The 144,179-nt window shown below is 33.6% G+C and overlaps 1 protein-coding gene across 1 annotated transcript; it reads left to right on the forward strand.

Annotated features, from left to right (window-relative positions):
* Positions 1-2,975: 2,975 nt before the first annotated feature.
* On the forward strand, positions 2,976-116,644 carry LOC149805636 (uncharacterized). The gene is made up of 12 exons (XM_089934492.1): positions 2,976-3,139; positions 8,261-8,494; positions 42,158-42,255; positions 43,578-44,251; positions 46,287-46,398; positions 65,978-66,110; positions 69,214-69,271; positions 70,649-70,810; positions 72,292-72,363; positions 95,621-95,715; positions 100,845-101,078; positions 110,738-116,644. The coding sequence occupies exons 1-12, from the start codon at positions 3,039-3,041 to the stop codon at positions 110,811-110,813; spliced, it is 2,049 nt and encodes a 682-aa protein (XP_089790618.1). The 5' UTR covers positions 2,976-3,038; the 3' UTR covers positions 110,814-116,644.
* Positions 116,645-144,179: the final 27,535 nt, after the last annotated feature.

The following is a 144,179-nucleotide window of genomic DNA, read 5'->3' on the forward strand; positions in this document are numbered from 1 at the left end:
TGTAGTTATATGTAGAGCGTATGAATCCGTATGCATTTGGCTAGTCCCTGTTAATTATAATACATACAACAATCTGATTAGTATTCAAATCCAATACGCTAGTCAGAATAGTTGGGTTAAAGCTGAATTCACAAAATATAACAAATACTAAGCAAATTGGACTGTCAACATTGTTGTTTTGATTGTGTACGGTAGAACTGATAGCTGAAAGACAAAGGCTGACGTAGCACACTGATATCTTTTTAAGTCCACAGTAGCGTAATGTCACAGGCGATAGATCGCAATTGTTTTGCCACTTTCTGGAACAATATTCAAAATTGTTCCAAGTAGAGGAAAAAAGTTTGTCTAAACTCGCTTTTCATTGACGTAAACGGTCGCCGGGAAAAATATTTAAGGCTGCAGAGGAATGTTTCAGGTAAGCACATGCCGATGATTTTTAACATCTTCAGATATTTAACACTGGATCATAAAATTGCGAAATATGTGGAGACACCTTTCTATATCAATCTTTGCACCTGTAAATATATTGCACGTAGGTGAACTCAAGTCTGTACCTGCCAGATAGAAGATCCAGTATATGTTGACTAGCTTACCATTCCTAACAGGAATAATAATAATAATAATAATAATAATAACAACAACAACTGAAATTCTCACTTGTACACATCATTTCTTTCCCAAGCCACTAAGGTGCGATGTAAAAGAGTCGTGTTGATCTATGCAGTGACGCCCGCAGAATTATTGGGGGTAGGGGAGGGTTGTCAAACATGCAATGGTCAGCTATTAAGTTTTACGTATGTAGGACAAAACATGTTTAGAAGTGAAATCAGGGGATGGGCATGTCAAGTGATTCTTCCCTGACCCTATATACAGGTGTCCATGAGTCTATGTTATCTACAAGAAAACATATGCAATTCTATTTGGATAACGATCGAATGCGAAATTAGTGAATACTTTTTATCTGTCTTATATATATATATATATATATATATATATATATATATATATATATATATATATATAATTCACTTGCAAATAATGAACACAAATTTAGGTCACAGGGTGCAGTAGCAAGAATAGGTAGAACTGGTATTCGAATCCATTATATGAAGTGTGTGTGCGTGTGCGTGTGTATGCATACATGTATGTGTGTGTGTGTGTGTGTGTGTGTGCGCGCGCTCTTGTTTTACAAGCTTTAGTATGTTATGCCGTCATCTAACACATATCACGTTCGCTGTAGTACATATATTTTACTTGGTTTGCATCCTAAATTTGTGAAACAGTTTTCTCCAGCAAGCTGTTCTCCACCACTCATTAAAAAAGAAATTAAAGAAAACGACTAACCCGACGTTGCTGGCCATAACCGTGGCCAGAAATTTCAGAAAATAATTGTTATAAAGTGACTGATGACTACTACCAGGGGTGTTTGCTCTTTTTCATTTGACCAGTCGGCTAGAAACGTGGTCATTAATGGACCCGAAGTGTGTCGAAAGAGAATGCGAGTCCGATATTGGTTTCGAACACAGAACCCTGTAGCGTTTGCCATCCTGTCCGTTTTAATGGGTCCTTCGAGTGAAGTTATTGAATTACGAATCTATATAATTTTTTAAGAATAAACTTCGAATAGCTGCTGCTGTAAGAACATAATCTATTTGTAGTTTGTTCATGTTTATATAATCAACTATCATGATGTAATAATCAGTTTATTAAATTCTGCCTGCGATCTCCATACAAACGGTGCTTATATTTAACGGCAACTAAATTTGAGATTTGAAAAAGAAAATGAGCGTATTTAAAATATTCCACTTTGAGTTTAAATTTTCTGTATGCATGTAATAGTTAGTTTAGATGGAATATAAATGTGATAACAAAAACAAATTAGTTTATGTGATCCTTCTTACTATTCCCCCCCCCCCCTCGGTCATTGCTTTACTCTACCGCTCCGGTGGCCTAAGGGGTTAGAGCGTCCGCCTCGGATGTGGGAGGTCGTGGGTTAGAACCCCGGCTGAGTCATACCAAAGACTTATACAAACGGTACTAACAGCTGCCTCGCTTAGCGCTCATCATTAAGAAGTTTGTGATATGCTTGGTCGACCTGGTGTCAGGATAATGTGACTGGGTGGGACATCATGCTACATGTCTGTGGTATGATCCCCCAGTGCTATACATCACTTTAAATTGCCACACTGCAGACATCGTAGTGAAATGACTGGAAAATTGCTAAAGCTACGTTAAAAATCTAACTCACAAACAAATACTCATGAAAATACGGTTTTTATAGCCTATCGCCAGGGTGGTTCTTTTAATGGAATGGTATGTAGGACATTGTCTTAGGATTTTTACCACCCCAATTATTTTTTCTCTGAATGAACATATGGTGAAATTGCGGTGGCAGATGTTGCGAGATAATGTTCATTTTTTTAAAAATAAATGTTCTTTTTTTCCAGGTAATGTTTTTAGTGTTCTGATGAGATATTAACATAAATTTAGTTTAAAATGGTTTTTATAATTCTATTTTCTTTTTTTTAGGTGGATGTTTAAAGTTATTTTCACGAGTGAAATAATCTAATATACAATTGTTTTTTTTAAAAAAGAATATTTTCTTGCAGAGCTATTATTTATCCCAATTCATATATATATATATATATATATATATATATATATATATATATATATATATATATATATATATATATATATATATATATATATATATATTCGGACTGTTTCCATAACAAGAGACATATGCAGTATTTGCTGACCTAATTAAAACTGAATATCGTTATTGGATTATTAGCAGTTAAGGGGCTCTTCTCAAAATCAAATATTTTATATTCCCGCGCAATCCGACTGGTCACAGATTTGTATATTTCCTTTATAAATATTGGTCATGAGTTTGTGAACCAAACTCCCAGAATGCATTTCATTGATTAGTTTACCTATGAAACAAGATGGCAGAAGCCACCACAGCATCACCCAACGTTGACTCGATAAACTATCACAGACGAATTGACCGTACTCCAGAAAAGAATTTTGATATGCGCCCACAGGAAGATAAGAAGCGAACTGCTCTGTTTAGAGCGAGTGTGGAGGGAGCGATAAAGAAAGTCACAACACTTAAAGATGAACTGGAGGAAAGGTGCCGAAACTCGCACCTGTTGATCATTGATTATTTCGTTTAATGTCAGTTCTGGGCTTGCTAATCAATATAATACACATGCACAGTTGGCATTAATGAGACTTTCTCCACAGATTAGGCATATGTAGATCATGGTAGTCATGGAGTCTTTTGCCATAACGTGAAGACTCTTAAGATTTTTCAGTTAAGGAAAGCTAGTCCAACATTGTTAGGCACAGCACATGTTGTTTTTGTTTTAGTGCTATGTTTTACTACACAAATAAAGGCCTTGTACAGCCTGTTCTGATGTTGATTGACATCGGAATGAGTATATAAAATTTCAGGAATATCTCACACTTGGCTGTCTATGTCAACACTCTTCCACCAATTTATGTGTAATTAATTTAATTACTGTGCTGCCTTTATCCTGGCGGAATGAAAATATGACAGTAGCAAATGGACGCATATTTATGTTCTGTTGACATATATTTGGATTTGTTACAGTGTGATGGTAGTCGAGGTATACCGAAGTATGTTGAAGATGGTTCATGTGGGGGGGATACATTTCTGTAACGAAACAAGCGTTGCTTACAGTTCCAATTGGCATAATATATTTTTATTCATTTATTTAAAGAATAATATTTCAACTTAACCCAATTTCGGTATTCCTGGCTTTCATTGCTTTCCAGCCAAATGAAATGTAGGCCAAAGAAACTTGAAAACAGGTCCATTTCTTTTGTGAGAATTTGAATTTATTAGAGAAAAGACATCAAAGTAAGTAAAGTATGGCAAAAACATAACTTTACTTTGTAGAAAGCGTCATTATTGGTTGCTAGTTGTGAGTGGTATTCCTGAAAATTTGACTTTTGTTGCACTGTTAGTCAACATCAAAATACGCTATACAGTGCCGTTAGTTAGGCAGTAAAACCCATCACCCCCCAAGAACATAAATATCCGGTGAATTGTAGGACTAAATGAAAGCTTGCTTTTTTTAATAAGAAAAAGAACATTAAGATATCCAGAAGTTGGAATTTATTATCCTCTCCAATTTTTGAACCCCCCCCATTCTATTATATAATTAGGGAAAATGTGAAATGTATTAAACTGTGCACTTTTAAAGTCTTTGATTAATTTGATGTTTGAGATGTTCACTAAAATCCAGCAATTCTGTTACTGCTGTTAATGCTAACCAAAGAGGAGTGAAATTTGTGGATGGATCACTAAAACTACAGCCGTTGCAAATCCACAAGTACAGATTTCCACCAGGGTTAGCTACTGTAGTGTGTGTTTGGGCAAGGCACTCTACTCCAATTGCCTTTCCACTAAATAACCAATTTTTGTTGCTGTGCCATAAACCAAACCAGTCATTGTCATAAACTTCAAGTGGACTTATGTCATATGTATCTAATGAAACAAGTGATGACTTACCTTTCCATGGTTACTTGATCTGTGTAATGTGTTAATTTGAGTGCCTGCAAAGACCATGCACAAAATGAGGTATAATAAATTCCAGCAGCATCAATGGTCATGTGTTTTTACTGGTACTGAAGTATAGTATTCCTACACCCTCCCTATTGTTTGTAAGCACCCTACCAATCTTGAAAATGAAAAGCTTCAAGGATATGAAAAAGCAGTACTAAAAAGACCTGATAGCCTAACACCTGGGGCCCCTCTAATTTTAGATTGGTCCCATCCTGTATTCTGATTGAAGAGACCATTGGGCTTGTTGAAAAAAATCTAATTTGGCTGAGGAAACTTTGATCGCACTGATAATATGTGTATATGTATTTTTCATGATGTTGACATACCTGCCATAACATGACACATCTAAGATCACCACTGTCCTGCATGAAATTGAGATTTGATTTTAATCAAATTGAAGCATGGAGTGTCATGCTAAAAGTATGTTTGTGTACCTCCAAACCCACTAAGACGGTCGTCTTTTGAGAAAACTCAATTTCCAGTAATCTTCTAAAATAGAACAAAACAAACAGAAAAAAAGCCCATTACATGTAGCATATATAAACAGTACACAGTCATGATTGGAGCAGATGTAACAAGCTCCCTTGGGCAGTTTAAATGGCAGCAATTAAAGGCAAACAGGTCATGTATAAACCACCATTTCACATCTTACTTTATTGGCTGACACTGTGACAGTAGCTTGTGTAGATGTGTTTGAAGGCTGCAAAGGGTGAACCCACTGTGCTAATTTGTATAGATAGAATCAGGAAGCAGAACAACCCTTTATAGGTAAATCAAGAGATGCTAGATGTGTGTACAAGAATACAAGTTATTACATATTATGGCCTTGAATGAGAATATTTATATGTATTGTATTTTTTGGCAAGTGCTGTGAAAAGCAGCCATGTTTCTTTGAAGTTGGGTTTTACTGCATATAGAATACAAAGCATGATCATTTCAGTTGTTGGAATAGTGTTCAAGTGTAATTCATTTTTGAAGCAGTTTTATGAAGCAAATAACTATCAGCAAAGACCAACAGATATAAATTTCAGAACTTCTGGTTAACAAAGTTTTACTAGGTGAAGCGGGGCCCTGAGTGGTCTAAAGTGCTCTCCGTTATGGATCACTGCCATCTCATCTCTGACTGTGTGGGTTCAAGTCTTGGATTCAGCCAATTTGGGTATGTGATAAAGCTTGCCAGTAGCTTCTCGTGGGTCGGTGGTTCTTTCCGGGGTTTTCCCGGGTTCTTCCTCCACCATTAATACTGGCCACCATGTATAGCCTATCGTGTGCTGAAAAATGGCATTCAACCCTACAACAACTACAACAACAACTAGATGAAGCATGTTAACCCCTAAAAAATGAAAAAGAAAAATAACAAGAAGAAGGAGGGGGTCGCTTTTAACTCTTTGCACTTATTGCAAACAACATATTGACATGCATCTTGTTTCTGACCAGGATTCACTCAGAGAATCCAGCAGAGAAGTTTGAAAACCAGGGCCATCCCGTCCCTATTGAGTGTAGTGATGAACACTAATGATACTTGCAATAGTTCAAAACAACATTGAACCATCTTGTATTTACATTTGAATTGGAGCAATTGCAATGTTGTGTGACAATATTAAATAAAGGGGAATTTGGGTATGCGGGAATTGGAGTCCGGGCTTGTGGAATTTCAGTCAGGGCTTGTAAGTTTATTTATGTCACCAGCCCTGGGCCTGTGTCTAAAAAAAATTCTTTGAGTACTGTAAAGGCAGAAAACTTTGTTATTTCATTCACTGATTTATCATTTATAATATGGCTGTTGTCAAAGTATCCCTCATCGTGGACATTGCCATACATATCATTGGAGCAGTTGGGTGTGATTCACACAGTGCTTATTCAACATTGTGTAAGAAAGTCTGAATATATTGCATACATATCCTTAAACAAATCTAATAGTCTGATTTAATACCAGTCTTTTCCAAATTTCACTGTAGAAATGCTAATTAAATATCATTTGTATTATTCATTAAAAAAATTCTTTTCGATTGTTGCCATATTAGTTCATCGTAGCATTACTCCATTTTCAACCTCATTTTATGGTGTGCCATATAAGGATATCCTTTTTATGAGGCATAAACAGATCGCAGTAAATATGATGTGAATTGAATCATTGAATATCCAATTAATCTTATCAAAAAAGCGAATTACTATGAGAATCTCATGTTTTAAGTCATTGTGATCAAAGCACGGTTAGTGTAAACATACTTTGTATTTTATCTTTCATATGCTTAATAACTTTGTCATTAGCTAAGCTTCCTGAAAGAGATAAATCTACATTGGTAATACATTTTTATTCATGTAATCATTTTGTTTTGACAATAGTTTTAATTGCTCCATTGCAATGTATAGAATCACTTTGTAGCCTTGACCATGTTGAGGCTGCAACATTTTAGCTAGTGTATTTTCTATGCATGAAGTGAATATGAATGCTGATTGTCAAGACATCACACATGCTAAACTAGCCTTATAGCCTAGGTCAATATGCTGATTTCAATACTGATGATAGCAGGGTCAAGCAAAGTGGTTGACTAAGTTGCTGGAAAACTGTTAACATCATCTGTTGGGGAAAATGAAAATGGTTTCACCGTGTGATTTTTAGATGTAAACTGAAGGACAAAAGTTTATGACCTGAGATGCTCCCCTGACTCATTTGGGTTGTAGCAATCTAACTCATAAGAGTATATAGATTACATCATTTAAATTACAGGTAAGTATAAATGGTTAATCAATTACCATTAGTAATTTAATGACCCTACTTTTTAAAACTTCAGCAAAAACTGGCAGTCCAAAATACTGAGATTTAATTTTGAAATAACATATTAAACATGTAGTTTGCCCATCCACAACATCAGTGACCACAGTCGTTTGAATGGATGAACACTATTGTGTCAAAATAGCTGTAAGTGTGCTTTCTTGTACATTGTTGTTACTGTTATTATTATTACTATTATTATTATTATCATCATCATTATTATTATTATTTGAAAGTGTTATTCAACTCAAACTTTGAGAGAGCTTTGATTACTCTCTTGGTTTATGATGGGTTCAGCTGTAAATAGACTAGACCCTGATAGTCTTACATAAACATTGGGTCCAACTGAAAAGGCACATATCAAGATCTGCCACTGCATGATATGCCAGCAGATCTGGGTCAGTGCAGTTTGTTACGAGTAATCAGCAGTGAGCAGTGTAGACCTTAATCTCATAACACATTATGTGAAGACGGTTCAGGGCTGATGTTGTTTGCAGTTGAACTTGACTTATAAGTGAGTAACTAAAAATAAATGGTACCTGTGTGGCTCCTTAAATTTATTGGTGATCATGTGCATTTATAAAGCTATCAATGATCTTGACAAGATTTCATAGCTGTCGATGCATTTTCGTGAGTTTGACATCCCAGAGTTTTGACCTTAGTTACAATCAGTGATGGTCTCTGATATTTTCTTAAGATGCAGTACATTTCAGGATCAAAACAATCTACGTTTGCAGGAACAGAATAATGACTTTCTTTTGGTCACGAGTTATTAAATAAAAGATGGCTACCTAAGGTTAAAATTGAATTTTTTAAACATGTATCTGTTTTAAAACCCAATGTTTTAGGTGTGGAGAATATATTATTTTTTACAAATATTTCAGGGACCAAATTATTGAAACTGAGAGATCACTGCGCAAGGCTGCTGAGGCCCGACTGCAGGCCCATCTTGTTAACATGTACCAGTCTCCCGAGGTCAATGAGGAATTGCGGAAGCGACTGCCCCGTGCCAATAAATCGGATCCTTTCAAAAAGCAGTCAGAGGACAATGAAATAGAGAGTCAAAGTGAGATTGAAGAGGTCATCGATTTGTCAGAAGGAAGTGCTTCTAGTCATAGGTATGTTTCTAAATGTTTCACATAGTTTACAAATATTTAGTTTTCCTGTATAACATTTTCTTACCAGCACTGTTTTTCCTTGTGACACTTGAAGCATGTCGGTGACTCAGAAAAATGTGAATTCTTTCTTGAACTTCTCACTTCTAGGATAATTACCTTATACACTACTCACCTGATAACTCGCACCCTGATAACTCACACACTGATAACTCTCGAACCTGCTTATAATGCGGGGTCAGGTGTGGATCCCATTTTTTTAACCAGCAAATACCCCCAAAAATTGATCCCTATTCAGGGATCGCCCTGGGCTTCGCCAATGTCGCAAATTGCGATTTATTTTCCCTTATTGATGACACCACCTGGCAATGTTTGGAGGGATAACCTTTTTGGCTGTTTAATTTGTTCATCATGGATTTGGAGTGGAGACATTCAAAGGGACCATGAAAGCAGTTTTTCCCTTTACCCTCATTTGCGATTTAGAGACCCTCAAATTTTTAATTTGACCCCCTGAATTGATACCAAAGTTTGTTTTTTTAATCAGTCTGACACTCAGCTTTGACACCATGGAGAGTTTTGAATCTCAGTCTTGCACCCCTTGGGGATATACTAAAGAAAGAAAGCCACAAACTTGGATACACAATGTACTGGAATCTAACTGTTACATAAACAAATCCTTTGTTCGTATTGACAAACCCATCTTTACAGTGCATTGTTACATCATAATCCATTGATGCTGATATCTGGCTGAGTACTGTATGCTGTGATACACTCAGTCATGCTACCGGACTATACCTACAATCAAACGACCTCTGAACATGTGAACAGAAAATAAAATAGGTTTGCTGAAACTTCAGAGAAAACTGATTACCTTTGAAGTACCGATTACTATGTATAAATACAAAGCTAAGTCAGAATTATATACTGTCAACAGTGCAACTTTATCATGGATAAACGTAAGTTAGACGTTGTGTGTTCATTGTCTCATCCTATGAGTAAGTTGATGAAGTTAAACTGAAACTGATGTTATACCTGGCAGTCCAACATCATCTACATGTAGTGATGGTAGTAATGCTTCAAGTGCAACACCACATCATGATGAACAGGTCAAAAGAAACTTGGAAACTTGGGCGTCCGTGTCTGAGATATGCTATAAGTAAGCAATATATGTTAATTTTGCTCATTGATCCTTTACTTTTGCCATCAATCCCATGTTACGACTCCAGGGACTTAAACTACGCAACAAGAAATAGCAAAACAAACAAGTTTGGCATAATTGAAAATAATTTTTTTCTCAAAATCCAGGAGTGAAAGAATTAAATTCACTTACAGCATGGTGAATGAATTCCTATTTCCTAAAAGTCCTTTCAGTTCCAATAGTTCCAAGAAATCCTAATACATTCCTTCAAAAAATGCCCCTTCTGTGTTGAAGTTTCAGATGTACAAAAAATTTCTAAAGAATTCAAATAGTCATTGAATAAATTTAGTTAATACCGTACAGTTATTCTAGCATATGTCATACCAAAAATAACTCTCTTAAAAAGCCAAGTTGGGAGATTGAATCCAAAAATACACATATTGGGACCTACCATCAGGAAGTTTTTTGAGGCATATTTAAGCATCATTTTCATTAAATATTCACCGATTTTTGGGGTCCAATACATGTAAAACTCTCAAAGGACACAGATACGGACCATAGTGGGCAAGTGAGTTTTAGAGAATTCATGAACTGGCACTTAGAGATATCCTGAAGGATGATAACAAGTTTCACTAATACTTCCAATGAAGTCACGACATTAATATTATACTAATTGAACAATACAAAATGTGAGTTTCAGCTTAAACAATTGTCTCACGAAATAAATATCACTAGTTTTTGAAAAAAGGAATCTTGTTTGGTGGTGTATCAACAGTTAGTCTAGTTGCCTGTTACTTTGACTCCCACCTTGGAATTATACTATTAAATACCACTTTGGGAACCAGACTAATCAACAAAACAAAAGCAGTGGCGCAATAATACACAGATGTTTTTTGTGTACACTTACGTGATGGTTGTTGAAACCAATTGGAACGATCTTTCACATGTTGGACATTTAGAAAATAAATGTTATTTGTACAGAATAATAAACAACTTCATTAGAAAAAGCGTGTTATTAACAATTATTATCGACATAGTTGTAAAACAGCCAAGTTTCCTACCCCACCCCCATGACAAACTTGTTTTCTTGATGTTAAGCGGATTTTTTCAATTTTTGTAGGTCCCTTTTTAACTTGTGCCCTCGCTTATAGTGCAGTTTATGTTTGTGGACCCCGTTGTGCACGAGTTATCGAGGGAGAGGTGTATTCAATATATATATATATATATATATATATATATATATATATATATATATATATATATATATATAACACTAGTTAGATAAGTGTCTTATATACATTTGTTATGACACTCTTCAGACAAGAATCTTATATAGTGTTGTAACACTCTTTACATAAGTGCCTTATATGTATTGTTAAAACTCTTTGATAAGTGTCTTATATACATTGTTATGACACTCTATGTTATATACATTATGACTCTTTAGACAAGTGTCTTATATATAGAGTTATAACACTCTTTACAAAAGTGCCATACATACAGTGAATGTTATAACAGTTTTAGATTAGTGCCTTAAATACAGTGTTGTAACACATGATAGGACATGGAGATTCCTGTGTTGTGAAAACCTCAGAAATTGATCATGGTTAGGCTGACTAAAGGTCGACTCCAACTTTGCAGTACCATTAAAGTTCGAAGTAAAGTCAGGCCTGAAGAAACTGCATAAACATTATTTGAAAATATAATTTAATATTTGTTTTATAAATATAATTTACAGTGTTGTGCAGTCTGATATTTATTACTCTGCATATTAATTTTAGAAGTTTACCACTGATGGTGGGGAGCATTATTGTTTAATCTATTCAAATGACTGTAAGTCTTGGGGCATGCAAAAAATAATTATTATTTTTTTGTATCAAGATTTATATGCACTTAAAAATTATAGTATTTTCAGTGTCCCAACACTTATAGATTTAAAAAAAAAAAAGTCAAGACAAAATTGGAAAGATCGCCATACTGCACACAGCAGTGACCAGCTCTTGTTCATTTACTATGTAAAGAGACTGTTATAAACAACTATGATTGTATTTATGTTATTATTTTGCATGTGCATATTTTCTGATGTATCCAACATGAAATTAAAGGTAAATAAAAACTTAAATAATTCACAGGGCGCTAAGAGTTTACCGGGCAACTGGTAATATATATAGTGTACAGAACAGTACTTACATAGTGCAAACTGTATATCCTTTTTTATTCCCAAAAATACTAGATGCAGATTTTGCTTTATTCATCCTTTTTTAACCACATTTAAAAAAGATGTAAATTGCTATTTCATTTATTTTGACCCACGAGTTACAGTTTTTCGGAGCTGTAAGCAATCCAACAAAAAAAGTGATGTAAATCATATGAAATGACACACATCTTTAATCATACAAGTCACATAACAAGCATACAGTATATTCACATAACTGATCATCATTGATGCATTTTTTTGTTTTGTATTTTGGTTTACCTTAACACAGATTTGTAACTGTCAACACTGTTCATTCCACCTTTGATTTTGGACAGCTGGTTGTTTTGGTTGTTTCTAATTGGAAGATTTGTCTTTTGTTTTCTTCTGACAAGAGACCAGGTAAATGTTTGAGCCATGAAACTGGCTTGGGAAAAGGGGGATTTTTGTCTGGCAGCAATGTCGGTAACTGTTTGTTCTACAACACTAATCCACGTGAACTAACTGTTGTAAAATCTAACGTGGGTTGAGAAGGATGAGATGCCGTGCATAATAGTGGTACTAAATTATTTGGCCCCCCAAAATTATATTGGACTGGCTAAGCAATTACTCTCATTGTCAATTTATTAAGGTATGAACACATGCTCAGATGAGTAGTAAAATTAACTTAGCCGAGTAAACAGGTACTTATTTATGGTTCCTTACATTAATGCAGATTGCCCAAGTGTTTAAGGTATTATGGTCATTTTCAAAGCATTATTTCTGAAACTTCTTAATTGTATTTAGGAGATAGTTATGATTAGCGCAACTATGCCAATAATTCAGATCCGAGGGATGTACTTCATGTAGTGTAAATCAAAATCTTCAATGTACATGCATTAATGCTGAGATGTAAACATGCTAACTAAATGTGAGCATTGAACCAAACATTATTGTTGTTCACTCATGTCATGCAGTTTTAATCAGTTAGGTATTTACATTTTCAAGGTAAAATAAAAACGTTACTGGTGCATTAATACAATATTCTAAATAATAATGCTTAAACAAACAATAATAAACTGATGACAGAAGGGATAGGTTACTGTTGTAAATGCTTGCAACAACCCATTAATGCTCAACTCTTGTCATCGATCAAATTATACACATTTGAATTTGGTAGAAATAATAAGGAATCAGGAAAATTTAATATATTTATTAACTTTTCAAACAAATTATGTTGATTTAAAACATTCCCATGATGTAATAATTCATGATAATATTTCCTTAACCATGGTAACTTGTTTTTTTAAAAAATATTGTTATGGTCAAGAAAATACATTAATCGATTAGTAGAAAAAATGTTGAAGGTGTCCCAAGAATTATAGTACATGTACATGAAAAAATTGCTATAATTTTGTGTCGCAACATTTATAGGATATAAAAAATATTTTGAAAAAATTTAGTGTGCCCCAAGGCTTACAGTGTCTCAAGACTTAGTCATCACGATATTGCCCATTTATCCTTCAGTTTCAGGATTATGTTAAACTTTATCCAATTTGCATTTATATGTAAATTTCGGGAAGAAAGATACTGGCAAAATTCAGCTTTACTTGCAATTTTTTAAAACCTTTTCACCACTGTACACTTGGGACTCTTTATTTGTAAGTTCTCTGAAATGCAGTATCCATTATATTGATGTGCATATATTGCTTCTGAAGTTTTCATCGCTAATTTGAAACAGCATTGGTGATAAAGGAAGCATTTATTTTGAAGTAAAGATAACATTTTTCCTGTGTTCTCTAATCAATAACCTCAATCTGATTAAAATCAGATCTCCACTGTCATATGCGAATATCTTACAGTGACTTGTTTGGGGTAATTTTCTGGTGACCTATATTTTTTCCATAATTGCTGTGTTGTGATGTGATGTGACTTTGATTTTTAACATAGCTTTAACAATTTTTCAGTCATATCGCTATGATGTCTGCATTGTGGCAGCTTATAGTGATGTCTAGCACTGGGACATCATGCCACAGTCATGCAGCTTGATGTCCCACCCAGTCACATTATCCTGACACCAGGCCAACCAGTCCTAACACTAACCTCTTAATACTGAACCCCTATGCGAGGCAGCTGTTAGCATCATTTTTATAAGTCTTTGGTATGACTCGGCCAGGGATCAAACCCACGACCTCCCACATCTGAGGCAGACACTCTAACCACTAGGCCATTAAAGCAGTCAACATAATTGCTAGTTTTATCCAATTTTATCAGTAAATCAAATGAAGTCTTAAATCTTTACCTTTGGGAGACTGAGCAGTATGGCTGAAGAGTGTCAATGTATGACCAATGATTTGATTCACTTTCAGATTTCTGAAAGCTGCATTTCCATTGGTTAATTCAAAGGTCACCAGAACATGATCCCTAAGTGGTCACTGTCAGATTTTCACATAGGACAGTGGAAATTTGATTTTAATCAGATTGCTGTAACCTTAGAGAATGTATCTCTGCACTGTCTGCTTACTGTTTATGAACAGTCATTAAAAGCTTTCATTTGTCAATTAATTCTTCACTGTCCATGAAATTGGTTATACATAGCATACTTGGTTTCACTAAATGATTTCTTATAGTATGGTAAGGCAATGATTTTGCACAGCTTTTCATTGGGCTCAGGGGTCATTTAGTATTTACAAAATATTTCTGTAAAGGAAGGCAAAGTTTTGGTCCATGCATTACTAACAGTTCCCTCACATGCCTCTTGCATAAACCCACTGCCTTATGAACTCAGTTGAGCAACTGTTTAAGGCAAATATTGATTGGAGTGTGAACAGCTGTTCCTAAGCTTTATTAAACAAGTTGGCCAGACAAAGAGTCAGTGCTGTTTCACTGTCGTATGTAAGCTGTCAATAGTAACGAAATTAATGTTTTGTAATAGTGCAGAGAGATTAGTGATTATTTTGAGATTAGTGATTATTTTGTTAGAGTCAGTGATGATTTATCCACAAGCTTGTCTTTGTACAAAGGTAAATCTTGGCATGCAGGTCCACCTTTCAAACTTGGATCATGAACAAATACCATTATTATTATTTTAATTATTATTGTTGTTGTTGTTTTATTATTATTATTATTATTATTATTATCATTATTATTTTTATTATTATTATTATTACCCTATAAGTGGTTTCCCGTGTACAAAAACCAGCTGTCTTTTTCCATTTGTGGCCTCTGTCTATCTATCTAACTATCTATCTATCTATCTATCTATCTGTCTGTCTCTCTGTCTGTCTGTCTATCTATCTATCTACCTACCTACCTACCTACCTACCTACCTACCTACCCACCTACCCACCCACCCACCCAATTTTAACAAATATGTTTACATGGAATGACACATGTGTAATGAAATAACCATTAAACCTTTTTCTTAACTTGAGCATCATGTATCGAATGACCAATGGAGAAGCCTGACCTGTGATGTGCATATTCTTTGTAAGCAGATACACTGTATGAAGATCCATTATGTAATTTTGCTCCTGTATGACATTTTAAGAGTTTTAAAATCTATGTATGTGTGGTTTTATTTCCTCCATAAAAGTTGTCAATATTACATATTCCCCATAGTTATGTTTCATGGGAATAATAAAAGTGAACTGACTTATAGATGTTGTCCCCTTACATTCTATTTATGAATGTGGACTGCCTATTGGTCCGGTCCCCCTTATGTTGAGGTATTTTATTAATAAAGTGGACTGCCTTGTAGATGTGGACCCATTATATTGAGGTATTCTATTCGTAAAAGTGGACTGCCTTATAATTGAGGTTGTTCAGTATTGAAATGTTCTGTTCATAAAAGTGCACTGCAGTATAATTGAGGTTGTTCAGTATTGAAGTGTTCTGTTCATAAAAGTGGACTGCCTTATAATTGAGGTTGTTCTGTATTGAACTGTTCTGTTCATAAAAGTGCACTGCAGTATAATTGAGGTTGTTCAGTATTGAAGTGTTCTGTTCATAAAAGTGGACTGCCTTATAATTGAGGTTGTTCTGTATTGAAGTGTTCTGTTCATAAAAGTGGACTGCCTTATAATTGATGTTGTTCTGTATTGAAGTGTTCTGTTCATAAAAAGTGGACTGCCTTATAATTGATGTTGTTCTGTATTGAAGTGTTCTGTTCATAAAAGTGGACTGCCTTATAATTGAGGTTGTTCAGTATTGAAGTGTTCTGTTCATAAAAGTGCACTGCAGTATAATTGAGGTTGTTCAGTATTGAAGTGTTCTGTTCATAAAAGTGGACTGCCTTATAATTGAGGTTGTTTTTTATTGAAGTGTTCTGTTCATAAAAGTGGACTGCAGTATAATTGAGGTTGTTCAGTATTGAAGTGTTCTGTTCATAAAAGTGGACTGCCTTATAATTGAGGTTGTTCAGTATTGAAGTGTTCTGTTCATAAAAGTGGACTGCCTTATAATTGAGGTTGTTCTGTATTGAAGTGTTCTGTTCATAAAAGTGGACTGCCTTATAATTGATGTTGTTCTGTATTGAAGTGTTCTGTTCATAAAAAGTGGACTGCCTTATAATTGATGTTGTTCTGTATTGAAGTGTTCTGTTCATAAAAGTGGACTGCCTTATAATTGAGGTTGTTCAGTATTGAAGTGTTCTGTTCATAAAAGTGCACTGCAGTATAATTGAGGTTGTTCAGTATTGAAGTGTTCTGTTCATAAAAGTGGACTGCCTTATAATTGAGGTTGTTTTTTATTGAAGTGTTCTGTTCATAAAAGTGGACTGCAGTATAATTGAGGTTGTTCAGTATTGAAGTGTTCTGTTCATAAAAGTGGACTGCCTTATAATTGAGGTTGTTCAGTATTGAAGTGTTCTGTTCATAAAAGTGGACTGCCTTATAATTGAGGTTGTTCTGTATTGAAGTGTTCTGTTCATAAAAGTGGACTGCTTTATAATTGAGGTTGTTCAGTGTTGAAGTGTTCTGTTCATAAAAGTGGACTGCCTTATAACTGAGGTTGTTCAGTATTGAAGTGTTCTGTTCATAAAAGTGCACTGCAGTATAATTGAGGTTGTTCAGTATTGAAGTGTTCTGTTCATAAAAGTGGACTGCCTTATAATTGAGGTTGTTTAGTATTGAAGTGTTCTGTTCATAAAAGTATACTGCAGTATAATTGAGGTTGTTCTGTATTGAAGTGTTCTGTTCATAAAAGTGGACTGCCTTATAATTGAGGTTGTTCTGTATTGAAGTGTTCTGTTCATAAAAGTGGACTGCCTTATAATTGAGGTTGTTCTGTATTGAAGTGTTCTGTTCATAAAAGTGGACTGCCTTATAATTGAGGTTGTTCTGTATTGAAGTGTTCTGTTCATAAAAGTGGACTGCCTTATAATTGAGGTTGTTCAGTATTGAAGTGTTCTGTTCATAAAAGTGCACTGCAGTATAATTGAAGTTGTTCTATACCGAGGTGTTCTGTTCATAAAGGTGGACAGCATTATAGTCACCTTATATTGAGGTATTTTACAATATTACCCTTATTTATTTGATTCATGGAGGAACACATGGCCATTTTTGCTGCTGGCTTTCATTGCACCTCTTCATTTGCTGATTCATGGTTAACACAATAACAAATAACCATGAAAGGGCATGTCATGATCATTTTTATTACAGACCTCTGTCACAAGTCCTCTTGTTTATGTTAAGATAGTGACCAGCAAAATTTGTAGTGATCTGTGATGGCTAGGGTATTACAGACCCTCTGCAAATTAACTAATATTTGATTAATTTTATGTTTGGGTGCTGTGCTACTTCTGTCATGTAGAAAATTGTATTAAATTGAAATATTGCCACAGACTTCACCTCAATTTGAACCACCCTTGTACAATATTTTAACATTTTTAAAGTTTTGTCTTTCTATGCTGCTTAAAATTGAAAAGATAGAATATTAAGACACAATATTAAGACTAGTGCTGTTCCAGTTAATTGAGTCACTCATTCAACCAGTTTTATTGAATAATCGAGTACGACATATTTCCTGGAAAAAAATAATCATAACTGTGGGCCAACTTTAGTTCATTGTGGTGACATCATCTAGTTTCTTCTGAGAGGATTTTCAGCCTAGCGGGCAATCTCATTAATAAAAAGTGGTCTTGGCTCAAACCAGAAAATGTGGATGTGATTGTGTTTCTTCATAAGAATATGGATTCGTACAGTCTTGCTCCGAATGTTGATTGAATAATTGAGTTGTACCTACATGTATTACGTTACTCAACATGTCAGAGACTTCAGGTCAGTGTGGAACATTCTGGAATTTCAAGTTATAAAAGACTACCATTAATATTAATGTCATCATCTAATTATAATCATAGGTGGTTCTAGTCATTTATCTGCTATCTAGTCATTATGTTACCTGTTCACTTGTTCTTAAGTTCTTATTATAACAAATATAAACATTTTTGATAATTTGTTTTTTATTAACATGTTCTTGTTATAAATAAATGAACACAGTTTTGATAATTTCATTTTATTTAAAGAAATATAACAACAAATAATTAAGTCCCATTACAAAATTTTGATTATACATGTATATCAGTTGGACACTAGCTAAAATTGATGCATTACTTTTGATCATTTCTGTCATGTGGCAGCCATATTTAATCAAGTAATAATTGCTCATTGATTGGTTGGTGCATCCAGTGATCAATCATGAAATTTCAAATGATCAAGACTAAAGAAAAAGTTTTGGTTTTTAGTTTTACTATTCATAGAACATAAAAACTTGTTGCTTTTTTTGTCTGTCACCTATTTTTTTGTTGACACAAATTTGTTGTTCCCAGTTCTCAGAAACTTCTCAGAGGATTGCTATGACACAGTTATTTATCATTTGGTTTGCTTGTTGGTCTTAAATTTAAGTTGTGCTGCTTGGACATTCAGAAACTTGTTATTGCCATCCCAGAATGGCTATTCGTATCAACATGGGGTTTCGTTACAAGACCGTGTATGATGTGAATTTGGTCCTGAATGAAAGAAGTGCAAATCTCGTATTTAATACGGTCACTACAACTGCCATCCTGACAATTTTTTTATTACTTTTCCTGAATGATAGAGCTGTGAAAATTTTAGAAAAATTCTACCAAACACTCATCGATATTTGCAATCAGTCACCAGGGTACCCAATCAAAGGAAATTTTATTAAATGTATACAAACCTGAAATGCTTTGTTGTAGGTTGATGCTGGTATGAATGGCATTCAAAAAATGTGGTCTTTTGGTGGTCATAGTGTATATGTTAGGGTATATTTTGCAAGTCAGATCTGTCTGAAGGGGTAAATTGTCATCAGTAAATCAAAGTTGCATTTTGGAAAAATAAATAATCCTAAGTGGATAGATAGATGGATGGATGGGAAAATTAGCAAGAAAACTGTGTAAGATATACTTGTATTATTGAGTGTAATATGTTACAAATAAATTAAAAACTTACAATTCGTTCTAAATTAAATCCACTAAAATCCACAATGCTTGACATTTTAAATCCATTTGTATGATAAATTCATGAATTCAGTTATGTCACATAGCTGTATAAAAATAGTTCAGCGTGATCTAAGTCATAATATCCTGTAGTATGCTGATTCCACGCATAAAACAAAAAAAACAATGCTAGTTAAGTCCACATTTTCTTAAATTCACAGTATCCTGTAAATATCACTGCCTAATGTCAGCTGTCACAAAGTCCAAGAAGCCATTCACATTTTCTTATAAAGTTTTGAAATCCTCCATCATCGTCTAGTAAATTATCATGGTCTAGTCATCATAAATATCATCTGACTCCCTTTCCTTGGCCTCACTGTAACATGTGGATACTTAATGGAGAGACTGAGTATGTAAGTAACACTGTGATCATACAGTTCGTGAAATATATTAAAGGTTGTAACTGATCACATATCAATTATGTGGCAAGATCAAATAAGCATCTTCTATTAATTTCAACTGACCAAGTATCACTCAAGGCTAAACTAAACACCTAAACTACATGAAAGAGTTACATGGTCTAATGGGTCCTAAATGAAAATGGTGCTGTTCATATCTCCAATATGGCTTTTAAAAAAATTTGTTTTTGCTGTTCTAAATTAATTGGTCTTATTTGGATGGGGTTTTCACTAAAAGGCTTAGAATGATGTCTAGTTGATCCTAATTGAAATAATGCTGATTTTAAACGCTCTAAATTTTCACTGTACTGTACTCACTTCTCCCAATTTTCTCACCACTTTGCCCAGTTAGGCTGGAGAAAGAAGTCACTTTTTCCAAACATTTAACTCTAGCGAGGACCCTACTTTACTGAAATCTGTTCTTTTATCACCTCTGCTGTCATTTGTTTCATAGGGGTTGTGGGGAGGATCAGACACATGATTGCAGATAATTGATTTGCATATTATCCTGACTTTTCTAAAAACATGAAGTGATTGGCTCTACTTGGTTCTTGTTCAGTGCTGGTGAGGCTGATTGTTCATTAACCTTACATGGTAATTTACAACCAAGAAAAACAATTCAGATGTACATGTATTATTTTTAAATTTTATTTTCAAAGTGATATTAAAATTTACAGTTGAAACTTTTTGAAAAATGCTGTAGTTTTTTCTTGATTCCCAAGCTCAAGGGTTGCAGTACAGGTACTAACAATAACTCATCAGCAGTATGCAAGTAGTAAAAATACAAAATTTTTGCTTGAAACATTTCTTAAAATTAATTCAAAGGAATTCTCCCAAGTTATACAAATAAAGAATCATATGTACTGATTCAAAGGAAACAGTCATATTCATTTTTAAGTGCTTTTCAACTACAAGTTTTGTTAGAATATGTTTTCCAGCAGCAAAATCGTAATAGAGAGTGAAATGAAATCTGTAAACACAACTGTCCCTCAAAACTTAAAAATTGAGTGATCTCCCTTTGACCATGTCATATCTTGTCAGAAGCGGTAGTGAATGGCCAGTGTAGCATACTAAATATAGTTATCTCCCTTGCATTGCATTTATACTCTGCATTGTATATTTTAATCTCTTTTTATGGAAACAAGTTAATACTATTTTACATTCATATAATTAGGTGCAGTAAAATTAATTCCAGTGGATAAAAAAAACCAATAGGATAACATTTAGAGTTCTGTATAATTTTTCATGTAATAGGACAGAAGCAAAGTTTTGTTCTGTTTTCATGTATATTTGAAGCACTGTTTTTTTCAGATTTCAGATAATTAATATGTGGCTTTTTATATCTGATATAGTTTTATTTAGTAATGTAATTACTGAATAACATTCATCTTCAGTGGGAAATAACTACCATATGAAACGGATTATCATTTGTTAACTCACCTGCGTTAAGTGCCAAATAGAAGTTATGGAATTGACATTAGCAAATGTACACTTATTTATGTTTAAGTTAATAAAGTATATATATATATATATATATATATATATATATATATATATATATATATATATATATATATATATATATATATATATATATATATATATATACACACACACACACACACACACAGAGAAATGAACTTTGTTGTCATGTAACAGTCATAGCTCATTTTGTTGTTGGAAAGATAGCTCATTTTGTTGTAGGAAAGAGTTACCTCCCTGACAGTGTTAATTTCTTAAATGAACTTTCCTATTTTGTCACTTTCACTTTCTATACTCCCAATTTTCATTAAAGGTATTTCAGTTATTTGTTTTCTCTATCTACATGAATGACAAGATATTGTCATAAATATGATCTGCTTGTATTAAATTTGGATGTATATGGCTGGCTTCAGTTGTTCCTGTTTCATTTGTTAAAAAATTCATATATCTTTGAAAGCAAAACACTTGTCATATATTCAGGTTGAATCGACAGTATGAAAATATATGATTTGTGATAGAAATATAGACTAGCACATGGTTCTCTTTGTGGAAAGTAAAGGCTTTACCGAACAGACTGGTTGAGTCCAACTGCAAACTGAACAGACCCAGATCTGTGTCAGAATGTGCCAGCAGATCTGGGTCTGTGCAGTTTGTTAGGAGTAATCAATAGAACAAACATAGACCCTGATCTGCAGGTACATTATGATATGGCAGATCAGGATCTTTGTTACTTGCAGTTTGGCTCAACTTACAAATTAATATATCCATTATGTTAATAGTGGCAAAAATTACATGAATAATTTTGTTTGTAATCACAAGCAAGACAACTTTGTTTTTACGATTGTCAGAGAAGGAAAAAACAGGTGTCAAAATAGATTATTTCATAAAATGGTTTTGCCATCTGGGTATTATGGTTGTTGTTGCTGTTGTACGGTGTAATGCCATTTTTCAGCACACGATAGGCTATACATGGCGGCCAGTATTAATGGTGGAGGAAGAACCCGGGAAAACCCCGGAAAGAACCACCGACCCACAAGAAGCTACTGGCAAGCTTTCTCACATACCCACATTAACCAAATCCGAGACTTGAACCCACGCAGACAGAGGTGAGATGGCAGTGATCCGTAACGGATAGCGCTTTAGACCACTCTGCCACTCGGGGCCCCAGGTATTATAGTAAGCAATTGCTAATTTAGCAGCCATCAGTAATAAGATAGGTTTTTATGTAAAGGTACACATAGAGTTTTCACAGTGATCAAGCTAGATAGTCACATAGTAAGATTTTCCCCATCTTAAAATTACTGATTTTTTTTCAGACGTTCCTTGGGTATGTTTGATAATGAAGATTTAATTGTTATAATTCCCCTTGGTCTTTCTTCCCTTGTCCCGTGTCTTTTGAATTAACTTATGTTCGATCATTTGATGAGCACTCTTTTCTTTATTGTCAACATACAGGTAATTCAATCACTCTAGTAGTTCTCCTTCCACCACCCTCCAAACCTAGAGGTATCATTAATGTTTAAAATATCAGGAATTGGGAGAAATTAGAGTTTGATTTGATAGATTATTTAAATCATGATGGTGTCCAGTGACTTTTGTAATGAGCAAGATTTGCATATATTAATTAAATTTTATTACTGTGAGAAATAGTTCTGACATGGTATGCATTGTAATCAGGTTTTCTTCCTTTAAAATACTTGCCTTTTCGCTTAAGGAAAGCAAGAGAAGTAACCCATGAGATTTGGATTAGACAGAGTTCTTACCCTTGCAAATATTATGCAAACCAGCTAACAGAAATAAATTTTGGAACACAGAAATGCATAAATTTCAATTATGCACTGCAAAATAATATGCTTTTGGGATTAAAATGAATAATGTGTCCTTTATCACTGCAGAAAAAGTATAAAATATAAATATTGTTAGAGAGTATCAACTGTGCAGCATTGTAATAAAGGACCAGAATTGCTTGACACAGTTATAGATATTTGTGTGCAATTGATTGATTTTCTTTTACAAATATTGACTTTGCACCAATAAGGACAGATTTCTTGCAAAAGGCATGTCCAAGTTTATAAATTTATTTGGAGGGAATTATTTCTAAAAGCTTTCCCACAGTTGGAATTTTGAAACATTTGTAAGCAAGTTTGATATGTTTTGGTGAAATAGACCTTGACAGTTGCTAGTACATGTACATTATTTCCATGTTAAAGTGCCTGAAACATTTTCCATTTTGGGGGATATCAGATGTGCTCTTAATTTTTTTGTGGCATTTCATATATTCAACATATTTGCTAAAAATAAAGGAAACCTAATATACTTCTCATCCAGAACTTCCAGATTTGATTCCAAAGAAGTAAGAAATCCATGGACTTACTAAAAATAGCCTGTGAATTATAATTTCAGTTTATGTGAAAGCCATGTGACTCTTTAGACCACAAATTGAAGCTTCATCTGTCAAATTCACTTTAAGAGATCAATCATGACTTCAGTTATGGATATTAATAATGCCTTTTTCTTTGGAAATAATGTTTATTGGACTATAGTAAAATGGGTACAATCGACACTATGTAAAGTTTTGGAAAGATACAGTATTGTATTTTTGTATTACAATATAAGTCTGCTTAATGAAATAGTGTACTGCCCAGTTATATAGGCCTGGTGAATCATTGGACTGTTCTGGTTGCAGTATGCACATTATGACATGTTCTTGGTCACGCCACCTACTGGGAAGTTACAAATAGGTCATGATTTTTGTTCTGGAATCCATGGGAAATCTATGTGTGTACCCCAATTATTTTGCATCATGGTATTCTTATGGATATGATTTCATATTAGCCATTGTATTGGAACAGGCTAAAACTCATTGTTTGTGCTCTTCATTAAAAACCGGAATACCTAATTTGTTTTGATAAAAATAGGGGAAAAAACCATAACAAAAACCTATGTAGACTTATGTTGAGTGTAATGTAGTTATTTTTTATGTGATGTACCATGACATTAGAATTCTTTGGTCTTTTGTTTGCAGTAAAACAAATTCTAGTTGGCTGATACACTATTCAGAATCTGTACACGTTGAAACCAGTTTGTAAAAGACTCTGTGGACTACATATTTTTGTCCCCTATCTCATATATAGAGGTGAAAAATATAAATTAAATTTAGGAAGGAGATTACCATTTTTACTGGCTTAATAGTCGAGTCGAGCTGCAATCAAGAAAGATCCTGATCTGCCTTAGCATAATGCACCTCCAGATCAGAGACTGTGCTGTTTGTTCTACTGATTTCTCCTTACAAACTGCCCAGATCTACCGATGCATTTGGACTTGACTTGTAAGCGAGTACATATGGTATATATTGTTTTTCCTTCCTGATAAGGTGTCCTTTGTCTGGAGGTGTCTGCCAAGTCATGTTTAGGTTGATCAAAACTTAAATGATTGATTTTAATCAAACAGAAAATTGAAGCTAAATATTTGTCCAGAATGTGAAAATGATGCAGCAGTATTTTTATACATTTAAAAGAGATTTCAAAACTTTTATAATTTCCATTTCACTGTATGTAAACTTTCTAGAGCTATCAGTGGAGTGTCGAGTTTTTGCAAGCAAACAGTTTTTATGGGGGAAATTTTGTCTATATCTTGACAAGGAAATGGAAGTTAAGTGCCTTTCCAAAACACACACTGAGACAGCCAGCCGATCAATGCTGGCCTGGGTGGGTATTGAACCCGTGACCCTTAGATTATGAGTTGAACTCCATACTGCAGGATCCCTCAAACAAACAAAAAAACAATTGTTTCAGGTCACTTGATGACTTATCAAGAGTTGTAACCCATGCCTTGTAGCAGATCCATTAATTTGTTTCAGGTCACTTGATGACTTGTAAAGATCTGTAACCATTGCCTTTTTGCATGTAGCGGACATATGTGATTTGTGAAAAGTAGTAGTAATTTAACCTTTTGAAAGTTTTGAAGTGTTAAGTGTTTTAATGAATAAAAAGGACAGCGGGACGTTTTCATTCATCAAAAATTTGTAATTTATTCTCATTGATTTAAATTTTATTTTACATCTTTCAGATAAGTATGATAAATGTATAAAATAATTGAACGACAAATTGATCGTACAATTTTTAAAAACAATTTGATATCAGATTGCTAAACAAATTACTTAATACCACAGCTGAGTGCTAGTTACCCCCATGCTGCCTAGTTGCAACATTCTTAGGTAATGACCCCTATGATAAATCTCTTGTTTATTTTTGGCACTTTGAAATCTTGTTTGTATTTCGATTATATTATAATCAGAGCCTTGTCTGACGTGTTCATTTGCAACCGACAATAAATTCTTATTTCCATGTATTGATAAGCAATTGATGGTATTTTGTACCGAATATTTCAATCACATGCTGAAGATTACTTGTCGGTAGTCTGGTTTCTTCCCCTATTGGGTTTTAGATAGGTCAAGCGAGTGTATCATGTTAAGTCTAGGTAAAACGAGGGTCCATCTGGAAAATTTAAAGTCCTTTAAATGGAATGCTGTCGCAATCCTTTGTAAACAATGACTAATTACCCACTCTTTTATCAAACAAAGGGCTTTGCTTGGGAATTAATCACACAACACAAGATAGAATTCACAAAGTTCCCATGGATAAGGAATGAAATCTGAATAATATAGCTGTTAAGAAATTTTTACTTTAGTCTCAACTGGTATAATTCTTTGAAAAGAGACTTAGAAATTGAGAAACAACATTTGCCTCAGTTATGAAACATGCCAGTTATTTGTGTTGAAGGTATGCTTCAGTCCAGATTTTCCAATGACTCTTTAAATGTCAGTTTTCTTCCCACATTCACACAAGATAGTAGATGGCAGAAAATTGAGAGATGCAGGACATGCATGCTTCCCAGTAACAAGAGAATTCATAGGCAGCATGGGAGGGTGGCAAAAACATGAGAGGACACCATTGGTGGTATGATTTCATTAATATCTGAGCATTTGAATCAGAGTGTTGTTTGGCAGACATTCACATTTTTGTTTAGCGGCAGTTTGTAAAATAAGCCAGCTGATGTTGTTGTTGCTGTAGGGTTTAACGCCATTTTTCAGCACAAGATAGGCTATACATGGCGGCCAGTATAATTGGTGGAGGAAGAACCCTGGAAAACCCCGGGAAGAACCACCGACCCACGATAAGCTACTGGCAGGCTTTCTCACGTACCAACGTTAGCTGAGGCTGAGACTCGAACTCACACAGACAGAGGTGAGATGGCAGTGATCCATAACAGTAAGCACTTTAGACCACTCGGCCACTTGGGGCCCCAATAAACCAGCAGAAATGTAATCTATGCAGAGTGGAATTAGTCAGCAAGGAATGAGTTTATACCTGTTAAATCACATGAAATGTAAACTCCACCTCACCTGGTAATGATAATGTAAAAATTCTGAATAGTCACATTGCTCACAAAATTGTCATTTCTATTCATTGTCATTGAGATGCTCTTGAAAAGATAACATGTAATGATAAAGAACTGTGGTGTCTAATGGATTGTCATATCAAAGTCAGCAAAACTTTTACATCTCACTTAAAGTATCCAGATTCAGTTAAATTAAATTGGTTATGTACCAGTCAAGATATCCCATCCAATGAATTATCGACACTGTCAACCATTTTGAACGTTTAAATATGGAACTCTTTTATATACATCCTATGAACAGATCCTTTCAAACTTAAGGGTGCCCCAGGTGGCAGTGTGGTCTAAAACACTCACCTTTACATATCAATGACAAATCACCTTTGTCCATGTGGGTTAAAGTCTATGCTTGGTTGCCATGGATACGTTATATCAATGACAAATCGCCTCTGTCCATGTGGGTTCAAGTCTAGGCTTGGTTGTCGTGGATCTTTTATGTCAAGGACAAATCACCTCTGTCCATGTGGGTTCAAGTCTTGGCTTGGTTGCCTTCGATATGTTATATGAATGACACATCACCTGTTCATGTGGGTTCAAGTCTAGGCTTGGTTGATGTGGATATGTTATATCAATGACAAATCACCTCTGTCTGTGTGGATTCAGGTTTAGGCTTGGTTGCCATGGATATGTTATATCCATAACAAATCACCTCTGTTGGTGTGGGTTCAAGTCTAGGCTTGGTTGCCATGGGTATGTTGCAAAAGCTTGCTAGCAGCTACCCCTGGGTCGGCGATTCATCCAGGATCCTTCCTCCACCATATGTACTAGCGGCCAATGTATAGCCTATCATATTTTGGAAAATGGCGTTATTCCCACAAACCAAACCTTTTCAAACTTTCAACTAATGAACAAAGAAGTTATAATTAGCTATGACCTATAACAGAATTGACCACTCCGGTGGCCTAGTGGTTAGAGCATCCGCCTTGGATGCGGGAGGTCATGAGTTTGATCCCCGGCAGAGTCATACCAAAGACTTACAAAAATGGTACTAACAGCTGCCTCGCTTGGCGCTCAGCATTAAGATGTTATGTTAGGACTGGTCGACCTAGTGTCAGGATAATGTGACTGGGTGGGACATCATGCTACATGTCTGCGGTATGATGCCCCAGTGCTAGACATCACTATAAACTGCCACATTGCAGACATCGTAGCAGTATGACTGAATTTTTTTTAAAGCTACGTTAAAAATCCAAATCACACACACACATAACATAATTACTTTGGAGAAATGTATATTCAGATAGACCAGGCTTCAAGATTTTAAATGATTTTACTTACCGTATATACTCACCTTCAAGTCGAGTTCAACTACAAACAACATAGACACTGATCTGCAATCACATAATGTGCAAGCAAACCAGGGTCTCTGTTGTTTGTTTTAGAGATTAATCATAATGAACTATATTGACTAAGATCTGCCAGCACATTATGCATTGGCAGATCTGGATCAATACAGTTTGCAGCTGGATTTGACTTACAGTATATGGTAAGTTTGTATACATGATAACTGTCAGTTACAAAGAAATCAGATTGTTTCAATAAAGGGACAAACACTTGTGTTTATTTAAATAATATTTTGTTGTCAAATATGCAGCATTAAGTTTTAAATACCATTGTTTCTCGCATATAAGACAGGTCCACCTGTAAATAACATCGATCCTGATCTGCTGTCATATAATGCACCAGCAATTGGGGTCAGTTTTGCTTGTTCTGCTTGTTACTCCTAACAAACTGCACAGATGCAGATTGGTAGACAGATGTTACAGTAGATATAGGTCTGTGCAGTTTGCAGTTGGACTTTTAAGTGAGAATCGACATTATACATATTTTTCTTTCACCATTCATAAAATTAATCAGAGGATTAAAGTAAGTCCCTTGTACAAAATAAGCCTTTTGTTAGTAAAAGAGAATTCTCAAAAACTCTGTCAAGTAGACATGATATTTATGTCAACTTTTGTCTTTTAGATTGATGCTATAACAGAAAAACTGGTTTATTACATATCTTGTTGATCAGTAGGCCAAGAAAAAATGTGTTTCCTGTTGCACTGGTTTTAAAGTAAGGATAGGCAGGTCTTCTTTTTAATTTTTCAACATTATATATATATATATATATATATATATATATATATATATATATATATATATATATATATATATTTAATGAGATTTTTGTTACCATGGGGGGAAAAAATTGTTGGGGTCTGCAATGAAGATCAGGGACAGTTGGACAACTGGAGACACTTTTTGTTTTGTCTTTTTAAGTTTAACACTTCCATCATAAAGAGTAAGGCATTTGAAATATAACTGAATGATAAAATATACACATTTTTTAAATGTTCTTTTTTAGGAAATTCACTCAGTGTGTCAGTTCATTGATGTAACACTAGTATTCTGAAACATATACAGTGAATCTGGCATTATTCCACCAACAATATGTACCACTCAGTTTTACATTCTACCCAGAACACACAAGGTATATGATAAATCACTATCTTTAGTGTACCCTAGCGACCTACAATTTCTGCTTGTAACTTACAAACAAAGGATATTAAAATATGTTAATCAGTTTTTACCTTTACTGCAGTTTTTTCTTTCATTTTTCAAAAACACTTAAGATTTCATTAGTAAATTTGAATCACTTCTGAAATTATCCAACAAATCTTTTTTCATTACTCATAATGTAACTTTTCAAAAATATACAGCACACACATGGTATTGAAACTTGCAAATACTTCCTTAGTAAAGATAAAAGAGGATGTAGATTATCCAATGAAAACATTTTGTGATTTTATAAAACTGATGTTTGATTGGTTTGATTTTGTTTAGTGTTTTGCAGCGAAGCAACACAAGAATTTTGGAAAATGACTTCTTGGGTAAATGCCTTTTGAAACCAGATATAAGTAAAAGATTTATGCATAGCATATACATATGTGTTGTGGACAATATTGAGTTTCACCAACTGCTTAAATAAAATCTCACCTTTCAAATACATTTAAATTCAGCATATCAAAAAATAAAATTCCATTTTTGGACATAGATGTTATTTAAAATGATCGTAACAATTTTAAATCTGGCATACATGTTAAAAACACGCTTGGTAATCAATATATAGACCATACTTTAGATCATACAGCGTCATGCAAAGCTAGAAAACTGTACAGTCAATTGAAGTCATACAGAAGGATTATTTCCGATGATGATGTATTCAGAAATGTGCTGACAGACTTATGTGAATATTTTAAAAAAGAAATTATCCAACTCAGTTTATTACTGCTGCTTTCAGAAAATTTATCTTCTCTTTGAGTTTGGTTACACTGAATTATTAAATCGTGGTCAAAAATGAAAGAATCATTCATTTTGTTTTGGAGCATAGTCCTTGTTATCCAAATTCAGGTTGCATTATCAACAATATCAGGATTTATTTGCAACCATCTTGCAATCTAAGTGTTAAATAACTTAACACTTGCTTACAAATCATCTGAAAATCTTACAGATTTCCTGTTTGAATTACATATGAATTCATACCGAAAACGTTAAACAACTGGTTCATCTGCTAAATTTAATAGATGCAAATTTTTTCACTGCTCTGTCAGTAATACAAATATTTCATTAGCAAAAATACTAACAAGAAATTTTGTGTTGTCTCAGGATACTGTGTAACTTGAAATATTATTCAATAACGTGTAAAATGTCAGGCATAGAGTATCTTGGACAAACTCATCAGCAGGTACTTAACACATAAACATAGATTTGACGTAAATAACTTGAGTGATCCATAAGTTTCATATCATCTTGCAGCACATTTTCCTGACAGCTTCCATATGTTACAAGATTTTTTTGGGGCCTGAGTGGTCTAAAGCACTTGCCTTAACTGATCACTGCCATTTTATCTCTATCCTAATGGGTTCGGGTCTCGGGCTCAGTTGATGTTGATATGTGAGATTAAGCTTACCAGTACATGTAGGTTCCTGTGGGTTGATGGTTCTTGCTGGGGTTTTTATTCCACCAGTTATGCTGGTCGTCATATATAGTCTGTCAAGTGCTGAAAAACGGCATTAAACCCAAAGACAAGAAGATTTTTCATTATGCTGGTTGGTGTTATTAATACTAAATTGGAACATGTAGTAAAGGAAATGTATTGGATTCACCAACCGGATATTACTTCAGTCAGTCCTTTCACCATTTTGAATGTATCTATCCCAAAAGGTTCAAATTTTTTAGATTTTATATAAATTTATTAATTGATATGTTCATAGAATTTATTTAATTCTATGTATTTAAAGGAAATTGAATGTTATATATATTTGATTTAATTATATCTAATTTAATATATATTTCAATTATTGTTTGCTTTTCAGTTTAATTTTTTTAAATATATTTTTAATTACATGCTATTTTGATGTAAATTTATTCATGGAGTTGATACTCTTTCCAGAAAATAGTTTGACCTTGACTGTTTGTTTTAGTAAACACCAGGTGTTGACCTAGATCCTGACCTTGATTCAAAATTAGTAGCAGCCACATAAATAAGTTCTGTTTTTATTTTAAAATGATTAGTTGTTGTCAAGGTCATGATGGCACTATGTGATTAAGAAGTAAAAAACTTCTAAAATTTTATATCTTAGCGTAAAATGATTGGTTTTCATCAGGGTCATGTTAGGCATGTGTGGTGTAAACATGATTACATGACCACCACCCCCCCTTTTTTTTTAATTTTGCAACTTGGGGATTTTTGAAACTGTGTTTTAGAATATGATATAACCTTTGTTTCGGAGAAATAATCTCACTTGGGCTTCTTCCTTTACACTGGAAGGTGTTGTGTCGTTTGGAGTTTGTTCAATTTACTTGGATTCAAAATCATCAATTCTTTTTTCCTGGAAAATATGTGTGCTTATGTGAGATTCTTGAACAAGAGAGCTCTTATAAAAAAAAAGTTATTCAGACTTCGAAAACCGGAGTGATATTTCTTGCTTCTACAAGGAACTGTAGACTTCAACACACTCCTGGTTATAGCATACATCATCATCTTCCATCTTGAATTTTTCATCGGGACTCAAACTTGAAATCATTAGAACATTTTATTATTAGGACAAGTAAATTTTATTCTTGGATTATTTTTGGATTTGATTCTTAAAACCTTTAAGTTCATATTTTTTCATTTTTACAGAATTTTTCCAGGGAAATAAATTATTGTATTTTTGAAAGCTTGTTGTTTTAACTCTTTCTTGTGTTACTGCTTATTTGAGCCTAAACACGTAACATAAGAGAATTTCTTTATATCTCTGTTACTATAATAGTTTTAAAAAGAGATGTGTATCTTAATGGTTCATTGTTATGTCTACTCGTATGCATGTATGCATGCATGATTTTGATTTTTAATGTCTGCATTGCAGCAGTTTATAGTGATGCCAAGCATTGGAGCATCATGCCACAGACATTCAGCATTATGTCCCACCCAGTCACATTATCTTGACGCCAAGCCAACCAGTTCTAACACTAACTTCTTAATGCTGAGCGCCCAGTGAGGCAGCTGTTAGTACCATTTTTATGTCTTTGGTATGACTCGGCTGAGGTTCAAACCCACAGCCTCCCATTATCCAAGGCAGATGCTCTAACCACTAGTCCACCGGAGTAGTTATCCTTTTATGTGTAGTTTTACCATGCTATTTATGCATACTGTATATACTTGTTTATAGGACCAGTTCAACTGGAAACTGCACAGACCCAGTTCTGCAATCACATAATGTGCCAAAAGATCAGGGTCTGTGTAGTTTGTTAGGAGTACTCAGTAGAGCAAACAACACAGACCCTGATCTGCAGGTGCATTATGCTATGGCAGATCAGGATCTGTCAGTTTGCAGTTGGGATGAACTTATAGGTGACTATATACAGCATAGGAGTTTTATAAAATTGTACCACAACACGAATGTCTTAGTCTTGCATCATTTTGTTTATAATGTTTGATCTGTTAGAATCAAAAGTGGCTTAATGTAAACAAATTTTCGAATACGGTCTAAAGAAGCAGTAAAGTGAAACTGGTAATGGATTTTATAATTTGGTGGTGTTAACTTTGAATAATTTGCACCAAGCCTCAGCACTTCATCCACTCCTTTGTCTCCATTCCAGCAAAATCTCATAGATTTCATTGGTACATAATATCTCATTGGATAATGTAATATCTGTTGGGAGTTTCTTGTTTAGTCCCTGGTCATATTGAGTGTGAAGATAAACAAAGAAAAATACCAACAAGACCCCTAAACTGTCATTTACAGGTGTAACTAAGTTTATTGTCTCTTCAATGCAGCTTGGTGGTGGTGGTGGGAATCCATGGATTTAATAGCATTATTAATAATGATGAATATTCAAATTCTGTTTGAGTACTTAATTGAATATTCAAATTCTGTTTGAGTACTTAATTGAATATTCAAATTCTGTTTGAGTACTTAATTGAATATTCAAATTCTGTTTGAGTACTTAATTGAATATTCAAATTCTCTTTGAGTACTTAATTGAATATTCAAATTCTCTTTGAGTACTTAATTGAATATTCAAATATTCAAATTTGATATTGGTTTCAGCTTCAGGTAGTAGAAGCATGTTAAATTAATTTATTCAACTACCTGGCTTTACCAGCCAAACTTACCACCTGTCAGTGAATTACATACAGCTGTCTCTCATTATAAAACTATTCATTATAATTTGATTTAGAATATAATGCAATACCACTTTTGACACCATAACCCCAGGATATAATGCAGTAACACTATTGACCACATTATCCTGGTTTATAATGCAGTACCTTTATTGACCCCCTGACTCCGGGATATAATGCAGTACCTCTATTGACCCTATAACCCCAGATATAATAAAGTATGTCTATTGACTCCATGACCCCCAGGATATAATGCAGTACCTCTATTGACCCCATGACCCCAGGATACAATTTAGTACCACTATTATCCCCAGGACCCTAGGATATAATGCTGTACTACTATTGACCCCAAGACCCCAGGATATAATATTGTAGCACTATTGACCCCAAGCCCCGCCCCAGGAAATAATGCAGTACCAATATTGACCCCATGACCCTGGGATATCATGTGGTACCACTATTGAACCCATGACCCCAGGATATAATAGATTACCATTATTGACCCCATGACTGTAGGATATACTATAGTACCACTATTGACCCCATGAACCTGGGATATAATGGGGTACCACTATTGACCCAAGACCCTGGGATATAATGTTTCATCAATATTGACCCCATGGTCTCAGGAGATAATATAATACCACTATTGACCCCATGACCCTGGGATATAATGTGGTACCACTGTTACGTATATCTGATTTAATTCATATTTATTTTAATTTAATTGTTTGTCAGTTTTAAATTTTTTATTCTATTATATGTTATTATAATGTAAATTTATTCACTAGAGATGATACTTTTTAGAAAATTGTTTGACCTTGACTGTTAGTTTTTATTAACACCAGGTGTTGATCTAAATTCTGACCTTGTTTCAGAACTTGTAGCTACTTTCATAAACAAGTTCTATTTTATTTTAAAATGGTTGGTTGTTTCCAAGGTCATGATGGGATTACATTTAAGATGTAAACAATATTTTAATTTTTTTTTTTTTTATTTCTTGGAGTAAAATGATTGGTTGTCGTTAGGGCCATTTTTGGTGTAAACATGATAACATGACCCCCCCCCCTTTGATTTTGCAATTCTGGTTTTTCCATTATGCGCATTTTGTTTGTTTTAAAAGAGATGCTTTGAGAGAGATTTCTCAGTTTTGGACTTTTTACACTGATGTCAAGTTATTTTGTTGTAGCCAGATTTTGAGTTATAATTTTCTTCAGATCAGTTGGATTTCAAAATGACTAAATCTTTTACCTCTGGAAATATTTTGAAGAGTTCTCACACAGAGATTTTGGAAAGGCATTGCTTACAAATTTAATTTAGATTCCAACACCGGAGTTTCATTATTTGTATTTCTACAAGGAACTGTAGATAAGCACAGTACTGACTACATCATACGTCATTGTCATCCATCATGGATTTTCCATCAGGATTCGAACTTTAAATTATTAGAACATTTATTACTAGGACTTTTGCAATTTAATTCGTGGATTATTCTTAGAGTCTAAACACGTAACACCGCTATTGACCCGAAGACCCCAGGATATAATATAGTACCACTATTGACCCCATGACCCTGGGGTATTATGTGGTACATGTACCACTATTGACCCCATGACCCCAGGATATAATATAGTACCACTATTGACCCCATGACCCTGGGATATAATGTGGTACCACTATTGACCCAATGACCCTGGGATATAATATAGTACCATTATTGACCCCATGACCCTGGGATTTTATGTAGTACCACTATCAACCCCATGACCCTGGGATATAATATAGTACCATTATTGACCCTATGACCCTGGGATATAATGTGGTACCACTATTGACTCCATGACCCAAGGATATAATATAGTACCACTACCGACCCCATGACCCCAGGATATAATATAATACCAATATCAAACCCATGATCCCGGGACATAATATAGTACCACTATTGATGTCATGACCCCAGGATTTAGTATAATACTACTATTGACCCATTGACCCTGGGATATAATATAGTACCACTATTGATCCAGTCACTAAAATGAAACTTAAAAAAATATTTTAAAAAAACATCAAAAACATCAAAATCAGAATTATCAGTCTATTCGCTGAAATATTTGCATGAAGACCATTAAAAAACAACGAGCAGACATTTTTATTTGTGTGTATGGTTTTGATTTTTAATCTAGCTGTAATGTTTTTTTTAGCCATATTGCTATGATGTCTGCAGTGTGACATTTTATAGTGATATCTAGCACTGGGGCATCATGCCACAGACATGTAGCATAATGTTCTACCCAGTCACAGTATCCGGACACCAGGCTGACCAGTCCTAACACTAACCTCTTAATACTGAGCAGTAAGTGAGGCAGCTGCTAGTACCATTTTTATAAGTCTTTGGCATGACTCAGATGGGATTTGAATCAGTGACCTCCTGCATCTGAGGCGGATGCTCTAACCACGAGGCTATCGGAGCGGTCTGGCAGAAATTTAAATATGTCTCAGTGATTGTTTATCTGCTTACCACATCAAGGAACCAAATGGAAAATGACTTAAAATTGAAGCTCTTCAATGTGCCATGCTTTAGGTGTCCTTATTAGAAATATCTTATCCTGGTCAAACCACTTTGAAAAACTCTTGATTAAAGTATAAAGAAAAATAGGAATTTTAAACTGAGTTTTTATATTAGATCACTTAATACAGAAAGTGTACAATGCAGTTGTTTTTGCGCATTTGATCTAATACTCCAGTGTGTGGGGAGACTTGCATAATTCCTCTTACAGAGACTACAGTTTGTGATTTTTGAAGGTCAAGGTCATTTTGACATCAACACTGTTAGGTTGATGCCAGTTACAGATTTAATTCTTTTTGGAGAAATCTGTTCTTACCTTCAGGTCTTAAAAAATTTAGTGCCAGTGTATCCTGATGATTTTAAGTTTGTAAGTATCATTATTAGCACAAGGAGTACACAGTCAAGAGAAAACAATAATTTACATATTCCCAAAATTTGGACAGAGTAATTTAAGAAATGCTCTGATATCCTTACTTCCTTTTTAAAGCCTATTTTGTTGATGCACAAGTATGAAGTGAAAAATATATTTAAATTACATAAGCTAAATTATTTCAAAGCATTTGATTGGCCTTTTTGAGCTTAAATTGACCTAGCTGGAAATTACTACCAGCTTCATGTACTAGCTAACCTGCAATGGGCAGCTGGTCATACCTCAGCTTGTTATAACACTATTGTAGTACATACTCTGAAATTGGGTTATTTTTACCCATGAAACAAACCCAGAATGCAGAGCAAATGTAGAACAAATGCAAACATTGAAGAATGAATGCAAATGATATGCAGAATAAATACAACACGAATGATGAATGCATTTAAAAGCAAATGAAGACTGCAAATGTAGAATGATAAATCATAAAAGAAGAACAAGATATTTCATGAATGGTTTGAACTGTGATTATAATCTAGATGCTTCTAAATTTACTAAGTTCTAAGTTCAGGATTGGACTATTACACTGACAAATTTTGGGATGCCATTTTTCTTTGTTTCAAAACTCTGATGACATCATTATTGGTCACTCTGCAACTACAAATTGTTTAGAACATAAAGAAATTTCCAAATTTGCTGAGACTCTACAATTAAATTTATAATTTTATTTGCAGCTAAAGTGATATTTTTATTTGCCATAAGCTATGGCTGTATTTTGAATATTAGGAATTTGCTATTTTATTAAAGCACATTTTTAATAATACAATGGTAATAGTTGTCACCCTTTAATACTCTTCAAAATAACAAATCTAACTTTGCTATATGTATTTCCTTTTCATTCCAAACCAGTGAAAATCAATGGAAACAAGGAATACAAGTGTTAAACACAAATTCAGCATGATAACATACATGAAAATGACAAGATTATTGCTGAAATACAAAAGTGAAATGAATGCAACTGAAATGCAACAAAAAGAACTCCAGTACATATTAGATAAAAAAAAGAAGTTCAGATGAAATGCTTACAAAATGCAGATCTGGTCAAATTACCCATTTCAGGAACTGTACACCTACCTTGTCTGCAAATCAAGTTGATTCAGTTTCAATGTCACATTCATTGACAAAAATAAAAATAAAGCATGCTGGTTATTTGAGTGTAAAAGAAAAGCTTGTCTTATCGATTGGTTATTTTCTCATTATAATGGTTTTAATGATACTTTATTTATTTTTTTACAGCAAACAATTTTGAGAGGGATATTGATATTGTATTAATACCTCTGAAACTTTCACATTACTATATTTGTGAAAAATGAATATCATATGAGTTGTCAAATTTCAAATTAATGATGACAGTTCTTGTTTGTCGGGCAAGAAAAAGGTTTTACCTGTACCAACACAATTTTCATTTAGTCACTTGTGCCACAGGAGAAATAACTTGGAAATTGTACCACAACATTAGTCATCGAGTCACTTGTACCACAGCAGAAATAACTTTTGCCAGTACCAAATTTTTTTTTTACTTGTCCTTCACTTTTACATAATACTGAACCTATTTCAACTCAAATTCATATGATAGGATGAAGACCTTGAAACAGTTGCTTGGCGTTCCTCAAGATACTTGTATGCAACAGAAAGTTTGTCTTAATTTTCTTCACCTTGTCTTGTGAGCAGCCAAGGGGAGGTTTAGAGTCCAGCATTTTTTCTTATAGCACATGGCATGATTTTTAATGATGTAAACCCTTTTAATTTCTTTAATGTCTGTGGTAATTTCTGTTTACTGTTGTGATTTTTGCTACAGTGTCTCAAAATTAACGTGAGAAATTGAATTAATGAACATATCAGTTATTTATTGATGTCCAACTTTATGTCTCCTAAAAAAACATTGATGTCAGAAATAGTTTTAATTTTTTAACAAATGCGTACGTTCTTATGTTAAGCTTCATTGCTTATTTTAATCCCGAGTTATTTTCTTTCCCCTTTATTTTTTGGCAAATTCCATGCAGCTATTGATATAAGAATTTCTATCAACAACCCAATATCAGATTTTTGTCTTAATTTGTCTGTGAGTAAAGATTTGCAGGTTGTACTATGACAAGCTATGTTTTATGACAAATTAATGAATGCAAATGGCCCAACAAATCCATCAGCCCACATAACATTTAATTTTAGTTTAGAATTAATCCTTTGGGAGGATAGTTTGTTTTAGTCCTGGATCCCTAGATTTCTGATGATTTCATGCATATTCAGCCTAATATGAATCTATCATCACAACGTGGATGATGGGCAAGTCGGGCTTGAATAAACATCATTTACCTAGGGCTGGAAACTTGTTGTGATTAAAATTGATTAAAGCTTCATCCCAATTCCCAAAGGGTTAGGCTGCAGTCTCGGATTAGAGAACAGGACAAACCAAGCTAGATTGTTTGTTTGAACTGTCCTGGGCTTTTTCATAAGCAAATAAAGGCTTATTCAATTATATTGAATGAAATTTGTGCAAGTTTAAGGAATGTCAACAAGGGATAATTCACTTGTGTTTGCATGGCCAAATTTGGAGTCCAACATAATTAACCCCCACGAGAAAAATTTCACCAGGTACTCCAAAGACTTTGAGATTGCCCTGATCAGTTACCTCTTCGTAGCCTCTTTTTGATGGTGCCTTTCGATCAGTTTTGTTCTGAAACTTGCTCAAGACAATTCTCCATTCAAATTAATTAATGCGGTGTTATTTGTGAATGTTTTGCTTTGTAACACCAGAGGGGGAAATGACTACTGCAATAAAAGCTGTAAAATGTTGGTGTGCATTATTAACTTTATGCTAATTAGCATTGTTGCGTTTTAATGGGTGTTGAGAAATTAGCAAGATAGATTACGTCCCTCATAATTACTTGCCCAGGATGCTCTGTTTGAAGCTGATGCCCAAACAAGATTAATGTACATATATAAGATTGTCAGTTTCATTAGTGCTATGTTTGTATGTTAATGACTGGTTTATGACTTACAGATACGATGCTTTTGACAATGTAATTAGGAGCAGCTTTTCTATTCAACGTTTTGTGATGTCATAAAAAATGCTGTAACTGAGAATCTACTGTAATTTATTCTTAACCTATTGAACTGCGTCAAATGGTCCTTGTAGTTGAATATACTGTAAATTTATTTGTCCAGGTATCACCTTTCTACTGAATTATGTTTGATCATGATCAAAGAATTATACTTTTGAAACAGTTAAAATCTTTGTTAACTTTAAGTTCTTAATATAATAAAATGAAAATATATATTCTTTTTGCAAAAATTATTATGGTACTCTCCAGCATTAGATTTGATGTGGGTCATTTTTAAGTATTCTTTTAGATAAGAAATATACATCAATAACTTTGACAAAGAAATGTTTAAATGCTTAATTTTTATTCCCTTAATTTTATTTTAAAGGTTTATAGCATGATTTTGTAATAGGAATAAAATTATATTTCAGTTCTGTAGCTCTTCAGTTATCTTCAGACAGGTGTTCATCAGCCTGTCTTGCATATGAAGTCATGTCAGTATTAGAATAATTTGATGACAAATATCTCATGTACATTGAATTGACTAAGATTTTGTGTTGGGCATTTTTTCCAAAGGTCCCTAAAGCACTACAAAAAGATATGCAGTGGCTACACAAAGTTTAATGGACATGGGCATTTGTTTCACAAGATTTCTGCACATAAGTTTTGGGTCTTGACAGTTTTGTCTGTTTTACCTGTTAACGAGTGGAGCTGTCCAGTAAACCTGTCATCATTGGAAAGCTGTAGATATTATACCACATCATTTGACATGTTGACTACTTTATAATAAACAAATTTGTAAAGAGTTCATATCATATGTCATCATCCCTCAGCAAATTAAAAAGTTTGTATTTTCTTAATTAAAATCAGGTTTCTTGAACAATTCCTTTAGTTCAAAATATGACTTAATTGATATGATTTTAAAAAAAAGACATCCACTTTAATTTGTGCAAATTGCTTGTACACTACTATTGCCACTAGATGTAGTTTGATTGACAGGTAATTCGTTGTGAAATTGATCTTGTGTGCCTTTGATAGTACTATACTCTTTGTTTAGAAGACGATACATGATTTCACATCAAAATAAATATTTATTATTTACCATAGTTGACATTTTATCTGTGTATCTATCATCAGATTTCTTCACTTGGATAGATACTTGATGCAACTGTGAACATTATCTGTAACCTGTAAACAAATCTTGACATTAAATTGTTTGAATTTTACTAATCAAATTGACTTGTTTTATCTAAGTTAAATACTAGCTGAGCTTGCCCTGATGATCAGCATGTTAACTTTTCACTGATACAGTCCACAGCTCTATCAATTGGTTACAAAACTTTTTCAAACAAACCAAGTGCATGTTGATGTGGTTAGATATTTGTAAATATTTGGATGAGCAGATTTGGCTATGGTGTTACAAGATGTCAGATCCTGAAAGTGTGCCCAATAGATATTGACTTTTTTCTGATTGGATTGACTGGTTTACAGAACTACAAACTTTATTCAGAAAGCGTCTCTGTTGTTGATGATAATTTGCTTTCTGTACTGATTCTACAACAGAAACTGACAAGTCATATTTGATCAAGTGTAGATGTGTTAAACAACTCAAACAGTCTCTGATAGCATTGGAAAGTTTACAGATCTAATCAGCCAACAAACTATTTGACCACCCAAACTAAGCAGCAAGCCGGTTTATCATAATCAAATATGAATGGCAGAATTATTATGTTTGATAAGTAAATTCTGGAATTGTTGCACCATATTTAGGTAAACAGATGTTTGCTGATGATCAGTGTACAATTTTAGAAGATGAGTTTACATGAGGGACTTGTGTATCTTTGCACATGATCATTATGCAAACTCTTACCAATCAGTAGACTGGTTCACAGTTTAAATGCTCAGGGCTGATTATTTCAACAAAAGAGGTACCAGTCCATATTATTTCATACTAAAGTTATTTTTTCAATAATTTTGAACTTAAATACCAAGTATAATTGTATATTTTGATCAAGAAAGAAAAGCTCATGCCTTCAGTATTTCTTTAAAAAGAGCATAATCATTGTATCATTTATTAATATCAAACTTGGTTTGATATGTCATCAAAATTAAAGCAGTTTTATTGGGGACAAAAAATTTATAATAATCCATCCCCCAGCATGTGTCCTGGGGGTTACAATGGATAAAATTCAGTAAAAAGGAGTAAAAAAAAAGTGCTTTGAATTAATTGCTGAGAATTTTTTTCAAAACATTTAGGAAGTAAATATTCAGTGTTTAGTAAAATCAAAGTATTGTTGAAATAACACGATTCCTCTACAGCTTCAAGATAAGGCCATTCACATTTACTTTAAATAATGATTCCTTTAAATGCAGGCCACCTTGTTATTGAAACATTTCATCCAGCATAATCAATGGTCTTATTAAAATGTTTGTTCACTTCCAAAAATAAAATTCAGCATTGCACACAGAATTAAAAGATATGAGCGGAAGTGTAAAATATGTGTGTCAGAATTTAATGAAGAGATTAGAAAGTAAACTGAGACTTTCTGATTTTTAACTATTTAATTATGAAGAAGAGAAATCTTATCAGGTCATAAATCATGGTATCAGGCTGATCTTCATATTTGTACCAGGATTCAAAATTTGGGTGCACAGACAAACTGTAAGTGCACAAGCCTGAAGCATGGGATATATTGTGTTCACTTGCATGTGTTTAAAACTTAAAAATCAATGTTAAAGGATTGATTTTTTTTTCTTCTGGCTTTAGACATTATTGCATTCCAGTTAATGGTTTAAATTTCTTTCTAATTCAGTCAACCAAAGTACACAGTAAATTTGAAACTGGAGGATCTGGAGTCACAGATATTGAAAGACAAAGAGGAACAGGCCACAAAGAGATGGCAAAATCAAGGTAAAAACGCTGTGTGCTTTTTATTATTATACCTCGTAATATTTATCTCATCTGCATTTGTTAATAACTTGAAACATATTGCTTTTTCAGCAGTGATAACAGTGGTGATGGTGCATGCAAATTAGGTCTCACATTCTCCAAATGTCTGGAGCAAATAAAATTGTATCATCACAGTTAAAATGTTTAATTTCAAATAAATTTGAAACCAAGATATACCAAATTATTACAGCTTTACACCTTGTGTAGGTACATTCATATACATATATGTGCAAAATTTCTTTATTAATTTCTTTGATATTAAAAAGAATTTTTGTTGTACTTGTATTTATTGTTCAGACAGTTTCATGACAACAGGGCCTGAAATTAAAATCCCAAACTAGAAAAACATTGAAATCACCTTCATTTCATCCTTGAATGAGTGTAAACCCAGGTCAACATGTGAACTCACCACTTAATTATTGAAAAGTTACAAATTTGGAAACTGTTAATTCATCATTTTTATCAGGTACCCACTTTCGTGGACCTTTCTTTGGAAACAGTTTCCATTCTTGTGAATGTTAGTATAATATAAATTTTGTTTTTCACTAAACCACACGAATTAAATTTATGACAATAAATGAATTCACTGTATGTGCCATAACAATAACATTACATACATAAGTTTTTATTGTTTAGTAATAAGTAGAAAAAAAAAACCTGTCAGAAAATCTTTGAAATTTTAATGCCATATAAACTAGTGCACAAGTTAGATCCATCTGCATAGACCCAGATCTCTCATTGTGTAATGTGCCAAGAGATCTAGGTCTGTGCAGTTTGTTGTGACTAATGAGCAGAACAGAGACTATTGGTTTATATTGTTTTCAGTTGGATCCTGACTTACCATATATACCCACTTAAAAGACCAGTCCAACTGCAAACCACACAGACCCAGATATGCTATTGCATAATGTGCTGGCAGATCTGGAGATGTGCAATTTGTTAGGAGTAATCAGCAGAACAATAAAAATAGGCTCTAATCTGCAGGTGCATTATGACACAGCAGATAATGAGCTTTGGTGTTTGCAATTTGACTCAACTTATAAGCGAGTACATGATACTCAAAAGTGTATAGAATATTAAAGCAATTTTTAGCAGCACATGCAGATCTTTTATATTGATTTTCTTCAAAAGGTTATTAAAGAATTATTGTTAGCAAGTCACAAAATGTTAGAACCTTTTACACCCAGAATTTTGAACACTGTACACTGAACATTTATCAGAGACCGTTTGGATATTAGAATTATTATGGTATGGAATATACTTATTTCATATTTTTCTTTCAGAATTATTCAAGAATAAAGCCAAAAGTCTAGAGAAAGATGCCAAAACCACTGAAAGTAAAGAGACACAAGTGTCTTTATCATTCATGTCAATGTCTTCCCCATTGCCAGGATACTATGGTCATGCATTTGGAACGCCCCCTTTTGCTCAGTATGTTGGAAGTCCTTATAGTGTCCTGCTTAATTCTACATCAGCATCTTCCCATAGCTCACCCTCTCAACGCATTGCTGATCCAGCCATGCTCAATTCTTCTCATCCTTTCCTTACATCTGTACACAACAGTTTCCCACAGACATCCCCTACACAGACTTCCTTGAACTCGTCTTCAGCAGGTACTAGCCCTCAAAAGGGATTGTCTGACACTTCACAGGAAAAAGTAGGGACCAATTTAGAGACCTCATCTACAGGTGCAGCCTTCACTGATTCTGGTCTTGGTGCATCATCAACAAGGTTTTCCAGTATTTTCTCACCACTGAGGCCCCCAGGACTGGTACCTTATACCTTGCCATATGTAAATCCTCTCATGCCGGATCCCATGTTATCATGGGCAACACGATTCCCAAGTGAAACATCAGGGAATCTGGATCAAGGTAGACATATGGGTATTCCAGAACAGAGCAGACAGATTGGTATTCTATTATCAGAAATTGATTCACAAAAGGTGGAAAACAAAAAGGTAAGCTAGTCCATTTTTATGCTTCATTTGAAATTGAATGGTTATGAATAAAAAATATTTTACATCGTTTTTCAGCTTTGATTATGCTGTCTTGAGAAAGACTGATCCTAATGTTTTATTGCAGTGATAATTGATTCCCAACTTTCCAGTCCCACTCAAATGATCTCTTATGAACAGTCGGTGTTAAACCCTTAATATTGCTTGTAAGTGGAGAGAGGTTGGATAAATTCATCAATCATGCAGTCTTGTAATGATTATTGTTTGCTTAGTCAATCTCATCAGTTAGAAGAACCAAATCTGGTCTGTAGAACTTTTGACATCTGTTAGATATTTCATTATTCTAACTTTGCAGGACTCACTGCTTGGTCTGATTTAATAACTAAGTACTATCATTATTCCATATATCTGGAACCGCCAGTTTTCTGCCCACTTTATTTCCAAAATGTTTAATAATTTTCAGTAGTATATTTAAAAAATGTAATGCCTAGATATTTGGATTAATGACAATAGTCCATTTTGGAAATCAGATTTGAACTATTCTGTGCAGTTTGTTAGGTGTAATCAGTAGAACAAACAACACAGACCCTAATCTGCAGGTGCATTGTGCTCCAGCAGACCTTTGATGTTTGCAGCTTACTCAACTTATAAGCAAGTATGTATGATACCTCTATTCAAAGTTTTACATTTTATTTAACAACCATATATACTTGTGAATAAGTCAATTCTAACTGCAAACAGAATAGACCCAGATCTGCATTAGCATAATGTGTCAGCAGATTTGAGTCTATGAAGTTTGGACTGCTCAGGTGGCCTAGTGGTTAGAGCTTCCACCTTGGATGCAGGTGGTCTTGGGTTCGATCCCCAGCCAAGTCATGCCAAAGACTTAAAGAAATGGTACTAACAGCTGCCTTGCTTGGTGTTCAGCATTAAGAGGTTAGTGTTAGGACTGGTCAGCCTGGTGTCAAGATAATGTGACTGGGTGTGACATAATGCCACATGTCTGTGGCATGATGCCCCAGTGCTAGACATCACTATAAACTGTCACACTGCAGACATCATAGTGATATGACTGAAAAATTGTTAAAGCTATGTTAACAGTCCAAATCAAACACAGACACACACTATATGAAGTTTGTAAGAAATAACCAGTAGAAAAAACAGCATATGTTATGGCAGAACAGGACCAATGTTGGTTGCAGTTGAACTTGCATATGCAGTGCCACCAAAAGCCATTTTTATTCATTCACCTATTATATGGGAGGGTGGATGGCAATTGATAGGGTAGGGTACATGGAGGGTGCATGAAGCAGAACAGGTGATACAATTTATAACAATCTTAGGACTGTTTACCTAACTTGTTAATATGATGCAATTTGCTTAATTAAAACCCAAGGAATGGAATTTCTTCCTGTTAAATACTTGTTGGAGTCTGCACTGAATTTAACGTTGAATAGTTTTTAATATATATTTTTGAAATTTATACAAGTACGTCTAGGCTGGTCCATCACTATTTTTAAAGAGTGACTTGTGACATGTTTGTGATTGGCACAGATTCTTTCTTGTTAAAGATCTGACATTGATCATAAAACTGCCAATGTTATTTAAGTTGCAATAAATTTTTTTATTTAAAAAGATTGACTTTAATGACTTTAAGGGGTTAGATCAGCAGAGTTAATGAAATCAATGGTTGTCATTTATGCAAACAGGCAAAATATTTGATGTCTGGAGTTTTGTAATTGTACAAATGTAGAGTTCTGAACCCGGTTTACTTTTGATATCTGGAGATTTACTTTTGTCCCATACTTTGATAATTACACATCTGAATAAATGTAGAGAAGACACTACAGTAGTTGAGTAATCTTTCCATCAGATATGATCATTGTGACTTTGTATGGACATGACTGGTATAAAAACGTAATATAACATTTACTGAACAACACCAATAAATAGAAAAGTACATAAAAACTGACTGGATATGACAGGTTTGAGATATTTGACTGTTAGATATTACCACTGACTATAATTTTATTTTCAGTTATCAGAGAAACTGGCCAGTTCTGAGCGAGAATTGGAAACCCTGCGATTGATGATGAAGACAAAGGAGCTGGAAATACAGACCCAGGGATCAGTGTCAGCAAAGGCTGCAGGTATGTAATTGATACAATAACTCCGTTTTCGCTTTTCAAGTCCATGTGCTTCTTCTCCTATGTGTTTTTAGTGTACTGTGAACTGGACCGTGATGTCTGTTTGCTATCCGGCTTCTTAAATTTGCTTTAGCCCTACATGCTATCCACTATGTATTCTATTCCAATGCATCATCTTGGTTTCACATCTTACACTTCAGAGACCACCATAGCACTAAAAGAGTAGATATGTAAATTTTGTCATTCTGTCAAGATTTAAGAATATGGTAGCAGAATAAGTCTAAAAAGGCAGTTATTAAGGGTTAAAACAATAAATATATTAATATTACATTTATAAATATATATATTCAGACCTGTGTTATACTGACACTGCAGGGATGGGAATGAAAAATCAGCCTTTATATGGGTGGCTGCTACATACAAGTTACTTTCTTGCTTTAGGAGCTTCAGTATGTGGTTAAGACTAGTGTCTGCTTAATGCAGGTGTCCTTTAGGGCAGTTTTGACCATATCAGTTATGTTAAAAAAATAATTTCCCATTGGAAAAATGTATACACTGTACGTATTTTGATGATACTCTCACTTCCTTGCTGTCTTTGCTAGAATTCAAAACATTGCAAAGTGAGATGCTGACTGGCACACATTATTACTCCCCTGGTAAAAATGCATCAAAACACATGGCAGAAACTCAGAAAATGGGCACTTTAATAAAGCTTTTATATGTTTTGCGGGACTGTAATTTACATATGCTCCATTTATGTTTGTATGCTATTTATTTTTGAAGAATTAATGTTATGGGGAATCATTACACAAAATGAAATAAAATATTACAAATGCAGGTTGTAGAATATCTATGAAATTCAATAGCCGCAAATTAATTCAGGAAAATGTGAAATTTAGTAGCCTCGAATAGAAGATGCAGAGAAACCATTTTTGATGGAAAAATTCAATTCAACTTTTAACCTTTATAGTATGGAATATGATTGCTGTTGTTTGTGGTTATATAAAACCTGATTTAATTTCATTTTCAGCATGTAATCATGCAGTGAATGTATATTGATTAATTCTTTGTGGTATTGATGAGTTGTCTGTACAATGCACAATTATTACTCCACAACAGTACTGAAGCATGGCCATTAACACAAAGGCAGCATGGCCATTAACACAGTACTGACGCATGGCCATTAACACAAAGGCAGCATGGCCATTAACACAGTACTGAAGCATGGCCATTAACACAGTACTGAAGCATGGCCATTAACACAGTACTGAAGCATGGCCATTAGCACAAAGGCAGCATGGCCATTAACACAGTACTGAAGCATGGCCATTAACACAGTAATGAAGCATGGCCATTAACACAAAGGCAGCATGGCCATTAACACAGTACTGAAGCATGGCCATTAACACAAAGGCAGCACGACCATTAACACAGTACTGAATCATGGCCATTAACACAAAGGCAGCATGGCCATTAACACAAAGGAAGCATGACAGGTACTGGTACTGCAGACTGACACTTGGGTATTGGAAGGTTCTGGGTTTGAATCCTATTGTAGTAATGCTCTTAACCTTTCTTGCTCCATTCAAGCCAGATGCACACTTGGTACCAGCATCCAGGGGTTGGATGTGGTTGGGATTCACTTGTGTTGGACCAATATGCATTTAAGCTGGGAATCCACAAACTGGCTGATGATTAACATGTTGAAATAAGCAAAAGCTCCATCAATACAAACCGCTAGTTACACATGGAAACACAAAAACAACATTTTTGCAATAGTCAGCATTGTCAACCCTAATGTTTTCAAAACCTGATGGGCTGGCTGTTCCAAATCTGCCTTCATGGTCATTTAATTTATAATCAAAGCCTCTGTTCTGACCAAAACTTTCTTTGAAAGTAAGATGACTTTTTGTTATATATGAACAATTTCACAAAATCAAATGAGAAGTTTTAATGTTACGAATATTTGAAAATTGTGCATGCATGTTGTACAGTGACAGTCATAAAGTTGTTAGAGCCAGGTGAAAAGCGTTGAGTCGGTGGTAAATTGAATAAACACTCAAACCTATCCTGCGATATCAGTAGACCATCATTAGTTGCAATATGCTATTGTTGAACTGACAAGTGGGTGGAATTGTCAGTCTATCAATTGGCAACTTTCAAACTCAGTCTTCATATTCTGAGTTAGCACTGCAAACATTGTATTAAATAGAGTCTGTTGCTTTGGGTTTAATGTCATTTTTCAACACAAGATAGGCTACACATGACAGCCAGAATAATTAGTGGAGAAAGAAACCAGGAAAGTCCAGGTAAGAACCACCAACCCACTGGAAGCTACTGGTGAGCTTTCTCACATACCCGCTTTGGCCAAGCACATCCCCTAGTTCCACATGGACAGAGTTGAGATGGCAGTGATCAATAAAGGCTTAAGTAGAACTTATTAATTACATATATATTTAAATCATACTCAGTAATTTCATTTTTGAGTCTCTAGCAGTTTAGGATGAGATGTATTAACTTTAAATGAAGAAAAAAATGGATGCATGAATCGACTTGCAGCATCACTTAATCTACGCCATTTCTTCAAAAAAGCCCAGGAACAATCAATCATGCATTTATGGCACATTGATTATATAGGAAGATAAAAAGATGGCAGCTTGTAAATATTCATAAACCACATGCAAATATTTGCTAGCTTCTCAACCATGAAATAATTCATGTGTCATTATATTGCTATTGGACAGATCCATTAACATTTGCGACTCAATAGGCCACCATGTTCAAGCTGAAAATGAAATGATATTGGGGGTTTAGAAAATTCCAAGTTTAGTACCCAGTCCTTTTTTTCTCTTCAGAATGATGAAGTAGAATAGTTGTTTGGTATGTCAAAAGTTACATATTTGTTTTAAACACCACTTCAAGCAATAATTATTCAAACTTTGGCCACTTTTGAAGGTGCATTTTCATCACTGAGGGTACAATATTAACATTGCAAATAGGTCTTCAACTGTATGAATTTATCCACATATTGTATTTACTTGTAAGTGTAATCTAACAGCAAACAACATAAGCATGGAACCGCCATTGCATAATGTGCCAGCAGATCAGGGTTTATTTTGCTTGTTTAGCTGCTTTCTCCTTATAAGCTTTATAAACCTAGATCTTACAGCATAGTATGCAACATCTGATCTGGATCTATAGAGTTTGCAGTTGAACTCCTTATAAGTTTTATAAACCTAGATCATATGACATAGTATGCAACATCTGATCTGGATCTATAGAGTTTGCAGTTGGACTCATTATAAGCTTTATAAACCTAGATCTTATGGCATAGTATGCAACAGTTGATCTGGATCTATAGAGTTTGCAGTTGAACTCCTTATAAGCTTTATAAACCTAGATCTTACAGCATAGTATGCAAAAGCTGATCGGGCTCTATAGAGTTTGCAGCTGGACTCCTTATAAGCTTTATAAACCTAGATCTTATGGCATAGTATGCAACAGTTGATCTGGATCTATAGAGTTTGCAGTTGAACTCCTTATAAGCTTTATAAACCTAGATCTTATGGCATAGTATGCAAAAGCTGATCGGGCTCTATAGAGTTTGCAGCTGGACTCCTTATAAGCTTTAGAAACCTAGATCTTATGGCATAGTATGCAACAGTTGATCTGGATCTATAGAGTTTGCAGTTGAACTCCTTATATGCTTTATAAACCTTGATTTTGCGGCATAGTATGCAAAAGCTGATCAAGATCTATAGAGTTTGCAGTTGGACTCCTTATAAGCTTTATAAACCTAGATATTACGGCATAGTATGCAACAGCTGATCTGGCTCTATAGAGTTTGCAGTTGGACTCAACTTATTAGCAAGTATTCATGGTAGACTGAAGTGTGTGTGAAGTCGATGCCTGAGATGCATTTCAATATTTTCGTGGATATTTGTACTAAAATATCTCTCTGAGGGCTGTTGAAGGTTTAGATAATTTTTTACTTCATATGCATGCACATTCATGTATTTTATTTTCTTAATCTAAGAGTACCTGAACCACATTTCCATGATTGCATTATGGGACAAGTTGACAGCCTCACTGTTTTATCTTGATAAATGACCCAGCTATGTTTTTCTAATGGAACATTTTCAGTGACATTTTGGATTTATCCATTGAATATAGTCACATTATTCAGCATCCCCAGATGTTATTCTGCCTGCAGAATGATTCCTTCAGGAAATTGCAAGAAATTATTGAATTAGAGTGATTGCAAAATGTTTCGATATGTATTGGGGTGTGTATCAGAACTTTAGGCATAATACGATACATATTACATTATGAATGACCTGATAGGATATGTATCTCAATGCATACCACACCATTTAGCTGTTTAAAAAGCTATACGTTCGTAAGGATCAATAGAATCAAAATATTATGATATCATTCACTTGAAATTGTAAGAGAAAATAAAGCGGTCATTTTTTTTTCTTCTTCTGCAGGTGAAAGAAGTATAACATTTGAGTATAACTGACTGTCCAGATCTGTTGATTTCTTTTTGTTTTAATGAGGATCTTAAAAAACTATGCTTTTATTAAAGGAACACAGTTGTATTTTTTTATGTATTGTGAATATCATGCTACAGTTAACCAGATCTTTCTAAATTGCTGTTCAACACATTTTATCAGTTATATTGTAGGTAATCTCTGAAGTAAGGAGCAGACATTTGTATTTTAAGGCCAGATTTTCTCAGATTCAGCTCATCTTTCATCCCCGGTTAGGTCATTTGGATGTTTTGTTTGTTTTGCAACTGCATCAAAATTGATAGCCTTGTTCCGATGGCAGATTGATAAGGATATTGATTAGGTCTTGAGTTCCTGATTGCTGAACACTTTTGATTGCACTGTCATTCTTCCAAAGGCTTTTGCATTCATGAAAGATGTTTTCCATAGAACTATTGATATTCTGTTAGAGTGCTTACTGTTGTCTGACAGTCGACTCAGCTTGGGGAACAAACAGGAGTAACAGTAGTGTCAGTGTAATTATTTAGGGAAGAAGATTTTATCTAATCAGTTTTATTTTTCACTATTATTACTATTATTATTATTATTATTATTATTATTATTATTATTATTATTATCATTATTATTATTATTATTATTATCAAATTAATTTGATTCCAAGATGGAAATTTTACATTCAGCTTTGCTGCATCTAACTCCATGGAAAGTTTATAAATATTTTCGAGACTTAAGCTTTAATAATGCAAACCTTATTTATCTGGTTCTTTTACTTATTGAAACAAAGCCACTAAAAATTTCTAATGTACACAGATACTCAGTTATCCTAATTCCAGATCATCCAAGACTGGCTTCTCATGTACTTGTTGAAGTTCCTGTGTTTTAATATCAAATTCTGCCATCTTTTATGTTTTCAGACAACTTAATGTCTATTTTTTAATAAAGTTGATTTAATAAAATCACTTTCATGCAACTGATGGGACTGTTAAGCTGATAGTGAGACTATTATCCAAAACATTGTGCCCTGTTGTTTTCTTTTTCTTTTCAAGTTACCTACTTTCCTGTTATAGGTAATGCAAACTTAAGAAATCAGAAAACAAAATGAAGGAAGATTTGCTACTTTTTCTATGCATAATTTACTATAAAGACATTTTATTATATGAACACATAAACATATCATTTTATAGATGTATATTCGACTCTTTTCTATACTTTGTCCAGTCAGAGATTTTGCTCTCACTGTCTGTATTGATTACAAGACTAATTGTGCAGAGAATCATAAGGCATTGTGTAGCAATATTTCACTTTGATGATTTTCAGCAACTTATGTAAACATTATCAAAAGCCAGCGATGATTCCATGCACAGAATTCTGATCTGTTGTCTAGCTGATACATTACCCATGATTGATCTTGGGAAGCGATCCTGTTTGAATTAGACTGCCTTAGTATGCAAGAGAGTGATTTGTGATAAAACGGGTAATTAAAACACTGGTGCTGCATACTGTATCTACTCGCTTATAAGATGAGTCCAAGTGCAAACTGTAAAGACCCAGATCTGCCATTGCATAATGCATCAGCAGATTTGGGTCTGTGCAATTTGTTAGGAGAAATCAGTAAAACAGTCAACATAGACCCTGATCTGCAGGCACACTATGATATGGCAGATCAGGATATTTGTTATTTAGAATTTGAATCGACTTATAAGCAAACATATGTGGTACTTCAAAATGCCCAAAAGCAAGCAGACTTTAATGAAAAAAGGTTTTATATTCTATAGATTATTTCTTTGATGCATGCAGATTGAATATTAATGTGTTGTACTCACATAGGTAAACAAAATGTGTAGCTATTGTAAAACCTCGGAGGGACTGGTTATTTTATCATTTTATATGCTTCATTCTATTAAATCAGGTTGCAGGTCAAAGAATCAGTATATCCTTTCTTTAAAAACATTGGCTGTATAAGACTCCGGTTTTTTCCTTCTGTTTTCACACAGCATGTATGTGATACAGCCCATTTATTACACACAAGTTTAATCTTACGTGGTTGATCTGTCATTTGATATGGATTTTTGATCCGTATTTCACATCACCCAACCATATTGAAACTGTTTAGGTGTTTTCTCATACATACCCAATCAGTATTCTTTGACACACCAAAATTAACCTTTTTATAAATCCCAGTTCATTTGTTTTCATATGCTAAAATATTTTAAAAACATAAAATAGGGGGTATGTAATAAATACAAAAACACATTTGTGTTTTGATCAGATTGTGGGTGGAAATGATTCATTTAATATGGCTTGTGAATTGATCTCAGGATTAAGGCCTTGATATATCCCTATGCCTTATAATACTTGTTTCTGCCACGGGCTCGGAACAAAATATGTACTTGTATTTATTCATCCTTGTATTAATGTTATGTAACTTGTTTTTGTACGTATGTATGCACATGCAATTTAGCCACACTTATCAGCCAACCCCTTTCTGCACCAAAATGGTGTCAGTTATAAAAGGGATGACTTCAGTTGGGGGAGGGGTACAGAATGTTCCAGATGTAGTGTTTTGATACTGAGTAAAGTGGCTTCTGGTCAGAAGGGTGGCATCTCTTAAGAGGGGCTTCACAAGAGAGGGACCATTATATTTTGTTTAATGGCACATCAGCACAATCATGGCTGTATAGAGCTTACCTAACGTTTTACAGGTCTCCATTATGTTTTGATTTAGTAGGTTTAGTTAGGCTTTGTGTAAAAAAATTCATTGTGAAATAGTTTACAGAAATTTTTGCACTGTGTCACTTGAGATAATCTTCTATTTTCAATCTTGGAGAATAGCATATAAAATTCTAAATTTCTTAACAAAATTTATATGAAGAATTTTTTTTTTTCTTCTTCAAAATCCTGGAAGTTGAAACAAAATCATCATTTTTATTTAAAATTTTAATGTTGAAACATCATTCTGTTAATGAATGTTTTTGTCGATTTTATTATCAACTTTAATTTTTTCATTGAATCACAGCGCATGAACGAAAGTAATATCTTCAGTTGTAGGGTTGCTTGCCAACAGAGGAGACTATAATAAAATAGATATCATTCCTAGAAGAATTGAATTTATTTGCTATCTGATGAAGTCCATATCTAGAATAGTTTTGTGTATCTATCCCACCTATGAGTTGTTCATAGAATCTCTAACCAAGATATTTTTAGATATGGGATACAGAGACCTTCATTATCAATATGATTTATAATTATGGATCTTATAATCATGTCTCTCCTACATTCCAAAGAAACTTTCTAAAAAAAAAAATTCTTCATTTACTTGAATTATAAATTTTGGTTAAGATTGATAAAGACTATAAATGATGGTGATTTAATGATGCTAATTGTACCTATATATAAAAGATGGTACAGACACCAGTTATCCTGTAGGTTTTATGTGCTGTTCATTTTCATTTAAAATTTAATCTAGTATCAGCTGCACTCAAATTTAAAAAAAAAAAGTTCTAAGTAAATTGAATCACTTTTATGATAACAGTATACTCAGATTTAAAAAAAAGTTCTAAATAAACTGAATCACCTTTATGATTACAGTATAAATTTCTTTCTGGTAGAAATTCTCTGCAACACACGCGCTGACTTCCATAACGAATTGCTTGTATTTTTGTCAAAATTAAATTTTTAAACCAGAACAGTCTGTAAATTTATCAAGATCAAAAGCATTTTTAAGTGAAGTATCTTAATTTAAAAAATGGATGAATGAAATGCAGAGTTATTGACTTTTATACCAGTTACGTTTATTTTGGTATTTCATAGCAGAGCTAAACAATTTGACACAAATTATAAACAAGTGTGGAAAGAGAGGGCCCCCTTGTCTCACTCCCCTTTGAAGTGCAAAATAAATCCAGCTATATAAAGCCAATATTGGTAACACAGCTTTGTATAGGTGCATAAAAGGTGTTAACCTACTGTATAATGGAGTCTCCAAAGTTGAAGAATATCAAAGTTTTATATATCAAGGACCATTCTAAAGATTTTGATGCTTTTGCAAAATCAGTTAATGAAAGATCTCCATTATCATCCTCTTTTGCTTTGTGTGAGATGACTAATATAAATCTTGCACAGTTGCCAATACACCTAATAGATAAAAATGCACCTTGTGAGATGCTTACTAAAGTCTTTATAGTAATGCAGTTCATAATAGGAGTTGATGCAGTTTTATAATCTATATTAAATAAATTTATCACAAGTTACTTTAAAAAGATTCTTTCCCATCTTCTGGTATGCTAATAATAATGCATTACATATAGTTTTCTTTGGTAGACCTGACTAAGAGATCTTAGAAGAAAAAGAGTATTATAATGAAATTCATAAAATTCAGCTTTATAATGATTGAATCCTAGACAATTACCATTTCTCATTTGTTTCTTTGCTCTCAAACAGTCATGATGTAACTTCACCATTGCAGGATTCGTTTTTAGGGTCTTAGAAATAGATTATCATCATCCATAAAATGTGGGTGGATATTTCTGTCAATCTATAACGAGCAAATTAATTTGGGCCAGAGAACAATTAATTAGATTTATGGGGACAGGTGCTTGTTAAATCGCTATACTGCAATGATTTCTAATGTCTGTGATGGGAGAGGAAGAGATTCTTAATTAAGCCTTCATTTATTTAGCCATCAGACACACTAGAAAGGGAATGTTAACTTCAATATTATATCGGAACTGTCAGAAGCTGAGTTTATCCAGAATCAGTTGTTTGGAAATCTAGAAGTCAGTCTGATTGCAATTCTGGCCCTAGTTATAAAAGGCAGTAGATATATTTAATCCTGATTGGTTATGCTAAATAAAGGGCATGATTCCCACACGTAATTTCTGGGGGTTAAATTGCCCTCATTGAAAAAATCTATTCAGTCTGCATGTTTCCTACAGGAGTGAAAATATAAGGGACTCTGAGATTGAATTTAGAAGAAGTTTTCTCGTAAAACATTTATCAAGGGACCAGATGTCTGGAAAGACAACAGACACAATTCAGGTGGTAGAAGCAAAAATGCTTGAAAGCACAAGGTATTTGCATCAATCTCATGCAATTCATTGATACCAATATAATGATTTGCTTGAATTTATTTGCTTATATTCGCATAAATGTATTTGTTTAAATTCGTAGATCAATATTCTTAATATGAGCATAACTGTGTTAAACTCATCTACCTGAATTCATACAATGATCTTCTTTATATAAGTTTGACTGATTGTTTGAATTTGTCATCTTGATTGTTATAGGAATCTAACAATTTCATGCATTATTTTAGTTGATATGAGTTATGTGAATATGTGTCAATTCACCAATCTTAGATGATTTCATGTATGATAAAGACTTGAATGTGTGTATTCACTGAAAATAATGTACTTAAGCCATGTAATGAATTTCATTCATTCATTTATGTAATTGAGACAAGAATGGAACTGTTATGTCTTGTGTGATGTTAATGTGAGTCAGGAGGGAATAGCCATTAGGAAGTACATTAATCTTATAAAACCAAGTTTGTTTATGGTCTGCCATGTTTAGCTTGATGAGATAGCCTTTGGTATCTATTTGAATTCCAATTGGACAATATCTGACATGACGAGAGGGGAGTAATGATCTGTTCCCCGTAGGATATCTGACAGAAGATTTAGGTTGCTTCTGTGTTTATTTTGAAAGGAGAGATAGCTCCACTGATGTACTGATGTACCTACTTATCCAGTTATCTACATATCTATGTACTTATGTATCCACCTACCCACACAATGTTTGAGGGCCGAAAAGAGGTAAGACAGTTAAGGGAGGTTGGAGAAGGGAAAAAAACCGAAAGGACCTAGAGGAACAACCACAATGACGTTTGAGTGGACTGGAATAAGCAGGTTATGAAGTTGTACAAGGCAATGACTTCGATAGTTCACTCAATTATATGATGAACCAATTCTATCATTAAAAACAGATTGGTTATTTATAAAAATATATTTCTGTTTTAAATTCTGTGAAAGATTTATTTCAAAAAGAAGTGTATCTTCCTAATATAATGTATTATTACAGATGTTTATGCAATTGATTAAATTGTTTGTCTTTTCATGTACAGGGGCTCATTCTGTTCTATATACCTGCTCAGATATCTATTTATCCCATCTATAAGTTTCACACTTTATATTGATATTTACTTGATTGGGCAATAACACCAAGGGCAATCATCTCCTAGATAACTAGAACCGAATAAAAAAGACACATTGTAAGAAGGTACAATCCGCCAATCAACCACACCACACACGGCATCGCTACAGTATCTTTAATTATGTAAATTGGGTCACTGTTAGCTTGGGAATTGAGAAATTAATAATATTTTATGCTTTTTAAGAAACAAATCAAGATGGTTAAAATATGTTTCTAAATCAAAATATTATATTCTTTCATTAGCTTTATCATATCAGGCCTATAAAGTTCCTCTCAGACTCCTCAAAATTTGACAAATTCATGAAAAAATGGAATACGTCAGAATAAACTCAGAATCTGGCATTACCATCTATGCATTTATTTTTGTGAATATTGTAACCTACAGCACATAAATGTCCTATTGTTTTTTTTCTGTGGTGTATGAAATCAACCAAAAGTAAAATGTGTAGCATGAGACTAAAGATAAAAGGTAAAGTTGTTGCAACCCCCACCACCACCAAAGTCATACAAAAGAAAAAGATAAAGCCAAGAGAATGTAAAATCCTTAAAATACGAGGTCAGAATGGTTTGTGTAGAATCACACTCAAACACCTCAGTCAAAATACATGTATCTTGCAACTCATTCCATGGCAAATTCATTTCCTCCATTAGTTTCTTTTTAATACACAGGAGGCAAATAGACTGTCTCTCTCAGAAAGAGATGCTGTTTGAGTGTGGATGGTATTACAAATACACCAATCACAGTATTATCTAGACCTGCCCAGAGGTTCAGTGAGGGGTCCCAGGAAGTTGGGGATTATACAGTGGTACAATATGAAAGCTGAATTATCCAGTGAACAAGTCATTCTTGTTGAGATATACCAATTCTCTCCATATGAAAGGTTTTGAGTCTCTTTTACTAGTAGATATGAAAAGGTCTGCATTAAGCCAGGCAAACGTAATTGTGGATCATTTATCTGAATAATTCTTGCAACAGATTTTTTTGGGATGATAGTGTAAATGATAGTACATGTATACTGATATCACATAAATAGTTCTAATCTTCATTCACTTGCAATTAAAGTGTCAATTGTTTTGCAAAATTGTTTAATAGTTTTTGCGCAAATTGTATTGTATATATATTACATTACAGGGATGATGTTACGACGTAAAAATTACCAGAAAATAAGCATATTTTAATACTTAACATCACCATTGTGTAGTCCACCAGAGAGTAGCATTAGTTTGTCATTGATTATACATCAATTCATTTTTAAAGTATCAGGATAAAGCTGAAAACTTTTGATGTCATTCTTCTAAAAACAATCGATTCATCATCATTTTGTTCTTCTTAGAATCATTATTTCCTTTTTCTGATTTGTATTGTAGAGACAGATTGTTTTGTTCAGTTATGAGTGAACTTTCAATTTGATAAATAATTGATCTTTTAATGTAGTCATGTTATGTGTAATTTTATATTTTTATGAATATAATAATTGCTGCTAAATATGGAAAAAGTGTATTAAGTGGATTAGTGCCAGGGTGTACCAATTGATGTATTAACAGATATGGGATAACCAGGTCTACTCATAGGTACACAAGGCAGTATAAAAGATCAGAATAGTTTTTTGATGATAAATACCCAGTGATTTCTCTGGCTCTTCACACAGAGGAGGAATTCCCACTCTAGCATTTACATATGAGGGGATTTTCAATTTTTCAGGAGGGGATTTTTTGAAAATGAGAAAAGCATCTGTGAATAGAACCCTTTATAGTATTTTGCAACCTGTGTGTGTCTGTGTGTGTGATAAACAACTTTTAATGAATAAAGATACATGTTACAGGTTTATTATGCTCACAGAAAATCAACTGCATGATTTGTATGCACTTGTCCATTTTTAAGATGTGGAGGTTGGATTCATAAAATTTAGAGGAAATATTGTGCAATTCTGTCCTATTTAAAACATGGCTTACATATGTGAATTAGCATTAATTTGTTGAATGTATGCTAAACATTTAATAAAGATTCCTGCATAATGTTGAGTTTATTTGAATATGTAGATGATATATCATATAATACATATTCCAATAATCATAAATTCAATGCAAGTGGCTGTTGCCTAGGTGATGGACATTAGGCATGATTATCTGACAAGCTTCCTGTGCATCATGGGATGCTTTGCGCCTTTGCCAGTATTGATCAGTAGTCCATAGGTATCAATCGCATGTTAGGGTTACACTATGTTAAGGTGTGTCATTTTTATCAGTGTCAAATTTGTCCTTGGTAACTATGTTGATAGCAATATTGTCTTATATTGACTAATGGCAGTGAAGTTCTGATCTGATACATGTATTTACCTGACTGGTGCTTACATGGTTTTGATGAAACATTCAGTTTTTTTTTAAATGACAGTTAAACCAGTCTACAAAAAAATTTCCAGGGACCATGGTTGTTGTCACTTATTTGTGGATAGGTGTTCATTATATAGAGATAAAGAAAAGAAAGTTTGTCGTCATTTTGTCCTTTATAACTGATTGTTTTTAATATGGAGGTGTAATTTTTAAATCACAGAACTTTTAGGTCTTGTTATGCCCCTTACACTTCTTTGAAAGGGACATATTTTCATCCATGTTAGACTTTCATGTCCCATCCCTTCTGTTGTGAATTTAATTTCTGCACAATAAAATCTGAAGAACTCTGTTCATTGAAATCAAAGTTGGTAAGAGGTGGCCCATTAAAAAGACCTAGTTCAAATTCAGTGTTTCTGGCATAATTTTATGGAGTTATGTCCCCTGTTTGACATAGAACTTTCCACTTCAGTTTATGCACTTAAGTTTTGAAGGAATAAATATATTCTAATAAATTTGATAGCAGGCCTAACATAAACGATATCAAGGTCAGATGTGATTTTTGCTGTTAGTCTCAGCATTTTAAGTTCAGTTTCTGCTCAGTAGCATTTGAAAGATTGTCTGGATTGAAATAAAAGTTGATTGTTTGCATTAAGAATACCTAGAATAAGTTAATTTTCCCATTGTTTGCAACATAAAACTTGATCATTCATTTTCTGACTTGATCATTCAGTTTCTGCTCAGTAATGTTTGCAGGACGTGACAGATTAAAATAGATGCTTTACATTAGGAGCACCTTTCAGTACTGTGGACCCTATTGGACTTGGAATGTTGCGTTCACTTTCTACTTTATAACTTATGACAGACTTCATGGATTGGATGCAATTATGTTATGAGAACATACTTTAAAAAGACCTTCATTTTTTTTTTTTATAATTTGGGCAGAATTTGATGGAGTTGGGGTTTCAATTTGACTAGAAATTTTGCCATTCAGTTGCATCGTATTTGCAGGGTCATCCCTGTTATATAGCCACATTTCAGTTATTTCATACACGATTCAGAACTGTCTGTTATGTGCACCCATAGTTTTCTGCCTGCAGTGCCTTAACCTTTTCACTTCTTTTTAATAACGAATACTTAAATAATAGCCAGTATTACCCATAGTATCCCAACAAGATTGTGAATTTTTCAAGCCCTATTAATCTGAAGTCTGCCAACTCCAATGGAAATACTTGGCAAGTACCAGGAAATACAACACACATGTTTACTTACCCGGATTTTTAAAATTTTGTCAGGCTATCTAATGAGAGAGTTTTACAGCCTAGGCTTTTTGTCTGCCAACTCAGCTCCTAAATTAAGTGTTTGATTATTTGATAAAACATTGATGAAAAAGTAAGACTGAGGCAGATCAGTAAAAAAAAAAGTACGTTGTACCTAGGCTCACTCTAAAGTTGGCACCAAGGAAGAATAGTTACTCCATTTTGGGAATATAATTGTCTGGTTGGTAACTACACAGCACAGTCTTTGACAGGTGAAGCTTGACACCTGGAATGTTAACTGGCTGTAGATAGAGGCTTATATTAGCCCATAACTTCATACACTGCAATCTACCCATAGGTACCATATTTACTGTATATACTCGCTTATAAGTCCAGTCAAACTGCAGACAACAAAGATCCTGGTCAGTCAGTGCATAATGAGCCTGCAGATCAGGGTCAGTTTAGTTTGTTCAACTGATTACTCCTAACAAACTACACCGATCTAGATATACCAGTATGTTATGTACCAGCAGATCTGGGCTATGCAGTTTGCAGTTGGACTCATAAGTAAATAAATATGGTACTCACTTTTAAGTCAAGTCCAACTGCACGAAACATAGACCATTATCATCTGTCACATGATGTGTCTGCAGATCAGGATCTGTGTTGCTGATTAGTCCTAACTGCACTGATTTGACCCATATTTGGCAGTACATTATGCAGTACAGATCTGGGTCTATGCAGTTTGCAGTTGGTCTCAACTTATAAGTGATAATATACTGTATTAGGTGTTACAATGTCTTTTACAAATAAACAACTTTTGTGTAAGTTCCTCTTACTTGACCAATCACAGCTTATGTGTAAGATATACTTCCTACCCTTTCTTGTCAGACCATCCAGTCTATAATTGTGGCATTTAAGTTTTATTTTACTGATTCCTCAAATTTGATGAATTTTGAAGACGAAAAAATTTCTTTGAGTCACACATGTACTGTCTGTTATGTACAATGTTTATTATCTCTCTTTGCCAAAAATGTTATGGCAACATTATTGACACATTCTCAGCTCTCTCCCCACCCCACCCCCGATGTTTTTTTGTTGCTGTGGTTTTCAAATTAGGGTAGGCACATTTTTTAAAACCGTTATGTATATTTAGTGTGATTTTTTTTCTGGAGGTGTGGGGATGATGGTTCTAGGGTCAGTAATGGAAAACGTGTGCTTGGCTGACCAGAAACACATGGTGGTGGGGCCTCATAGATCATGCATTTTAGATATTGTTTAAAAGGGATGAAGCTAAATATTTTAAAAAATGAAAATTGTCTGTAAAATGTTTCAAATATATCTTAATGAAAAAAGTGTCAGACCAAGGATTATTTTATAACAGCATATAACTTTGCTGTCTGAAAGTACATGTATATATACTGTCATTGATAGAGACATTTCTATTGCTTTCTGTGTTGCAATCTTGGGTTTAGTTCCCATCTAGAACATGAAATAGAATGATATTTGGTCTCTCTTCCAATGGTCTCCTTGTGTATCCTCAGTATATGGAATTTATCAAGCATACCAATGATAAAATGATGACCATACTTATTGTACATGTTATCTACAATAAATTTATTTACCTTTATATAACTTGCAGTCAGCTTTGAATATTGTAGACCAGGCATTGGCAGCCTTTAAGAACTGCTGTGCCAGCTTAGCTCAATTGTTATGTGCTGCATGCCACAACAAAATCGTCTCTTTAATTTAATTAATGCTTTTGATAAGTCAAGTCAAACTCAAAACAACAAAGATCCTGATCTACTGAGGCATAATGCATCTGCAGATCAGGATCTATGTTGTTTATTATACTGATTACTCCTAGCAAACTGCACAGACCCAGATCTGCCAGTGCATCATGCAATGGCAGATCTGTGTGCAGTTTGCAGTTTTGTTCATCTTATAATTGAGTATAGATAGTACAATACAAAACTACAACTTGTTCCACATGCCTTTCCAAAGAATCTGGTATGGCACCATTGGTATATATCATAATTTGACAGCACCAGTTGTAGACCCATACCTAATGTTGTTTAATGTGCTAAAAGATCAGGGTCCATGCTGTTGTTTAATATATTGGCAAATCAGTGTAGATGCCGTTGTATAATGTACTGGAAAATCAGTGTTCATGTTATGCTAAAATGTACTGGTAGATCAAGACTCCATGTTATAAAATGTACTGATAAATCAGGGTCCATGTTATATAATGCTGTGGCAGATCAGTGTCCTTTTATTATATAATGTACTGGAAAATTAGTGTCCATGTTATTGCATAATGTATAGGTAGATCAGAATCCATGTTATATAAGGTACTGGCAAATCAGGGTCCATGTTATAAAATGTACTGACAAATCAGGGTCTGTGTTATATATTGTGCTGACAAATCATGGTCCATGCTATTGTATAATATACTGGCAGATCAGGGTCCATGTTATTTCTTAAAATCATTAGAATATCAGTAGATGCTAATCTACAGGTAATATTATATATGAAAGCAGATCTTTGTGATGGTAGTCACAGTTACACTATTGTTGTATATTAGACTCTAGCAGATATGGTAATTTGTCAGATGTAAATCATAAAGCCTATGGTCTGATTGTTGTTGATGTAAGAGATCTCTGTCCATTGTCTTGTCATAATGCAGATGAATTTGTGAGCTGTTTTTGTTTCTGCTGTAAAATCTATATTTGCCATTATGCCATTATACAGTAGTTATCGGTTTTTAAATCTGTACCTGTCTGTGAATAGCACAGACCCAGATTAATTTGTGTAAATCAGGGTCCTATACTTAGCAGTATAAAATCTGTACCAGTCTGTGATTAGCACAGACCCAGATTAATTTGTGTAAATCAGGGTCCTATACTTAGCAGTATAAAATCTGTACCAGTCTGTGATTAGCACAGACCCAGATTAATTTGTGTAAATCAGGGTCCTATACTTAGCAGTATAAAATCTGTACCAATCTGTGATTAACACAGACCCAGGTTAATTATTGCCAATTAGGGTCCCATATATAGTATTTTACTTATAATTTAAGTAAAACAGCATACACCCTGGTCTACCAACATATTAAACTATGGCAGAGATGGGTCCATGTTATTTTCAATCAGCTGTAGCTAATACACAAGTAAATGTTGTCAAAGTGAAACTGTTGTTATTAACACTAAATGGTTTTGATCTAATTCTGCCACAAAGATCTTCTGTTGTATGCTTTAAAATCGAATCTGCACAACATGGATCACCTTTACCTGAAGTTAAAATGCAGTTCCAAATTTGGTGATAAAATGATAGCGTCATTAGTTTATACTTTGAAATGTATTGTGATGACAGTACAATATGTTTAAGGGAAATGAATGTGATGAATGCATTTTGAACTGACATTATTTAAATGGATTCAAATTAATGGCAATATACTATTGTTTTACAAAGATAGATAAACATATTAAAGGCAGATAGTCTTTCGACTCTGTTGAATCCATTTTAATTATTATTCCAATTAGAGCTGTATCTTTATTGCCATGGATATGGAAATAACAACACAGAACCTGTAAAAATAGCATAATACATACCTTGTGTTAAATTGCATATGATAAACTTGAAACGAACTCAATGTTGTCATCACATTTCTAAACCATCCTACTTTTTTCCACATAAGGTATTTTATCAACAGAAATAACCATAATGTTATCACTTCTCGCTAAAACAAACATTTTATTAATAAATCTGTTGTTGTAAATACCATGTCATGGTGACTTGTTGTCTCTGTTTTTGTCAAACTAACATCAGTAGCTGGAGAGAAGAAAAAAAATCCCTTCATCTTCTGGTGCCAGACCTCTGAATTGAATTTATGATCTGTCCGATTGTTTGGTATCTGGGTCCCAGTATTTTGTTGAAGTCAGACCAAGCATGTAACACATCACACATTATTCTGTGCAGATCTTGTTTACAATGGTAAATATATTTTCCAGTTTGATGCAGTAATTGCAATTTTTATTTCGTGCCGACAACTCCTCAACATCGTATAGTATACCTGTTACAATTCAGCTGCATTGTTCATTTCTGCCGATAACTTTTCCACATGGTTTTTTATACCTGTTTTGATTCAGTAGCAACTGGGTCAACTGGATTTTTGGTGGGCAAAAACAGCTGGTCAAGAGGTGAAAAGCTTACTGCAAATCCCAGACATCAGGCTTAAGCCCCAGTAGCATGTATCAGTGAGAAAACTGAGTTATAAATTCTATATCTTGTACAGAACAGTGTTGTATTTATTCTTAAAATATCATCCATATTTTCTTACATTTGAAACTCTTCATTTCTGGAAATAAACTATTTATATTCTCTAATATATTCCTGGTTAACTTAAAATCCCAAAGAATGAAGGTGTCATTGTAAAAGAGAATATAAAAAGGAAATATGCCATCAAATTACTGTTGGAGTTGACAGCTGATTATTCAATTGTAAGGACAAAATTTATCGCTGAGCATTTTTGTTCATATCATTTTTCGTTCAGAACCCAAATTCTCCATTGTAGCTATTAATAAATAGACTACAAATAGACCTTGATCTGCCAGCATATTATGCATCAGCAAATCGTGATCTCTGTTGTTTGCTGTTGGACCAGACATTTGAACAAGTATATATGGTAATGATATTTTAATCCCCATATTGCATAGTATTGTGCATATAGCAGTACAAAGATGGCATGCAAGATATTATATTATGTTATATTATATTACCACAAAATACTGATATTCCATATTAATATAAATTAATCATTGCCTTTCAAACCTCAATGTAATAACTGGGGGGGGGGTGCATTTTGGTTTTGTTTCTCATCTCATATTCTGTCACAGTGAAGTTAACATTAATATTTGAAGTGATGAAATTTAATTTTGACATTCTCACTGATTCTGTGTGGCAAAGTTTTATTTATATGTTGTTGACTTTGTTATTTCAGCACTGATCATGTATAGTGAACAGAGCTTTCTGTAGGATTTAAAAAGTGGAAATCCATGGCTACATATCTTAAGAAACTGAGGGTCAGGTTTATAGAAACTGTTAACCAAATTTTAAATGATGACAGTTTGGGACTTGCTAATGGAGGTTCTGGAAGGAGAGACTCTCAATACAGTGAGCTCTGGAAAATGTTGAATAGAACATTTGACTGTCCTACTTGAGTTTGTATTATAAATTAATTATAATTAAATGCAAGCTTTTTCATTGGTTTCTTTCCAGATCTTGTGCAGGAAGTTTACACTGCCCAGAGAATCCATGATGAATCCATGAATGGCCGGATCCGAGTGGCCAATCAGGAACGAGATGAGGTGCAGCTGAAACTGGAGGCCATAGAGAAGAAACTGGAACATGGGTACTGGAAAATCGCTGTCAAGAGTTTTTATTGGCTGACTGGAGTTGAACACTTTGCTAAACACCATCTCTGATATTGACCACCTGTCTTAGATGGCAATGACATTGTGACTCTGTATCAGATATATTAGATGTTGACAATTAATAGACGTCCAGTCTTTGAAGTGAACATAGCTTGTTCGGCATCGGATATGTTGTGAAGGGGATGGTTGGTCTGTTTGTCCTTCCATCAGTATTTCATTATTGTTGTTAGATTGGTTTGAAAGACAATGTAGATCTAGCTTAAACTCAGCATCTAGATTAAATTGAAGTATCTTTTTTAAAACCAAGTATTTGAAATTATTTTCTACTTTGGCATTCCTATTGAGAAACCTGTTAGCAATGTTTGGGATCAAGTTTGGCACAAACTCCATTTCTCAGTGTCGATAGATTTATATCAGTTGAATGAATTTCATTTTAGTTTTCAGCAGTAATGGACAAGGTTATGTCCCTTTTGACTTAGATTATTGAGAGAAAGCGAGAGATTTATTCATCTTACTACCTTTTGTTTGTTTGGTAAAAAGATATATATATATATATATATATATATATATATATATATATATATATAATTCTGTGATTCAGTTATTATTCATTTGTCAGGATATACGTTTGGATTGATTCTGTTTGACAGTAACAAATAGTTCATTATGTTTGCTGACATTTTCAAGGTAGGCTTACATTTCACCATCTGGAAACTGCTGTAACTGTTAATGGAGAGCCAGACTTGTAATCCAGGTATCTTGGGTTCGATTCCCACCCAAGCCAGTCTGGGTCAGCTTTCTATTTGTGTCCATGGGAAAGACACTTAGCACTCATTTCCTCACAATGATATAGTTAATAATGTGCTCAAAGTGAATAAAACCATGACATACCTTAGTTTTCAAAAAGAGAGAGCGGTAGAATTTTTATATAGTTAATTTAACTCATTTAGCTTATTACCTTTTAGATTTTCCATGCAATTTTCACCCCAAATTTACTTTTTCTTTTTTGCTATTCTTCTATCATATTTATTGATGACATTCATTATGATTATTAAAATTACTTTTTGGTGATCACAGTTGATATTCATTGTGATTATTAAGATCACTAGTGATCACTGACAATATTCATTATGATTATCAAGATCACTGTCTGGTGACCACAGTTGACATTCATTTTGATCACTGGTGATCACTGACAACATTCATTGTGATTATTAAGATACTGGTGATCAATGCCAACGTTCATTGTGATTATTAAGATCACTGTCTGGTGATCACTGATGACATGCATTGTGATTATTAAGATTACTGTCTGGTGATCACTAGATATTCATTGTGATTATTAAGATCATTGGTGATCAGTGACAACATTCATTGTGATTAAGATCACTGCCTGGATATCACTGATGACATGCATTGTGCTTTTTAAGATCACTGTCCAGTGGTCACTGATGACATACATTGTGATTATTAAGATCACTGGTGATCACTGACAATATTCATTGTGAGTACTAAGATCACTGTCTGGTGATCAATGGTGACATGCATTGTGATTATTAAAATCACTGTCTGGTGATCAATGACAACATTCATTGTGATTATTAAGATCACTGGTGATCACTGACAATATTCATTGTGAGTACTAAGATCACTGTCTGGTGATCAATAATGACATGAATTGTGAGTATTAAGCTTCATACTTTACAGCCTGTCAATACGTATCTGTTCCAAAGTTTTCCTAATTATAAAATATAAAAATAAAATGAAAAATCTGGCTCATTGATTTGAAAATCATTTTGATTGTGCATATGTTGCATGCTGGAATATTGAAGAGTCTGACAGAAATACCATGACCTGTTTCAGTATACACCCTGACTAGAACATTCAACATTTTTTTTATTCCTTTGATCATTCGATTCATCAACCATGACACGGATCTTCTGACTCCTACACATATTTTCAACTTTTAGTTGGGGTGCTATGACCTAAGTGACAATTTTTTTGTGGCTTTTTTGTATGTTGGCATACAAATTTGTGTGCGTCCTGTCTGGAAACAATACTCAAACCAGTTCTTCAAAAATACCTGCTATGAGGAATAGTAAATTGTCACAAAATTTGCAGTCTCTGCAAGAGCCACTTTATTCACTTTTGATTCTTCCTTAAATAAATTACCAAAGTGGATGAATTTGTTACAGAAGAATCAGTGCTTCTGTGTGATGATGTCTAGATGCCGGATGATATCATTTCATCATCCATATGCTGTTTTAAAATCCACTTCACATGAAATACGATGCAAATTTAGGACTTTTGCTACACACCTGTACCAGCCTAAACTCATATCCTAACATCGTTGAACTTGCGATAGTCAGTGGTTTCTTAGCAATGGGAGAAAGTGCTTGTTTCAGCATTTTGACACAAACTGAACACAAAATGTAAGAGCTCTCTTTAAATATTCCTCTTAAAACATCTTGAACAATATGATAACAATTAAATAAGCCTCAAGAAAGTCAAAGTGCTTCCACAAGTTTGGGATTTATTTTGGTGATCTCCATTTTGTTTCCCCTTCACCAGAGGTCAGCTGATTTTCATCAAAGACCCAGAAGCCATTAGGGACCACACCTTTAATCCCTTTATTACTTATAGTATCTCAAAATATATCCTGCATTTGGCCTTAAACTTTCCAAAGATAACAATAAGGTAATTACAGACTGCAGTGCTCACATTCTAGCTGTTCTAGATCATTACTCTAATGTGATTCCTCAGATATGTATCATCAGATAGGTCATTGCACTGGTTGAATATTTCCAGTCCACAATTAACTGGTTTTGACTTTCTTTTCTAATATGTTGATAGAATATACATTTTATTTAATGTAATTTTGTACAAAAATTATTTTAATTTCCAAAAGCAGTAAATTTAGCTATAACAAGGTTTGTGCTGTAGACAGCCTTGAAAACAGGGTTTTTGGTCTACCACTAGCAGAATCACAAGTATGAAGGAGATTTAAAAAATGTGGCATTTCTCCTTTCTTGTTGCTTTCCAATGTAAACAGACTTTGCACTGTCTATTTTCTCTTTGTAGGAGATTTCTGGACATGAATTTAGATGAAAGTATGGAGGATGAAGAATTGGATAGAGAGGTATGTATTATGTGCCTTCAAGCACTATGGGATACATATGGGGCATTTTTCTGCCACACAACAACAGTGGTGTGGCATATAGTGATACCTTCTTTTCAGTCCATTGTCACACCCTTTGTTGTCCACTTGGCAGCAAAGTTCGGAGGGGACACATCATTTTTTCTGTTAGTGTATTGATGAGTTCATTTGTTTGTTTCTTCATTTAATCTTTATAACATCATTATCTTGGATTCTGTTCACCAGCTTTCATAAAAATTGGTATGTGGCTGCATCTTTAAAATACTAAAACTAGGTCACTGTGACCTAAAGTTAACACTTGGGTGACTTATGTATTTTCACCTGTTTGCTTGTTACACTTGCAATATCTTATCATTTCACCCACACTTATTAAACAGCATATAAATGTATTTCAAACAGTTTAATTCAACCATACTAAACCTTGGTCAGTGTCACACTTTTTTCACTTTTAAGTGATATTTTTGTTTTCAGCTATCCACTCATTGCTTTCTCAGTGTGTGTGTGTGTGTGCCTGCATCTTAGAAAGAGTAACTAGGCAATTAAAGCTGGGTCACTGTGGCCTAAATTTCATACTTGAGTGACATGTGTATTTTGACTTATTTTGTTCATTAAACCCGCGATATCTTGGACCCTATTTCATGTGCACACATCAGAGGCAGAAAAGTCCAAGATCCAGGACTCATTTCTGACCATTTGACCTAGCTATGTTCAGCCCCACCCATAAAATATTGCAGACCGAGTCTAATTTGAATCATCACACACACACACACACACACACACACACATATATATATATATATATATATATATATATATATATATATATATATATATATATATATCCAAACAAACTTGGACTGGTTGTCACCACTTTGCAAGGCTCTGATGGGCATGTGATTGTTCCAGGAATATAGTTATAGTTTTGAACTTTTTGTCCTTCTATCTTTGACTTCTGTTTGTGCTGTTGAACCTGTCAATAAAAGACGCTGATTGGTTTCCATGATAGAGAGGTTAAAAAATTTAAGAAAGGGTCCATAAATGATTCATGGTAGATATGATCATTGTAAACATAAATAAGTGGATCTGCCAGTGTAACTTATTCATTAATAAAGCATCAGAGGAGGACATTAATTTAAGCTTTATAAAAGACTGTATAGGCAGTGTACAAAGAACTAGTTGATCATACATTTGCTTCATGGTGGTAGGTTTTAGCAAGGACTGCAACTATGTTGTCTCTATATCACATGACTATAAGATTCCTTCCAGGTTTGGTCACCTGCTCAAAATTCCTAATGTTCTTGGAAGGTTCTCGTTTTTGATATTGATATTTTTACATCATGATGTTCATTTTAACAACAGGGAATAGAACAAATGTTGAGGCATATTGACTCTCCCACCGCTGGTGATGCAGAGTGTGTTAATCTAGTCCAACATATCGAGGCAATAAAACAACACCGTCAGGAGGTTACTAATGAGGAAATGCAGGTCATCATGGAACAGAGGGATGCTGCATTGGCAAAGGTATTGAGATTCATGATTTTAAAATCTTAAAAATGCACCTGACTAATTATTATACCCATTCCCTGACTAATACATAGGTATATAGTTATTGTTATGCCCATCAGTCTGTCTGTCCATAAATATTTTCATTGCAAGAGGATAACTCTCCAACCAGTAAAGTTACATCAATCAAACTTGGTACACATATGATGTAAGTAAGTTAGAGGTGTCTTATGATACTAGGAATTTTTGGCATTCAGTTTTTTCATGTCTATGGAAACAATGTGTTGCATAAATAATATGTAAATTGAGAGTGCTTGATCATAGGGTACTGGCATGTGTTCTAAAAAAATATATCTTGCTGGACAATAGGTTATGCTCAGTAGGAGTATTTATATAAGCAGGTTATGCTCAGTAGGAGTATTTATATAAGCAGGTTATGCTCAGTAGGAGTATTTATATAAGCAGGTTATGCTCAGTAGGAGTATTTATATAAGCAGGTTATGCTCAGTAGGAGTATTTATATAAGCAGGGAGTGCTCAGTAGGTGCAGTGAGATATGTCATCCCCAGATGACTTTGGGTTTTATACTGACGAAACGTTAATGAAAACTTTTGAAACTGATGTGTATATCTTGTAAATTCCATATCAGCATGTGTTGAAATAATTGAGTGGGAATCCAGAGATTTTAGTTATTTCTAATAGGGCTGGAAATATCCTTTGTTAAATAATTTTGCTGGGCAAAGTAATTTTCTTGCTATTAGCCAAGAGTTTTACATGAATACGAATAAAAATGTATATGTAGTTTTATGTAAATTTCAATTATAAGCAAGCACCAAAGGAATTGCTTTTCTTTTTTGGATGCCAGTTTCTGAGAATTTCATCGCTGTTTCATACCACAGATTTAAGAACCCATTAGAAATGTATCCACCTTTTTAGGCATCCACCTGTTAAGAATGCAAAAATGGTACCGATCTGAAGGACATGCTTGCATTAAAGTATTGATGAAAATAATGCTGTCAGGTGAACTATAAAAAAGTTACAGAAGTAAATGAATCCACATTTAAGAAATTTAGGGGTTTTCCATCTGAATAAAACAAATGTTTTTGAGTCATTTTAATGGATGTGGATTGAGTCAACACTTACAGGAGTCCTTTTTTTTAACCAGAAACAAATTGTACTGAAAGATACTGCATTACAGTTTAACCTAAGTGAACCCCAAGAAATTGTCTCCTTTTTTATGTCCATCTGAAGTGTCAAATAGAGAATCAGATTTTGTGTCTCTTAAAAGAGGAGATCTTTGTCAGGTTCATCAGCATCTTGATGGTGACAAACTTTAAAACTTACCCCATTAACACAGAATTTGTCTCATAAGACGCTATATACAAAAGTGACTGATGCAGTAGACTATTTTAAAGAACTCACAATGAAAATCCTTGTGTAATGTAAAGGACATATCTTTAAATGGATCTTGATTATGTAATATTTATATTTTTCACACAGTGTCGCAAGCTTGAAGCTGAGTTAATGCGGTACCAAGGTCAGCATGGAAACAACCGAGAACCAATGTACAGAGTGAGTATCAGAATGTGGTAGTTAGCCAAAATGCTGCTTAACCTCACCAAAATGCCACTATCTTTTAACTAACCACAGGTACCATTATGAATCAATGAAACTTACCTTAGCTAGACACTATTGGGACAGAACATGTGGCCATTTTATAGAGATGGCCATTATATTGAGGTTTGATCAGTATTAAAACAGCTTTGTTGGGACCAAAATATGTGGCATAGGTGAATTGAAAGCCAGAATATAAAAGGTCTAATTCAGGGAAGCGGTATTGCATTGTAACATGACTGCAGAAAACATTTCACTAATTGGTTCAGTTTGTCAGGATTTTGTACTACCCACAGTCAAGCAGTGTATATACCCATGCCTTTGTAGATGTAGGTTTATATGATCCAGCCATCCAGCATTTGTTAGCCAAGCTAATTCAAGAGTTTTGAAGATGCACTTGTTGACAGATCACTTTGATTACTTAATTTCTGTTTGAGTTATTAGCATATTTGTCTGGCAGCATGTTTGACACAATCCTTTTAATGCAGCCAGTTACAATTTTTTGATTTATTTCCATAAAACTTTGTAAATATTATAGCCATCACTTGAAGATATGCATATTGACAAATCACTTTGCTCCCCCCATTAAACCTGGATATTACAATTTTTGTCATTTTTTGTCATGCAGCATAATGCAGTTTATGACTGTCTTACTAGCACAAACAGTCTTGCCACTATTGATGGATTGTCACAAAACTTGGTTCATATTATGGTCATCACATATTCACAGATCACTTTGATCTCCCAATCACTGTTGGCATTATTGCCCTTTTTGTCATGTAGCTTAATGCAGTGTATAACAGAATGATGTTTAACTTAGTACAAATAGCTCAGCAGTTTGTCATGCAGTTGTTTATGGTTGCTGGGAAACTTGGTACATATTATGGTCATTATCTAAAGTTGCACATGCTGACAATTTACTTTGCTTCCTTGATTTTGTTGTAAGAGTTATGGCCTGTTTGACGTTATTTGAGTTGGAGAAGCTACACTGGCAGTTTTTCGCAGTTGAAATTTTGTATCATGGTCATCATCTGAAGATATGCATGCTGACAAATCATTGTACTAACAATGTTTTCCAAAGAGTTTTACACTATTCTTGACAGTATAGATTCATATCCATAATGGGGTAGAGATGGGATGCAGGAGTGCTGGGGAATTTTTATGTCTGTATCATTTAAATGCTTAACATACACTTTTCGCCAGCTTAGAGTGTACCTGTATCTATATTTATAGTTTTTGCAATAATTTGTGCTTTTTATAAACAAGAAATGCTGAGAAAGTGGGTATCAATTTTTGTGCTTTTGCCCCAAAAAATGACATTTTTATCAATAACTAAATGTGTGGACTGGGGAAGGAGTCCTATTGCCTTCAAGGTTGGATCATTCTTTGTTGTTTAAATTTGTGGATTTTATTCACTATCACATCCCTGAAAATTGTTACCCCACCAAATATAGTCCATTCGTATTAATTTGGATATGGCCTAAATTCTGACAAGTATGTGTTATCAAAATTGTATAGTTAATTTTATCTTTAAAACCCAGCTTGGCCAAGGATCAAAGTGGAAATTGATAATGATTATGGCAAGGCAGTGAAGGATTATTAGAATGATGATAATGATGAACCTTTAAGGCTTAGGTTTATTTATTCTTGTTATTTTGCTTGTTAATGATTCAATTCTCAAACCTTCTAATCTCGTTATTACTTGTTTACCCTATCACCCCTTAATTATTCAATTAAGGCTCAATTTGCATCTGTTTAAAAGGACATCTTTTCTTCTGTTGAATACTTGGTAGCTATGAATCTGTGTTTAAACCTATTCAGAATCACCCTATCACAATCTTTGTCTGAAACCTATTCATAATCATCCTATCACAGTCTGTGTCTTAAACCTATTCATAACCACCCAATCACAATCTGTGTCTTAATCCTATTCATAATCACCCTATCACAATCTGTGTCTTAAACCTATTCATAATCACCCTGTCACAATCTGTCTTAATCCTATTCATAATCACCCTATCACAATCTGTCTTAAAGCTATTCATAATCGCCCTATCAAAATCTGTCTTAAACCTATTCATAATCATCCTATCAAAATCTGTCTCTTAAACCTATTCATAATCACCCTATCACAATCTGTCTCTTAAACCTATTCATAATCACCCTATCAAAATCTGTCTTAAACCTATTCATATCACCCTATCACAATCTGTCTTAAACCTATTCATAATCACCCTATCACAATCTGTCTTAATCCTATTCATAATCACCCTATCAAAATCTGTCTTAAACCTATTCATAATCACCCTATCACAATCTGTCTTAATCCTATTCATAATCACCCTATCACAATATTTAGATCAACATGCTTGAAGAATTAAATTTGATTGCATACTGCCTCGTTTACTAGTTGTTGATAGGTTTGAATACAGTGAAATGTCCTATATACATCTAACTGGAAAAGACATCTGGTCTCAGTTCCACTAACAGAAGTCTTAAAGCTAAGTCTCATCTTAAGACAATGATTGGTCCATCTTAGATTAAATTTAAATTTCAGCTAATCAGATTGTAGAATTCTAAACTTAAGGATGATCAGTTGTGAAATTTAGGAGTATTTAACTTCTCAATTTTTTAAATATTTTAAAATGTGAAGGTCCGAGCAATCCAAACTCACTCAGAAATGTAAAGGTTGGTGCGCATTTTCTTGTGCTGCTCTTAATTAAATATATATCCACAAGTACAGTAATTACACAGAAAAGTATTGGAAAAAGTAACCTACCACTAATTACAAATACAATAATAGCTGAAAGAGTTTTTAGAAAGTTCTTTGACTTGCACAAATTGAAGATTATAGACTCCTTACCAAATGCACAAAGAAAGTGAATGTTGGTGAGGGACTTTGTTTTGGTATGACACAGTTACTGTGATCACATTAGGTTTCCACAACAGAAAGGCTCTGCTGCCAGTTTATGGCAGGTCATACATCACATAGGATTTCCAGAGGTCCTGTACACTTTTCACTTACTGACTTTATCATTTCTTTCACAGGACTGTTGTTGTGATTATTAAGACTGTATAAGCATTTTTTTCTTCTTCACTTTTTAATAAAAGACAGAAGTTGCAGCCATGTCTTTTTACGTTTGGTCTCTCCCAGTATTAAGTGCACTTGAGTAACAAATGACATCATAATTTAGTATTCAGGACATTTTAAGCTGCACAGAAAGCTAGACTTTACAGTAGTAGACATCCTTAAATCTAGCATTAAGTTCTGTTGGTGAAATTGGAACGGGATGGGGGGTGGGGGGCTAACCTTTTAGGATGACCATGTTAATTCATACTTGTGCATATTTGTATGTATGTGTACATGTGTACTTGTGATGGGTAATACATAATTCTACTCTGTATATATTTGCACATATATCTTAGATGGCCTCAGAGTAGATGAGTTATGTAATTATTTCAGCCATCCTTGCTATATACAGTTTTTATTATTATTATTATTATTATTACAAATAAAATGCCGTATAGTGGGGAATTTCATACATACTGCTAGATTTTGCTGATCTTTTTTCATAAATTTTTTGTATTAAAATATAAAAAAATGCAAACTATTTAAATACATCATATCCTCCAATGCTACTTTATTCCCCTCAACCTGAAGCAAAACACCTGAAAGGAATCAAAATAAGGCATCAATAGCCACAGAAATTTTGCAAACATTTATGGTAATAACAATAATCCCTTTTGCAGCAGGAATGGTGAAACATTTTTGTTAGCTGGGCATGGATTCATCTCAAAGATTGTTAGGAATGAGAAGTTTTACTACATATTAAACTCAAAAAGTGTCTTATTAACTTATCTACCTTCAGGAGACTGAATGTTACCATAAGTACTTGCTTGTAAGTCAAGTCAAGCTGCAAAAACCAGAAAGATAGTAATCTGCTGTAGCATAATGTGCCTGCAGATTAGGGTCTGTATTGTTTGTTCTACTGATTACCCCAGACACACTGCTCAGACCCAGATCTTCCAGCACATTATGTGACAACCGATCTGGGACTGCTCAGTTTGTGGTTGAAATCGACTTATAAGCAAGTAGATATGGTATGTACTAGACTCTTTACGTTAGTGGACATTCTTGTCAAAAGTATAAAATATTAAGTCAAATATGAGCTTTGAAGTTTTCTTGTAAAGGTGGAGGGGCTTTTAATGATCTGTAATGAACTTATTTGATGCCCAACTTCATAATTTCATAGAGGTCAAGATGAGGTATGATAATAAACAGAGGATTTACACTCTTTTAAACGTCTGCTGTCTTTGTTTTCAAGCATTTAAGGAAATAGGCATTTAATTGTAGTTCTATGTTTTCTTATCAGCTATCCCATAAACATCGACAAAATCCTTGGAAACCAAGTTATTGCATTTGTGACTAATCCTCCACAAAGCAATAAAGAACAACACTGGCTTAGATCTAATAGACTTTTGAGGGTCCTACCCAGGTTTAAGGTTCTAATAACTTATTCATCTGGCCTGCAGGATCAGGGAGACTGGTAGAAACTGGAAATATTTCATGCCATGTAGTAATATATGGCTACAATAAAGAGGTTATCAGGCAGAAATATAGTTTAGTTACTACTCTTTCAAGAGCCCTTGACCTTCAGAAAATGAGGGTAGAAATGGAATGGGATTGTTCTCAATGATATAAAGATCAAAATGAGAGTTTGTTTGGGATTTATTATCTTAATAAATGACAGAAATTGAAAAATACAGTACCAGCATGAACTTTTAATATCCTGTTATCTGGGAGGAATACATCATAACTTTTGCTAGACATCATATGTTATCATCATTTTGAATACGAGTAATGTCCAGTGGGTTCTCATAAGCTTATATATGGTCAGCTGCTGTCACATTGATATTGCTACAACAGTTAAGAGAGAAGTTTGACAGTCTCTTACTTTTCAAGTGTCACTTGAAAGTGCCTAAGGTCATGTGGAGGTTACTTGTTCATACAAACGCATTTTGATAAATTGTACTAGATGAAAATGAATTTCTTGTTTCTGCAAAAGTGTAGCAGATAACCAAAGTAAATGTGTATTTTTCTTCCTTCTTAATACTACACTTTCATATTGACACAACAGAGTCCTGTCTGTATATGGACATCTATATTAAGGGTTCGGAGTTTCATTGAAATAAGTTCAATACTTTTCAGAAGATTTTTTTTATAAATGATTGCTTGAACTGTCATCACGGACATTGATATAGATTGCCATGACAGCCACATCATCACTAGTCTCACCTTTTTTCTTCTGTTCTGGCAAGACCATAAAACATAGATGCATATAATACTTAGATTGCATTGACTAGCACTTAGAAATTTCACTCGCATATTTTGTCACAGAATATTTTTTTGTGTGTGACTACAGTAGGATTAAGCCTATCGTATGATCAGTCCACTTAAGATTTTAATATCGTGCCGTTGGTAACTTTTTCCATAATGTCATGTAGCGGAGCCACCCCGGAAAGTTATATGTGACTGAAGTGAAATTTTACAATGTCTACCCATATTCCATCTTGGTTGATTTGTAGATTCAGATCTGCCTTATATGACACCTCTGTTTATAGGGCATCTGCTCACAAAGAACATTTTTTGTGAATGTTTAACCTTGATATAAAAGACAGTCCACAAATATTTAACCTTGATATAAAAGATGCTGTCCACAGATGTTGTCCTATGAGTTTTCTTTATAAACAAGTTTGACTCTAGATGTTAGTGTTACACTGGCAAGTAACATTTGTATTATAATCTACATAGAAGAGGCTACCTTACTCCTACAAGTCCCTTAATGAGTGAGACTACCTTACTCCTACAGATCCCTTAATAAGTGAGACTACCTTACTTCTACAAGTCCCTTAATGAGTGAAGTTACCTTATTCCTACCAGTCCCTTAATGAATGAGGCTACCTTGCTCCTTTAAGTCCCTTAATGAGGGAGACTACTTTACTCACGTAAGTCCCTTAATGAATGAGGCTACCTGACTTAAACAAGTCCTGTTATGACTAAGACTACCTTTCTCCTACAATTACTCTAATGACTGAGGCTACCTTACTCCTACAAGTCTTTTAATGATTTAGACTACCTTACTCATACAAGTCCCTTATGGGGTGCTCACCAGTTATTATGTACTTTTGAGAGAGTGATGTATGTAAGGTGAAGTTGTTTGCATTTAAAACATGCATGATGGAGAGAATGTTGGCATACCTCTATGCTACATTAATGTAATGTGAATGATATTTCTTTGGATATTGTACTTTTGGAAATTGTACATAATCTAAGCACACTGCTAACTAAAATGATTGCTCCCTTGTGCTAAAAAATCAACCTGAATTAGTTTAAGTACACTATCCATAGCAGCTACTAAAATAGGGAAAATGAATTTTGCCAGACTAGACAATGTCAGCTTCTGAAAGTGCAATGAATGAATTACCAACTATATAAAATGTAAAAAAAAGTTATCTGCTCTTTTTTATACCTCTGAAGTTCAGGAAGTGAAAATGACCAAGTGGAGCTAGCACTGTTTTGAAACATCTTGAGTAAGGCCAAGCTGTATACTCTATAACCCATATTACACCAATCAATCATACACCAAAATAAAGGGAATTAAAGGTTCTTTGAATTATACCTAAGATATACAAGGTCATTTTTAAAAAGCCAGTATAACCAGTGAGGAAAGCCAGGGAAATCCTTTTTCTTTAAAATTCTAACCCTATGCAAAATGTGAAACTGTAGAGCACCACCTTAATGACTGAGGCTACCTGACTCTTACAAGTCCCTAAATGAATGAGGCTACGTTACTCATACAAATGCCTTAATGAGTGAGACTACCTACTTCAAGTCCCTTATGATATGGTACTGAGGGTGGATACTTGACGTCCCACCATTAGAAAGATAGCTTGGGACTTATAGAGTTAATGTTGCTTTAATAATGATCCGGGCACAATCTTCAGCAGGTGGGTTTCATAGGCATTTCAGAAATGCCTATCACTGCCAGCCTTAGGATACAAATCTCAGTAGCTTCTGTGCTGGACTTTTGACCTAAAGGGTGTGGGTTTAGATATTATCATTGGATCAGTCCATTGCAGCTATCATTGGTGTGACCCTGGGAACGGTACTCTACTCCATTTGGCTCAGCACTAATAAACATACTTGAATTGCTGTGTGGCAAAACACCAAGCCACCACAGACTTCTGGACAGCATGTTAATTACACTTTTCCTGTACCACTATAGTCCCTAGTTAGACTCCCTCATGCTAACAGGATGGGTGGCTGCCCATCAAAGGCAGTTGATTTTCCACAGTTCCCTTTTTCTGCAAGTTTTACGTGCTCTTCCATGAATGAATTTGGGCTTTACAATGTTACCTATGCTGATCTGTATGTACATCTGTTGTGTTTTGGCCAGTTTCTTAATTACAGTGGTGGGGCATTCATATTCCATGAACACATTTTAAGTTGAGCAAAATCCCAAGTTCTTGCTCAAAACCTCTAAGTAGCTTTGTGTATATCTTCATTTTTTATATTTAGCATTGTGGTAAAGGAAATTAAGGTAAGAAAATCCCCAAATTTCCATGACTCAAACTTTACAGCAGGTCAGAATTATTGAACTTTTACTTGAGTTTAATCCTGATGCATTTTTCAAGAATCCACGTTCAGTTTTTTCTTTTCTGCCACCTTATAATCCATCTGATCATAGTCATGTGAGTACTTGTTGTGAATAACCAGACCTTGTTGGATGGTTGATATAGAATACTGTTTGTTGAAAAGCAAATTTAAATCCAATTCAGAAAAATAATTTATTATTGCTAATTGATACAATTGTTTCTGACAGCCAACATCACCACCACTGAACATTCGCTATGTCCCTGTACCACCTGACTCCCCGCGGTAAGTGCTACCAGCACAGTGGCGGGTGTGTGATAGTTACTGTAGTGAAAAAGGCACTGGCTAGGGAGTTATAAAATGCACCATTTGTATGGGTTCTGCAGTAGGGGTGGTGGGGTGGTGTGCTTTTATAACATACTTTAGTGCATTATGAAAGTAGCCTTCATGGAAGAGATTTTACAATATTCATCAGAAGGTAAATGGATTTGATCATGCTGTTGTATTTCTTAACAAAAATTTAATTTTGTTTAGCCCACCATGACAGAAGGGATCACTTTGACATCAGTGTATGTATCCATATCTCCATACACTCTAAATCGATGTCAGAGTTCAAGTGTTTTAGTTTAAACTCATTGTTACACTTTTTTAAGTTAAACTCATTGTTACACTTTTTTAGGTTAAACTCATTGTTATGTATTTGTTTAGGTTAAACTCATTGTTACAGTTTTTAAGTTAAGCTCAAATCTTAGTTTTCATGGGATGCTCAGTCTTAAAAAAGTTTGAGGTTGAAGGTTCTTTTAGTTTAAAAAGTTCAATGTTAATTTTGTTTTACATTAGGCCCATTGTCAAAGGTTCTTTTTGGTTAGACTCAATGGTAAAGATTTTTATCTTTATCTCAGTCTTAAAGTTTTTTAACATTAAGGTCAGTGTTAAAGTTTTTTAACGTTAAGCTCAGTGTTGAAGTTTTTTAGATTAAGCTCAGTGGTAAGTCAGATTAAGCTCAGTGTTAAATTCATTTAGATTAAGCTCAATGTTAAAGTCATTTAGATTAAGCTCAGTGGTAAGTCAGATTAAGCTCAGTGTTAAATTCATTTATATTAAGCTCAGTGTTAAAGTCATTTAGATTAAGCTCAGTGTTAAAGTCAATCAGATTAAGCTCAGTGTTAAAGTCCGATTAAGCTCAGTGTTAAAGTCAATCAGATTAAGCTCAGTGTTAAATTCATTTAGATTAAAATCAGTATTAAAGTCATTTAAATTAAACTAAGTGTTGAATTCATTTAGGTTAAGCTCAGTGTTAAAGTCATTTAGATTAAGCTCAGCATTAAGGTTATTTACATTAAGCTCAGTGTTAAAGTCATTTAGATTAAGATCACTGTTTCAGTCATTTAGATTAAGCTCAGTGGTGAAGTCATTTAGATTAAACTGTTAAAGTCATTCAGATTAGGCTCAGTGTTAAATTCATTTAGATTAAGATTAGTGTTAAATTCATTTAAATTAAGCTCAGTGTTAAAGTCATTTAGATTAAACTCAGTGTTAAATTCATTTACATTAAGCTCAGCATTATGGTTATTTACATTAAGCTCAGTGTTAAAGTCATTTAGATTAAGCTCAGTGGTGAAGTCATTTAGATTAAGATCAGTGGTGAAGTCATTTAGATTAAACTGTTAAAGTCATTCAGATTAAGCTCAGTGTTAAATTCATTTAAATTAAGCTCAGTGTTAAATTCATTTACATTAAGCTCAGTGGAAAGTCATTCAGATTAAGCTCAGTGTTAAAGTCATTTAGATTAAGCTCAGTGTTAAATTCATTTAAATTAAGCTCAGTGTTAAAGTCATTTAGATTAAGCTCAGTGGTGAAGTCATTTAGATTAAGATCAGTGGTGAAGTCATTTAGATTAAACTGTTAAAGTCATTCAGATTAAGCTCAGTGTTAAATTCATTTAAATTAAGCTAGTGTTAAATTCATTTACATTAAGGTCAGTGGAAAGTCATTCAGATTAAGCTCAGTGTTAAAGTCATTTAGATTAAGCTCAGTGTTAAATTCATTTAAATTAAGCTCAGTGGAAAGTCATTTAAATTAAGCTCAGTGTTAAAGTCATTTAGATTAAGCTCAGTGGTGAAGTCATTTAGTTTAAGATCAGTGGTGAAGTCATTTTGATTAAGCTCAGTGTTAAATTCATTTAAATTAAGCTCAGTGTTAAAGTCATTTAGATTAAGCTCAGTGGTGAAGTCATTTAGATTAAGATGTTAAAGTCATTTAGATTAAGATCAGTTAAATTCGTTTATATTAAGATCAGTTAAATTCATTTAAATTAAGCACAGTGGAAAGTCATTCTGATTAATCTCAGTGTTAAAGTCATTGAGATTAAGCTCAGTGTTAAATTCATTTAAATTAAGCTCAGTGGAAAGTCATTTAAATTAAGCTCAGTGTTAAAGTCATTTAGAGTAAGCTTAGTGTGGTGAAGTCATTTAGATTAAGATCAGTGTTAAAGTCATTTAGATTAAACTCAGTGTTAAATTCATTTAGATTAAGTTCAGTGTTAAATTCATTTAGATTAAGTTCAGTGTTAAAGTCATTTAGATTAAGATCAGTTAAATTCATTTATATTAAGCTCAGTATTAACATCATTTATATTAAGCTCAGTGTTAAAGTCATTTAGATAAATATCAGTGTTAAATTCATTTAGATCAAGATCATTTTTAAAGTCATTTAAAGTTAAGTGTTAAAGTCATATAGATTAAGGTCAATGTTAAATTCATTTAGATTAAGATCAGTGTTAAAGTCATTTAGATTAAACTCAGTGTTAAAGTCATTTAGGTTAAGATTAGTGTTGAAGTCATTTAGGTTAAGCTCATTGTTAAAGTCATTTAGATTAAGCTCATTGTTAAAGTCATTTAGATTAAGATCAGTGTTAAAGTCATTTAGATTAAGATCAGTGTTAAAGTCATTTACATTAAGTTCAGTGTTAAAGTCATTTAGATTAAAATCAGTGTTAAAGTCATTTAGATTAAGATCAGTGTTAAAGTCATTTACATTAAGCTCAGTGTTAAAGTTATTTAGATTAAAATCAGTGTTAAAGTCATTTAGGTTAAGCCTATTGTTAAAGTCATTTAGATTAAGATCAGTGTTAAAGTCATTTAGGTTAAGCTCATTGTTAAATTCATTTAGATCAAGATCATTGTTAAAGTCATTTAAAGTTAAGTGTTATAGTCATTTAGATTAAGATCAATGTTAAATTCATTTAGATTAAGATCAGTGTTAAAGTCATTTAGGTTAAGCTCAGTGTTGAAGTCATTTAGATTAAGCTCAGCATTTAAAGTTTTTCTATTTTCAAGTTAAATAAAAATTAGGATTGATAAAAATGGGGTAAAATATTGATAAATAAGGAATGATGATGATGCTAAATGTTTCTACTTTTGTTATTGATTGCTATGAATTTTGTTGTGTGGTTCATTAATCAGGCAGAATCAGGTTATCTTCCAGTATAGCTGTCATCTGTCAGTGGTGCAGTCTGATCAGAATCAAGTTCAACAACAAAATGGAGATCTGAGAGACAACAATATGAGACCGTATTCTATTGGCTGTGCAATTTGCCAATTAAAATCCAGCTTTCACATGTATGAAAATGATAAACGTCATTTAGAACACAATATTTCTAACAATAACTCTCACTAACATGAAATGCAATGCTTTTATCCGATAGTTTTCTAAAAATTAAGTGGACAAAGAATTCTTAAGGTCACCAGATTTGCTTAAAACTATCTTGATTTTCATCAGATTGGTGAATGGTAAGACATTTGTATCACATTTCCAGTGAAAAATAAATCGTTGATACCAAAAGAGTTAAAGGTAAAGAGTTTAAAGCTTATGGAAGTTGTTGTTGTGGGGTTTAACGCCATTTTTGAGTACAAGATAGGCTATACATGGCAGCCAGTATTAATGGTGGAAGAAGAACCCGGAAAAAGCACGGAAAGAGCCACCAACCCGCGAGAAGCTACTGCCAAGCTTTCTCACATACCCACATAGGCTGAACCCGCAACTCAACCTACGTAGACAGGTGAGATGGCAGTGATCTTTAACGGTGAGCGCTTTAGACCACTCGGCCACTCGGGGCCCCACTTATGGAAGTAAATATACAGTAATTTCATCAGTGGCTATGTACAACTTTAATTGTTCCTGTGATATTAATTATAACTACATGTGAAAAGTTGATACCCTAATTTACAGGGAACTTTTCTATGCTGAATACACTTGCTTATAAGTTGGGTTCAGCTGCAAACTTCATAGAATCAGATCTGTAGTCTCAATGTACCCACAGATCTGGATCTATGCCATTTGTTAGGAGTAATCATTAATACAAACAGCATAGACCCTGACCTGCCAGCACATTGTGTGATTGCAGATCTACATCTGTTCAATTTGTTAGGAGTAATCAGTAGTACAAGCAGCAAAGACTCTGACATGCTGGTGTTATGCAATGTTAGATCAGGATCTAGGTTGTTTGCAGGTGTTGTGTTTCATCATTATAACAACAATCACAAGCACAGTGTTGCATTTTGACTGTTGTCAAGCGAATGCATACCATATATACTTGCTCATAAGTCAGGTCAAACTCTGAACATAGATCCTGATCTGCCATCCCATGTAGTACCTACAGATCAGGATCTGTATTAATTTTGTCATCTGATTATTCATAACAAGCCATGTAGACCAAGATATTCTGGTGCATTAAGCGATGGCACATCTGGGTCTGTGCAGTTTGCAGTTGGACTCAACTTATAAGCAAGTATTGATGGTGAGCGCTCTCATTTTGCACTCTTAGAACTGAAAAAATCTCAGTACTTGATAGATGAATTGGAAACTTTTTTCTTAATTTGGACCTTTCAGCATTTATTTTTAAACCAGATATAGTAACTGACTCGACCTTAAGTCTGCATATATATATGAAATTGAATGAAGCTAATTACTTTATTGAAAAAGGCAGTGTGTGTGTGTGTGTGTGTGTGTGTGTGTGTGTGTATCAGTATATGTGTATTTGTGTGTACAGGTTTGTGTATATGTGTGGTTAAAACTTAATGTCAAATGCACAATTTGATGTGATCCATGTAATTCACTGATATATTCCACATTTTGTCCATTGATGAAGAAATATATTTTTGTAAATAATTTTACTTTTATGTATTCCACTATATGGGTCTGTAATATGTAATGTTTTATATAATGATATTAGATAAAATTGAAAAATATTAATAATTATAAGTGCAGCAAAACTATGATAATTTTAAATACTTTGTCCTCATTTCAACGTTAATATAAACATTAGGTATGACATCACTGAGCTCATCCCTAAGGTTAATATTTGGACCATTTTACTCCATTAGGGGACAGAATGAATACAGTTGGTATTTTTGATGCCTTGTGTAGGATTTTCCTTCAAGAACTGACCAAGCTTCAATCATTTTTATTGTGTCAACATTACACAGAAAAAGGATTAATAGTGCCCGCATTAATTATGGGTCCTATGGGAGATGGATTGTGTAACCCCAGAGTGGCAAGGGCTGCCAGTTGCATTGTATTTGCCCATATTTTGATCAGTGTTTGTAGATATAGCCAAGGTGAGCAGGGAACTGTTGACATAAAGTGGCCAGTCCTGTTAGCTAGGTAAATTTGTTCTATGTCCAACTTGAGACCAATCACAAAACCAAACATCATCAGTCAACAAATTTTCATGGCAGTTTAAGTTGATAGCAATCAAAGAACATTGAACAATTTAACGCTAATGAACACCTTGAAAGCAAAATTGATGGGTGGTCGTTTTTTTCTTTTCAAATCTCAATGAAGAAATTTCCATTTCTCTTTGGTTTCTTAGCACATTGTGTGTTTATTAGCCATTCTTTAAGTATGTGCTGTTTAAGTATATTTGGCCAGACTATGGTATTATTTCTGTTTACGCATCATCACTGTCTGTGTACCTTTCCACTCAACTCACTTTGGAAAATAAGATGTCAACCACTCCTAGTAAAGTAGAAGGGTAGAAATATACCCATAAAACCTTTGCAAATGATTTCACAATAATACTGTATATACTCACTTATAAGTCTAGTCCAACTGCAAACTGCACAGACCCAGATCTGCCAGCACATATTGCACAGGCAGATCTGAGTCTTTACAGTTTGTTAGGAGTAATCAATTGAACGAACAACATAGACCATGATCTGCAGGTGCATTACGACAGATCAGGACCTTTGTTGTTTGCAGTTTGATTTGACTTATAAGCGAGTACAGATGGTACAAATATATACTCAGTTTGTGTAAATGTGTTTCTTCAAATTTACCTGATGTGTTGAATTTGTATCAACATAAAACTTTGTTGGATAGGGATGCGATATGCATATTGAAATAGAGGCATATGTATATTATAACAAGGAAAGAATAAATAATCATAATGTAAAATTAAATAATTTGGACAAAATAAATCAATACACTAGCTTAATCTGTTAGATAAATATCATAAAGTCATCTAAATTTATTCTGCTGGGTTAAATTAAATTTTATTCTTTTGGGTTAAATTTGTTCAGTGTAACTAATTATCTACTTGGTATGATGAGCATAGTAAATTTTCAGAGTATGTTCACATATGTAAAAGTGCCCAGTCCAATTAAATTTCAGAAGTGGAAAAAGAAATCTATCTGAAAAATAACGTGCTGTCCTTCATAGAGTAATTACAGTATATACTCACTTATCAGTCAAGTCAAACTGCAAACAAGATTGATCCTGATCTGCTGTAGCATAATGCACCAGCAGATCAGGGTCTGTCTTATTTTATTCTACTGATTTCTACATAACAATGTGCACAGACCCAGATCTGCTAGGACCCTATGTGAAAGTCTTCAGTTGGACTCATATGTGAGTTTATATGGTACGCATAACAGTGTCTAGAAGACTTGTTTGACAATGTGCTTTCTGAGTTCCTTTTGGTTCATTTTAAATTTTCAAAATTTATTTTGTGCTGTAAATGCTCATAATTTTGTTCTCTGTGACAAAATTAATGCAAGTAACAAATTTTGTATGTTTTGATATGCTGAGAGAATTCCTATCCTGCAAACCAGTTTAATTATTCATATATTTGTTTGCATTAATCAAAAACATAATTACAAATTTGAATTGTAAAATTTATTATAGCTTATGTATTGATTTGAATCCAGAAATAAATCGACTTTAGGCTCGCATGTATAGTGAAGGAGAACAGGATTCTAGGCATTGAAAATAAGCACATAATGAAGAAAATGAATGCTGGAATTAATTCAAAGATATGAAATATTGGTGAAATTAACTCTAAAGAAAGCTTTTGAAAAATTGTTGGAATTAACTCAGAAAAATTGGTGATATATTAATGGAGTTAACTCAAACCTTTGAAATATTGTTGGACTTAAGAAGAAACTATGAATTATTGTTATAATTAACTCTAAACAAATCATCAACAATTGTTTAATTAAACTCTTCTTTGAAAAAAATATTGGAATTAATTCTAAGCTATCAAACATTGTTAGAATTAACCTGAAACAAAGTTATGAAATATTGTAGGCATTAGCTGAAAGCTATGATACTATTGGAATTAGCTCAAAATAAATTTATGAAATATTGTTAGAATTAACTCAGAGCTATGAAATATTGCTAGTTAACTCAAAGCTATGAAATATTGTCTAAGTTAACTCTGAGCTATGAAATATTCTTTAAATGAACTCAAAGCTGTGAAATATTGTTTGAATTAACTCAGAGCTATGAAATATTGTTGAAATTAACTAAAAACCATGAAATATTGTTTGAATTAACTCAAAACTGTGAAATACCATATTGTTGAAATTAAATAAAAACCATCAAATAGTGTTAGAATTAACTCAAAATGTTGCTATGAAATATTGTTTGAATTAACTCAGAGCTGTGTGTGTGTGTGTGTGTGTGTGTGTGTGATTTAGATTTTTAATGTAGCTTTAACAATTTTCCAGTCATATCACGATGATGTCTGCAGTGTGGCAATTTAAAGTGATGTCTAGCACTGGGGCATCATGCCGCAGACATGTAGTATGATGTCCCACCCAGTCATATTATCCTGACACCAGGCTGACCAGTCCTAACACTAACCTCTTAATGCTTAGTGCCTAGCGAGGCATCTGTTAGTAAAAATTTTACAATTTTACAATTTTTTTTATATGACTCGGCCAGGGTTCAAACCCATGACCTCCCACATCTGGGGCAGATGCTCTAACCACTAGGCCACTGGCACTGGAGTGGTAAACAGAGCTGTGAAATATTCTCGGAATTAACTCAAAGCAATGAAATACATTTTACTCATAATACCCAGGAAAAAGACTGATTTTTTTGACAAAGTAGACTTTCATTTATAATTGCGCTTCATTTTATAAACAAGTTGAATATTTGCTATGACTAGAACCAATAAATCTATAATCTATGAGAATGAAAAGAAATATATACTAGTACTTGTACAAGTAAACATGAAAAGATGAAAATAATACATAATGAAAAGTTCTCTCTCTCTCTCTGTCTCACACACACACACACACACAGTTATTTTCATTGTGCCAGGTCATATTAATGCAGGCTTCGTTTTTTCCTATATATCTGGATGGTTCCAAATCTTAGATTTCTGGCTCTATCAGGGGTTGCTGTGGAGACCTGTGCCCCTCTACTCACACCTTTGTTTAAACAAGGCTTGTCATATGTCACAGAGATTGAGCAATGATAGATATATGGCCCTTTGAGTGCCAAAGAAATTAATCTTATCGAAGGTGTGGAAAAATAAGTTGTGGTTTGTAGGCTAGAATGTGAAATTAAAGCATTGGAACTTGGTCAAGAATGAAAAGACTGGCATTACTTTATTTATTCATTTATTTATTATATATTTTGAAGAAAAAAAATTGTTAGCATCATTTGACTGAAAATATAGTGGAATGTGTTTCAAATAAACCACAAGGGGGGGGGGGGGCTGAGTCTGATGGCACTAAACAGAATAAAAATATCAGCTGTTGTGGGATGAAGAAAAATATTTATTGAAACATTTTTCCTTCATTTCTGCAGTTCATTATACTCTCATCTGTGTCAGGTCCATTTGTAAACAACATTGACCCTGATCTGTCATATAATGTGCCAGCAGATCATGATTTATGCTGTTCTACTGATTAATCCCAACAAGCTGCATGTGATGACAGATCTGGGTCAATGTAGTATGGCGTTGTATCAAACTTGTTCCAGAGTATACACCGTAATTCTCTTTTCAGAACTTTTTCTCCCTTCAGAGAGCACGCTATACTATACCAATATCTTGTCCAGCAGGAGTAATTAATACAATTAACATATGTTAAAATTATACAGTTGATAATGAAAAATTACACAAATCTGAAGAAACAACTTTTCAAAAATATAGTTTTATAATCCATGACTTCAACATGTTTTTAAGACCAAACATTAAAATACATGTTTAGGCTAGCAGTGAGATAACATATATAAATCTTGCTTTGTATCAGTCCATCTAGTACTGACCTTGGAGAGGTTAGCTCTGTTGATTATACAGCTGCTGTATACATGATAATTTACAGTCCTTTTAGATTGCTACCTTATATGCTCATATGTACATCAGATCAAACTGCAAACCGTATAGATTCAGATCCACCATTGCATAACACACCAGCATATCTGGGTCTATGTAGTTTGTTAGGCATAATCAGTAGCACAAACATAGACCCAGATCTGATGACTCATTATGTGATGGCACATTAGGGTCCATGCTGCTTGCAGATAGACCTGACTTGAGTACATGTGGTTGTATCATAAGAATTATTGTATTACTGTATATACTGGCATATAAATCACATTTAGCTATCAGGAGCATATACCCTGATCTGGTATTTCAAAAGTGCAGTAATTAAAAAATCTACTAGATATATTAGAAGTATCATGAAAATTGTATTACAGACTCAGTAAGTCTCAGCAAAGTCGTGTCTTGGGGTTCCTTTCATTTGATAGTGTAATACATACTTTAAGTACAGTCTTTTTATTAAAGGAATTTTTCTGCCAATACAAGCTCTTTACCAATTTTGCATCATGCAGTGGATTTGTATGTATTCTCCTTCTGCTACTTTTTCAGCATTAAAGTATTTACCCCAAAATTACCTGTTGGCAACTAGTTTCCTTTAATTTTGGGACAAGAGGGTTGCAATATTTCAAATGACATTCAGCTTTGCTTATGTGATTTGACAAAAAGTGCTCTTTTTACATGCATTGAATGTTTCTTTTAAATTAGCACCATATTACCTTACTGTTGTGAGGTTCTCTTAATATGCTAATACATACATACATACATGCATGCATGCACGCACGCACGCATGCATACACACATACATACATACATATTGACCAAAGGGCATCATGATTAATAACAAACATAAACCTGTACACAAGCATTCAGAGATAGCACATTGATGTATCCAGTTTTATTACAGAATAAATACAGTGTACTGAGGGACACAGATTACATGTGTTATTGAAGTATGAAATTTGAGTCTAATTCCACTACCACCCACAAATATTTTGTTTCATTTTTCATTTAATAAAGGCTGACATAGTCTTCATATGTTTGTATACTACAGTTGTGATTTTTTTGTCTCGACAGGTGAGTGGCATTTTTAAAACAAATGTTGCTTGTCAAGACAATGTCAGCAAGGTAATGAATTGTGAAACATGTTCCTCCAAATTTTTGCACTTAGAATTATATATTAATTTCCAGTGATAAGTAAACTATATTCTCTACCTGTCTCTCTCTGTCTGTTTCTGACTCTCTTGCTCTCTGTCTCTGTTTCACAGTCTCTCTCTCCTTTAAAACAATGACTGAAAATCTCTCTGTCTCTGTCTGTTTCTGACTCTCTTGCCCTCTGTCTCTGTTTCACTCTCTCTCTCTCTCTCTCTCTCTCTCTCTCTCTCCTTTAAAACAATGTCTGAAAATCTCTCTCTGTCTGTTTCTGACTCTCTCTCTCTTTCTCTTTTTCTTTCTTAAAAACAATGACTGAAAATTACAAGGCATGAAAATAGTACTTTGGGCCCTAAAAATTGACTGGTAAACAGTATCAACAGCCATGCAGGAAATATATTAATTGCCAAGCATATTTTAGACAAAATTGCTCAGTGTTGAAAAGTCCTACTTCAGGTGCAGTAAACATTTTTCAAGAAATTAAGACTGATTTCCTCTATTTGGCAAGGATAATGTATCTTCAGAAAAGAAAGTGGGTAGAGTTGAAAAATCTGGTGTATTTTATGAATGAACATATTAGAGAGAAGTCATTACCGAGTGTCTAATTGAAGCAATGGCTAAAATAATGCTCTTGCATAAACTGGCTCTCTTTAGTGGAGAATGACCCCAATGCAAAGTGTAGCGGTATATTCTAAAATGTAACATGTAGAGCTAGTAAATCAACAAAATTGAAGCTTTATCGATGATGGCATATTTTTCAATCATATTTTAAATTATGTCTCACTTAAATTGTTTCAAATAATCTACCCTATGTTTGGTTACATGATAGTTTACATTTTTTGTGTAGTTTCTCTATCAGACGAAGTTTACACAGATACACCCCAAGTTGTGTGTTAGCTATCAACTATCTTTGGGCTATCTCTATATTTGTTTGTTAACCCAAATCAAATGGAGATATATTTGTGTGCTTACCACTAGCAAAATATTTGCAAACTTTCAACCGTAAGAATCTTGTCAACAGCTTGCTTTACTTGTATCCAATTTTCATTCATAATCCACTGATTATCGCTGCACTTTGGATTCAGATTTACTCTAAAACAAATACGCAGCTGCCACAAGTTGGCTTAATTGTTTGTATTATTTCACAAGATTCACAAACCTATCAGAAGGTTAAGTGTGTGGAAGTATCACCTAATTTATCATAGCGTCTTCCGAGTTTTATGGATTCGACAGATCCTCTGCAACCAGTTATCCTAACAGCCATGATTTTGGATAACATTTGCCTGGGATTGTTGAAGTTTTTCTGTAATAATGTTAAGTTGGCAGTTAGATGCTGGATATCAGCTATGGCATCTTAAAATCAGCGACATGAAAAGCTCTTTTCAATGCATTTAGCCAGGTGCATGCCATATATACTCACTTATAAGTTGAGTCAAACTGCAAACAGCAAAGATCCTAATCTGCTTTAGCATAATGTACCTGTAGATTAGGGTCTGTGATGTTTGTTCTACTGATTGCTCCTAACAAACTGCACAGACCCAGACCTGCTAGCACGATGGCAGATCTGAGTCTGTGCAGTTTGCAGTTAGATTCTTCTAATGAGGGAGTATATGGCAGTTTCATTGCCTTGTCAAGTGGATTAAGGTGGATGATGTTGATGTGACATTATGAAGATGTTCTATTTTTATGACGCCTCCCACTTGTCAATTTAGTTTCATCTCTTTTGATGCATGACAGCATTGAAAGGCACAAAACATAATATCCATATGTATTTACTTGCATGATTCTGGGAGAAAACATGATAATTTTTGGGGATACAGTTATTTAGCATGACACTTTTTACCTAAACACAGCAATATTTTCATTGTGAATTTTTGTGATATCGTTTACTCACACACACAAAAATGCAGAGTTAATCCTCCTTGAATATTTCTGAATTTACTACTGTATAGGCAATACTTTCAACTGCTATTAGAAGTAACCTCAACCTCATATCACCTGTATCAGAAGTAACCTCAACCTCATATCACCTGTATCAGATGTAACCTCAGCCTCATATCACCTGTATCAGAAGTAACCTCAACCTCATATCACCTGTATCAGAAGTAACCTCAACCTCATATCACTTGTATCAGATGTAACCTCAACCTCATATCACCTGTGTAAGATGTAACCTCAACCTCATATCACCTGTATCAGATGTAACCTCAACCTCATATCACCTGTATCAGATGTAACCTCAACCTCATATCACCTGTATCAGAAGTAACCTCAGCCTCCTATCACCTGTATCAGATGTAACCTCAGCCTCATATCACCTGTCATTTTTTTCTTCTTCATTTAATTAAATGTCCTTTGTTAGCTGCATACCATAGATTTAGCTAGCCATACTGATTTATGCTATGTTGGAAATATATTTGCACTGTATATAATTAATGAAAGCTATCTAATATTCTTTTTGCCTTTATTTTTTCTGGTTTTTAAAAAGAAATCTAATTAAACATGTTCATCAACTCGGTGTTTAAGTAAGTTAAACTCAAATGCAGGCATTAATGGTTATTGTAGTTAATATTGTATGTACTCGCTTATAAGTCAAGTAAAACTGCAGACAACAAAGATCATGATCTGCCATAGCAAAATGCACCTGCAGATCAGGGTCTGTGTTGTTCTACTGATTAGTCATAACAAACTGCACAGATCCAAATATCCTTGTGCATTATGTGATGGTAGATCTGGGTCTGTGCAGTTTGCAGTTGAACTCATCATATAAACGATAAGTATTTTTGTCTTTCAGTTTTCTGTATGTTTTTACTAAATTATACACATATGATTGTTCATTCTAGTTTGTCGAACTTAAAAGTTCTTAGTATACTATTTATCTTAATCAGTGACATATTATATCTACAATTTATTCCTTCTCACAAATCGTCTTTGTATGCATGTCAATTCAGGTGAGCAATTTATTTCAAACTAAATGTGGGAATAAACTATATATCAAAGAATTTTAGTATATCTAGTCGACCCTTATCCCAAACCTTGAATTCTCTGTATCAGTATGCATGATTTCAGTTTGAATAAATTGAATAAATGATATGTCTCTTGTGTCAGCTTGATACACTGCACCCTAATCCGCTGCCATTTCTTAAATAGTGGGACTTCAAAAGGACTAAAACCTTCATAGTTCTATAGCTAGGGAGACATATAAGGCTTGCCAAATCTGGTGAATAAATTAATATCACTGCAGAACTCTTATCCATTGGGTTACTTGATAGAGACGAAAGTAGAAGAAGACAAGTTAGCATGCTCACCTATTTATATGAAACTAATCAGTTTAGTATCGTAGAGAGAAAACCAGATGTGAAGAAAAAAAAAAGTAAATGCTTCTTTCTTTTAAAAAAATTTACATGAAAAGCTTTATCTCAATTGGGCCACTTTCAAAATGCAACCACCGTACAAAAGGCCATCACTTTTCAAAATGCAACCACAGTAAAAAAAGCCATCACTTTCAAAATGCAACCACATTACAAAAGGCCATCACTTTCAAAATGCAACCACTGTACAAATTACCATCACTTTCAAAATGCAACCACATTTCAAAAAGGCCATCACTTTCAAAATGCAACCACTGTACAAAAGGCCATCACTTTCAAAATGCAACCACTGTACAAAAGGCCATCACTTTCAAAATGCAACCACTGTACAAAAGGCCATCACTTTCAAAATGCAACCACTGGTCAAAAGGCCATCACTTTCAAAATGCAACCACTGTACAAAAGGCCATCACTTTCAAAATGCAACCACAGTACAAAAGGCCATCACTTTCAAAATGCAACCACTGTACAAAAGGCCATCACTTTTGCAGATATTCCCTTTAATTCTCTTATAAATAAAGTGTTTCTCACATGACAAGTCCAAAGGAACCCCCATGCAGATTTTGGTCGCAGCTGCTGGTAGACTTAACATATACAGTACAAGTCAGGTCCAACTGCAGACAGACTGCATAGATCCAGATCTGCCATCACATAATGCATTGGCAGTTCTGGATCCATGTAGATTTTTAGAGTAATCAGTACAACTGGAGCCTGATATTCTGGTGATTAAGGCCTGTACAGTAATAAATCAGGGTCTGTGTTGTTTGCAGTTGAATATGCTTGTATATACATGTTGGAAAGGTATTATATGAACATTTACTGTAATGTTTTATAAAATATTTGGTTTGGTGCTTTATGACAGCAATACAAGTAGGTTATTAGGTGCTGAAGCAATTGGAGTGTCAAGTGCCTTGCCCAAGGACACACCACAATGGCTGACCAAGGCTGGTCCACTCTTTTGGTCATGACTCCAGCATGCTATCCGCTGAGCCACTGCAGCTCTCTGTTTTGTAATTTGTGAAGGGGTTTGTTTTCAATCATGAGTTTATCAAGGGATAGCTTCATTATACCATTAGTTCATGTAGATTTCATATAGGTTGACTTTTAGAGTTATCCAATAATGATCTGAAAGATTTTTTAAAAATTCTACTTTCAAGAATAAATTTTTCCCCTGATTTGTAGATAAGCATTGATCCAAATAATGTAACAAGTGAATTGCATAGGACAAAGCTGAACATGCCTGAGATCGACAGGAAAATTTGTGATTGGTGGAACAAATATTTCTTAACTAATTATGTACGAGTTTCCTTATTGGATAAGTGTATGAGAAATTTTTCAGGAAAAATTATATTTTTAAAATTTAAAGCTCATTGTTATTGAAATTTCATTTTTTTATACTCATTTTAATTGATTTTTCTCTTTTAGGCAAAACTGGCCACACTTCAGCAAGAACGGGACGTGGCTATTGCAAAGTGCCGACAACTTGAAGACAAGATTCAGACGTTATGTATTTACTACAGGTATGTGAAGTTCTATGAGACAAATATTTATTTGCCTCACCAGGACCATGATAACAGACATAATACATTGTCTGTCCATTTGTCTGTCTGTCACACCTAAGTTATGTTTTGCTTTTAGGATAGGACAACATTCAGGCACTGTTGTTTAGTAATTCTTTTCTGTGAACATATTACTTGATTAAAATTTTAAAAAAACAACAACTTATGTATACTTTTCAAGTGAACTATACAAGCCCTTAATGTGATGGGAACTGGAAAACCCAGAAAAATAGTTGACAGTCCTTGAATTGGCAGTCATCAATCCTGTTTGTCAGCTACATAGTAATGAGTTTATTATCTTGTGAAAGTGAGCAAGGATAATCATATTGCAGTAAAGATTCCCTGACACTTTCTAAGTGTGGATGCTTTAATTTAGAATTTTATTAGGCATAATCACATATCACAAAAAACAAACCTGATTATTTACCATATCAATCTTTGAATCCTCCATACCTTTAAAACTGCCAAAGGGAGCATTTAACTTGAAATGTTTTAAATTATATAAAAAAATTAACCAGTCCACATGAAGACCACATTCAAACTAACATTTGCATTCAAAGCATGAAATTTTTACTTACAGACAGTGTAAGGTAATGTTTCAGGAAATACAGGCAGTAATCCTCGACGTGACTGTAAATGGATTATGGTGTGGAATTATGGGTGGAAAGCAAATACTTATCTTGTGAGGATCGTGTTTTCATATAGATTTGCCATCAACAAGTGCCAGGCATATAGTACATCACATGTATCAGATTTCATGGATTTAAAAATGATTGATCGAGATCTGACATTGCCATAGAATTCAGAAGCAATAAGCAAACAAGAGACGGAATGAATTGATGGACACGACTTCATTAGTCCATTGCTAGTGAAAGTATACCCCTATCATATTTCCTTTGTAATTGGTAAGTGTGTTCGCCATCAGGTTTGGTTGTGCAGTTTTTCTGAGCCAGCCATTAGAGGATTGTGGTTTTCCTTAGGAAAATTTTTTGAGGTTTGGTTTTGTCCAAGTCAAGGCTGTTTATATTATTGGTAATTGCTGTTTGTAACACACTGTCTTTTGTAAGTGGATATTACTGCCATACACAGTGAAATCTGTATAGAAAGGACACACAAGGGGATACACAATGTGATCCTTTAGGTACAGGTGTCCTGTCTATAAAGATCAAATAGATGAATAATCTTTAACAAGGTAATACACCACTTTATCATTTTGGAGGGCCTAGATAACTTAAGAGCCTGCTTATAATATGGAGGCCAGTGTGGATCCCTTTTGTGTTTCTTTTAATAAAGGCAAAAAATAGGCTTCTCTTTGCTTAACATAAAAAAATAATGATTTAAATTTGTAAATGAAAGCTTGATATATTGCTCGTTTTACTGTCAAAAATGGTCATTAGTACACAGAAATTTGAAGTCATTTTGAAATGTACAAATTTTAATAAAAACCATATGTTTCATCAGATTTTCATTGAACAAAATTCATTAAATCATACAATATGCAACAATATATGAATCAATAAAAAAAAATCTTGTTAAATGCATAATGGTGGCCTCAGTGAAAGGAATATATACCTTTGATAGAAATCTTTTCAAGTGAAATTCACATTTTAATATTATTCATTGTAATCATTATAAGTGTGATATACCTTCCTCTATTCAAAATTTCAAATTTGAAAATAATCCATTGACTGTATGGCAGTGACTGCTGGTGCTTCTGTGAGAGCCAAATTAGGTGCACTGTTGAAAATCATATGGTTGTTCGCCATAATAACAAATTAATTGTTTCAAGTCGATGATATATATGGCAAGTGCTGATGTCATGATAACATCCAGATGTAGGTGATCCAAATATCATTAAAAAAAGCACACACTGTAGACAGTTCCTGAGATCTAAAAGATAAATAGTGCTCTTTTCAATTTACTCACCAATCCTGATTTTGTCTGCAGACCTTGAAATTTGTCCAGTCATGAAAGAGAATTTTAAAAAAATGAATTCCCGATATTCTTAATGCAGTGACCAGTCCATATTTAATTTTGTTCATAGGTAAGGGTTATAGACATCACACTCATTAAATTTTACAATTTCTCACAATAATTTTTAAGCAGTGAGTACTGGATATGGGATAGAAAGCAAGATTCAGTAATGGCTGCCCTTGCATGCTTTTTGCTAATTGTAGTCAGCTTCAAAATTTACGAGTTGTATCAAATTATTTATGATATAGAGTGTGCAGAATCAGACTATTGTATAACATCATGTTTTTATGCTGTATTGACAAAGTGACATTCTTTTCTCAGAGGGGAAAAAACAGTTTTCAAAATCTTCAAAATCCTTTCTGCAATATCGAATCAGTAGTTGTTGTTGTTGTTGTTGTTGTTGTAGGGTTTAACGCCTTTTTTTAGCACTCGATAGGCTATACATGGCAGCCAGTATTAATGGTGGAAGAAGAATCCGAGGAAACCCCGGAAAGAACCACCGACACATGAGAAGCTACTGGCAAGCTTTCTCACATACCCACATTGGCTGAATCCGAGACTCAGACCCACGCAGACAGTGGTGAGATGGCAGTAATCCGTAACGGAGAGCGCTTTAGACCACTTGGCCACCCGGGGCCCCCAAAATCAGTAGTAAGAAGATTACCCTTCAACAACAGATGCTGGAGACTGAAATAAAATTGCATTGGAGATAGACTGAAATATTTTTAGCACATAACATACGTTAGCATATCCATCATTCAAGAACGCTTTGAAAAACAAAAATCAGTATGGAGCAAATGCATAAAGTCTGGTTCAAGGCTTACACAGTAAAACCTTGGCCAAAATAAATAGCTTATGTTCTGTGCAGAACTTAATTATGATATATAAACATTTTCATTTTATATTGCACATCCAAATGTCTGATCAATTTAAAACATATCGTGACTTCATTTTAAGCTCTATTGGCCATTCATCCCAGGGTCAAGCTGTTCTTAAGTAAAAATGGTGCCAGTTAGGCATCCAGTACCGCTGCCACAATGACCAACTAAAAATCTTACTGCTACACCTCCAGAACAGATGGTCATATAAACAAGGTTTTCACTTAAAGACTTCTTATGATGTCAAATTGGTTCCAAATGAAAATTGTTCTGATATGACATCTATTATGGTGGCCATATCAGCCATCTTGAAAATCTTGTTATTGCTATTCCTCCTAAATGGAAAGTCATATCGACATGGGGTTTTCACCAGAAGACTTTTTATGGTGGCCATTTTGAACATCTTATCATCTCCTGGATGGATGATCATATCACATGGGATTTTGGTTGGTCCGAGATGAAAATGGTGCCAATCTGAAATCCAGTACGGCCACTATGCCTGCTGTCTTGGAAATCTTGTGTAGTCGTTACTCTTACTGAATGGATGGTTGCCTCAACATGAGGTTTTCACCAAAGACTTCGTATGATATCTAGTTGGTGCTAAATGAAAATGGTACCAATCTGATATCCAATATGACTACTATGATGACCAGCTTGAAAATCCTGTCATTAATCAAGAATATAAGAAATGATTTCAAACATTCAGCAGTTGGAAAGATGACACAGTCTTGTCTTGGACTCCTGGAAATCATTTTTATACAGTAGAGTATCATTCCCATCAAGGGACTCTTGTTATTGGTGGGGTACTCATTTTTAAATGGATAATTCTGTTGTCAGTAAGACTGCCATGTTTGTCAGAAACCCACCAAAATGAAACATATCTTTCATTACCATTGAAAATAATGCCCATGAAATTTGATGAATTCACAGTAATCGATTTAGGTAAGCCTATTTACTAATATCATTACATTCAGATGCTCATTTGAAGAAAAGGCGAAATTCTGTTACAAAATGTCACTTGGAACAAAGTTGTCATCAAGTTCTCATTAATTAAGTCGAATCGTATGTGTGTAATTTCATTATTCAAATGAATATTTATCCTTTTAACATTTTTTTATGCACAAATCATGCTAAGACAAAAGACGACTTTCCTCAGATACTCTGCAAACAAATTTTAGCTTTCAGGTTTTTCAGGGAAAATCCTTTACGTGTCTAAATTGCCCCTCCTTCTTGCTAATAGTTTGTTATGGGCTCAAAACCATAGCTTATCAGGCGTAAAGTGGTTTATAGAAGATATCGAACACAGCTGATAACATTGATTCTGTGATATGAAGAGGACAGAGCCCACTTTTATAGAAAATAAATATGTCAGAAGGAACCAGCCCTTGCCATTAGGATTTAATGGTTACAGAATTTAACATTTATTCCAAATCAGTTATTTAGATTTATTGCTTTTAAGCAATTGAAATCTTATCGAGGATTTTCGTTGAGTGGTTCCCTGTTTGTTATATTTATCTGGGTTCAGGTTGAGCTCAGTACAAATTGGTCCTTTATGGTTCAATAACAGGAAGAATTGCACACAGGAAATTTGTAAGAACTTGAGCTCAGCTTTTGTATACAAATATGTTTCTCAATTCTTCAATAAGTAATTGAAAGCAGTAAAATTACATATCAAAGGGTATCAAATCAAGAATGAAAGGGGCAATTGCTGTTTTTAAATGGGAGCCTTTGCCTAAATCTTTTGCTGACAAAATCAGGACTTACATATGTGTTTATACTTATTATCTTTTAAAGTAGTCAGCACAGAATGACAGGTACAAGCCAGTGCAATGATGTCACAAAATTTTTAACAATATTAAAAAAGTGTTAAAATTATTAAAATTCAGCTTTTTGACCACACTGCTAGCAGCTAATGACAAGGCTTTATGGTTGTGTATTTAGTACAAATGTATTCTATTTCATATGAGTGTGCAGTTTTGCTATCACATGAATATGTGTATATATTCAAACGAAGCCAACATTCAGTATCAATCTAAAATCTTATCTGTCTAGTTGTATTCTCTCTTTCTCTATCTCTCTCTCAATATATATATATATATATATATATATATATATATATATATATATATATATATATATATATATTACACACACACACACACAAATATCTGTCATTTTAATCTGTCTTGGTATATATTTGAGAAAGTTGAATTAAAACTGGAACTCACTTCTCTTCAGCCTGCACAAGTCCCTCCCCACGGAAAACAGCCAGCGAGAACAGGCCCGTAACGCCGGGCAGGCCTATGAAAACCAGCTGAAGCCATCCAGTTCCTTGGAGGTAGAGATGGTCCAGAAAGAAAACAACCGTCTTGTTGCCGCACTCCGGACTGCAGTCATCGAGAAGAAACAACTAGAAGAAGATCTTAAGACAGTTCAGGCTGCTCTAAATGACGACAAGGAAGAGAAAGAAAAGTTAGTATTCCTTTCCATTTTCCTTTATATAATTTATTGGACTTCATTTGTCAGGAATTCACCTCCCTAAAAATTATGTTTTGACCTTTTTTATATATGTGGATGCATTTGACAAAAAATGTGGTCCCACTGCATTCACAGATTAATCATTTTTTATTGTAGTGTTTAGAAAGCACAAAATCCATGAAAATTGGCATCATAAGGCAATCAACTGCGAGTCACTACACATACAATATTTGACCATATCCATCCTTCTTGATCATTGAGCTGGATCTTGGAAGTTTTCACAGAAACTTGCAATTACTTGCGGATATAGTCAAGTAGTAGGCAAACATGAGCACGGAAGTATATTATACTGTACTTACAAAGTCATGAAATTCCGCATAAAAAGCTGTCCTTTGAACTACAGAATCAATGGATACAAATTTCAAGAAAATCCTAATGGCCTTAGGCAGATAACTGGTATTGCACACCTTATGTAGTGGAATGCACTGTAACATTTATTGAAGTGACATCCAGTTATCCAGACTGATAGTCCAGTATGTATTCAGGAACAATTTATTGAGTCTAGTTGTGCTGTACATTGTGACCCTACTATAGCACACTCCATTATAACACAAATTTTGGATATGTCACAATCATGATGTGGCTCCCAAAACTTTATATATTTTTGGTACACAAAAGTGCAAAAAATAATGTAAAAGAAGTTTATTATCATTTTTGTGAAGAGATCATGTATGAATTTAAATATTGTGGCTTGTCTACTGAAATTTCATATATTTCTCTCATACACAAAAAATTTCTTAAATTATTAAAATAATGTGTAAAAAGTTTATTATCATTTTGGGGCAGAGATTGCATCTGAATTTAAATATAATACATTGATGTTATGGCTACCAAAAGTTTACAATTTTGCCAATTTCTTGAAGTTTGGTGCCAAAAGAAACATTAGCTGAAATTCAAGTATTTGAACCAATTGCTGGGTCTTTTGAAAACTTCAATCGTAGTTTATTGTTGTATTCATAAGTGTTAATCTTATTATTACTGATCCATGAACAAAAAAGCCATGAAGTCCTGTCTTCAGTGCATTCTATGTACAATCATTGCTCAAAGAATAGTCAACATATGGTTTCTTCTTTAAACTGCATGCACAACCAAGCACCAAACAATGTGGTGGTTGATAAAAGATTCTCACCTGAATTTATAAATCAATTTATTTAAGCACATTGCTAATCATCGAAGTCAATCACAGATTTAAAACTTTTTCAGATTATGAGGCAATGATTTATTAAACATAAAAAAACGAAAGTCATCAGTATGTGTGCTTGGCATTGCAGTGTTGTTAGATTCAGTCAGTTGACCAGTAACAAACATTGTCCATTTCCTATAAAAATGCTCCCAATTGTTGATCGACAATTATTCTTGTTGTAGTTTTTCAAACAAATGGGTGTAATGTTTTAATTAATGGGCATTTACAATGGATAATGGTACATGTAAACATAAAGTTTTTATCGTTAAAGAGAATTTTGACGCACTGGACAGGATTGAGTCTGGTTTCTTAGCAATCTTAATTAGCTAGAGCTTTAGGTGTTAATGAGTAGACCATCTGAGGACAACAAATGACAGTAACAGATGACATCTGAAAATCAATAAGTTTTTTTTTTAAAAACAATAAAGTATTTTGATTTGCTGATGAGAAAACTCCAGCAGTACCATATAAAATTTATACAGGCACCGTTTATTGTCCTTTGGAAATACTGAGCTATAGATATACTGTCTCTTCTTACATAATTTTGCTCTTATTTTTTCCATTGAATTCAGACACATAATGATATGTGAGAAAATTATTGAATATTTTAAATCGGTGTGCATAGTTTAATGGAATTACATGTATTATGGATTTACTACATGCCACAAGATCAGCTGGTGAGTGCATGGTGTTGATATCATATTGCTATACTTTAGACATGTATGTATAAACAGTATACATGTTTATGTACCAGTGTGTGGTTCTCTGAATAATTAAAATAGTATATATACAATTTCTATGTTTTCACTACATATGTTGTTCTCATTTAATATGCATTGAATTAAGATAGTAGCTATCTCACTGAAACGTATTTTTTTGTCCACTTTTATTATTACTTTCTCTGACCCCCTCCCATTTTTTTTTTGTGTGTGCATGCATCATTTTCTTCAGCACACTGACTTAGTTATAATCATTTTCTTCAGCTCAGTTACTTGGTTATAGCAAGGTTCAGTACATAACATGGTCATGTCTTGTGGACCCCAACCATTATGTTATAGCAGGGTCACGCTGTATGTGGAACAGTTTTTCAAAACTAATAGTTCAGTATGTGTTCAGGGCCCCAAGTGGCCGAGTGGTCCAAAGCGCTCTTCGTTATGGATCACTGCCATCTCACCTCTATCTGCGTGGGTTCGAGTCTAGGATTCGACCAATGTGGGTATGTGAGAAAGCTTGCCAGTAGCTTCTCGTGGGCCGGTGGTTCTTCACGGGGTTTTCTCGGGTTCTTCCTCCACCATTAATACTGGCCGCCATGCATAGCCTATCATGTGCTGAAAAATGGCATTAAACCCCACAACAACAACAACAACAACAAAAATCAGTATGTGTTCAGGAATAGTTCATCCAAATTGATTGTCCAGCACTTGTTCAGGAATAGTTTATCAAGATTAATAGTCCAATATGTGTTACATAACAATTTATCCATACCAGTTCTCAAGTTTTAATATCAGTAATACATACTCTGTTGCTGTTGCTTCACTTTCTTTTTTCCTTGGAAAAAAACCCATGGATGTGTGATGAGAATTCATCCTTCCATAAAGCTCTGAAGTCCAACCTGTTGCAATCTTGCCCATGCACATTATTATTTTAATGAGTTAAATCATGCTTCATAGCAAATTGCTTTTGCTGTGAGCATATGCCATGAATTAAGCATTTTTTATTATATGTATCATTTTTTATAGCAAAATATCCTGAGAAGAAAGTGAACTTTTCTTACTCACAATTTTCAGGATTTTTCTTTTCAGTCCCTTGGCTCTCAGAGATGAATTAGTAAGTCTCTTCTGAGATGCTTACTGTATATGCAACCCTTCCCAATGGAAGAAATAAATGGCTGGAGAATGAGGCATGCTCTCTCATAACTATTTCTCACCTACAGAGTGTCCCTTTCCCACTGGTTCCCATGGGTTCCAGGCTAAACCTTTTTCCAGAGTTTTTTGATAAAGAATTATGGACAATGGCTTGGTGTCTTCAGTTCCAAGATCTTCAGCTAATTGAATATGGTGTGATTAAAGGAAGATTTACACTCCCTTCTCCAGAAGGTTGCATAGAGAGAGCATTTAAAGCCCAGTCGTTGACTTTCTTTGCTCAGATTTTTATGATATAAAAAAATAGGAAAGTTTCTACTAATTATTGATCTTACCTTCTTAAACAAGTTTCTTTCGAAAGATCCTTTCAGAATGTAGATGACAGCCTCAGTCAGCAACTGATAGGTCTCCGTTGTTCTTCAGAGTGCACATCTTCGCATGCCTATCTTTCCTCCTCACAGGATTTACCCCTAGTTTTCTTTGCGCAGGGATGTCTTCAAATTGTGTGGTGTGCCATTCATCCCAGCCTCCCAGAATTTTTACCAGAGTCATGGGAGTAGTTGCAGCCCTCTAAAGGGCATCACAGGCCTCCAATATTTTGTTGATTGGTTGATCCACAAGAACTGACTAGAGTTTTTCAGACTAGATCTGTTTTGCTTTTGGTCAATAGTGACCAGGTTGAGTCTTTTAGCCAACATAGAGAAATCATAGCTTACTCCATATCAAGATTTCATCAGCATGAGGATGAATTTCTCTACAATCAGAGGCTTAATCATTATTCCAAGGGACAGATAGGACAAGATCATGATCCTGTTGGCAGCACTGGGCACACATTGTCAGCTTGTCTATTTCTTTCTCTTCTTAGGACCTTGAACTCCACAGCAGACCTCATTCTTTAGGCAGAGTTTTCTTGTGTCCTCTCCAGTTTATCCTTCTGAATGATCAGATATTTCTGTTTCTGATTCCCACTATTATCTGACTTGGTGGACAAAACCATGACCTGTTTCTGGCTGGAGTCCCCATCCATGCCCCCAGACCCCACTCCTATCTGTTCACAGACACATCTGATTCCATGTGGAGTGGTCATCAAGAGCAAAAAGAACTGATATTTCAGGGTTCCTGGTCCCAGGAAGAATCTACCCTCTATATAAACAATATGGAGATGAGGGCAGTTTTCAGCCATTCAGGCAAGCATTGACAAAATAAAGGATCATTGCATCATGGTTTCCTCTGACAGCATATCAGTTGTAGTGTTCCTTAGGCGACAGGGAGGCATACATGCCCAGTCTTTCTGCATGGAGGTTTGGAACTTCCTTCACTGGGCAACCTTGGAAGGAATTAATCATTCGAGTTAACCACATTTCTGGAAAAAAGAATGTTTTAGACAATCAGTCCAGCATGGGAAAGATAATCCTCATGGAATGGTCTCTGCAGAAATCAATAGCAGATTCTCTGTTCAGACTTTTGGGGAGACCCTTAGTGGACTTGTTTGCAACAAGGCTAAACAGCAAGCTCCCATTGTATATTTCCCCAATTATTTATGATAATGCCAGGGCAGTCTAAACTTTCAGTAGAAGAGGATGATCTATTTGTTTATGCTTTCCCACCCTTTGCATTGATCCAACATGTACTCCACAAAATAAGAAACTCTTCTGCTCATCTCATTTGGATATCACCTGTGTGGCCCCAGTGTTCTTGGTTTAGTCATCTTCATGAACTGGTGTTAGACCAGCTCTGGACAACAACCCTAGAGGAGGGACCTTCTGGTGTAGCACAAGGGGTTTCTCTTACACAGCCACAGATTCTACACCTTGCTTGGCTCATTCAGTCCAGGAGATGGTCTATATCCAATGTTTATATTGCCAAGTGCAGAATCTTTTAAGTCTTATGGTCTTTAACTAAATTCTCACAAGAACCCTTTTGTGTAGCTTTTTTGAGAAGTTTACCCTCAAGTTTTCTTGCACTCCTTAAAGTCCATGAGACAAAAGAACAAGATTCATGCCCTATCCATAGAATGAGGCTGTCTGAGGTTCAGTGGAAATTAGGAGTCTATTTCTCTTATTTGCCAACTAGGTTTCCTGGCCAAAAAACCATATATACTCACTTGAAAGAGGAGTCAAACTGCAAATTGCACAGACCCAGATCTGCAGGTAAATTATGTTATGGCAGCTGATGACCAAAATATTACCAAGTCTCATGGCAATCCATCAAAACTGCAAGATTACTATATTTACATGTACTTGCTTGTACGTTGAGTCAATCTGCAAACAACAAAGATCCTGATCTCCTGTAGTATAATGCATCTGCAGATCAGGGTCTATGTTGTTTGTTCTGCTCCTTACAAACTGCACAGACCCAGATGTGCAGGTAAATTATGTGATGGCAGATCTGGGTCTGTGCAGTTTGTAAGGAGTAGAACAAACAACATAGACCCTGATCTGCAGATGCATTATACTACAGGAGATCAGGATCTTTGTTGTTTGCAGATTGACTCAACGTATAAGCAAGTATATATAGTAATCTCGCAGTTTTGATGGCTTGCCATGAGACTTGGTAATATTTTGGTCATCAGCTGAAGATGCTCTTATTGATAAATCAGTGCTCCTAAAATTTTTGAAACATCAGTGCTCCTGAAATTTTTTTATAAAATTTTTGTCCTGTAGCAGTTTATGATATGAGGGGTATTTGAAAAGTTCTGAATATTTTTTTATAGTTTCTTTGAACCCATCTATAAATGTATTGCCAGTCGATTGACAAAATAATCTAGCTGCAAATGCAGCACACTGGACACCTGCAGTTGTATGCATGTTACCTAAATAATTATTTGAAACTCAAAACGGTTTGTGTACGAGGGTCCTGCATTTGTTGATGATTGATTAAAAACAGACTTGGGTTGAAGGACACAGCTACTCACCAGATATAAAAATTTGGCCAGAGATATTTGAATGAGATTGTCATAGGTGATGAAACCAGGATTTACATTTTGGAACTCAGTCGAGAGAAAGAAATTAAGTTTGGATTGGAGAAAATTAGCAGTGACCACAAATTGCTTAATTTATATGGACTGTCATGAGACTTTTATATGCATTCTTTTTTTAATGCAAAAGGCCGTTATCAAGGTACTGTACCTAAATCTGCTAGTGTCATTGAATATTGTTATGCCTCCAAAGTGTTGTCGTCAAAAGTTTCCAAATCACCCATCTGCACCCCAGTACTCAACTCCACTTCACGACGGTGCAGTGATACATAATTATGACTGAGAAGTGGTGCATGAGAGTATTTTAAGTGCATGTGCGGACACACTGTTCATTAATAAAGAACTTTCTTGTACAACACACTAATATTCAAAATTTTATAAATAACCCTTGTACTGTCTTGTTAGTTCAGATAGTCAAAGTTTTTGATGGATTGCTATGAAACTTGGTAAATAATTGGTCATGACATGAAATGTGCATATAGAGAATTCACTTTGTTCCTGCAATTTTTTGCTCTATTGGTCATATACCAGTAAAGCTTATAGTCTGGCCTGTTGTCAGTTTTCATTCCATCTGTTGGCGCAAGTTTGTTATCACTGCTTACTCTAAACTACTTGGAGGAATGTCATGAAACCTCACGCACGCACGCACGCACGCACGCACACACACACACACACACACACTTTTGTTGGCACTAAATGAACATCTGGTATGGCCACCGCAGTGGCCAACTTGAAAATATTGTTATTGCTATTTCTTCTAAATGGATAGTCATTTCAGCATGGTGTTGTCAGTGAACGACTTCTTATGATGTATAATAGGTTCTAAAAGAACTGTTGCCAATCTGACGTCATATGGGTACTGTAGTGGCTATTTAAAAAAATTCATTATCTCTTAACAATTTTAGAGATAGTTTCAACAATAAACAGTTAAAAAGAAGAAATGGTATTATCTTGGATTCCGAGAAATTCTCTTTGGACATGAGAGCTTCAGTCCTTTCAAGGGACTCATGTTCATAGAATTATTGCCCTTTTTGTCTTGTCACTTAATGCAGTGTGTGTGTGACATAATCTCGTTAGTGCAACTAATCCTGAAGTTTTCAATGAATTGCCATGAAAGTTGGTAAATGTTATAGTCAAGATGCTCATACATAGACAAATCAAGTTGTTACTCCTGCAATTTTTGTTACAGTTATTGTATGTTTTGTCATGTAGCCTAATGCAGTGTATGGCACAGTTTCATTAGGACAACTTGCACGGCAGTTTTTAGCAGACATGATCATTGTTATCATCTATCATACATCTGCCAGTCAACAATTGCTTGTTACCACTTATGAGTCCATATTTCTGACCAGATTACTTGGAATATGTGCTTATGTCATTATGATCTCAGCTAAGTTTAAGTATGAGTAAGATCCATGAATACTAAAGTGATGTTGCATCTGATTGGCTGTGCTTGTTGTGTCTCACCAAGCCATATTTTTTTATCTGATTTTGATCAAACTTGAAATACAGGCTCCTATCAACAAGGTCTTGGATGGGTTAAATAATGGGTGAGCTCCACAATTATTAATTTAGTGACCTTGCATCTGATTGGCTGATCTTGTTACCACTCTGGAGGTCAGATTTCTAATCTGATCTTTCTTTTCAAATTTGGGATATATGCTTATATCATCAAGATCTTGGTGAGTACAATAATGAGCAAGATCCATGCATATTAACGAGGTGATCGTGTATCTGATTGGCTGACCTTGTTGCCACTCTAGAGGCTATATTTCTGCTCTGATTTTGGTCAGACCTTGGTGAGTACAGTAATGAGCAAGATCCATGCATATTAATGAGGTGATCATGTATCTGATTGGCTGACCTTGTTGGCACTCTAGAGGCTGTATTTCTGCTCTGATTTGGGTCAGACCTTGTTGAGTACAGTAATGAGCAAGATCCATGCATATTAATGAAGTGATCATGTATCTGATTGGCTGACCTTGTTGCCACTCTAGAGGCTGTATTTCTGCTCTGATTTTGATCAGACATGGAATATAAGCTTTTATCATCAAGGTCTTGGTGAGTACAGTAATGAGCAAGATGTACACATATCAGTGAGACAATCCAGTGAGACAACTTGTTACCACTCCCAAAGCCATATTTGTTATCCAGTTGTGATCAAACTTGGAATACATCCTTATATCATCAATATCTTGGACTGTATCAGTAATGAGCCAGATCCATGCATATTTAGGAGGTGAGCTTGCATGTAATTGGTTTAACTCCTTACCACTCAGAATTCCACAATTCTGACCCAACTTTGTTCAAAATTGGAATATTGGTTTACATGCTCAAGATCTTAAACATTATTTCAGGTTAGTGGAATCCACATATTTTTGAGGTAATCTTGCATGTTTTTTTATCTGTTGGGTTTATTATCAAGATCTGTATGAATTTGGCAATGAGCAAGATATTGTACATAATAATTATGCAATTATCTTTAGAAAGAATTCTTTTCAGGATATAGTAAAATAGGTAAGGTCAGTGTGATATTAAGTTAGGGAAATAGATTACAATGGATGTGTTTTACTGCACTGAATAATTTTAAGCTTGCTAGATGAAATGGTCAACTGTCAAGCTGTATAAATCATGTGAGCAATATCTAGCCAAGTTCAGCCTCTTGTTCAGGATTACCATAAAGCTTGGTAAAGTTGTGAGAGTAAAGTGATCTGTTGATACTTTGGGTGATGACCATAAAACTTAGTAAATATGGTCATCACCCAAAGTATCAACAGATCACTTTACTCTCACAACTTTTGTTATAGTTTTTGCTCTTCATGTTTTATAGTTAAATACAGTTTATAATATAACCTTGTTAGAGCATACAGTTTTGCAGTTTGTCTTGCATTATTTATAGATTGATGTGAAACTTGGCAAATATCATGGCTATCATTTAACAATGTACATATTGACAAATCTTTGTTCCCATGATATTTTTTAATGGGTTATGGTCCTTTTTGACTTACAGGGGATGCAGCATATGACCAAATTCTATGAATGCAGCTACTCTTGCAAACATTAATGGATTGCTGTCAAACATAGTACATATTATGGTCATTATCATAAAATACACGTGTTTATAAATCATTGTTGGGGGTTGGGGTGGGAAGTGAGAAGGGTCAGGGTTTATTTACCTTACCAGAATGGCTCACAATTCAGCGATTTTTTATGGGTCAAAAGTATGAGTTTTGTAACATTTTTTTCCAAAACTTTTCAAAACTGCTTCTAAGTTTTAAATCAACTTTTGTAATAAAGTAGATGATGTCTGAGGAGCCCTTTTATACTGAATAAAGAGGTAAATTCATATATTGTAGTCTCTTCCTCTTAACCATCCATCCCTCCAATAGAATTTATCTGTTTATTATAAGTGATTCGGTACAGGGAAATGAAACACATGTCAGGCAACTAATTGGAAGAATTGTAATAGAAGCCTGGGTATATGAGGTACCTCTTGAAGAGGGTTGTGACTAAGAAAGGTTGAGGTGTATGTTGTTCAGTACTTCTGGTAATGTGTGGTTTTTCATTTCAGGCTGCAGCACCTAGTTTCTGTTCTTAGGCGGAAGCTAAATGAATTGAATAACCAAGCAGAGAAGGAGCGGGATTAGGAGAGAGCTGTTTTCTGTCAATAGGCCAGTAGATCTACCTCTCAGGAAAACACAATTTTGGTCAGATAAAGTTCACAAATGCTAATTAGTATATTTGACATGAAGCTGTCAATCTTGAAACAAGGTTGACAGACCATCAAAATATCTCATAGTTCAATCACTGGTTTGTCTTAACAGTGTTTGCTTTGTCAGCCTATATTTGTTATTTAGGCCTATCATGTTAGACTAATAAACAATGTCTCTTCATGATGGGTAATACATTATTATCATCATCATTTTTATCATCATCATCATTTTTATTAGAAGTAGTAGTAGTATTTAATTAAAGACAGGATGTATAATTTGCCCCAAGCTAGAAGGTTCATTAATCTCTATCATAAGAAAATATGTATATGATGAGATGGGGAATGGTTAATCGGCGTTTTGTCTTACCTGTATTTATGTGGTGAGACATGCCAGCTATACTCACTTATACGCTGAGTCAGACTGCAAACAACATAGATCCTGATCTGCCATAGCATAATGCACAGGCAGATTGGGGTCTGTGTTGTTTGTTCTACTGAACAAACTGCACATACCCAGATCTGCCAGTGTGTTATGCAGCGGTAGATCTGGATCTGTGGAGATTGCAGTTGGACTCATCTTATAAGCAAGTACATACAGTAGTTGCCCCTTTTCTGATTTAAACATTGTCAGCAATCATAAAGTTTGGTATTACAGTGTTTATTGTCAGCAGTTGTAAAGTTTGGTGTTAAAGTATTTATTGTCAGCAATGACAAAGCTTGGTGTTAATTGGTTTGGAAGTCAGATATAATGCTGGTGCATTATCATGCAGATTCAGGTGAAACACTGAGTTCACTGGAATGATTTGTTCAGCATACTGGTCATCCTGTTCCATTAGGAAATAAAGGCCAGTTAACCAAATTGTACATAATGCTTTCTCACCAGTCCAGGTACATAATGCTTTCTTACCAGTCCAATATAGACCAGGTAACCAAATTGTACATCATGATTTCTTACCAGTCAAATATAGACCAGGTAACCAAGTTGTACATCATGATTTCTCACCAGTCCAATAAAGGCAAGATATCCAAACTGTACATTATGCTTTCTCAACAGTCCAATAAAGGCCAAGTATCCATATTGTACATAAGTATTACAGATGCAAGTTTGACATAGAATAATAATGAGTTGTGTTTGACTTTACAATAGTCGAATGTCTTTCACTTTCCAGATTTTATTATCTTTTACATTAAATTTGTATTACACAATGGCTTACTGTGCTTATATCATTTAGTGTTTATACTCTTTGCTATAATGGACATGACCAAAGTACAATGGGGCAAGCTTGTATGCCTCATGTTCTTTGGGTGAAATCACAGTATCCAACAGTATAAATGCTATAATTAATTGTATACCCCACTTTACTAAACAGTTTAAATTATATTAAATTATATTTAAATTGCTTTTCAGAAATGTAAGTGAATACAAATATCTTCGACGGGAAATCTTATTTTACTTTTTTTTTCTGCCCGAATCACACATTAAGACATAGCATGATTTTATGGACTGTTGCATGATGATAAAGACCTTACACAGCATCATGTTAGGCAGCAACAAATTTACTGTGTCCAGCATATGCTTGATGCCCAAAAAGTGTTTGACAATGTCCAGTAATTGGAAGAAATATTATATTATCCCATGGAATGCATTTGCATAGGTGGTCATGAGTTGAGTGTACAAATAATCGGCCTTATACAGTCATGTCACGTGTGAGTGAATGATGTATCTTACGTTTACATAGCCATATACAGTCGTGTTACATATGACAATGATGTATCGTAAGTTTACATGGCCTTATGCAGTCATGTTACATGTGACTGAATTATAAGTTTACATAGCCTTATACAGTCCTGTCACATGTGGCTGAATGATGTATCATAAGTTTACATAGCCTTATACAGTCATGTTACATGTGACAAAATGGTGTATCATAAGTTTACTTAGCCTTATACAGTCATGGTACATGTGACAAAATGATGTATCATAAGTTTACATAGCTTTGCTAGCATTTTTCAAAGGCATTTAATTGTTTTGTGGTTTTCTTGTCAGGGCTTTTTTTAAATGTATCAAATACAGTTTGATTGTATAATTAATATACTTTGTATAAAAACATTACATACCTAGGTAATGGCAATAAATATCTTGTTAGAATATATCATTTATCTCATTCATTGCCATCTACTAACATTAGAAACTCATTACCTACTCTTCTGTTGATACGTAACTAGTAACATGTATTTTTTATTGGAAACTGTATCATTACCCACTCATGCATTGCTTAGAAATTAGTAGAACCATATCTTGTTAGAATATAATAATGATCTCACTCATTGGCATGTATTACCATTGGAAACTGTCTCATTACCCTTGCTTTTCTTACTAAGCAATTAGTAAAACATCTTGTTTGAATTTATCATTTATCTCACTCATTGGAATATATTGCCATCGGAAGCTGTCTCATTACCTACTCTTGTGTTACTAAGTAATTAATAAGACTTATATTGCCATTATAAATTATCTCATTACCCACTCTTTTCTTGCTAAGTAATTACTAAGACATTATCTTGTTAGAATATAGCATTTATCTCACTTTATCTCACTCATTGCCATGTATTGCCACTGGAAACTGTCTCATTACCAACTCTTGTGTTGCTAAGTAATTATAAGACATGTATTGCCATTGGGATTTGTCTTTTGTTGCTAAGTAATTAGTACGACATTAAAATCAAGATTATTTATAGATTGGATGCAAATCATATTAAGAAAATACTTTTACTTAACATTGGATTCTTTTTTCATTTATGTTGTTGCAATTATTATTATTATTATAAGAAGCTGTGATATGCCTTCTTATTTTATATAATTCTTCATCCTTAAAAATGAATTCATTTGGCAAGACTACATTTTGTGTTTACGTATTGTAGCAGTGCCATATTTCACTATGATTTTCTTGAAACAGGCTCATTTATCTTTACACATTTTAATTAATTTGTACCTTCTTTATCAATATTCTTAGTTACATGTCATCTACTTCTAGAATAAGATAGCTGAAGGCAGTTTTATTTCTAGACAAACAATGCATATTTTTTCATACTTTTCTTGAAAATTTTGCATGAATCACTTTAAGCTCAGATTTCAGTTTTCATTATATTGAATGTTATCAACAGACAGACGCCATAAGCAAGGGACACAAAATGGCATGTTTATTTTGTTTATTTTTTTATAAAGTGAATTAATCTCTTACAAGTCTCAGTAAAATACTTTGCCTTGACGTTCTTGCTCATCTTCAATGTCAGCACTAAGTTAGTAATATCAGTATATGGAATGTTCCCATGCCACTGGAAATCAGAAAATAGGAGAAAGAATAGGTTTGTTCCTGACGGAGTAAAGCCCTTTAATTTTGCTTTTATTTATCAGAGTTGCAGGAAAACCAGGATTTTTCAGACACCACTAGTTGACAGAAAATACATAATTGAGCCTTAATTGAACTGCTAAGTTAAATCTACTGAGTTCTTACCAGAATTTTTGGACATTGCAAATTGCTTAATTCAGTTGAGATACAGATGCTGTATGGATTATTCAGGTGCTTGCCCTATACATATTTGCATAGTTAACCCAAGCACTCAGGTGATCAGTTTAGTCAAGCACAAATGTTACTACTTAGTCCATTCCACATTGGTATCTTGATCAGTATGTATCAACACAGTGTCTGTGATGTGTGATCTTGGTAAAAGTCAAAGGACAATAAAGCTCATCTTCTCCAGTTCCCCAGTTAATATGTAATGTTAACAAAAATGTATTGTGAAAATCTTTGCTTATTATTTGCAGTGGAAACATGGTGTTGAGCATTATTATCATTAGTAACCTTTGACAACCTTAACTCATCTATGCAGTGAATTTTACTATCTGACTTTCCTAAATATGTAGAAATTTACCAACAGTTGGGGCAGTTATCAATGCAGAATCCCGTGGTCTGCGTGTCCTTGACTGCATTTCATATACAGTTCATAGATTACACTGACAGTAGATGATAGGACACCAACTAGATGTAAGCATGGCTAAGGAAATCCGCTTGTCCTCTCATCCAGACAGCATACAAATTAGCTCTGCTGAGGAAAACATTAATATTTACTCATCCCTGTGCCAAGTGGATGTAGATTCTCACTTGGAAAATATGTCCATTTTTTTACTGTTCTAAAGCTCAGCAGCTTACAAGAATTATAGATTACTTGTACCTTTTTGCCAGAGCTTGTTACACAGGAAGCTGGCTTTGTTTTTTACACTGTCATCTGATACAAACTTGATACTCACTTAGTTTCAGATCATGATAATATTACAATCAGAGTGAAGTCATCAAATTTAAAACCCTTCTAGTACCAGGCTTGCATTGGGTGCCAGTATTTTGGAGGTGGGGTGGTATAGGGATGAGTGTACTGTGCTGAGTATAGGGATGACAGGGACTTTTTCCCTTAGAGCAGCAATAGTGTTTTTTTCAAAAAATATTCAGTCATTTTTTTTATATGGCAGTATAATATTTTTAAGGGCTTCTTATAAAAATAAACAATCATTGTGTACAAAAAATGATTACTCCATACCAACATATGCATTTAAATAAAGTTAAAATTTTGAATCTGTAAATTAAAATGAGTTGAATGTAAGTTTATTTGAATTTTAATTGCTTTAGTAAATTCATTCTATTCATACATCCTGTGTTTTGTACATGGTCACATGTCTGATTCAGATGTTATGGGAGAGTTGCAAAATAGAAACAGATTCTGATTTTTAGAAATGCATTTTTCTGAATAATGGTTTTTATTCCATTTAGAAATGGTCATAAAAATCATTGAAAAAGTAAATTTCATGTTGGCTAAAACCATGGAAATTTTTGTTTCAAAACGAGTTAGAACCTTGTATGTATTTGAGGAAGATTGAAAAAGTAATTTCATGTCAGATAAAACCATGGAAATTTTGTTTCAAAACGAGTTAGAACCTTGTATGACTTTGGTGAAGATTGAAAAAGTAAAGTTCATATCGGATAAAACCTTTGGAAATTTTTGTTTCAAAAAGAGTTAGAACCCTGTATGTATTTGGGGAAGATTGAAAAAGTAAATTTCATATTGGATATAACCATGGAAATTTTTGTTTCAAAAAGAGTTAGAACCCTGTATGTATTTGGGAAAGATTTGAAATTGTTCAATTATCTGTGGTATTATGTACCTGTAATGTATAAAATATGTACTTTTCTAATGATATAACACTTTAAAGTATGTTTTAAAAGTAGGACATGTTCTTTATTCTGTGGAATTTAAGGTTATTTAGTACAGACAATAAAACTTGTATGAGGAGTGTATTTATTTTTAGAAATATGCATTTTCAAACAAAACAAATTTCCCATTAGTTGTCAGTTACAGATTCCAGTAATCTTTCTTATATATCCATTTTATATAGGTGCACCCATGTACACTCAATTTTTGTAGCCTTTTGAGTGACACTAGGATGTTCATTTGAGCTGTAGGTTGTAGTGTTTCGTGAGTTCTACATTGATTTTGAATCTTGTGGTTATTCATTCATTTTCAAAGGTTTAACCACCATATTGTCTGGCACAGAACCTAATTCTAACTTCTCTTATATACTCACTCATTATATTACAGCAATTAATAAATCTTATTTTCTCCAAAAATTGTGGTTTTTCCAATATTTAAAAGATGTCAAATATAAGAAAAATGTCAAAGCCTATATATACATATACATATATATATATATATATATATATATATATATATATATATATATATATATATATATATATATACATACATACATACATACATACATACATACATACATATATATATATATATATATATATATATATATATATATATATATATATATATATATATATATATATATATATATATATATATATATATATATATATATTGATTGAGTATTTTTTGGTAGCAAATATAATCAGCTTTTGAGTGCAAAAAGATACCTTTTCAGTCTACAAAAGTTGATATTGTCTCCAGAAAAGCAGTTTTAGGTCCAATAGAATTATTTTTATTCCTTCCTTAATTGAAATGTACATCATGTTTTGGATTGATTCCTTTGTTGTAGTGAATCTGTCATGTAGGATCTTTTTCTGTTTCTTTGCACCTGTATTATGTATAATTGTTTTGGTCAATGTAAACCTTGAACACTAACAATGCAGCAGTTTATATTCTTTTTGGCAATTTTCTTTATTGTTTACAATCACTAATTTAATTTTTTTTATATGTTATTACAGTATTATAAACAATATAGAGTAAGTTAAACAAGTTGGACAATTTCTGGAAGATGATGGTTTTATTCCTTTCTAGGAGAGAGTAATAATAGTACTTTTCGTATTTAATCTATTGCAAGAAAAATGACATTGAATAAAACTCTGATATCCTGTTTAGGCATCATCATTCTGTTGTATATTTAAATGTAAAAAAGTGTTTTATTTATTTCTTCTATTCATAATTGCTATAGACTGCTCCGGTGGCCTAGTGGTTAGAGCATCCGCCTCGGAAGCAAGTGGTCATGAGTGCGATCTCCAGCCGAGTCATACCAAAGACTTACAAAAATGGTACTAACAGCTGCCTCGCTTGGCACTCAGCATTAAGAGGTTATTTATTGGATTGTTCGGCCTGGTGTCAGGATAATGTGACAGGGTGGGACATCATGCTACATGTCTGCGACATGATGCCTCAGTACGATAGACATCACTATAAACTGGCACACTGCAGACATCGTAGCGATATGACAGAAATTTTATAAAGCTACATAAAAAATCCAAGTCACACACACACACACACATAATTGCTATAGGTTTGTACATGTACATACTGGTGCCTAGACATTTAAATAGGTCCTCTGAATTCTATAGATGTGTACAATACATTCATTGTATTTTTTCCAGAGCACAGTGACAGTGCCATATTGAATTATTTAAACTAATGTAGGACAGGATTTAACAGACTAATTATAAAATTAGCATATATATATATATATATATATATATGTATATGTATATATATATATATATATATATATATATATATATATATATATATATATATATATAATGGTACAATTACTGAACAGTTTCCTACCAAACTTTTGAGCTATTAAACAATATGTCAGGGTAGTTTACAACATGAATTTTTTACATAGTGAATGAAATGAGAGATCTAAAAAAACGCGTGTGTGTGTGTGTGTGTGATTTAGATATTTAGCGTAGCTTTAACAATTTTTCAGTCACATCGCTATGATGTCTGCAGTGTGACAGTTTATAGTAATGTCTAGCACATGGGCATCATACCGCAGACATGTAGCATGATGTCCTACCCAGTCACATTATCCTGACACCAGGTCGATCAGTCCTAGCACTAACCTCTTAATGCTGAGTGCCAAGCGAGGCAGCTGTTAGTACCATTTTTGTAAGTCTTTGGTATGACTCTGCCGGGGTTCGAACCCACATTCGAGGCGGACACTCAAACCACTAGGCCATCAGAGCGGTGTCTTTAAAAAAAAAGGGGGGGGGGGCTCAGGAGAGAGAAAAAAAATAGTATAAAAATGTGTAAACTACATGTCTTTTTTGTTCTGTGATTAGAATAACAAAAGTGTTATTTTAAAAAATCAAATTGTTTCAGCCTTACTCCAGGCTAAACACAAAGGATGGACACCCTAAATAACAACCAAAAAGAATTATATTTAAGACCAGAAATTACAATATGTACTAAAAACTATACCCCAGTAAAGTAATATATGGAGAAGGTAGTAAAGGAGAGGCATCATGAGTATCTTGTATCTGCATGCAGAAAAGGAGATGGTATTATTAAGACCATTTATAATAATAAGAATAACAAAATTTACATAAAGAGTTAAGGAGAATTTACAGGGGTAGAAGTTGTTATGACAATTTGTACATGGATGATAAACTTTTTCCTGGCTGAAAGATAAAGACTGGGAATGTTACATTTTTTTTATTTAGACCAGATTTCCCGTGATTGTCAGTTACAGGATCCAGTATTGTTTTTTATATATATATTTTATATTGGTGCACCCATGTACACTCAATTTGTAGCTCTTGAGTGACATAACTGATAATTAGTATATTGGCACAGTTTCTGGTCTTTCTTTACAATTTCATCCTTAAATGAGTGAAACAATAACGATTTGTACTTAACATGTAATGTTTAGTTCCAAGCATTTCATCATACGGTGAAACAAATACACAATGTATTATAATTTTACAGAGACATGCATCTATCTCAGGTAGAAAGTTGCAATATCTGAAATTTTATTTTCAGTTTTGAAAAACTTATCTTTGTATATTTTATGTGATTATATATATATATATATATATATATATATATATATATATATATATATATATATATATATATATATATATATATATATATGTGTGTGTGTGTGTGTGTGTGTGTGTGTGTTTATCAGCTCTCGGTTAAGTGAATTGCTTGTTTTAATTTATTATAATCGTTTTATTATTTTACATTACAAACATACTTTTGGCAGAGTAGATTCCTCATGACATAATTGAATTTGCATTGTTTAAATTTAATTAGGATATTCGTAATCATAGCTATGACACATTCCAAAGTATATTGTTTGCCTGTAACAATTAAGCAATATGAAATGTGAGTTATCTTTTGATTACCAAAGATGGTTGCTTTTATAACTACACATACATACTTTCTTCAATATCTTGTGATAATTAGCCCACCTGTCCATAAGGCCAAGTGAGCTTTTCGTATGACCCTTCATCTCTCGTGTTTTCCGTCATCTGTCAACTATTCGTATTTTCAGACACCCCCCCCAAAAAAAAAAACAAAAAAAAACAAAAAAACAAACAGTTTTAAGCAAAGTTGACACAGAACATCCTGGGATACAGACCTTTCAAGTTTATACAAATAATTATAATCCACCATTGCTAAAAGCAGAAAAATCTTTCTTCGATTTTTCCACAACCTCGGAATAGAATTTGACCAAATTTGACAGGAAATATTTGTGTATAAAAGGCCTTTTAGTTGGTGTAAATGATACATATCACGCGATCAAATGTGGGCAAAATTGCTAAAAATAGAAAAAGCTTCAAATGACTTATTCTCAAAAAAAGAAAAATGGGACAGTACTACGGCAGCAAGGTTTAACAAAGCAATCAGACTGGTACGCATTTTTTTCATTTGTTCATTTGATGCTAGTCTCTCATCAAATGTTGCTGACTTTATTAAAAGAAAATAAGAAAAACTTTAAAGCAACTTATTTTCACAAACCACTTGACAGAATTCGACCAATTGTAACAGAAAGCAATCTGGCAGGTAAGCATTTGTAACATCTACAAATAATGTCCATCTGCTGTCATGAATGGTCAATATTACTAATGACTGGTCAGTGTTACTAACGACTGAGAAACCCTTTAAATAAATTCTTCTCAATGCTGCAGAACAGGAGCCCTGGCATTTAGATTTTAGGTAGATCTCGGCAGGTGAGCAAACTTTGGCCCCTTTTTCTTAGAGAATTTAGTGCTCCTCCAACACTTGGTAAAATGTGATAAATGTATATATATATGTATATATATATATATATATATATATATATATATATATATATATATATATATATATATATATATATATATATATATATATATATATATTATGTTAATGTATATATGGGTAAAAATGTTGTTTAGATGACTTATGACGTTGCCTGTTTGATTTTCCTGTAGTATAATGTACTTGTTTTTGTAAACTTTATAAAAGTTATAATTCTGTGATGTATTTAAGCTTATACTGATTATATCATTGATTGATATCCTCAATATGTAAAAGAAAGTTTAAAATTTGAATGAAATACAAACTTTAAATGAAATATGTTACGTTAATTTCTTTTAAGGCAAATATCTTTCTTGGTGGGTGGTTTTTTTTTTGAATGTGTTCGATTTCACTGCACGGCAGTTTAGCAGCTTTTATCATCGTCGACACACAAGAACTTTTATGTTTTCATGTAAATAATTTAATGCCTCTATCTCTCTCTCTCTCTCTCTCTCTGCACAGTGGAATCCATTGATTGATAACTTTAAGCAGATTGTCATGCAATGGTAAAGTTGACTAAAATCGGTTAAATGGCTAGTTTGGTGAAGATGGATATTGTGATAGAACGAGGAATATCAGTCAAAGACTTGTCACTGTCATCGACATGAGGTCAAAAATTTGTGATTTTGAAAATAGTTAGCATACTGTACTTCCAGATACATGTCCTACTTGAAAATCACAAGGACACATATAGACCAGTTCTCATATTGTTATCCATTTTTCCAAAACACGTTGTAACACATTTCCAAAAATATGTTGTACGAAAAAATGGAATTCAGATGAGGTCAGCAAGTTCATACAAAACACAAAGATGGACAAAATCAAATATTTAAATAAAAATAAGCAAGTAAATTTTAACAAGACTAACGTCATAGTTGTGAAATATCAGATAATTCCCCTGCGAGTGCAACAAAAAGACTTTTTGCCAAAAAGCTAAACCCGACAAATATGTCAAAGGACCTGAAAGAGGTACCGCATGTTAAAAAAATTAACAAATACTGCATGTAAGTTAAACACATCACAATGATATGAAACCAAAATGCATACACAAATGTGTTGATTTTAAACATTAATGTGATGAGGAAATTTAGCTTATGGGGCTTTGCACTTTCAAATTATTTTTTTCACTATCACAGCCAATCTTCGTATCAATGCAAAGCAAAATGTATTTGTATGTTTGTCTATCTATCTATCTATCGATATATCTATCTATCTATCTATCTATATGTCTGTCTGTCTGAATAAAATACAGTTTGCCCATGTGAGATAAGCATATCCCAATAATCCACTCAGTAAAATTCCAAGCGACGTTATTTATGAAACATTTGTTCTTTTTATAGCTATATCTATACGGATGATTCGACATCTTTTTCTCAACATCTCTTTTCTGATTATAAATGAAAGAGACATAATTCATTATATGAATTGCTATGGGAAATTTTCAATCGAGGAATCAAGATGTATATGCTGGAGCGAGGCTTTGTCGAGTTCCTACCATCAAATACTAATCCTCGGGGGGGGGGGATTTCCCTAATCGACACTATTGCATGTAACTGATTCTATTATTTCGAAATTACAATTTTCACCTTCATGGTCGCTTTAGTCAACAAAATGATATATTTTCACGGCGGTATCTTTATACGTTTCTCACCTCATGTTTATTTTTCTGTCTCAAGTAAATCATTCGTGTTATTCAAGTTAAAATGTTGTTACATAATATTACTCTGTTGTCTGTAATGGAAGATTAATGATAATCGAAATAATAAAAGAGAGCTGTTTTAACATATGCTTGCTAAAACGTGTCAGTGGTTAAGCCCTACTGTTACAAGTTTACCGCTGAGAACCATTTACATCAGTGAACACTCAGGAGAAACTTTCGCTGTAGTGGAATGTAACCCTTTGAATGCGGGGAAGACGTCATGTGACGTTTATTTTATTTTTTGACGTCAAAAAGCATTTGCAAAAAATATACATTTCCACGACGTCACATCATTGAACGATGTGGAGCGCACGTACTGTTGGTAATTAATTATTTCCATCTAACTTTGGTTTATATGTACACATTAACTGGTACTAAACGAGATCAGTGCTGCAACGTGTGCGTACAGATAGACAAACTGGCAAACAAGTCTCGCATCATCATCCTCTTCGTGAAAGATATATCATTGCAACTTAAATGTAGACTTAGTTTGTGATGATTCAAAAAATCGATCCCATTTCCCCATATATAGTAATCTTTTAACATTGCTACTTTAATCTTTAGTTTGGAAACTTACTTAAATATCAAAAATACAGTATTACATTTTGCTAAATTATGTTTGGTATGCCAGATATTACTCGAGTGTTTATAGATTTCTTTTGTTCGGAACCTTTAAAAGGCTTTAAAGTGACCATTATTTGAAAGATAAAAAAAAATTGATTCTGGATTTAATCTTAGTTGTCCATCAACAAATCTACTCAACAGTCAAGGCAATGAATCCTGTATATATAAGTAAGAATGGTGCGGTAATTAGAAATGTATACACCTGATACTATCAGTATACGATTGCAAATTTATACGTTGTGTGTGTGTGAGAGTGAGAGACAGAGACACAGAGAGAGATAGTTTTTAGTGTCTTTTTTATAGTTCATTTCAATTCTATGAGATATATTTTTCCATTGTTTTTCTTTTTTTAAGAAATTTTGCAGGGTTACAACTTTGTATCAACAACGATTGAATGGTTACTTGTCGTAAGGTTTCATATACACTCCTGACGAAGCGTTGTTGATATACGTTACTTGGTTCTTCATATTCTTATTCTTCGTTGTCGTCGCCATCGTCTTCCTGCTTAAAGGAATTGACTGATGCTCTTTATTTATTAGATGGTATTAATACTTATCTGAGGTAAATAATATTTGTCCTGGTTTCACCTGGTAAAATCTGAGAGAGAGAGAGAGAGAGAGAGAGAGAGAGAGAGAGAGAAAGAAAGAAAGAAAAGAGACAGATAGAGAGTAAGCATCAGTGCTTGAGCAATTTTGTGCAAATTCTCCTACACTGTTCGAGATAGAGAAAACTTTGAGATAAGAATGACGGCATTTTGTTGATGTTCACGACAGTGTTATGATTTTGGATTCATCCCATCGAGGTTTGCTTGGACGGTTGGGTGGTTTAAAATAAACTATAAATGTAGTGCTATAATTTGAGAACCGGAACGTGTGACGACTAACCCATTATTAACACGCGCGTCAGTTGTTACTTTGATAGACCCCACCCTCGCTTATGCCTCAGTGGTATATTGTTCTATCCCTTGGATCACAGATTGGAAACTAGTCCATGCTACTCGGTTACCAACTCCAAAGACTTCTTACTGGGCATGAAAGACAAGATGAATCTGACATTTGTTCCTGGATCGATGCTTCAACCCACACACCCAGGATTTAGGCCCAGGTCATAAATGTACGTTCCTAGATACACATGTATATGCTTAATGAACATTTAAAAAAATGTTTTTTACATTTGCAGCTGTCATCGGTCACTAAGTCCGGCTTCGCTCAGGGACGCATAAGTCTTCAATTTTTTAAGGTTGGGATCGAAATCGGTCTGCACAGAGATGTTTTGCAAACATAGCACAGACTGTTTTATGAAAAAAAAATTTGCTGTTGTGATTAGAAAAATTTCATTTTGCTATAAGATAGGCGAATCATTCCAATGAAACAAACATTAATGAACAGGAGAGTAACTTGTATATATGCTGCAGAAGAGAAATTTGTCTTAGGGTTTAATTCCTTAAAAATTTGTAAAGACAGTCTTACTTAAAATCAGGACAACATAATTATCAGTAGTACAGTTGAATGAATATTATCACGACATGCGGATGATTGTGACGCAAAATTACAGGATGAAGTCTGTTCGGAAAATGAAACATTCGGTTTTCAAATACATGTATATTAGTTTGTCGAAATCGGAAGTTTGCTTGTGGTAGGATACATGGCACCCATCATAGACAGAAAAACACACGTTCTTTTCAAAAATATAGCTTGAGCATAGTTTCGTTAATTGCTCTCGTATGATATCATGTACACGTAGCTCTCGTTGTGACGCAATAAAAAATAAGGCTGGTAAGAAACTATGGCTGATTGCGATACCAATGGGTTTTAAAATATTAAAAACAATAATTTAAAATAATTGTTAACATGAAATAAAATTACGCCAAGTAGTAAAAGTGAATCGTTAATTAAACCAGTATGAAAATAAAGCAGATAATTCATTGAATGAAAATCGGCGTAAGAACAGTTTTATTAACGTCTAAAATGGTTATTTTGGCGGGGAGGAGACTTTGCTAATTTGTTTTCTTGCAGAAAAAATACAACGGAGAGGGGGTATATATAAAAAAGAAGAAATAAAACGTTTCAGTTTTGTCGTTACGTTCACGCCAGCTCGCTTGCGTCGGAATGGGTTTCGTTTTGTATAAATGAGGGTAAATTTCTGATTTTTTTTTCTTTCTTATATCAGTCAATTCTATTTAAACTTAAGGAACCTCCCTTTATGAACGTCTTCGCGTGATCTCGTCGAGTTATGTAAAAGAATGTACAAGAATACCCAAATAAAGTGTAACCCGTATAAAATCCAGTCAGTCGGATGGGTTTTTACATCGCAGCTGTCCCATTTTAATTGTTTTCATATTTGCAAAATTCATCAAGGAAACTAAATCCTTGCTAATTTACAAAAGGCAACACTTTGCTACATTTATATGACGCTGTTTACAAATGACATAAATGTACAGAAACAAAACACACAAAAATAGTTTTTTCACCGTATTTATTGAAAAATATATACCATCAACGACAATCTTACATGGGACAATTTCCTACAGTTGTAATATTTAAAATTGAAAGACAGTTCTGGTTAGGTGTCTTTCGATTAACTCTTCCAGAAAATTTAAGTGCGACAATCAGGGGTGCCCGCAGAATTACTTTTGGGGGTGGGGGGAAACATGTAGTTGTCAACTTTTAAGTTCTACGGATATGGGCCAAAACTTGTTTAAAGGCGAGATCCAGAGGGAGTTGGCACTTGCCCTAATACGCGGACGCCCCTAAGTACATGAAACGAATACGATATTTTAACTTGTCTATTTTAATTATTACTATTACAAGTTATGCGATAAAAGTAAAGTAAGAACCGTGCACTATGATATTTACAAAATTGGATCGCATATTTATAAAATATATTTTTTCTTAATAAACACAACTCCAAAATATCCACCCTTTAGCACAAACGCACGCACGCATATACATGTATATATATATATATATATATATATATATATATATATATATATATATATATATATATATATATATATATATATATACATGTATATATATACGTATGTGTGTATGTATGTATGTGTATATATATATATATATATATATATATATATATATATATATATATATATATATATATATATATATATATATATATATATATATATATATATATACATGTATATATACGTGTGTGTGTATGTATATATGATAACTTGTTGATTTATTAAAGATAGAGTTTCATATTAACTTTGGTGAAATATGATACTATATGTATTAGAACTTAAGTTTTCAGACTAATTCGAGTTTTTCAAACTTAGAAAGGAGGAATATAATGGACAACAACAGCAAATCAAACTGCAAAAATATTCGTGGGAGTATAAATACACACACACACACACACGTACACGTACAAACCATCATACTTATAATAAGCTGCGAGTTTTTATACCGGAGCGTTAGATTGACTACAACATCTGAAATACTTATGAAGATGAAATTATGTCAACGTCAGAAATGACTATACCTTACGATATTTACGATATATTCCTTACCAACATTATTTTCAATTCTGATAGCTGCTGATAAAATGACGAACATAAAGGCGCCGACATAAAGTATATTTATTGAAAAATGTTAAAAATATGTACATTATCTTTGGTGATGCATGAATGGAATTTTCCTGTGTTTAGAAAAAATAAATACACAAAGAAACAAATAAATAATAGACACATTGAAAGTAACAGACAACAATCAGTCCAAACAGCAAATATGTAGTAAATACACCACATAAAGCTAGAGAGAAAGAAAGAGACGGCATGTTATGAAAGAAAATAGAAGAATCTAATCGGGTACCAGTGAGAGAGATAAAGAAATAATGAGTTTTAAAATTTTACACGGGCAAACTCTCCTATTTCATTATAGATTTCTCCCTCATAACTTGCAATTTCTGTGACATTTAATTTTTCAACAGACATATACACACGGTAGCATATTTTTGTAATGAAAACTAAATTTTGGTAATTTACTGTAAACTGAATTTTGGTTAAAATATTTTACGTTTTCACTTACTAGAAGTTTTTGGTTTTTGTTACATCGATACTAATCATGTCAATCACTGAATTTTAAAGGAAAAGACTCAAACTTTTGTATATGTGTATGTCTTGTTGATTTGATCCATAAAATGCGTCTATCAACAACATGTAATATGGTAAGGCATTTAAATCCAAAGTAATACATCTAGGATTCGAAAAATCAACTTGATTTAATATTTCATGATAAGCATTAAGTGAAGGATTTTCAATAAAAATTATAAACATTTATAAGATTTTTGTTTTTATATGGAAGAAAAGGCTACGCCTACTTCAGCCCTCACTATATAACAATGATGTCATTCGATTTGAAAGATGGGTCGGAATTATGTCATGTTAGTTTCTGTCATATTTTATGTACAACCTAACGAACGTTCTCAAATCGTATAAAATGAAGAATTTTAAAATTATCTGAAAACCAATATTGTCAAAATTATTCTGATTACATCACCTATAATTAGTTGTTTTGTAAGATGGTACCGAGAGCCATTAAAAAAAAAACTCGTATCTAGCTGATGCTCGAGGAAACAACAAACTTAACTGGCATTCCCTTAGATCTACATTGTTTTCTGGGAATTATTCCAGAAAAGACATTAAATTTGAACAAGAAGATAAAAACAATCAAACAGATATTTCTCGTGGCCACTATGTGGTAGCATATTTACACACTCTCACAATCCCCTGTAATAAATGGACAGTATATAAGATAACAGAGAGTGAACGTGATATATAGATTACACTTTTAACTCAAAAGACCTGAAAACAAGAATATAAGCATTGCAGTTCAACAAACGGACGACATACCCTCCTTTCCCTTAGTTTGGTGCGTAATCCGGAATTAAATATCTTCACAAGTTCTCCTCCCTCCAGAAGGATTAGGGTTCGAATCCCACCAAGGCGGGGTCGGTGGCCATGCTTTATCACCAGGCAAGACACTTAATAGCAATTAGGGCAATTGCTAATATACATTATAACCTTTCGTGTGTTAAAATGACATTAAACAACATAAGCAAAACGAAACTAAACCACATTTCAAACGAATGATCCATGACTGGGCACTTTCAATCATGTCGAACAACTCAGCTCGAATGGCCCAGGTGTGTCGTATTAACTTATAATAGATATGTAATGCATCGCTTGATGAATAAGAGCCTTGTCGCCGCTTGTTGAGAAAAACTGCATTGATATACTCACATGCAAGCAAAAGTAAGAAAAAGAAAGCACAAACTTATTTGCCTTTTCTATCCTACCTCCTCAAATGTTTTTGAAGGTGAAAAAAAAGTTTTAGACATCTTCGGAGAATATGTAAGAATATATGAATCCATTAATTGTTTGCTATAAACGATATATATATATATATATATATATATATATATATATATATATATATATATATATATATATATATATATATATATATATATATATATATATATATATATATATATATATATATATATGTATATATGTATATATATGTGTATATATATATATATATATATATATATATATATATATATATATATATATATATATATATATATATATATATATATATATATATATATATATATGGCAATTGCTAATATACGATATAACCTTTATATATATCAAGATATGTAAATTGTCATACATAAATATTTACTATATATCATAATTGCAATGAAATAACCCATTCCCAATATTTGTTTCTTAAAAATATGAATATGGTTTTAAATGTCCAGTTAAGCCGTGTCTACTTGTTTAAACACCAGAGCAGATGGGTTTGCTCAGCTAATATTTATCTCTTATGGAATAGCTTATGGAATAGTCCACTAATTAATTCTAATCGCCAACTGATACATGCAAAAGCTAAGGTTTGAAGGCCACTGTACGGCCATGTAATTTGGTCTAAATAAATCTTTCTTACCCAAAGGACAGATCAGTCCACGTGCTACCTTTGAGACGTGGTGAACTTCAAGTCACTAATGTAAGATATTACAGTGCTCAAATTGTACAAGTACAATTTTAATGTTCTTTTTTTTATGGCGACAAAAGACTCTTCCTCACGTACGTGGAATCGGAAATCTAACCTCGGGGAAGAATATTTGTGTCAGATACTTGGCAAAGACATCTGCTGACATAAATTTTATTATGTTATCCCCTCGGTTCGGATTTCCCAATCCTGTAAATACATTGGGGAATGAGTGTATGAATCTATACGTGAGTATTCCGATTTCTTTTTTGGGGGGTGGGGAGGGTTTTTTTTCTTTTCTATTTTAATTACACTGGTTAATTTGTTTTGTCTGATACAAGAGAATTATCATAAAACATATAATTTATATAATTATTTCTTAATTATATCTACGTTCAGTAGTTAGAGAACTTTATGTACACTATGAACTTGCTCGGCATGGAGCCGTTGAATATAACAATTGGAAGACACAATATCACGTTCTCTTTTTATACAGTTTTATATTTTTTACATCGTGTCGTTTACAATACTATATAATATAATCAATCAATAAATAAATGAGGATAATATTTTATATATGAATATTTTAGATGATTTCTTATTTCAAAATTATTGATTACTAGGAAATATATGTGTACTTGCAAGAAGTATAATAAACGATCCACACGGAGGATTATTAATCAAACAAAAGTCAGTTTGCAAACGTGATTTATTATATAAATGAATCGTTCGTTTGTGTCTCGACCTGTCTGTCATCGAGTGTCTTGAATCGCATGAGCGCTTTAGCTTTTGGCTGACCTAAACGCCTGTGTTTGGTCTAGTGCTAAATGCTCGCATGACTTGAAACGTTACAGTGCATTGACGTGTATTTTTACAAAACCTAATCGAGTGATACATGTGTGAAAAATATTTGGTAAGAAGTTGTTTTTTTCTCGAATAGATTTAAAAATTAACACCTTTCAACAATTACCTAGTTAAAATAATGCGAACTCCACAAAGTTTCCTAGCAATTACGATGGTCATTCATTACAGTAAAGTGTCAACTAAATTTGATAGAAGTGTGCATCTTTTGGGAACAAAGTAACGGACAAAACTACATACGTTACCTGTATTATAGTCATAGGTATTCACAAAGTCTATTATTTAAATATTTAAAGTCGCTTTTGGAAACTTTGACAGCAATATGGCTTATGTAAGCAGCGTTTACGTCGCTCTTCAATGATGTTAAGTTCCCAGATTAACATAATATTGCTAAAACTCCTTGAAAACAATTCGTTGAAGAAACAATAGGACTTCATCGCCAATCCATGACTTCAACTTCTATTAATTTTGTACAAATCTGGACGTAAAACTCACGCTCTTGAGCAAAGAAAATATAATCTGCACTTGAGAATTACAGGATCCTAAAGTTAAAGGTTTCACTTCTTACTCAGGATTTTTGTTTTGTTTTCTTCGTCGTTCATTTGATAATCAAGAAGTCTAAACAATTGTGATAATTAGCCGTATAATTCCTATATTTATGTCATACGTCTTTTATGTTGGGTTGCCTTCAATAGTTCGAATATACATACGTTATTACACGGTATTTTTTAGTTCTCATGGGCTTTGTAATTAGTGTTTCCTTGGGAACTTTTATCACAGAACAACGAAACGATTCTTGCGCATCTTAAATGGTGTTGTCAGCAATGTCAGTATCAGTACCATTTGAATATATGATGGCAGTAAGTTACTTTTGTGCAAGAGTTTAAACGCTTTGGCACCAAAATAGGAGATTTAAAAATAGTCATAAACAAAATATGTGATGCCAGATAAGGTTGGATTGTCTTAAAAGTGTTGGAGGGAAATTCAGCATTCCAATTAACCCAATTTGGTGAAAATCCGTTCATCGTAAGAGTCAACGCTTTTGTTTGATATCATTATTCAGCGACTACACAGAAGAGCAATTATTGTATAGACGAATCATGTTTCTAATGACTGAAGTTTATGTTTTATTCAGTTTCATGTTTTCTGCATAATCGTTGAGAACATAAATCGAAACACAATTTGATAGGTAACTGGAATGTACCTATGTTAATATACAAGAAAATAGGTCAAGCAACTATCACAATTATCTTAAGTTTCATTCAACCTCTAGAAAGAACAATGCCAAAGATATAATAATGTAATAGGTGTCCAATTATACGATCATGTAATTAATGTCCAATTATACAATAATATAACAGATGTCCAGTTATTCAATAATGTAACAGTGTTCAATTATATATTAATGTAACAATGTTCAATTATATACTAATGTAATAGATGCAGATTCCTTACAGTGAAATTATTTTAACATGAGTCTGAGAGTTTTCTGACAGAAAAAAATTTAAATGAGAAACAAAATATCACACTTTACTTGGCACTGTCATACTTAGCATATTTTATTTTCCATTTCTATGGTAACGCACTAATCTAATTTACCAGAATTAAAAGCAAATATTTGTTGGTGGGCAAAAGAAATACGTTTTATTGATCATTCCTTTGCATGGAGTAACATTTAGAAGCCATTTCTTTTTTTTGTAAAATAATCCTCGAAAATGAGGGGCTTGAATGAAGTTGTCGATGCAAATACGTCAAAAACTCCGAAAGAAAAGAAAGTGTTATTTATGGTCGGTCTTTCGGATCAACGTTTCTGTCGTGAAGAGTATGTGTACACATCGTTAGGGTCGTTATCGCTGGTTAGGCACTTCCAGAATAATTTGGGTTTTTTTCGGTGAGAATCAAATTGGTTAATGTTGAAAGAGAGCTTTGAAAGATTCCATCAATTCGCTAATCGTCGAAGATATTTCGAAAGTTTGAAGTAATCGTCAAAACTAGCACTCCATTCATATAATGTAAGAAAAGAAATTGACATGAAAGTTCCGTCTGGGTTTGTCAAAGTGCAGTGAAATCATTCGTCATTGTATTTTGACTTTATACCATCAATGTTCAAGTTCAGAAGAAATGTTATTAATTTAAATATATTTTGAAAACTTAGTATGACTATATATTAAACATAAAACGCCATCGGATGAAATGTAACTTTTATATTTCGTTTGAAAACATTCTATCCTTTAACTTTTACTCGTACGTTCACTATTCTTCTGAACTGAATAAATATGGTAAAGGTAAACAAAAAATTTAGTCTCTTTTTGAAATTTTGATTTTTATATATGTATATATACACCACGTTACTGATAGAACAGTTATACATTGACTGAAAACAAATATTTAATCTGTTGAGTTTTATCTTTCGATTAATGATGTTCAAAATGAAGATGTCCTGCATCGTGAACGGGTGTAAATTTATTTTTTGTATCGAAGAATAAAACAGTGCTGGGTGATTAAAAGCGGTCTATAAATTTTGGTATATAACGTTAGTGCCCATTATTATTTTGAATGTATTCTTATTCATCATTTCATTTACCAATATCATTCCTCACAGAAGAGATTTCAAAGATTAATTTACTCCTGTAGAATTAATTGAAAAGTAGTCATTACATTATTTGAGGAAACCACTGGAGCAATCAAAACAAAATTACACCAGTAGTTGCCAAATTTAATTCACGCTTGTATGTGATTTCTGTAAGAAATACAAGAGAACTTTACGAAGAAACCTCGTCATCGCACGACTGGACACGTTTTTCGTATCATCTTGAATCTTATGAATGGCATCATTTATTGTTTAAAAGCTTAAACTCCTTATATTTTAAACTACTGAAAGCGTGAAAATCGTTAGGCTGAATCTGAAGGTTCGTCTGATCTGTTTTAAAAAAAAATGAAATCTGTAGATATGAAAGCATATGTAATAGATATAATATTGTAATAGATATAATATTGTAATAGATATAATATAGTTTAGAAAACTGTTTGTGATCCAACAATACAGAATTGTTATCAGAACTGAGCGAATTGTGCCTCTGTGACATTTTTACACAAAAACTATATAAAGTATTCAAGGCGTTAGGTAATCCAGCGTGTTATTTCAGTCGTTTTTTTTATAAAACTGTGTAGTAAGAAATGAATTTATTGTTACAGAACAAAAGTGGTTTAGTTACCTTTCTTTTCCATATTAAAATATCCACAAGTAAAACTTATTATCAAATTAGAAATGAAGTGTAATAAAACAAATACAGAGACGTATATTTGAAATGAAACAAACATACCAAACAAAAAATACGCAATCTAAACATTCGAAATGTTTAAAACAGAGTTAAAGCGTTCGTCGATCAATTATCCTTTTTACCTGTTATAGAACATACTCTGCAGTGTGCATTCAGAAAAAAACGTTCATCAGACGTTATTAAAGTTAAAGGAACGAAAGAATCAAATAAAATATAATTAAATAGAATATGAACAGACAGAAGCTAAACAAATCTTTAACAAGCTACACATTTTGGTGGGAGTTTCATGCATAGGTGGATTGATGGATGAATAATTGCAGACTTGTAGATTTAATTGATTGTTTTTGTTAAGAATCTAATAATTTCCTTACACCGAAATGTAAAACAAAAAGAAAATTACATTTTTGTATGACAGACAAATGAGATTTTATGCCTTTATTCACCTTAAACTGGAAAACAATAATGATTTTAAAAACAATGCATTAAGATATAATAATCCAGTAAATGACAAAAAAGAAGATAATTTGTTAAAAGTCATTATCGTTGTCTTGTTCATTGGTCAAATCACTTATTTTTATTTAAGGATTTAGCAAACTTCAAAGTGTTGTGGCCAAAGACAAATAGCAATTGCGGAACTCTAGTTTTATATAAAACTACGTCTGTAACAATCTTAAACCAAATCCCTGTTTAATAAGAAATGTTATGAAAAAAAATGCTCACATTGTATCTAGTTGATATTTTATCCAAACTCTGAATGGTCAATTTTCTTTTGCTTTTTCATAGGATCAGAAGCGAATCAGCCCATGTATTCATCTTGTACATTATGTGTTTTTTCATGTATTAAACCATTTATCGTATAGTAAAACGTTTCTACTTCCAGGATCTAAATGGAGAGAATGTATGTGATTATAAACTTTAAAGATTTACCTTCTTTTGTTTAATTTACGAAATATTTAAAATATGCTTTTCAAATTGCCGAAAAATCAAGCATTAGAAAATAGTCTTCTTAAAAATGATCATAACTCTATGAACATTAGAAATTCCACAGAGACATTCAACGAGATATATTTCTTACGTTCGAAATTGACCCAATAATGTATACCAGAATAGAAAGGAATATGCATCCAGATTTTAAAATAAACAACTTTTTTTCATGAATCTTTATCATCATCTATTATATAGTCCAATATAAAAACAGGGCCCTATTTATTTTAAACATTTCTTTTCTCCCCTTTTCCATGAATTTGTATATTACAAATGTATATTCTGATTTAAATAATTTGTGGAAAAAGCTTGCGATAAACAGCAGTAGGCTGGCTTAAGCTAGATAGGCAGCTGGCCATGAAACGTTTGTCTGTTGTACTATATATGACTGAACTATGCTACCGTTCGATATTGCATTCTTGCTTATATGAAATAACTCACACCGTCATCAAAATAAAATAAACTCACGATTCCAAGGTGATTATCATCACAGAACTTGATTATATACATAGCGAGTGATTTTAAGGTAGATATTATTGAAATTAAAACATAAAGTTATCAGCAATACATTAATATGTACTCACAAATCTGAGCTAAAAATAATTTTATTGTTAGGTAAGGTATTGCACTTCTGAAATATATTCCATCTATTTCTTATCTTGAAATTTGCATGGAACGGTATCAAATTTTTCGATGGAAAATATGAGGGAATGGGATTATTAATTTATTTTCTTGAACTTTGACGTCCATTATTAAAATAAAATGTTACTGCGTGATCCTTTCATTTGTGACAACACTTTTGTTGAGTTTCTTTCTTAAGCATGGCGCATGCAGAAAGAGACGATTATATAAATTTTAATCAAGAAAGTGACCTTTAAATGCAATGTATAGCAGACTAAAACCGATAAATAACTCGCATGAATTTGTTATAAAGTACTATGTCCTCATATCTCATAAAGAAGACAGACAGACAGGATATTTATGTGACAAATAACTGACGTTTGAATGAAAGACTTACAGAAAAGCAGTGTATATTGTCTTTAATTAGTCGACTATTTATTCTCAAAGTGTATGTCAAACAAATGGAATGATGCACTGATTGAATCCACTTGTTTCTTGAAAAACACTTTGATATAAAGACAATCATTCATCGCTGAATTCGTTCAATTTTGTACCATCACAAAAAAATGGCAGTAACAGTATGCACATCTCACGACCCAAATTGACCTTATTTTTACATAATTCAATTACTAGTAATTCCAAGAACAAAAAATGACGTTGTATCAGTCCCAGTCATGCAATTAAACTATTGAATGTAATTTACTATTTCCGCCTTTCATTGCGCTTGCGTATGTTTTAGCAAGTAAATGCAGTTTTCAGGAGTTTTTTTCCCCCATGTAGCAATATTCAAAGTTATAATACTGAAAATATTAACAAATATTGACTATCGTTCTTATAAATATGGCATGAACAATTACGCATCTTCAATTAAAATATCCTATAAACAATAGGAGGGTTTAAACTGCAGTAACCTTAATGGTTGCCTTGGTGTGATTTCCTGGCTTATGAAATTAGTATGATGTGTATCGAATATTTAGGAATAGTTTAATACGTAAATTCCATTAACTCTGAGTGCATCTAACGAATCTAAATAAAATGCCATTGAAATGTGATAGAAGTAATTTAGATGAAGCGAAAAGTGAAAAGTTAAGTCTAATGAGTTGTTATATCTAACGTCTTTTATATTGTTCAAAATAATAGCATTGGTGCTACGAAAATCTGTTCCTTAAGCACCATTGTGCGTTGAAATAAGGTGTCCGTTTCAGTAGGTTTAACTACATATCTGTCAATGGACACTGTAGTCTTTAAGATAGCATCATCTGAAACATTTTTCAGCTATAAGAAATCTCGCGATATCTTTGCAAAAGTATTCATGATTTTATTTTATATGACTTCATATTTTTTGTTTGGCTTATGCATTCATTTATACGCTTTTTCAAGATGTGCAATTATCTACTGATCCCTATGTTTGCCTCAACATTTCAATGCACCTACTAATGGAAGGGTCAACCTAAGTTTCTCTTATAAACCTTTCTTTTCAGGACATTGTTTTCTTTTAAGACAACATATTACCAATAAAACTACAAATCAAATAAAATACAGTTATTTAAATTCTTTTTACAAATGAAGTAATTAATTATCATCAGACACGTTTTAATTTGGAGGGAAAAAAAGTAATCAGCGTCTTGGAAAAGAATCACAGCAAGTGGAGAAAACATACTTTCAAACATGAGTTTGTTTGGGTATATTTGCAATAAAATATACTTACGGTCATTTGTACTCATGTTTATAACAATACCATATACTTATATTGATCTGAACAGAGGTAGATCTGTTGCTATTCAAAATGTACGGTTACATGATTTTAAATATTGGAATGAATACATATATGCGGAAGTCCATACCAAATTCGTTTGGCATAAATGAACATTTCCATATCGTTACCATATTGTGTAAACTCAAGGAAATAACGTAATTACGTAATGCAAGGCTTAATTGTTAATAAAATGAAATGGATACAAATTTCACTAACAGACATTTTTCATGTTTATTCTTTATGAGATCTCTACCTTGAGTAGCAATAATGGAAGTCGACAGTTTACAGTGTACAGATTTGGATGTTTTGTTTCTTTCCCTTCGCTTTCTTCTAGATGTCTCCAAGAGTCATTATAAAGCGCAACATGTCCACAAATGCAATAGGCGTTTACAAAACAAGAGATTTCGCGTCAACAAATAATGACATTAACCTACAAAATAATACCACCATTCGTAAAACTGACAATTCAAGAAATAATTATTTAGAATGTCAACATGAATATTAGAAATGTTGAAATGATAAAAAAATAATTTAAAATTTAAAGATCGTAAATATTCGTGGTCACAAACGCTACATTTAAGATTGAATTGCCATTAATTGTATTATCAAGAAATGTGTTTAAGATATCCACAATAACATTTTTAAATGTTCTTCACATATGTGCCAGAAAATCTACTTTCTTCTCGATGTTCAGCACATGACAGGATATGCATAGCGGCCAGTATGTTTGCTGGAGGAAGAACCCTGGAAGAACAAACAACCCACCAAAAAGCTACTGGCAAGTTTTCACACATACACATATTGACTGAGCCCGAGGGTCAAACCCACGTGGAAAGAGGTGGGATACCAGTGCTCTTAACAGTAGAGCACCTTATACCACTCGGCCACCCTGTGCTCCCCAGAAAGATTGTATTTAACTTCATTACGGGGAAAATGCTTAATACATCACAAGAAGCAACTCTTTCCCTGTGTTCTTCATTAAGTTAATGTAAATTAAAGTTTAATGAGTAATGTTCATGTTAACACTAAAGTCACGTACTCTTGAAACTATTTCATTTATAAGGTTCATACATTGCCACATTCTGTTATTGCTGTTTATCAAATATAAGTATACTAGTGTAATTATCAAAACGTATACATATGTAATTCCTACTCAACATGTTAAAATTTTAGTATGTGTGTATGAGTTTATATATATATATATATATATATATATATATATATATATATATATATATATATATATATATATATATATATATATATATATATATATATATATATATATATATATATATCTGTCTGTGCGTTTTCTGGCTGTGATTTCTTGCCCTTAAACTAAACACTTTTGCAGAGTTCACACATCATTCCATTAAGAATAAACCAACCACCGTATAGTTGGAATTTTTAGTGGTTGATAAATTTTAATTTTAACTATTGTAAACTCTAGGTCTGCAATCACTAAAATAAAACTAACCAAAATTAAAATCCACTACTTTGTAACAAAATCAGAAAAAAATTAACCCGTGCAAAATAACCGCTCTATACATATATCATTATTGTGTGACTGCCCAGTAAGCAACATGATAACACAGTCGTCCATTCTAGTAACAATGAAAGTGACCTCTATTCTGTGTATGAAAGAAAGTCGTTTTGACAGTCATTACAGAGGATAGGTTAATATTTAGAAACACTTCAAATATGTTGGAATAATCCCCGAAAATGAGAGGCTTATTCACGATTCACTGCAATTATGACTAGAACTGTAAACCAAAATAAGATTGCTGATTATGTTCTGCCTTAAGGACCAATGCCTACTTTATAAAGAGGGTGTGTACACATCGTTAAGTTGTTATCGCGAGCAAAGCTCTACCAGAAATGTTTATTGTTTGGACTAAAAACGTATTGATTGCCGCTTATTAACGGTGTCAGACCATATAGCTGGATAGAGTCCTTCAGTGGGCTTTTGTTGATGATATTTCGAAATCCTGCATTAATGGGTAAGACTATACCTCCATTCACAGAATGTGAGAAAATAGATTGCAAAAACTTTTTTTTTATACCGAATTTGTCCAAATTAAACTTAATTTTTAGTGCTGTCCATCTTGCTTTGGAAATATTTGAGGACAGACCTCTGGTCAATAACTAGAAAATTACATTTTAAAGCCTTTCAAAAGATGTCTGTCTTTCGACATTTAAACAAAATGCCATCATTTTAAACTAAAACTTGTGCATAATTGTATGCAGAGAAAGTATAGAAATGCCTCTAACATATAGAATTACCCTTGAAGCTGAATAATATAACAATCTACCGTTTAAGTCTCCTTAAACTTTGGTTTCAATTTAGATATCAGAACCCAATAAAACAATTATACAACGACCCAGACAACAATCTGTAATTGCAATTCTCTTAAATCATATGACCTTAATTTAAGACATCGGTTTATATTTTGAAAGGCCAAAGGATTTGCTAATGAACTAACGATGGTCTATTTTCTATATGTAATGACCCTAAACATGAATTCTAGTGGAATTGACAGTTTATAAAACACAAGTTATATTGTCAGTCTTTTGATGTTAAATGTACGTGTTTTTCTTTGTCCTTTGTTCAATATGCCAAAATCAATTTTCCCTAAAAAGAATTTAAAAGAAAAGTTTTGCAATGAACTTAAATTAATTTATGTCTAATTTCAGAACACTCTGAGTAGATGAAACCTAAGTTTTTATTGCATGGATTTTCATTTAAAAAGAATACTGTATGAGATATTTGCGGGAAATAAACGAGATCTTGACGAGAAAATTACGGCCAGCAGAGTCTATGTTTTTTGTTCTGTTTGTTGTCTTTTTTTAAAATTGCACTTAATTTACAATGATTATTCGTTGGTGTAAATGACATCAATTTGATCAAAATCAGTTAAGTATACATTCAGATTGTAAAACTGAGATACATCATTTGGCATGACTCACATTCAAGCAGATTATACTTATATTTTTAACCAAAGTAACAATTGATAATAAAAATTCGCTTCCAAAGTTTGTTGTCGCAGGCGCAGATCACGAATGCTTCAGAAATAAGACTTGTAATCTTTCCACTTCATTGAGGGTGGGGTGAACCTGATCGTCATCAATTAGAAATACATTTTGAAAAAAAAGGCAGAAACCTTCACATAAAATAGAGTAACTTGTGTGAACTATATGGGCAACAGACAATCTAAGTTTCGTACTTTTATATCCAAGATAAAATCATGATATATTTATCCTGACATAGAATACAGTGCTGATACTAAAAATAGATCAGGCATTCATCGTCAGAATAAGAAAGAAAATTTAGAGTTTAACGATTTAATTATTCTGGTAAATAGCTAGCTACGTTTAAAATAGAATATTTATTTTTGAGTTATCTGTCCGTGTACAATCTTTAAGTTCCAGAGGCTTAATTGGTTATTTTCAAATTATTATTCACCATTCTGCACCAAACATGGATGTCTGCATTTCAAACTTCTATATTAGAAATATGTAGACGGAACTAATGTATTAAATAATGCATCTGTTCCATATCAATCACTCTTACACAAGTTAAAATGGATTATTCATGAGAATTACGTTCACGTTATCAAATGAATTATTCTTGAAGAATACATTGACGTTCTCAAATCCTTATTAGATAAGTAAGATAACTAAATTTTAATTAAAAATACTGATCATTACTTGGAACGCAGTAACAACTTCACAAACAATAAAACATATACACGCACGCACGCACGCACGCACGCACGCACACACACACACACACACACACACACACGCATAGGCTTCTTTCGATAATTCCGGCGTTGTACGTTCTTAAGACTACGTGTTTTCAATACTTACTGCACACCAATGCATCGTTTAATGTTTGAGAGACCCTAAATTGGTACTGGTTACTGGCGGAGAATAAGAAATAAAAATTTACAAGTGGAATATATACGTAAATTAAATACAATGCAAAATCCAGTGGGAAATATCTATATGACATCAGGAGTAACACGTAAGTTTCACTAGAGTTTAGAAACTGGAAGCTTGTATTAATCTATAATTATTTGTTAGTTTACAATCTGTATATGAGGTGGTTACGGTGCAATTAGTGTATTACGGATAATTTACTAAGTTGTTTTCAGCATACATGACAGCCTGTATATTAGGTGGAGTAATAACTAGGGAAAACAGGGATGAACCGCCGACCCAAGGGAAGCTACGACAAGCTTTCTCACATACCCACATAGGCCGAACCCGAGACTGGGACACACACGGACAGAGGTGAGATGGCAGTGATCTGTAACGGTGAGCACCTTAGACCTATGGGCTACCCAGTCCCTCCCCCTTCTAATTTCATATAAGTTTTTACATAAACTTTTATACACGTACTCATTTTGTGATGCACATCACGCATCTCTATTAAATTAAAAGATTTATATTTGATTTCAATAAATGTATTCTTATTTTGACAGAATTATTATTTTCAGGAAATGTAATTAAATATAAAAGGAAAGAACACATGTAAGCACCATGAAACGTCTGAGTTAGATACAAAGGAGGTAACGCTACCTGGAACATCTTCTTATTTCAGGTATCTTTTTCAGCAGAGTATATTTATGAACCTTGTTTCTCTAGTACTTATACTATTGTTATCCTAGTCTTATGTAGACATTCCCTCACGTATATATATATATATAAAGAAAGTGAGAGAGGGTGTATACACACACACACACACACACACACACACACACACAGATATATATATATATATATATATATATATATATATATATATATATATATATATATATATATATATATATATATATATATATATATATATATATATATATATATATATATATATATATATATATATATATATATATAAAGAGACAGAGACAGAGAGATCATGTTAATGTACAATTTACACTCAAAACGATCGTAATCATTTTCAATAATAGATACACTCAATAATTACGGAATATTTGTAAGCATGATTTGTGTTCTTAGATTTCATGATATACAGTATTTTAAGGGGTTGGGGAGATGGTTAACGACACGTTTAACATATTATAGGCTATATCTTTCCGCGGAAACGAAAGTTAAGTGTCTTTCCAAAGACGCGTCAATTTTATAATAAAAAACAGACTGGAACTAATTACAGAATATTCATAAGAATAATTCGTATTCTTCGATTAAATTTTATTTCACTCATCATATTATCAGAAAGGCCAAATAAAAAGCCCGTGATTATGTTTAAATTGTTTAAATTGTGCTGAGACATTATTTCTTCTTGTATTACTCTGAAATTGTTGGTACTCACTTATCTTTTTACATCTGTTTCATCTTCCTTTGTATCGCTTATTAATTAGCATTATTATTCCTATGCAATTCTGTCTTAAACTTAGCATATATTTCCTGACTGCTTAGTAATCACAAACTTCACATGAGCGGGAAGTGTTAATTTGGTCAGTCATAGCTCTGCTGTTAAAACAACAGTTGAGCTTTCTAACACCAAAACACATTATAAGAATAAATTTAAAAGTAATATAGTTATGGAGAAAATTTATAGAGTTCTAAGAGACCTTTTTTCCATATGTTTTTCACTTTGGGGATTCAATACGAGACCTTTGCAGTGTAAATTTAAGTTTTTGGGGTAAAAGATTATTGATTTGCAAGACTCCACTGTCACATATATTGCTTTTTACTCTGATTTTAATTTGATTGATGAAATTATCCACCTATCTCAAATGTGTATTCCCTCACCCCTTCATATGCTTACTGTCGATAAAGATACAGGTTTGCTCTGGATTTATCTTTCTCGTTTTGGAAACATTTTTCCATACATTCGAATTTAATGTTGTGAAGGGTAAGGAATGATAAGGTAACTGTCGTTTACACTTGATACGTGAATGTCAAGAAAGCATTTTCTTCTCTATGGTAATAATATATTCAATATTACAAGTAACAAAAAGTTAGGTTTTGTTTGAAAATTACCGAAATGTGTTTTTTTTTTGGGGGGGGGGGTTAAACATTCCCACATATGGAGTAATATATAAAAAGACTTTATGCCAATTGGAATAATCGCCGAAATGATTAATAACGGATAGGGCCGTGAACATAAAGACGATTGTTAGCATGGTCGGCCTTAAGGACCAATAACTACTTTGCTAAGAGCGTGTGCACACACCGTTAGGTCCTTATCTCGGGTTTGTAACTTTCAGAAATGTTTGTTGTTTAACTTTGAGCTAATCTTAATTAAAGACGGAACGCTAAAGATATGAAATAATTATTGATTTTTTGGGTGAATTGTATAAATAACAGTTTATACTTTATTTTGGCAGTATCATGCATGCAGAAAGTATTTTACGTAAACGAGTTCTCCCTTAATTAATTATCTCTTAATTAAGTGTAATAAAAAGTAGTATCAATTCAGGATTTTCGTTATTACTTACATATCATCGATTACTCTTTCACAAAGAATTTCCAGTTATTACAAAGACCGCTCCGTGGCCTAGTGGTTAAATTATGCCTCCCAGTTATGATCAGAATTGATTGTAACATAGATCATATGTTAGCTTTACTAATTTTATAAAGATTGAGCCAACAGCGCGTACGATTTTTAAATTAAAAATTCTTAATTTTTTTATACTGATATGTATCAGACATAAATAACTGTTTGCTTATATGTCCAGTCAACTGCAAACAATATTTCCTCATCTGCCGTATTATAATGCGCCTGGCGACCAGGGTCTGTGTTTTGTTCTATTGATTGCTCATAAAAAATTGCACAGACCCAGATCTGTCGGAGTATAATGCGTCGGCAGATCTGGGTCTCTGTGGTTTGCAGTTGGACTTGAGTTATAAGCGAGTAAATTCGGTTCTTTTCAGGAAATAAAATTGATTTCCAGCAGCATTTAATAAGTGATAAAATAATGTAATGAAAACAATACTGAAAGCTGGACTGCGTGTCAGATACTGTTATGAAAACAATACTGAAAGCTGGACTGCGTGTCAGATACTGTTATGAAAACGATATTGAAAACCGGACTCTGTGATATGCTATAAAGTAAACAATGTTGAAAGCCGAACTCCGTGTCCTATGTTGCAATGAAAACAATACTGAAAGCCGGACTCCGTGTCACATACTGTCATGAAAATTATATTGAATGCCAGACTCAATATTACATGCTGTAATGAAAACAATACTGAAAGCCGGATTCCGTGTCACATGCTGTCATGAAAATGATATTGAATGCCAGACTCCGTGTCACATGCTGTCATGAAAATAATATTGAATGCCAGACTCAATATTACATGCTGTAATGAAAACTCCATTGAATGCCGGACTCAGTGTCACATGCTGTACTCAGTGTCTATCTTTATTTGCATGACCATACTACTAATGTTTGCTTTAATCTTAGTTTTGTAACACACTACAAATACAGGTTGATAATGATGTGATTTAAATATAATAGAGCAACATGCCTTTCTTAATAGTAGTATGTACATTTTGAAAGTGAAGACATCTAGTGATAGAAAACATTATATAGTATGACCCCGGTTAGCACTCATGGTACGTTCTTAGAACGTGTAGCGCTAACCAAAACAGCGATAAACGGGGTCATTATAACATTATTTTGTATTACATAGGTAAAAATACAACACAAATACAACAGAACAATACATGTAATGAGCTTTTATTGAGCTATTTATGTAATAAAGCCACTAATTATATTTTAGATGAGGAACCGGAATGTCGGTCTTCTGTGAACATCGGCTT

The sequence above is a fragment of the Sinohyriopsis cumingii genome, chromosome 2 (assembly GCF_028554795.1).
Source record: "Sinohyriopsis cumingii isolate HCF-2022 chromosome 2, ASM2855479v2, whole genome shotgun sequence".
Classification (NCBI taxonomy): Eukaryota; Metazoa; Mollusca; class Bivalvia; order Unionida; family Unionidae; genus Sinohyriopsis; species Sinohyriopsis cumingii.

What these genes read in the sequence shown, in the direction of transcription:
- LOC149805636 (XM_089934492.1), top strand. Translation starts at nt 3,039, where the DNA reads ATGCGCCCACAGGAAGATAAGAAGCGAACTGCTCTGTTTAGAGCGAGT. An exon ending in AGTGTCAGCAAAGGCTGCAG is followed by an intron (nt 46,399 to 65,977) that starts GTATGTAATTGA and finishes GTTTCTTTCCAG; the next exon opens with ATCTTGTGCAGGAAGTTTAC. An exon ending in GGGATGCTGCATTGGCAAAG is followed by an intron (nt 70,811 to 72,291) that starts GTATTGAGATTC and finishes TTTTTCACACAG; the next exon opens with TGTCGCAAGCTTGAAGCTGA.